Genomic DNA, 141,536 nt, shown 5'->3' with positions numbered 1-141,536 from the left:
TGAACTGGAGAAGGAGTAACCCAGTAATACCTTTTAAGCTACAGCTCACAATTTCCTCACCACCATATTCATGCATACACACACACACACAAACTAAGAAGGTGATGGGAGAGACTCTAGCCCACAAAAACATCTGCCACAATAAATCTGTTAAGCCTTTCAAGGACTTTGAGGGCTTGTGCTTTCCTGCAACAGACTTAACACCATGATTCTGCAGGCAATTAACTCAGGAGGCAGAAGCTTCAAGTGTGATGCTGCAGCAGAAACGACTGGCACGATACCTCAGTGACTGGAGTGGGGAACTTGAATGGATGGGTGTTTGACTCTGTAAAACACACACACACATACTGAGAGAAAGACAGAAGGGAACCTGGTTGGGTCTTTCAGAAAGGGTAATGAAAGGAAAGCAATTGCCAGGAACCTCAGCCATGACTGGAAGGCTGGAGACTGGAAACTGGCTATTCTCCCTGTTCAGCCCCTCAAGATGGCAGGAGAGGAGGAAGATGCTTCCCAAAAGCTTCAGCTGAACCCCCTTCTCTGCAGACACACATCAAGAGGAACAAGTGGGCAGCCGTGTTGGTCTGAAGCAGTAGAACAAAGTAGTAGTCAAGTGGCACCTTTAAGACCAACAAAGTTTTATTGGTTTAAAACGATTTTATTTAGTAACATATGGTAACAATATCTATTTCTTGCATCATTAATAACTTCTTTTTATCTATCCCATATATTACTTTTTAACCACCCCTCCTCCCATTACTTGACCCCCGCCGGTGTTAATACTAATATTTAAAGGTACCCTTAACTAATAAAAACCAAGATTAATATTCTTCTTTCTTCTAAGACTTAATCATTATCAAAAATTGTCCAATGTCCTTTTATTTTCCACTCTTTTTCTACATATCTTCTAAACTTTTTCCACTCCATCTTAAAAACTTCTAAGACAGAGTCTCTTAAAATTCTTGTTAATTTGTCCATTTCACTCCATATCATAACTTTTACAATCCAATCCCATTTTTCTGGTATTTTTTCTTGCTTCCACAACTGCGCATACAATGTCCTAGCAGCTGAAAGCAAGTACCAAATTATAGTTCTATCTTCTTTTGGAAATTTTTCCATTTGTAATCCCAACAGAAAAGTCTCTGCAACTTTCTTAAATTCGTATCCCAAGATCCTAGAAATTTCTTGTTGAATCATCTGCCAATACTTTTTTGCTCTTTCACAAGTCCACCACATATGGTAGAAAGAACCTTCATGTTTTTTACATTTCCAACATCTATCTGGCATCTTATTGTTCATCTATGCCAACTTTTTAGGAGTCATATACCATCTAGACATCATTTTAAAACAGTTCTCTTTAATACTATGGCACGTCGAAAGCTTTATAGAATTCTTCCACAAATATTCCCAAGTTTCCATCTGTATTTCTTTATTTACATTAATTGCCCACTTAATCATTTGAGATTTCACTACTTCATCTTTCGTAGACCATTTTAAGAGTAATTTATATAATTTTGAAATTAATTTTTCATTGTCTCCAAGCAGAACTTTTCCCATTTCTGTTTGCTCTTTTCTTATTCCTTCAGTTTTAATATCATTTTCCACCAAGCTCTTTATTTGTTGCATTTGGAACCAATCATATTTATTATTCAGCTCTTCTGCAGTTTTCAATTCTATTTTGCCACTTTGTATTTTTAATAGTTGATTATATGACAACCACTTTTCTTCACCCGTCTCAGCTGTTATTTTTATTACTTCTGCTGGCATTATCCATAATGGTTTTCTCTCATCCCCATGTTTCTTATATTTCATTCATGTATTTAGCAAATTGTTTCTTATATAATGATGACAGAAAAAACCATCCATCTTTTTTTCCCCATAGTACATTTAAGCGTGCCAGCCAAATTTATTTCCATGACCTTCCAACGCTAAGAGTTTTTTATTTAACAGCATCACCCATTCTTTTATCCGCACTAAACAAACTGCTTCATGATATAGTTTTAAATCTGGTAGTTGGAATCCTCCTCTCTCTTTTGCATCTGTTAAGATTTTCATTTTGATCTTTGGTTTCTTCCCAGCCCACACAAACTCTGAAATTTTCCTTTGCCATTTATTAAGTTGTTTACTGTCTTTCACAATCGGAATAGTTTGAAACAAATACATTATTCTTGGCAAAATGTTCATCTTAATTGCAGCTATTCTGCCAAGCAATGACAAATTAAGTTTATTCCATTTTATCATATTTTCATCCATTTTATGCCATAGCTTCTCATAATTGTTTTTAAACAAGTCAATATTCTTCATTGTTATCTCCACACCCAAATATTTTACCTTAGAGGTAACTTCACAACCCGTTAGCTTCTGCAGTTCCTTTTGTTGGCTTACTTGCATATTTTTCCATAGCAGTTTTGATTTTTCTTTATTAATATAAAATCCCGCCAGTTCTCCATACTCTTGTATTTTAGCTAACAACAAAGGTGTGACTTGTATGGGATTTTCATTTATAAACATTATATCATCTGCAAATGCCCTATATTTATAAGTAAATCCTTTTACTTTTAATCCTTCTATTTCTTTGTCTTCTTGGACCAACAAAGTTTTATTGAGAACTTTTATTACCTTTTATGGCTATCAAGACCAAATGGCCTTCTAATTTGTTACACTGTTTTGCCATGTGATCCTGGCTTTGTATCACTTTGCACTCTTAACCCACCAACTACATGTATTTCAGCCCACAGTACTTTATCCCCTTATGTGAAGAAGTGTGCCTGCATACGAAAGCTTACATTCGGAATAAAACTTTGTTGGTTTTAAAGGTGCAACTTGACTCCTACTTTCTTCTACCAAGAGGAACAGGCGGAATTAGTTATGACATAATGCAAAGGCATTGCTAGCTGGCAATCGTTCCAGAGAGGTAGCTGTCAGCGGAGGGGCATTGAAGTTTCAAGAATGAAGAGACTTGTCTTTGTTCAAAACTAAGTTTCCATTTATTGATTACAACAATGTTACTCTCTACGCAGGTTCATTGATACTAATAGCGAGGTAAGCTTGAGCATAAGCATTTATGGGTATACATCAAAGCAAAGGGGTTTTAAATCACTTCTCATAATAAAGCAAGGGCCCTTCCGCTGAAAGTAACCAGTTCACATATCTGTTATCTTCCCCCATACACAGCCTGTCTCTCCTCCCCTGCTGTGGCCTTGCTCGTCTCTGGCAGACGCCTGGGAACCAGCTAGATGTTTTGCACTTCAAAGACCTTTGGCATCTTAATCACCCCTCCCGTCCATCTTCCACATTCCCCTGTTGCACTGGTGTTAGTGAAGCAAGGAATTATAGGGTTAGTTAGGAGTAAATAAACATTTCAAATACAAAAGCAAACTTCAAGGCATACAAGCTGACAGTAGCAGTTGCAGCAGAATAAAAGAGGAGTCCGAATTCAATGTAAAGACTTTTAAAAGAACTCTATTCATGCACGAGCTTATGTGAGTCAGTTATGACTTCTTCAGATCTGTTTGGAGTGCACGTTCATTTTACATTCACATTTATAATCCAAAGTCACTGCAAGAAATGGAGCTGCAGCTGAGAGAGACGTGCTGTAAATGCTCTTGGTTTGCTTAGATACTTATACCCTGCTTTTCTCCCCAGTAGGGGACCTGAAGTGGCTTACGTCATTTGCCTCTCCTCTGTTTTATCCTCACAACAACCCTGTGGGGTAGGTCAGGCTGAGAGCACGTGACCAGCCCAAGCTCACCCAGCAAGCTTCCATGGCAGAGTGGGGGTTCAAATCTGGGTTTCCCAGAACCCTGTCCGACGCTCTGAAGAACAACACTGTGCTGAAGACCATTCAGGCATGAGTTCCTGTGAAAGGGACTTGTATGGATGTAATTGGTACTCATAAAGAACAGCAAGAAAGGTCATCGTTTCCAGCCTCGTGATGTGCAGATACTGAAAGATGCAGTGCAATCTCAACAGGAATAAATCCATTCAGAGTGGATGTAGAAGATGGGTGGAATAGGCCAAACGGAGGCTATAGAAGGAGGGTGCCATCTAAAACATGAGACAAACTCAGGGCCTTTTTGTAGTAGGGACTCATTTGCATATTAGGCCACACGCCCCTGATGTAGCCAATCCCCCCAAGAGCTTACAGTAGGTCCTGTAATAAGAGCTATGTAAGCTCTTGGAAGATTGACTACATCAGGGGTGTGTGGCCTAATATGCAAAGGAGTTCCTGCTACAAAAAAAGCCCTGGACAAACTAAACATCCACGAAGGTTTATACGATGACACCACAGTGTAACATCTCTAGAAAGTGGGACTTACTGAACTGTTAGTAACTGGGGAGTGGGGAAACCCAGTTTTCTGTTTAGGCCGGTAGACAGAATGGATTCAGTTTCTTGATGGAGTCTAATTTAGCACTTTCATGTTGGACTGCTCCTTTGAAGGGCTTCCTTCCTTCCTTTGGTAGGAGACCGTCAAATTTGAGAACAGCAGTAGGGTGTCCTGGAAAATTAAAATTACCTCCCCTGTTTTTGAATATTGTTTTTGTTTTTTTGTCATCAGATCCATTTATTGTATCATGGAAGGACCAACCTGTTTGTCCAATGCAGAGAGCAGAAGGGTGTTGCTGGCACAGGTGGCATTGGAGGAGGAGCCCAGGATGGCATACCTGATGTTATCTGCTTCCCTAACAGCATTGCTTGAGTGAATGGGAGGCAAAGTTGGCATCTAGTCCCGTTGGCATGTTTGCTTCCTAGGCTAGAGTCTCAGACTGATGGTCCATTGTGGTCAACGAGAAACCACTTCAGGTTGAGGGGCTGACTGTAAGTGAGGAAAGGCCTGCTCCCCATGGCCAGCCAGATGCTAATATACAGTAGATAACTGATCTTCTGAATTCACCGCACTGCACTTCTGTTTCTCATCCCTTTCCCCATCTTATGCCTCTCCCAAAATAAAACCAATGGCCAGGGCCGGATTAACAGTTAGGTCAACTAGGCACTGGCCTATGGGCCCCTACACCTTTAGGGGCCCTGGGCCAGCTCCCCCTCCCCCCCAGTTTCCCCACTGCTTGCAGATTTCCCAGCCTGCACACGCAGCCAGCAACTAAGCCGCTCTTTGCCTGACTTGCCTGGTGTGGCTGCTGCTGGCGTTGTCGCCAAGTTTGCCTCTCTCTCCCTCTCCCCCGCAGCTTTGTCAAAGGGGCTTTTGAGAAGGGGCCTGCAGGCTGCAGTGGGGGCTGCAGGTGGGGAGGGCACTCAGATTCAGAGATAATTTGCAAGGCCCCCCCCCCCCCCAAGTTTTTTACTACCTAGGGACCTCCACAGGGTTTAATCTGGCACTACCACTTGCTATCATTACCCCCCTCTCGGGCCTTCTTCTTCTTCCAGAGATGCTCCTCTCTTATCCCAGAGAGCTCTGTGTCCATGGTGGGGTGAGGTGGGGGGGGGGGTCATTGTGAAATCCCCGCCTTACTGTAAAACCTCTTTGTTGCCCAGTCTCACCTTTCACTCCTGAGGCACCGTCTGAAGTCACGTATTTTAAAAACAACATGAATGCACAGAACAAATCGAGCTGCTCACAAGCAACCAAAGAGCAAATATAGCCGAAATAAAGCCAAGCTGTAGCATAAATAGAATGAATGAAGCACACCCTATCTGTTTCAAATACCTGAAGCAGAGATCAAGGTCACCATGGAAATGTTTGGGGGAAGAGACTGAGTTGGGGAGTGTTTTAAAAACACGTAAACTGAAGGCTGTGAAGACAAATGGTGGTTGTTTTTATCCTAAGTGGAATCTGTGCTCAGAAACCTGACTATTGAGATCAACATTGTTTTGCACTTCTCAGCAATGGCAGCTGATGGCGATCCAGGGAGCTATAAACATAGCCATGGCATCGCAGGAAGGAAGAGAGAGTCATCCCACTGAGAAGACAGCAGTTGTGGGCAATGTTCCATCTAGGCCAGGGGTGGCCAAACTGTGGCTCAGGAGTGACATGTGGCTCTTTCACACATATTGTGTGGCTCTTGAAGCCCCCAATCACCCCGTTGGCTGGCTTGGAGAAGGCATTTCTCTCTTTCAGTCACTTTGCCAAGCCAGCCAGTGGCTTGCCGAATGCATTTAAAGTTGCTTTCTTTCCACTTCCCTCTCCCCATTTACCTTCCTTCCTTCGGCTCTCAAACATCAGATGTCCATGTCTTGTGGCTCTCAAACATCTGATATTTATTCTGTGTGGCTCTTATGTTAAGCAAGTTTGGCCACCCCTGCTCTAAGCTGTGGAGTCTTGTGAGCAAAAATTCTACTTCATGAGCTGCTGGCATTGAAGTTGTGAGCTACTGCATCAGTTAGCTTGCTCTAGGACCATTTTTCCTGAGCTGAGACAAGAATGTGCGAGCCAGAGGCTAAAAAATTGTGAGCTGGCTCACACTCAGCCCGAACACTGGTTGTGGGAAGGAAAAGCACCCATGGAAATGAGTGGGGAAAATAATCTGGCTGGGAAAAGCAGGTCAATTGAGAACTAGAGGAAGGGGATGAATTATTGTTTTTCGAGGTATGTCTGATGGGGCGTTTCAACTTCAGAGTCACCCTGGACTAGAGAATCGCCAAAGTCTCCAGTTGCCAGCTGCTTGGCAGAGACAGTGCCCCCTGCCTCTTTAAGAGAGCTGCCAGGAGACCATTTCTTCACATGGAGCCTCTGTTAAAGGGACAGGATACTTTTCTCCAGGCCTGTTGGCAACCTTACCAAAGTCACAGGCTGAACCAGCCACAAAGCCAGCAACTGTGGGCAGGTTGCCAACTTTCGTTCTAGTTTCATGCTTCTGCGCCTTTGCAAGAGGCACTGGAGACCTTGGTCATCTTTTCTCTGCCTGCGGGGAGGGGGGGAGAAGAAGAAGCCTGCGAGACCCTCTCCTTCCCATAGATGCCCAGGAGGTCGTTAAGTTCGGTCTCCCAACATCTGTTGGCCCAAGAGACGCCCGCCTTGCCTCCACTAGGGCCAGGGCTTTTCAGTTGCATACCTCAAAGGGGGGGGGCATTGTCCAACGAGGCCCTCTGCACAGGCTCAGAGAGCCTCCTCTTTTAGCCTGCTTGCAGGTTGAAGCCGGAGGAAAGGCAGAAGAGAACGAGAGAGCGCGATGCTTTCAGAGATCAGTTCAAACGCGTAGCAAGGGGCACGTCGAGAGGCCCCCCCCCCAGCTCGCCTGGAGGCTCAGCCCCCGCGGCATCTGGACCCCGCCGAGCCCGGAGGAAGGCAGCCGGCACTGAGGCGGCTCGGAGCCCCTTCTCTCCCCCCCCCCACTCAAAGCGCCGCCCCGTCCATTCATGGATCCCTCCCCCTCCCTCCCTCCCCTCCTTCTTGAGCCGCGGCGGCAGTTCCGGTGCGTGAGTCGGGTCCAGGCTGCAACGGTGGCTGGTTCCGGGGGAGCCCGAGCAAAAAACCTGGCCGATCCGGCTTGCGCCCTTGCCAGGGAGCCCGGTGGGTCCGGCGCGCGCTCCCTTCAAAGCCGCAGCCGCCTGCATCTGTTGCCAAGGAGACGGCGGTGATGCTCTTCCAGGCCACGACGTGAGAGCTCCCGACCACGAACGCCGGGCACCCAACGAGACGGGGGGAGGGCGGGAGGAGGGAGCTGCTCTGGCTTAGAATCACACACACACACACACACACACACACACCCCAAAAAGAAAAAAACGCAAGAAGGGGGCGCCGCCAACGGAGTCCTGCTTTCTGTCCCTTGCATGCCAGGGCGAGACAGGCAGGCGATCCCTTCTCCTCCTCCGGCTGGGCAATGCACTCCCCCCCCCAGTCGAAAATTCGCCCACCACCGCGATGCAAGGAAATCTGGGGAGGGGGCTGAGAACACCCGACTGCCCCCCTTCCTGCCTGAGGGCGACCCCCCGGCTGCCCCGTCGGCTGCATTGGTCCTGCTTCTCCTCCCCACCCCTTCCGAGCAGCGGCTTCTCTGCTCCGCTGACCGAGAGAGGGAGGGAGGGGGCTTCCTGCGCAGAAAGACTCTGATCGGGCTGGGATGCCTTCTAACAAACCCCCTCCCCAATTTCCATAACTGCTGTCGCCCGTCGGAACCGCCTGCTCAATTGTGGGGGGGGGGAGAGACCGAGACCGTCAGCGACCATGAGCAAAATCTCTCCCCCCCTCCCTCCCCGTTAATCTGGTAGCTCTGGGTTTGGCAGTCTCCCAAACGGAAGTCCCTCGTTTAGGGGAGGGGAGGGGCGTGACCTCAGGCGCCCCTCCTACCCGCCCCCCCTCCCGTCTCTTGGCCCGGGAGTCCGTTGCAGCCCCTCTCGCCTCCTTGGCAACGGAGCCCAGCGCGTTCCTGGAGCCCGGCCCGCCTTTGTCTCCCTCTCTGCGCGCCCAGGAAGAGGGAAAGCAGCTCTGGGCCTCCCCTGGCCGCGCAGAAGCCCCGGGGGTGGGGGGCGGAGGAAGCAAGCAGACCTGGGAGGGACACAGAAGAAGAAGGCAGGAGACGGGGGGGGGGGGAGAGGGTTAGATCCATAGGGGGACTCTTGGGGGGCGACAGAAAACAAATTTGCAAACTGACCTCCCCCTTCCCTTTCCGGAGCTCTGCGTGGCATCCCTGAAGGCAAGGGGGTGGGGTGTGAGGATGACGCCTGGAGTGGAGACTCTGATCTGTAGCTCGTTTAAGAAGCTCCGGGGAGGAGGGACACGCGGCGGCTGGCTGATCCTGACCCCGAGACCAGCAAGGTCAGTGGCCTCCACTCAGGCGGGCACCGGCTCCCAGGGTCTCCGCCAAAGGTCTTTCACATCTGCCTGGTAGAAGAAGAAGAAGGAGGAGGAGGAGGAGGAGGAGGAGGAGGAGGAGGAGGGAGAGGAAGAAGAAGAAGAGGAGGAGGAAGAGGGAGAAGAAGAGGAAGAAGAAGAGGAGGAGGAAGAGGGAGAAGAGGAAGAAGAAGAGGAGGAGGAAGAGGGAGAAGGAGAAGAAGAGGAAGAAGAAGAGGAGGAGGAAGAGGGAGAAGGAGAAGAAGAGGAAGAAGAGGAGGAGGGAGAGGGAGAAGGAGAAGAAGAAGAGGAGGAAGAGGGAGAAGAAGAAGAGGAGGAGGAGGAAGAGGGAGAAGAAGAGGAAGAAGAAGAGGAGGAGGAAGAAGGAGGAGGAGGAGGGAGAAGAGGAAGAAGAAGAGGAGGAGGAAGAGGGAGAAGGAGAAGAAGAGGAAGAAGAAGAGGAGGAGGAAGAGGGAGAAGGAGGAGAAGAAGAAGAAGAAGAAGAAGAAGAAGAAGAAGAAGAAGAAGAAGAAGAAGAAGAAGAAGAAGAAGAAGAAGAAGAAGAAGAAGAAAAAGAAATTGGATTTATATCCTGCCCTTCACTCTGAGGCTACATTCACACTACACTAAGTAATGTGTTTTGCAGGTGGATTTTTGCTATTCTTACACAGTAAACATCCAGTCGCAAAACACATTATTTAGTGTAGTCTGAATGCACCCTGCGTCTCAGAGCGGTCCGCAATCTCCTTTTACCTTCCTCCTCAACAGACGCCCTGTGAGGTGGGTGGGGCTGAGAGAGCTCTGACAGAAGCTGCCCTTTCAAGGACAGCTCTGCCACAGCGTTAGCTGACCCAAGGCCATTCCAGCAGCGGCAAGTGGAGGAGTGGAGGATCAAACCCGGTTCTCCCAGACAAGAGTCTGCGCATTTCACCACTACACCGGACTTACCTGGAGATGCCAGGGATTGCTTGGACCTGGCGAGGCGCTTCCCTAGGCCAAGTAGATGCTCTCCTACTGAGCCCCCTCCCCTCCCTTTACTTGACCTCACTTCGAGAGCTGGATATGTTGGCATTCCTACAAGGCCAGGCTGGGGCTGGGGCTAGGGCGGCAGCTGAGCTGAGAATGACTGGACTTGTTGGCTCGAAGCCCCTTCCCATCGGGAAGCCCTGCGCTGTTCTAGCCGTAAACCCAGGAGCCGGGTGCCTGGGCTGGGCGCCACTTGTTGAGCGGAGCAGCTGGCGATGAGTCGCCCATGGGAATGAGCATGATGCGTCTCTCTCTCTCCCCCCCCCCTTTCCAGTTAGTCAGTCGTCGCCCCACTACATGGTGTTCTTTCCCTCGGAATCTTTTAATCATTCCAACGTTCCCTGTTTTGTAATGGGCATCTTGAGGGACTGAATAGTTCCTCTCCTGCTTGTAATCCGCCTCGAGGCCCAGTGAGCACAGCAGACTGTAAAATGAAAATAAATGAGGGGGGGGGGTGCTCAGTGGCATCGGACAGGAAGTCAGGGTGAGATCATGGCAGTGAGCCACCCAGGACTAGGCAGCCAGCTGGTCATTCTGCCAGTCAGCCTTCACTGCCACAGGAGGGGGCTGCGAGCACAGACAGTTGAAAAAGGGGATTGGAGAAACATCTGGAGCAGAGATCCATCCGTTGGCTAATGTTATTGTATTGTTTTAAATTTAAATGGTAGGGGTTTTTTATTTGTTATTCCGTTCATGTTGTGATCCGCCCTGAGCCCGTCACGGGAAAAGGCGGAATATAAGCCAACTAAATAAATAAGTAAATAAATAAGTAAGTAAGTAAGTAAACAGGAGGTGGTTGCAGCTACAAGCATAGCCAGCTTCAAGAAGGGGTTAGATAAAAATATGGAGCAGAGGTCTATCAGTGGCTATTAGCCACAGTGTGTGTGTGTGTGTGTGTGTGTATTGGCCACTGTGTGACACAGAGTGTTGGACTGGATGGGTGATGGGAAATACATGTTAAATTCAGAGGCTTGGAGTGGCAATAATTGGAGTCGAGGCTTAAGCTTATCAAAAGAAATAAAGTTTACTAGAAAACATCAGGATAGGGTACTTGGGATAAAACAGAAAATCAATTTAGCATACCAGCTAGTCTAACTATGTCTGTCCTACATGGCTACAACCCCTTTGTCTAACAGTTCTTCTTCCCAAAGATCATTTCGCCAGGAAGAAGAGCAATTTAGCTTGCATACAAGATCAAAGCATTTCACACCTAACATCCTTTCTGACCAATGTTGTGTTCACATCTTTCGCGGGTAAAGGAGATTGAGCTTGCAGTTGGGTTTAGGTTACAATACATCACTTCCTCTATCAGGTAAACAAACAGTTAACTCTATAATGGCTGGAATGTACATAGCTTGTATTCCAACAATGGGCCATTGGCCTGATCCAACATGGCTTCTCTTATGTTCTTAAATAAATAATAGCCACAGCGTATTGTTGGAACTCTCTGTCTGGGGCAAGTGGTGCTCTGTATTCTTGGTGCTTGCGGGGGGGGGGGGGGCGCAACAGTGGGAGGGCTTCTGGTGTTCTGGCCCCACTGGTCGACCTCCTGATAGCACCCGGATTTGTGTGTGTGTGTGTGTGTGTGGTTTTTGGGTTTTTTTTTGCCACTGTGTGACCCAGAGTGTTGGCCTGGATGGGCCATTGGCCTGATCCAACATGGCTTCTCTGATGTTCTCATGCCTTGCTCTGGACGCTCTCTCTCTTTTCTTTCTGGGGGAGCTGTTTGCCTGTCCAGATGGGAGTTCTCAAGCGCTGCGTGGCCCATGGAGCCACAATGACACCTGGATGCTCTTGATCCGTCCCATGGGCAGAAAGCTGACCTGAGGGTTGCACTAATTGCTCAGGAAGCCCCTGGTGTGGTCACGGGGTGAGCCGTTCAGACCCGGGCAGCGGCGAGGCTTGAGAACTTGGTCTATCTGAAAGCGGTCTGGGCGGGGGCAGGCAGTGGGGCAGCTCCCTGTGAGTAGAGGCAAGGCAGGCAGCAGCCCCAAAGGTTTCTGGCTTTAGGGCTAGTCCTGAGGGATAACGGGTAGAGAGGGTGGATAATGGGTGGAGGCAGAGAGCGCCTGGCAATCTTGCATAAAGGCAAGGTGGGGCAGGGAGGGGGCGGTCTGCCCTTCTGAGTGCCAGCAGCTCGCATGAAGCTGCCTTGGACCGAATGAGACCCAGTATTGTCTACTCAGACTGGCAGCAGCTCTCCAGGGTCTCCGGTGGAGGTCTTTCCCATCACCTGCTACCTGGTCCTTTGAACTGGAGATGCCGGGATCGAACCTGGGACCTTTGGGGTGCCAAGCAGAGGCTCTTCCAATGAGCCGCAAGCCCCTCCCCCGAAAAACACACGACACGTGATGCTGCCTTATGCTTAGTCACAGCCTTGAGCCACCAAGGTCGGTCTTGTCTGCTCTGAACGGCAGCGGCTCTCCAGGGTCTTCTGCATCACCCGCCGCCTGATCCGTTGAACGGAGGGGTTGGACCTGGGATTGAGGGCGGGGTGGAAACTGGGCGGGGTCGGCCCTCCCACTAGGCAAACTAGACAATTGCCTAGGGCGCCAGCCTTTTGGGGGTGCCAAATTGGGTGCCCTCCCCATGTGACGCGGTGATGTTACCAGTGCAGGGGGGCACCAGAAATTAACCTTGCCTAGGGTGCCAGATAGTCTGGGGTGGGCCCTGAATCTGGGACCTTTGGCGTGCCAAGTGGATGCCTCCGCAGCTCACACATCGAAGCAAATAGGTCAGGGGGGCATGGCTCCCTTACAACCCCAGTAGCTGGGGGGGGGGGTTGCTTCTGATCAGAGAGTGTTAGAATGGGCAACCTGGTGAACCGCGGCTGTGCTCCCACTCCAAACGGAATGCATGCCAGCCAATGCTCCCCCTAAGCTGTGGAGTCTTGTGAGCAAAAAATCGACTTTGAGAGCAACTGGCATTAAAGTGGTGAGCTCCTGCATGAATTAGATTGCTCTGGGGTCATGTTTTCCCTGCGCTAAGACAATAATGTGTGAGCCAGAGGCTAAACAACTGTGAGCTAGCTCACACTAACTCAGCTTAGAGGGATCCTGGGGAATTCCTGGGGAAGTTGGAGCCCCTTTAGGAGAGTCTCGGCCTTAGAGCTGCGTTGGTCCCAATTTTGGCCTCCCATCGGTCGCTGTTCTTCAGGGTCAGCCATAGCTCTTGCAGATTGGTCCTTGAAAAGGCAGCTTCTGTCAGAGCTCTCTCATCCCCCACCTACCTCACAGGGTGTCTGTTGTGTGTGGGGGGAGGTAAAGGAGATTGTGACCGCTCTGAGACTCTGAGATTCAGAGTATAAGGCGGGATATAAATCCAACATCATCATCATCTGCGAAACGGGAAGGGGGGGGCGGGGGCATCCGTTTCCAAACCCTGCAAGGCCAAGGCCTGCAACAGGCGGCTTCGCTGCCGGGAGAGCGGGCGCAAAACGGTCTGTGCAGACGGAAGGTCTGTGCCGTCTGCGTCCCGCAGGCCCAGAACCGAGCCCTTCCCGCTCCTGTCTGGGCAGAGGTCGGCCCGCTGCACCGAGCCCCCTCCCCCGATCCCAGGCTCCCCGCCAAAGCCTTCTCTCCGGGTCTGTCTCCCTCTCCCCTCCGCCCCGCCTCTGAAGCTTGCATTTCATGGGGAGATAATAGGAGCTGCCGCCCCCATAGTGCGTCTGACAAGCACTTCAGAACCCAACAGGAAGAGAAAGTTTGGGAGCGAAGAGAGAGGCGGGGCGGGGGAGGGCCACGGAGAGAGAAAGCCACCGGCCGCTCGCTGTCATTCCCCGGGCCCAAAAGACCCTCCCCGCCTGCCCGAATGCACCTGGCTGGCCGCGTTCCCAAAAGTCACCCGGCGAGTCCCGCCTTCACAAGGTGCGCTGGAGAGACCATCGCTTGCAAAGGCGCCTTGGAGAGCTTTCGGTGCTGCAGAACCGCACCAGGGCGCCACCTGTCGGAGGCTGGGGCCTACTGTCACAGGCATGGGGATGCTCAAGACGTTCAGGACCTTTGGCGCTTCGGGAGGTGGTGTGGCCTGGCGATTAGGAGTGTGGCACTCGCCCTGCGAAGAGCCAGGTTCGAATCCCCGCTGTGGTGCGTGTTAGTGCGCTGGCGTGACTTTGGGCCAGTCATACACTCTCAACCTAACCTACCTCAGGGGGTTGTTGTTGTGAGGGGTAAAAGGGAGGAAAAGAGAAGGGATGGTGGACGCCGCTCTGGGCCCCAAATTGAGGTGAAAAGCGGGATATAAATAAACGAAGGCAAAAAATGGAGGCGGGTGATGTAAGCCGCTTTGTCTCCCTGTTATGGAGAAAGGCAGGGGTGGAATTCTAGCAGGAGGTGCTTTGCATATTAGGCCACCTCCCCCCCCCCATGTAGCCAATCCTCCAAGAGCTTACAAAAAGAGCCTTGTAAGCTCTTGGAGGATTGGCGACATTTATTTATTTCTTTATATATTTTGACTTACATCAGGCTAATAGGTTTCTGCTAAACTTCCACCCCTGGAGAAAGGTATGTGTGGGGTGAAAACGGGTTTTCCAGATCTGGGTTGGGAAATTCCTGGAGATTTTAGGGAGATGAAACTTGGGAGGGGGGGTGGAGCTTGGAAAGAAGAGGGACATCAGCAGGGTGTATAATGCCATAGAGGCCACTCTCCATAGCAGCCTTTTGCTCTGGGAGAACTCATCTTGGTCGTCTGGAGGTCAACTGTAATAGCAGGAGATCTGCAGACGCTACCTGGAGGTGGACCACCCTGTGAATGAATCAAACTTCTTCATGAATGAATCAAACTTCTATCACAGGAGCTGTCCTCGAAAGGGCAGCTGCTGGGAGAGCCCTCTCGGCCCCACCCACCTCACAGGGTGTCTGCTGCAGGGTGTGTGTGTGGGGGGGAAGAGGATATAGCAGATTGTAAGCCACTCTCTGATTCAGAGAGAAGGGCGGGGTATAAATCTGCAGTCTTCTTCTTCATGCCTCCTGAAGAGGGATGCGGGGGCAGAGTGGGCCCAAGAAGGAGAGCGCCCGGCTTCGCAAAGTGGAGAACTTTCCGGGCCTCTGCTTTGTTCTGAATGGGGCTACGGGTTCCTCAAGGTTAGTATTGTCAACTCGGACTGGCAGCCGCTCTTCAGGGTGTGCTGTCTTTTGCGTCGCCTACTGCCCGGCCCTTAACTGAAGATGCCAAGGATTGAACATGGGACCTTCTGTAAGCCAAGCAGATGCTCAGCCACTGGCCCCCTCCCCTTTTAGCACTGTGCCTCCTTTACCTGAGTGAAACTTACTTGCTTCCCTAGCAACTAGAGTAAGTTAATTTGACAGGGGAAATCAGAAGAGTTAACCCGTCTAAAATTCTTGTTGAAAAATCTCAATTTATATATTTCTGGATCACTTTCCTGCTAAGGTCCCCTGGTGCACAGGCTGAGAGATTTAACTGTACTGGAAAAGAAACCTACAAAGAAAGATATTCAAGTTTAAAATTGCAGACGGCAGTATGGCTCATTGGTTGTGGTGTCAGACTGGGAGACCTCTATAAAAACCACTGGGAGGGCTTTAGTCACTACCTCTGATGTTGTGAGGATTGGGGCAGCGAGGGGAGACTATCCTGTGCCCTTTGGAGAAGTAGGGATACCGGCTGGGTTCCTCCTATTCTTCCTGGACCTTTGAACTTTAAGAATTGAAGGTAGGGAAGCTTTTCCAGGTAGGAAGACAGATCAACTACCGAGAAAAGTCTTGAACGTGTTCCGGAGCACCTTACGTGGCAGTGAAATGCGTGTCAAGTTGCATCTAGACTTACGGTCATCCAGAAGGGTTTTCAGACATCTAGACTTACGGTCATTCAGAAGTGCCCCTGAACACCCGAAGCTTCTTTATACTGAATCAGAACCTTGATCCATCAACGTCAGTACTGTCTACTCAGACCGGCAGCAGCTCTCCAGCATTTCAGGCACATCACCTACTGCTGGATCCTTTGGAGATGCCGGGGATTGAACCTGGGACCTCATACATGCCAAGCGGATGCTCTGCCCCTGAGCTATAGTTTGTCATTGCTTGAAGTGACCCTGGACTTCCTGGCTGAAATGGCTCTTACAGTCGCTGCCCTTTCAAGGACAACTTTGCGAGAGCTGTGGCTGACCCAAGGCCATTCCAGCAGGTGCAAGTGGAGGAGTGGGGAATTAAACTCGGTTCTCCCAGATAAGAGTCCGCACACTTAATCACTACAGTGGGGTAGGGAACGCTGGCTCGCCAGATGTTTTTTTTGCCTACAACTCCCATCAGCCCCAGCCAGCTTGGCCAATGGCTGGGGCTGATGGGAGTTGTAGGCAAAAAACATCTGGCGAGCCAGCGTTCCCTACCGCTATGAGCATATGAAGCTGTCTTATACTGAATCAGACCCTCAGTCCACCAAAGTCAGCATTGTCTACTCAGACTGGCAGCCTCTCTCCAGGGTCTCAAGCTGAGGTTTTCACTCCTCTTTGACTGGATCCTTTTTAGTTGGAGATGCCAGGAATTGAAGCTGGGACCTTCTGCTTACCAAGCAGATGCTCTTTCACTGAGCCACCGTCCGTCCCCAGGAGCAAGTTTCTCTCCGGAGGACGACCATGAAGGGGGAAGAAAAACAAATGAGGGGCGGGGCTGGGCTGGGGGATTTCCTGGCAGGCTTCCCCTTGCGCTGCGCTGGCCGGTGCCTTGGCAGGGGATCGCTGGGTTTGCCAGGGAGCGGATGGATGCCCCCAGCGCTGGGTCTAGGGGTCAAGAGCACAAGGCACGGGGGGGACTCAAGGAGCCCGGGGGCGTTCTGGCCAGGGCAGCTGCTTGCTCATCCCAGCGACCCCAGCCGGCGGATGCCTCTCTCCTGCGTCTCTACGCGAGAGCTCTGCTCTTTCTCCGAAGGTCAAAGGAGCCGGAAGAGGAGCCACAATCGAGTCTCCTGAACCCAGGGACTCCTGAGGCTGTTCCGCCCCAGCTCAACCCGAGCAAGGCCATGCCCCCTCCACAGACGGAGCATTTAAGGCAGACTACAGCGGGACTCGGAGGCTCTCTTTGCGCTAGCTATCTCCCCGGGTTCTGGCCGGTGCCCGGGCGGCTGTTACCCCGGGGGGGGGGAGGAAGAACAGAGCGTGGGGGTGCAAGAACCCGGGGGGGGGGGGGCAGACTCGTCGCGTGGAAGCGCCTCTCCTGTTGGGTATTCTGAAGTCTCCTGCCCAGCACCCCTCCAAGTACCTCCCTCCCCCCCCCATGGCTCCCCTTCTTTTTCTTCAGCTACCGGGGCGCAGGGGAGTCTCACCCCCCCCCTCTCCTGCTTTCCATTCCCCCCCCCCCCGTGATATAAATAGCTGCCTCTGCCCGTTCCCTAAATTTCCCGCTGACGTCACGCCCACGTCATTGTGTAGGCTGATGCTTTTCTATGAATGAGCCGCGAGATCCCCGTTACTACGAGCCGGACTCTATAAAAACCCCGACGGCTGGAGACGGCTTTGCAGCCCAGAGCGCGGCCGGAGCCCAGGCGGGCCTAGCCAAGGAAGGCGGCGGACTTTCCCGAGGTCCAGCCGGCAGGACGCACCGTCGAGGTCCAGGTAAGAGGCCGGGGGAGAAGCGCCCCTCCGCGCCCCCCTCCCCGGATCCAGCCCGGTGGCCAACCGGTCGGAGGGGGGGGGGGGGCTGCGCTGCCTCAAACAGTCCCGTCCCTGCAGTCCCGGGTAGGGGGGGGTGCTTTAAGGTGGAAGAGCGCCTCCAGGCTCCGGCATGACTCACCCAGAGTCTATTGGCTGTCGCGCCACGCACGTGGCTCTTGGCCGGGCAGTTGCTGCCTCCTCCAATTTGGGGGGGGGAGAGAAATGACAGGTCTTGAAGCGCAAGGGATCAGCGCCCCCCCCCCCCCCTCCGCCAGCGCTGGCCTGGCCAGCAAGGGTCCCCTCCCTCCGGAGAAGGAGGTAGAAGTGGAGACCCCCAAGGGGGGAAAGAAGCTGGGGGGACCCGGAGGCGGTGAAGCAGGAGCTGGGGGTGGGGGTGGGGAGAGAACCGAACCCGGACTCAGGGCGTCTCTCCCTTTAGCTAGACACCCCCCCTAAGCCCCAGACCCTGCGGAGGTGTCTGGCCCAGACGGAGAGCTCTGGGGAGGGAAATGACCCGGCTGGGATCACACGAGAGACGCTCCAAAGCCTCAAGCGGGAACGTCTGCAGGGGGTCCCTCTGCTGTTGCTGGATAGCAAGTTGGCCAGACCCCGCTCGGGAGGCTTCAGGGAGGGGGCAGCTCGGGAGGGCCAGGAGAGGGGGGGCTGCCAGAGGCCGGAGCCGCCGCCGCCTTCTTCGCCCTCCCTTGGAAGGCTGCGCGATCCTCGAGCCGAATAGGCGTGGGGGGGGGGAGAGGAAACGAGACCCTTCCCTCCTCTCCCCTCCTGCTGCGGTTCTCTGCTCCCCTCCCCTCCCCCCGGCGACCTGTTGCCGGCGCCTCCTCAGCCTCTTCCCGCCCCCGGGCCGTCGGAGGTGGGCGCAGTGCTGCAGCTCCCGCCCCGCCTCCTCCCCTCTACCTGCGAAGGCGCTTCACCTTGAGCCGGAACAATGGCTGGAGGCGCCGCTGCCGCCGGAAGCAAAAGGGGAGGCCTCCCTCCCTCCCCTAAATGTCAAGGCTGCTTCCCTCCTTCCGCCGAGGCGGCTGCCAGCGAGGGGGGGAGGATGGCTGCGAGAACGGGGGGGAGGGAGGGAGGGGGAGAGCGCGGAGACGCCCGCCTCTCCCCATGAGAAAGAACAGCCGGAACCTGTTTGCTTGCCGCTCAGTTCCACTCCAGCCGCCCTCCCCCCCCCAAAAAAAAACCGCTGCAAGGAAGATCCCGTGTTGGAGAGGGGGAAAGGGATAAAATACCCGTGTACTTTTCCTTCCGAAGGGGCTTGTCTCCCCCTTGTCGCCTCCTGTAGCCCCCCCAAGCCTTAAAAAAAAACACCCCAACACGCGTTATCGTTGCACCCCCACAGCTGGCCCGACTATTTTCTTCTAGCTGTCTTTCCCCGAAGACGGCTAGAAGAAGGGTCCAGATGTTTCACTCGGGTGTTTTGTTTTTGCCCACAGAATCTGGTTCGCCTATGTTATTTCCCCCCCCCCTCCCAGAGAGAGGGAAACAACCCCCCCTCCCCCCCCACACATTTCTATTAGCAAAGTAAGGCGGAGAGGGGAGGGCTTCGCGCTGTGGTTGCAATCCAGCTGCCTGGCTGATGTGGAGCCAAGGGGAAGGGGGCCGATTGGTCCGAAACTCCGCTGACGCCTCTAGCGAAGGCGTGGACGTGATTCGGGGAGGTTGGGTCCATCCGCTGCGGGGAGCCTCTCTGTGCAGAAGCAGTCTACCCTCCCACCGAGGGCGCTAACGCTGCAACAGGGCGCGGCTGAGAGGGGTCCGGCGGCAGTGGGGGCTGCCGAAGTGGTTCGAAGGAAAGGCTCCACCTTACCCGTTGGTCCAGGATGGAAGCATGAATCGGGTCCGCCCTGGTTGTCCTAGAGGGCTGCCTCCCCCCAACACATGTCTAGGGATTTGGGGGAGCCATAAAGCAGTGAACTCCCCCCCACACACAGCTGGATTCGCAAAGCTTCTGCCTCTTCGCCCCCCCCACTTCTCTCCACCCCACCCCGCCGCCCAGTCGCCAGCTCAAAGGACGAAGACTCTGGTCAGCGCGTCGGGACCTTGGCTCTAGACTGCTTACTGCTAAGCACTGCGGGAGAAACAGTAACAGTCTACAGTCATGGCTACTGAAGTCTGGCCGCCACAACCGTCCCTCCGACCGGGAGCAAAGGGTTCCAGGACCGGCTGGAGGGGTGGGGAGGGAGGGGAGGAGAGGCGATCCCGCATCCAGGATGGCTGGTCAAGATGCCTCGGCCAGAGGGGTCTGGACGGGACAGGCAGGAGGGCTGCGGCTGTTGGAAGGAAACACGAGGGCCTTGGAGGGGATGGGAGGGCGCAGCGGCCAGGCGAAGGGAGTGAGCCAGAGACGCGGCACGGGCGACTGCTGTTCTGATGTTGTTGGGGGAAGAAGGGCTGCCCTTGGCTTTAAAAGACTTGGTGGGAAGGGGAGGCCGATAGAACGGCTTGGGGGGCAGCTTGAGGCATCAGGGACTACGAGGGCCTTCGAAGAGGCCGGCCGGTTCCTTCCTCAGGCCTGCGCCTCTCTCCAAAGGCGCACCGGATCGTTCCTCCTTTAGGGAGCCGGACAGAAACGAGGCCCTGAGAGATGAACGCAATTCGGTTTGGCCTGGGACGCCGCAGAGCCAAGAGCGAGGGAGGCGGGGCCGGCCAGCGGGCGCTCTCCATGGTGCTGATTGCCACACTGTGGGGGATTCTCACTTGCTCTTGCCTCTGCTTTCCGCTGCTTCCCTTTGCTGCAGGGAGACGCGGAAGCTGCAGGGCCCTAAGCAGGGGCGGAATTCTAGCAGGAGCTCCTTTGCATATTAGGCCGCACCCCCCCCCCGATGTAGTTAATCCTGCAAGAGTTTACAAGGCTCTTTTTTATAAGCTCTTGGAGGACTGGCTGCAGCAGGGAGTGTGGCCTAATATGCAAAGAAGCTCCTGCTAGAATTCCACTCCTGGCCCTAAGTAAGACTGGCCCCTTAGCCCTCCAGCTGTTTCAACATCTGGTGAGGGGCAGTCGCTCAAACACTCAATTGGCTGGGAATCGCACAAGGGCTGCCAGGCTGGGTCCATTTGGATTGGTGAGCTGGGGCCAGAGTTTTCAAATGGGCACCGGATGCACGGCTCTTGCCAGCCAATCGTGGCTGAGAGTACAGATCAACCAATCACGGTGGCCCAAGCACGGCTTGACTTACAAGGAGGATGCCTAATCTGAGGAGGAGTTGCTGTGCTCAGGGATGGAGTTGAAGCCGGGTTTCCAATCCCTGCAAGGCAGGTAGTGATGTGACCCTGAGGAAGCCAGTGAGATCAAGTTCAGTTTTATGGAACAGTGACAGAGAGGAAAAGGAGCCACTGCTTAGCATGCGGAAGGTCCCAGGTTCAATCTCCAGTTAAATTGATCAGAATGTAGATGATGAGAATGACTTTTCTCTCCCTGAGACCACCAGTCAGTTTGGTGTAGAGAGCCAGTTTGGTGTAGTGGTTAAGTGTGCAGACTCTTACCTGGGAGAACCAGGTTTTATTCCCCACTCCTCCTCTTGCACCTGCTGCAATGGCCTTGGGGCAGCCATAGCTCTGGTAGGAGTTGTACTCTCTCAGCCCCACCCATCTCACAGGCAATGTTCCTTCTCAGCTGAGTTAGCATGAGCTAGCTCACAGATTTTTAGCCTCCAACTCATACATTTTTGTCTTAGCTCAGGAAGGATGACCCTGGAACACACTATATTATGCAACAGCTCACAACTTTAATGCCAGCAGCTCACAACTTTATTTCTAGTAGCTCACAAAGTAGAATGTTTGCTCACAAAACTCTGCAGCTTAGAGGGAACATTGCTCACAGGGTGTTTGTTGTGGGGGAAGAAAATAAAGGAAACTGTAAGCAGCTCTGAGAACCTGATTCAGAGAGAAGGGCAGGATATAAATCTGTGGTCTTCTGCTGCTGCTGCTGCTGCTGTACTGACCTTCAAAGGCTTTGATTTGGTGTAAGGCACCTTCATGTGATCAGGTCCAGCATCTGCAAGGGTCTTGGTTTTCTCTATGGATGTATGATACTTATGTTCTTTGGAACCTCAGGTTCTAACTTTTTCAAATAATATATACAATTCAAGTTTTGGACCAAACGTCAGTTCAAAACCCACCACCAGAAACTTAATAAGCCTTTTGGTATTGTTGCTTAATGAACTAGCCGAGGGTCCCTGAGATGCTGAGGAACCACAGTTCAGAGGCTGGATTCATGTTGCGTAGGGCGCTTTGGGGTTTCAGAAGGAGAAGGAGCAAATTCGGAATGTTGGGTTGGCGCATTTCCATCAGGATGCATCTAGACATCCTCTCTCAGGTCAGAAATACATCTTCTCTTGGGATTTGCTTAGCTCAGAAACCCTTTGAGTATTCCGGTTCCCCCAGCAGCCTGGGGAGCTTGCTTGAGCAAGGTATCCTGAACAGGCTTTTGCTCTGATAGCCCTTTCCGAAATGCCCCTGCAGCCTTCGTTCCTAGTCCAGAGACCTCTTTTGCAGGAACAGGCAAACCCCCAAGGTAGGTTACATTCCCACACCTTTCCATTTAGCCCAAAGATAAGAATGCTCTCTATGTTCTGATGAAGAGAGCGGGAGCGTTCTCAGCATTGCCAGCCCTTTGTACAGAAGCCAGAGATGCCTTTTTTAGATCCAAGGTGGTGCCTGTAACTTCTGGAACTTGCCTGGCACTTGTGTGTGAAAGTGATTGCAAGCTCTGGGCTACGGGTACTGGCCTTGGGTCTTATTTCTCACACTGCAGGAGCATCAAGGGGATGAACTAGATGATAATCTTTCTTTCAAGGCTTGCTATTCCTTTTGAACAGCACACCTGACTCAACACGGCCAAATCCAACCCTTCAGCTGATGCTACATGGAAAGGTGAGAATGAGGTAGTAGAAACATTAACACCTAGTTTGGCGCACTTTGGACCAAGCGCCTGTTGTGCTTTCTATGGGTTGGTAGAATTGGGCCTTTGGTGCTGTATTTGAGAAGGGTACATTCTTTCCAGGTTTGATGGGAGGGAGGGAAGAGCCGGAGTTGTAAATGGTGATCTCCATGCGGTGCTCATGGGTACCACAGTTTGGTGTAGTGGTGAAGTGTGCAGATTCTTATCTATAAGATTGTAAGCTGCTCTTGATACTCCGAGATTCAGAGTAAAGGATAGGATACAAATCCAATATCTTTTTTATCTACCCGCTAACATGTTTCTTGGCATCCACTTCCTCCTTCGCCAAAGTCAAGGGCCAGTCCTGGCTTTCTGCCGCTTTGCTGGAGCTGGCTGTGCTTCAAAAAGGGCCACTGTGTTTGCAGGGAGCATACATTTGTAAAACAGCTGTCCCTGTCACAGGAAGACCCTTGGCTTGGAACTTCTGAATCTTGTGTGGTTACCTCCCGCCGCAGCCATTTTGCAGTGGTACTCACTCAAATATTCCCCTCGTTCAAAAAGCATCCGCAGTCAAAGAAAGGTCAATGTATCCTTATTATCATTAACTTCATATAGCCCATCTTTCTCAATGAGACTCAAGATGGATTACAAAATGCAGACAGAACAATTTAGCACGACGGCAAAGACCTTCAATAAACCATACGTTGGGGACTAGGGGTAGCGAAGTGGAAAACAATGTAACAAAAAAAAAAACACAAAGGCAGCAATAACTGTCGGAGACGTGACATACCATAAAGAAGAAAGGGGGTTACAAAGGTAGAGGACATTGCAGTAAAACAAGGGATGTGACAGGTGCAATAAATCTTGCAGCAGACTACGATACTGTCCCTTGTAGATGGAACCTCTTGAGAGGTTCCTTTATCATTCTAATCCCTTTTAAGATGTCCTCTTGGACATTTCTGTTTTGCACACTCTCTGAAATGACGAATGTGCAGGAGCCTCCCTGACTACCCACAAGATGGCAGCGCAAGAGAGGTCCATCGTAACAGCCGAGTATCATGTCTTTTCATGTATCATATAATTCCATGTTCAGTGGAAGATATTGGAATTATGAGATTTATATCCCATCCTATACTCTGAATCTCTGAGTACGCTTGCGGAGAGGGCGGGGTATAAATTAAAGGTAATAAATAAATAAATAAAATCTCAAAGAGTCTCAGAGTGACTCACAATCTCCTTTACCTTCCTTCCCCACAACAGACACCCTGTGAGGTGGGTGGGGCTGAGAGAGCTCTTCTAGCAGCTGCCCTTTCAAGGACAACTCCTGCAAGAGCTGTGGCCAAGGCCATTCCAGCAGCTGCAAGTGGAGGAGTGGGGAATCAAACCCCGTTCTCCCAGATAAGAGCCTGCACACTTCACCACTACACCAAACTGGCTCTCTGTGCTTGGCATCTCCAGCTTCAAAGGTGCTGGAGGGTGGGAAAGGCCTTGGAGAGCCACTGCCAGGGACCCTCCTGGACCGATTGGTAGGTCGGCACCTGCTTCCTCTGTTTCGGTCAGTGCAATGTTCCAAGCTCAAGCTGCTCTATAAATTTCAGGCGTTCGAAAGCCATCCTGTTTTTCAGCCCCACCGCTTGACTGATGTCTCCAAAGGAACCCCAGCAGAAAGAGAAGCCAGCAGAGACCCTTGTCAGCAACGGCACGAAGCCATTTCTTCATAATGCTTGATTGGGAAGAGCTGGCGGCAGAGGAAGAAGCGGCAGCCTGCTCGGTCTCTCAGCCAGGCAGAGTCTGGGGGCATCCCAGAAAGGCTGGGGGGGGGGGGGTTGTCCTGAAGCCTGGGACAGTGAAGGAGAGGAACGTCTGGGCTGCACCAGAGCAGGGAACAAGCCTGTGTTTATTAAGCGGTGGCTCTGGATGGAGCAGGGACGGTGGCAATTCCTGGTAAAGACTCCGGAACTGCAATAACTATGGACCAGACCCGTTTTCGCTGAGGCTTTAGGAGAAGGAATGTGGTTTGGATTTTTTAAAAAAAAGGAATAAGGGTTCTCAGAGTCCATATGCAAGGGGAACGTGCCTGGGAGGTGGGGGGAGGGGGGGTGCTGCTTTCCCAACAGCTCTGCTCCGGCTTCTCTTCACAGCAATGACCCAGCCTTCAGGATTCCATTCACAATGCTGCCAGCTCATCCTGTGTCTCCAGGGCAACCGTGGCTTTAGATTGTTACTGTGCGGATGGGAGTGGTAACAGTCTACAGCCATGGTTGTCCAGATTGAACGCAGAAGCGTCGTCGGAACTGCCCCGTGCTGGCCTGTGGCTACTGAACAGCCCCTCTCCGGGACTCCACGAGGGACCACCACCACCATTGCAGAGCCCTGCCCTGCCCTCCAGCTCCTTAGGTGCAGTAGAGCCCTACAGCAAGGCTGGCCAGACTGTAGCTTGGGAGCCACATGTGGCTCTTTTCAGACATTTTGTGTGGCTCTCGAAGCTCCCACGGCTGTATCAGCTGGCTTGGAGAAGGCATTTCTCTCTTTAAATCACTTCCCCAAGCCAAGCCAGCCAGTGGCTCGGAGAATGCATTTAAAGTTGCTTACTTTCCACCTCTCCCTCCCTCTATTTGAATCCCTTCCTTCCTGTCTTGTAGCTCTCAAACATCTGGCATTCATGTCTTGTGGCTCTCAAATATCTGACATTTATTCTGTGTGGCTCTTACATTGTGCAAGTCTGGCCATCCCTGCCCTACAGGAAGAGTTCTGGGTTGCTGCAGAATATGGGAAGGGAAATGAGGGGCGGGGGCTGTTGGTCCTTCAAAAGGGCAAGATTTCTTTGGCCAGAGCCTTTCTCATTGTATACAGAATATACCTTGGGGGGGATTTAAACTCCCCCCCTCATGTTCACAACAAAATTGTGTGTTAACAAGCAGAACGGTACGTTTGTTAGCCGTGACCCCATAGCCCAGGCAAACCCGATCTCATTAGATCTCAGAAGCTAAGCAGGGTCAGCTTTGGCAGGTACTCAGATGGAAGATGTCCTTGGAACACCAGAGGTGGGAGGTGGGAGCAGGCTTTATCTAGCCACCTCTCTGAATATCCTCCATGTCCCCGGTAGGGGTCAGTCGCCAGGGGTCACCATGACACACGCAAGCACATAAAAATACAAAAAAAATATCCAACAAACAACTGTATATTTATTAAAAGCAAAGTATTGTGTTGATGCCCAATCTAGATTAGTTGAGGACGAATTCAGGGAGTAGAACACAGTCCTCCAACCCAGGAAGGAACACACAGTTTTGGAGCAACAAAGCAGAGAAATTGCCTCCCAGATAATATATCAGCTCAACTCTTATCCTCTGTATACAATGCTGGGTGCTCAGCAGCCACAGTTCCTTCAGCGGTCTCTTGCCCTCCTTTCCCCCCACAGCCTTCCTCTGCAATCTTTCTGCAAACAGCAAGCTGCCAGAGAGGGTCCCTGGTTGGGCAACGGGGCTGCTTTGCCCGCAACAGCAGCGCATTGTAGCCATCGAGGCTGGAACAGAGCACGCCTGGCAAAGGAGGGGGCAGGCTGCATGAAGGGCACGCTGCCCTCCCCCACAGTCCTGGTCCCGCAGCCTGCTTCATGGCTCTGTCTCATCCAGGCAGCACCAGAGCTCCAAGTCATGTCATAGAATCATAAAATCACAGAGATGGAAGGGACCTCCGGGATCATCTAGTCCAACCCCTTGAATAGTGCAGGAAATTCACAACTACCTCCTCCTCGTCCCCCAACACCCGCAGTGACCCCTGCTCCATGCCCAGAAGATGGCAAAAAACCTCCAGGATCCCTGGGGCCAAACTGGCCAGGAGAAAAATTGCTGCATGACCTCAAAGTGCTAAACAGCATTTCCCTGGGTGTGTAAAAAAGGGCCTTGAGAACGAAGCACTGACGCAACCCTTCCTGCCCTCCCTCTCGTGACCTGCCTGAGTTCACACAATCAGCACTGCTGTCAGATGGCCCATCTAGCCTGTGTTTGAAAGCCTCCAAAGAAGGAGAACCCACCAACTCCCGAGGAAGCCTGTCAGCTAAGGAGTAGGGAGCAGATGCCACCCGGCAGTGAAATGGCTGTGGGTCATCCCTGGGGCTGGGGATTTAAAACACTCACAAGTCAATATGCCCCCCCTCCCAAAACCTGAGAACGGCAGCAGTTTTATTTTTGTACTATTTTGCAGAATAATTTATTTTCTTTTTTTTTATTTTGCATACAATACCCTGCTTCTAGAGAATGGAGTGAAGGGTAAAGTGCCTCTCACCCCAGCCACTGGATATCCTCTTCAGACACCTTTCAGACACCAGAAATAGCACCTTCAGACTCCAGGGGCTCTCCCCCGCAAGATGACACACACTGGCACCTGTTCCAAAGTCTGGTTTCAGTGCTAGCTACTCCAGTGTGGATGCGAGCACAACAAAGATCCATCATAATAACAGAGTAGCATGTCTTTTCAAGTACCAGGGCAAGACAGAGGAAGATAAAAGGAATTACTTTTTCACCCAAAGGGTGATGAACACATGGAATTCACTGCCGCAGGAGGTGGTGGCAGCTACAAGCATAGCCGGCTTCAAGAGGGAGGTTTGATAAACAAATGGAGCAGAGGTCCATCAGTGGTATTAGCCACAGTGTATTGTTGGAACTCTCTGACTGGGGCAGTGATGTTCTATATTCTTGGTGCTTGGGAGGAGCAACAGTAGGAGGGCTTCTAGTGTCCTGGCCCAACTGATGGACCTCCTGATGGCACCTGGGTTCTTTTGGCCACTGTGTGACACAGAGTGTTGGATTGGATGGGCCACTGGCCTGATCCAACATGGCTTCTCTGATGTTCTTAAGATATTGGGGGCAGCTGCATCCTAAAACCAGCTTTCAACCATCCCAAATCAAACACCCCAAGACCCTGAGGACTGCACCTGGCACGGGAAGACAGACTGTACTCAGGTCCAAAGCTTGGGTTTCATGGTCAAGTTTCAAGGAATCAGGCAAGGTTCCATTGGTAAGATGTTCTGGATCGGTAACAGGGGCAGCCACATTAATCTCTGCCCCAATTAAGCTTTGGGCTATCTTGAATCCTACAACCCCAGCCTGTGCCTGGTGCCCAGGCCAAAGCTTGGTTTCTGAGCCAAGAACTTCCATGGCCAGCGCTTATCCCGGCCCTCTTGGCAGTACAAACCAATAACATTCCTTAGGATATTCTGCCTATAGGGACACAGTCTGCATCCCCTTTGGAAAATACCATCCCTGGAGATCAGGGGTACGTGACTCCCCGTGGCCCAAAGCTTATTTTGGTGTGCAGCTGCCCCTATTTCTTAAGGATCGTTTCTCCTGGGGGCACCCCACTTTGGAGCAGTTCATACCAGCAGCAGTTTTTGTATTGGGCACCTTACAGAATACAACCCCTAGGCTCAGGGGAGGTATAACTTGGGATAGTCCAAGCCTTTTGCGGGGTGGAGCTGCCCCAGCTCCTTATTGAGGATATCATCTTAAAGCAACACAATGACATTTCAGAGGGCACCTAATTTTGAATCTCATGGACTGGAGCACCCACGTATGCCACCTTGCAGGTCCCGGTCCTCATTGTCTGGGCGGTGTATGATCGGGGTGATCCACAGCTTATTCTGGGATGCAGAGCTTTTAAAGCATAATCAACATTTGTAGCTGGATCCCCTAGGGACTGCAAGTCAGGAACTGGGAATCAACCACAGCCTTCTGACTGGCCCAAACCCTCCCACAGTGGGCTTCATGGGCAGAGCGGAGAATTGAGACCGGGCCTCTCTGTACTGTCTGCCGATATCTTTCAGCAGCCTCTCTCATTGCAATTTGATCTGATAAAAGCTTTGCAAAATAAGACCAAAAGCCCTTCCAGACCCACTACCCTGATAGCAGCTAGCATGAAATGCCTCTGGGAAGCCAACAATTAGAGTCTGAATGCCAAAATCTCCCCCTGCTCTTGCCCCCAGGATTCAGAGGCACCTTCCGCTTGAGAACTTTGTCTTGGCTAATAACTATACTGGCGCCTTTAAGACCAACGAAGTTTAATTCTGGCTATTGTGTGCACGTGCGTGTCTTTAGAAAGTGTGCATGCACACTTCCTCACACACAAGTTTGCACCCAGAATTAAACACTGCTGGCCTTAAAGATACCAGTATAGTTACTAGCCAAGATGAAGTCCTCAAATTGCTTCAGACCAACATGGCTACCCACCTGAAACTGTTGGCAGAGCTATCCTTTATGGAGCCCAATCATCCATTTTAAAACCATCCAAACTGGTGGCGGATATCATCCTGCGGGCAGCAAGTTTCACAAATTAATGAGGTGTTGTGTGAAGAATTACTCCTTGTTCTGAACCTTCTGCTCATCTGCTTCAGAAACTGCTTTCTGGCTCTATTATCTGGTGGGGAGAGAGGGAATAAATTGGCCTATCCACTTACTCTAATTTTATAAATCCCACCGCAGCTTAAGTCTCTTTTCCTTATCTGAAAAGACCCCAACTTTTCAGCCTTTCTTAGCAGGGAAAGCATTCCAAACTCTTTTGTGATCAAAGTATGTGCGAAAAGGATCTCGGGGTCTTAGTGGATTCTTACGCTGAACACGAGTCAACAGTGTGATGTGGTGGCTAAAAAGGCAAATGCAATTTTGGGCTGTATCAACAGAAGTATAGTGTCCAGATCACATGAAGTGATGGTATCGCTTTACTTTGCTCTGGTAAGACCTCACCTGGAGTACTGTGTTCAGTTTTGGGCACCACATTTTAAGAAGGATATAGACAAGCTGGAACTGGTCCAGACGAGGGCGACAAAGATGGTGAGGGGTCTGAGACCAAGTCCTATGAAGAAAGGTTGAGGGAGCTGGGCATGTTTAGCCTGGAGAGGAGATGGCTGAGAGGTGATATGATCACCATCTTCAAGTACTTGAAGGACTGTCATATGGAGGATGGTGTGGGATTGTTTTCTGCGGTCCCAGAAGGTCGGACCAGAATCAATGGGTTGAAATTAAATCAGAAGTGTTTCCGGCTCAACATGAGGAAGAACTTCCTGACCGCTAGAGTGGTTCCTCAGTGGAAAAGGCTTCCTCGGGAGGTTGTGGGCTCTCCTTCCTTGGAGGTTTTTAAACAGAGGCCATCTGGCCATCTGACAGCAATGAAGATCCTGTGAATTTAGGGGGAGGTATTTGTGAGTTTGCTGCATTGTGCAGGGGGTTGGACTAGATGACCCTGGAAGTGCCTTCCAACTCTATGATTCTATTCTGCCCCACAATATCCTTTTTGAGGTACAGAAACCAGAACTGTACAAAGTATATCAAATACAGGATCTAAATATACAGAAGCATTGCAATACTGTCCACTTTATTTTCAGTTCGTTTCCTAATAACGCCTCGAATGGTGTTTCCTCCCCACCCCCAGTCGACATTTTCATTGAGTTGTCCACTGTAACCCCAAGGTTTCCTTTCTGGTCAGTCATCGCCAGAGGATGCTAATGTATACATGAAGTTAGGATTTCTGTTAAAAATGCATCTGGTTTTACACGGACTTCAAGAGAAATTTGTCTGCCGCTTTGTTGCTCAGTTTGGAATGCTGCTGCTGGAGTTCAAATCTGCCTTGGTTTTCATTGGCCTGGATATGTTTTTGTTGTCTGCCAACCTGGACCCCACAGTGATCACACCTGAGCAGAAGCAAGCAAAGCGGTACCACCTCCAACGCTGTTCTCAAGGCTCCCCACTGCTGGTTGACCAACTTTGCCAACAGCTTTTTGAGAATGTTTACCAGACATTTCCACATGCTTGCATTTGTTAACTTTCCCGACCCAATCAAAACAATTTGGTGAGGCAGAACTACCCTTTGCAGAAGCCCTGCTGATTCTTCCTCTCCAGGGCTTGTCCCTCTACATCAGGGGTGGCCAAACTTGCTTAATGTAAGAGCCACATAGAATAAACATCAAATGTTTGAGAGCTGCAAGACATAAATGTCAGATGTTTGAAAACCACAAGATGGATGGAAGGAAGGAAGGAATACTGGGGAGGGAAGAGAGAGGGAGAGGTGGAAAGAAAGCAATTCTCCAAGCGACTGGCTGGCTCGGCTTGGAGAAGTGATTTAAAGAGACAAATGCCTTCTCCAAGCCAGCTGACAGGGCAGTGGGGGCTTTGAGAGCCTCACAATATGTGTGAAAGAGCCACATGTATATCAGCTCATCTCTTATCGCTCTAGATGCTTAATCATTCTTCTTCTAATAGAAATCGTCACAGTTTAACTGGAACAGGCATTAAGCTAAGTGGCCTGCTTATTTCCTGGCGAGAACAGGAGTGTTTCTTCCCGTTGGATGTGATGGCTTTTGGAAGTCCTTCTTCTCTGAACTGGTCCTCCTGAACAGTCATCACCCTTCCCAGTTGTAAGCACTTCCTGCCCAGTCAGTTCTCTGGAGTCTCTGAAATCTCGGACATCTTTCCAGATGCTGGGGCTCTCCTGCCGTTCAGCCAGCCGCAGGGAGTCCTTCCATTCCCAAGACTGAGATCCTCACAATTAAAAAGCCATCAAGCCGCATGACGTATTTGACACTGCAAGAGGGACAGCGTCCTGCAGTAGCTAGAGCACAGGTGGCCAAACTGCGGCTCAGGAGCCACATGTGGCTATTCCACGCAGATTGTGTGGCTCTTGAAGCTCCCATTGGCCAGCTTGGAAAAGGCATTTGGCTCTTTAAATCATTTCTCCAAGCCAAGCCAACCAGCAGTTTGGAGAATGCGCTGAAAGTTAAAGTTGCTTTCTTTCCACCTTCCATCAATCTTCCTTCCTTCCTTCCTTCCTTCCTTCTGGCTCTCAAACATATGACGTTTATTCTATGTGGCTGTTATGTTAAGTACGTTTGGCTGCCTCTGGGCTAGAGACTCAGATGGTCCAAAGACAGCTAGGCTTCAGCCCGAAAATTCCCCCGATCGCTGAGACCAGTGTCGCTGAGAAGGGCCAGAGATCCTCCCAGAGAGAGGAGGAGTCAGCCACAGAGGAGATAAAAGTTATAAGGCACTCAGTTCCTACTTGGGGGCGGGGAACAAGATTTGACCCAGCCTCACCGGATGGCCCAGGCTACCCCAATCGATCTGGACAGATCTCAGATGCTAAGCAGGGTCGGCCCCAATTAGTGTTTGGGTGGGAGACCACCGAGGACGTCCAGGGTCACTGTGCAGAGGCAGGCAGCGGCAAACCGCCCCTGAACACCTCTTGCCTTGAAAACCACACCAGGAGTGGCTGTCAGTCAGCTATGACTTGGCAGCACATTCTACCCCCACTGGGGCCCTTAAGCCGTGATTCACTTTCCTGTTTCGGGTTCTTTGGGGGGAAAGAGTGGGGGTTTGTGTGTGTGTGTGTTTTAAACATTACTTTTAGCCAGCTGCATAAAACAGCCCCAGATCCGCTGCCAGTGGCAGTAAATAAAACTGTCTGTTTACCCCCCTAAATGGTGCAAGGCACTCCTGTGAACTTGAACAGAGCCGGCCTCATGAACCCCGGCTGGCTGCTGCTCTGGGATTTGCACATGCGGCCCTTTCTCTGGAAAGCAAAGCAGCTCTCCCACCCCACCCCCACCCCCACCTATGCGGTGAGCACTGTCCCCTCCCCACCACGGAAGCCACACCGGCGCTATTCCTATAACCCAGGGATGGCAAAACTGCAGCTTGGGAGCCACATGTGGCTATTTCACACATATTGTGTGGCTCTTGAAGCCCCCGTCGCCCTGTTGGAGAAGGCATCTCTCTCTTTAAATCACTTCTCCAAGCCAGCTGTCAGCTTGGAGAATGCATGTAAAGTTGCTTTCTTTCCACCTCTCCCTCCTCCATCTATTTTCCTTCCTTCCTTCCTTCCTTCCTTCCTTCCTTCCTTCCTTCCTTCCTTCCTTCCTTCCTTCCTTCCTTCCTTCCTTCCTTCCTTCCTTCCTTCCTGTCTTGTGGTTCTCAGACATCTGACGTTTATTCTATGAGGCTCTTTCTTACCTTAAGCAATTTTGGCCACCCCTGCTGTAACCCAAGGATTCGTCTCGTTGCAGGTTGAGGACAGAGTGTGTCTCGTGATGAACCCCGTGTGGGTCTGGCACCCAAGAAAGGAGACAGGTGGTCAAGTGGCTGCCTGGACCACACTGGCTTTCCCCCCGCCATTCCATACAGATCGCAGGATCCCAGCAGCTCTCGAACTAATAAACTTGAGAGAGGGAAGGCAACGGCCACAGAGTTGAGCCACAAAACAAGGCAAATCCTTGCTGCATCCATTACCAGTACCCGTCGGGTCATTCTCCATTTTGACCTTTGGGAGACCTTGGAGAATGGCACAGCCCTGCCCAAGGTGACTTCCAGGCAGAGGTGGAATTCTAGCAGGAGCTCCTCTGCATATTAGGCCACACCCACCTGATGTGGCCAAACCTCCAAGAGCTTACAAAAAAAGGGCCTTGTAAACTCTTGGAGGATTGGCTACATCAGGGGGGGGGGTGGCCTGATATGCAAAGGAGCTCCTGCTAGAATTCCATCTCTGCTTCCAGGCTAAATTTGTTGGATGGCAATGGGGAGCCAGAGGCTTCCCCCCCCTCCTCATCTGGACCCCCTTAGCTGGGTTCCAACCCCAGCCACAGATTCTGGACCCATCGCTTAAAGCTTAGTGTAGTCGGAACCCTGTTTCCTGTCATCACCTGCCTCATGCTTGAAAAAGACCACGTTCTGGTAAGGTGATGCCCTGGAACAGTGACGGGGCTCAGCCTCAGTATCTGGCCTGCACTGCCCCCTTCACATCGCAGCACCGCCTGAACATTCCCTGCCTCGCGCATCACCTCTGCATGCCAGAAGGAGGGCTGCAATGACGGCAACCAAGTGTTTCCTTCTTCAGAAATCCATCACCGGCATTCTCTCTTTCTGCTCCCTCGCCCTGCAAGAGATTATTACAGCGGGCAGACAAGGGGGCATCATTTGGAGTCTGGACATCAAGCGGGAAGCCGCAGTGAACAGCTGAGCGTGGCTCAAGGCATGACTGGCTGGTGAAAAACAACAGAGAGAAGCGGCCCCTCCGGTCAAACCTACCAGGGCTGGCTGCTGAAGGAATAGATGGTCCAGCCCCGGCCAAGCCCAAACGAGCGGCTGCCTCCTCTCCCATTCTAGCTTCCCCCAGGTTGCAGCGCGCATTTTGCCATCTCCCGCCCACCCGCTCCCAGTGGCCTTTGTGAGTCAGGCAGTGAGTGTTTATCCCAGCCGGGGGCCCTGCCCAGCGTGGGCTTCCATGGAAAGCCGCCACTGCAACTAAAAGCCGGAGTGACTCAGAAGCAATGGGAAGATTCGGAGGGCTGGTGTGGACAGAGGAAGCATCGTTGGCCCCCCCCCCCCACTCCAACCCTCCGGCTAAGTTCTGCCAAAGCGAGGGCCTGGGACTGCCCCCTCCCTAGTCCCACACTCCCTCGCCGCACACGTCCAAGAGGGTCAAAAGTTGCACAATGTCCCCTCTCCCAGCACGGCACAGCTGCGTACGTTCTCCCAGGAGAATGTTAAGAGGAAACGAAGGGATGCGTAAGAAACATGGCCCACGAGGCAGAGTTTGGCATGCAGACCCGGGGATGGAAGCCAAGACAACCTCTCCAAGCAGCTCTTGATCGATGCCCCCCCCCTCTCAAGCTGCAGGTGCCTACTTGGAGCCAAAGGGCAGGGAAAGGAGGCCAGGAGGAAGCGGGGAGGGAGGCTGAAGGCAAAAGCTGGGGCAGAAGCTTTTCTCTTCGGCAGCTTCGATTCCAGGGGCAGAGGACCAAGGCCGAACCTGGGATCTGCCCCCACAAAGGGGGCCCTGCATGCTTTCCTCTTGGCCCGAGCAAAAGAGGGAACAAATCGATTCTCAAAAAGTCGACACTGTCCGGCAGCAGCCATCCAAGCTTTCCAGGACGTTTTTATTCTAACCTTCCTCCAAGTCGTTCGGAATGACATACATCAGGGGTGGCCAAACTTGTTTAACGTAAGACCCACACAGAATGAATGTCAGATGTCTGAGAGCCGCAATGCATGAGCATCAGATGTTTTGAGAGAAGGAAGGAAGGGAGGGAGGGAGGGAGGGAGGGAGGAAGGAAGGAAGGAAGGAAGGAAGGAAGGAAGGAAGGAAGGAAGGAAGGAAGGAAGGAAGGAAGGAAGGAAGGAAGGAAGGAAGGAAGGAAGGAAGGAAGGAAGGAAGGAAGGAAGGAAGGAAGGAAATAGATGGGGGAGAGGTGGAAAGAAAGCAACTTCAACTTTAAATGTATTCTCCAAGCTGGCTGATGGAGCAGTGGGGGCTTCAAGAGCTGTATAATATGTGCAAAAGAGCCACATGTGGCTCCCAAGCCACAGTTTGCCCACCCCACATCCACGGTCCTTTATTTTTATCCTCACAATAACCCTGCGAGGTAGGGTAGGCTGAGCTGATTAGCCCCAGGCCACCCAACCCTGCCAACCTGAAACCCTCATAGCAGGCGATGCCAGGGATCTGCATGCAAAGTGGGAGCTAAAGATCCTCTTGCCGTGCACAAAACTACCTTAAGGAGCCCCAAAAACTGTCACCATACAATTCAGGGTCACCCTGGGAAAAGTGGAGTGCCGCGCACCATTGACAGCCTCCAAAATAAGCCTTCCCTGCCCCTCCCCATGCAGCAGAGGTCGTTGTCAGGGTGATGCCTCCTCCCCTTTCAGCCCTGAAAGGTCCCACAGAGGCAGCCTTCTCCTGGCAACTCTGGCCCCCTGATGACAAACCCGTCACCACAGAGTGAAATGGCAGCAACCAACAGGAGCCACAGAGAGGGAAGGAACCCTGGCAGAGCACCGTGGCTGACTCAGGCTCCGCACAGACTCTTAGGCCTTTCAAAGCCAGGAGTTGCTGGAGACAGCAACGCTGGACAGACCCAACTTCCCCTATGCCCCAGGCATGGTCAGGCTCAGTCAGCTCCGGCTCACCCACTGCAGAGAAGCTGGATTTATCCACTCCTCAGGCCTGCTGCTTTTGCTGCCTTTTGCTTGCAGGGAAAACCACTGGAAAGGGACGGGCTGCTTAATAGACTGACAGCCTGCAATAGCCCATATGCCCCGCCCCTTTGCCCTCCCATTTATCAGTCCAACCACTATCAAGATGCTTACAGGGGACGAGATTGCCCTCTAGCGTTTGAGATTAAAAAGTGCATCTCCGGGTCCTTATTTCTTCTTTCTCCATCCCACTCTTGCCTTGAAGGAGCTCAGTTTATCTCCTCTGCAGTTTCCCACAAATTCATCCCACAGAGCTGCTGGCACAAGGTGTAAGTGTGTATATGTCAGGAAAGGAAGATTCTTGCTGCTGTCACAATTTAGTGAGGAACCCACAAGGACTCGTGGAGTCTTTCCTGACTTAGATATAGCTCACGCAAGCCCAATCTTGTCAGATCTCGGAAGCTAAGCAGGGCTGACTTTGGAAAGTGCTTGGGTGGGAGACCTCCATGGAATACCAGGGCTGGGACACTGAGGCAGGAAACAGCAGCCACCTCTCTGAATATCCAAGCCCCCATTAGGGGTTACCTTCCAGGAATACACACAAGGGTGGTCTAGCAGGAGCTTCTTTGTTTATTAGATCACACCCCCCTGATGTAGCCAATCTTCCTAGAGCTTGCAGTAGGCCCTGTAATAAGAGCCCTGTAAGCTCTTGGAGGATTGACTACATCAGGGGTGTGTGGCCTAGTATGTAAAGGAGCTCTGCTAGAATTCCACCCCTGCGTGACACACACACACAACTGAAAAAAGGACTTGTGATCCATCTCCCCCTGTATCATCTTTCCCATGCTATTTCCATTTTTCTCCTCCTGGTTATCCCCTAACCTCCTTGCACCCTTCTCTCTTCCCTGCACAATCAGTCTCTCTTCCCCCTTCTCTCTTGCTAACAGTCTCTCTTCCTCCCATTCCTCCTCACTCCCCCAGCCGCAGAGGAAGTGAGCCAGTCAGCAGAGCATAGCGGATGTGGGGATGGAGGAGGGTGCTGGTCCTCCGCCCCCAACTGCCCACAATGCTGGTTCCAAGGCAACTGTCTGTGCAAGACAACTGCTTTCATTTTGGGGTTTCCCCCCCACCCTTTGTTATGATTTGGGATTTTTTTTGCAAACCCGTGAGATTCCCCCATGTTTGGAGGAAAATCTCATTTTTTCTCACCGTGGCCCCAATCTGCATATTTAACTATCCTCAGGTGGGGCCATGTTGACTATTAGGCAGAGCTTTTTTTGAACAGAAACACAGTTCCAGTGGACCTGGCATCAGGGTGTGTGGTCTAATATGCAAAACAATGGTGATGTCAGGGTGTGTGGCCTAATATGCAAATGAGTTCCTGTTGGGCTTTTTCTACCCCAAAAGCCCTGCTATTAGGGATATTGAAATGTTGCCTTTCAAGTGGTCTGGTTGAGGTGGCTTACAAGTTTTTTAAAATACCATAGTTCTTTTAAAAAAAATACCACAAAACATCATAAATTATCAATATAAAAACAAAACAAGCCATCAGAATCTAGATGTTAAAGTTTAGAAGAAAAACAATTTTGAAGTAATGGAAAATCTGTAAAGAGCCATCGTGTGATAACTGCCACAGAAAGTGGTGGTGGCTACAAACACAGACAGCTTCAAGAGGGGATTGGATAAGCATATGGAGCAGAGGTCCATCAGTGACTATTAGCCACAGCGTATTGTTGGAACTCTCCGTCTGGGGCAGTGATGTTCTGTACTCTTGGTGTTTGGGGGGGCAACAGTGGGAGGGCTTCTAGTGTCCTGGCCCCATTGATGGACCTCTTGATGGCATCTGGGGTTTTTTTGGCTACTGTGTGACACAGAGTGTTGGACTGGATGGGCCATTGGCCTGATCCAACATGGCTTCTCTTATGTTCTTATGATAAGCTATAAAGAAATGTTTTTAAAATTAGAGGACAGACCACTGTTATTACAGTTTTTGCAGCTCAGACATTTGGCAGACACTACTGAGAAATTATAGCAGTTTAAGAGCAAAAACAATCTTTGAGCTTATAATTACCACTGATCAGCTACCTAGTGGTTTAATGGCTAAAATCTATTCTTTGTTACTAAATCTAGAAAGTACTTCTTCAAGTTGCATTAGAAAATGAAATAGGGACTTTACAAATCAATACTGAGTTAAAGGAATGGGGGTGAATTTGAAATTCTGCAGTACCTAAACCAATTTCTACAAGTTTAAAAGAGCTTGCCTTTAAAACTTGGTTTCAACAGTATCTCCCTCCGCATAGCCACTATAAATAGAAATACATGGGATCAGTATTGGTGGAGTTGCTCATTCATTGTGATTTTCCCCCCTTATTTTTGTTCATGTTAAAAAAATCCAACCCCTTTGGAAAGGGACAATTCACTGTTAATGGAATGTTGGGTTTTGACACATCCCTCTTGATTCAAAAGTTATTCTGTTGACCTACGTAAAAGGGCACAGAGCTCTTGCAGATGGAGAACTGGTTGTGAGCCTACTTATCTATCCTAAATTGGCAACAGCAGCAAACTGGATAAAAAACCAGAACCTCCCTCAGAGTGTGAGTGGTCTGCGCTGCATGTGGAACGCCACATTATTAAATAAATTAACATCTCTTCAACAAGACCAGAGAAACAATTTCCAATGTTCAGATACATTTAGTGAGCGTTTGGGCATCGTTTATAATGTTTTGGAGTACAAATATAAGTGTTTCCTGGTATATTTTATGAGTTATTGCAATGCCTCTTTGTTTCTTTCCGTTGCTAGGAAGTATATTATATATGTTGTGTTATATTTTGGAAAATCTAATAATAATTTTTAAAAAACCATTCTGCTTTATTGTATGTACTATACTGTTTGCAGTGCACAGTTTTCTAATAATCCACTTTTATTCAATGTTATCATTGTTCCTGCTGCATTGTTTTAATTCTGTAATCTGTTTTGGGTTTGAACAAGAAAAGTAGACGAAAAATGAAGGTAATAAACAAATCACCTACAAGGGGCCCATTAATGGATATATGACTTTTAAAAGTGGGACTACATTTACTGATTCCATGACATACAGTCATGTCACACAAAGGCCAAAGGCCGACTGGACAGGAAGCAATGGTCTAGAACGAGGCATGCTGAACCTCCTGAGCACTGAGATCAGGGTTGCAACCTTCTCTCTACACCTTATTGTCTCTTTCTGGAATTCGCACAACTAATTGAAGGTATCAAACCAACCAACCAACCTTCCACTCCAGCTAGTTACTTCCCAAATTGATCCAGGAAATCCAGGTAGGTTTTTTTCTGGGCTGCAGACACAGGGACGAAGTGCCCCCCCGGGTGGGTGAGGAATAGAGGTTCAGTAAAGTGGGAGGCAAGTTCCTGGCTCATCTCAGCAGGGATGACGCGGTCCGTCTCTCCTAGGACGTGGAGGCTGGGCACCCGGATGGGTTCCTGATAGTAGTTCTGGTGATCAAGGGCCCTGCTTATGAAGCCAGCAATCAGAATGGCAAAGTCAAACTGGAAGCAGGGATCGCCACGTTGCTTCAGGGCACAAATGATGCCAGCCAGCGCTGCTCCCTGGCTAAAGCCCACCAGCCCATCAATGGGGCTGTGTTCTCGGCATGCCGCAGCCACAGCCTCCAATGATTCCTCCAGTCCTTTGCAAGATAAAGTTTCCTCCAAAGCGCTGAACGTCCCCTCCTGGGGGTTGGAAAACCACCAGCCACGAGCGCTGCCTTCCGACAGCTCCAACAAGTTGGCCTCCCCTGCAATGGAAAATAGGGAAACCCAGTGGTTATTGCAAGGAGGTGGGTGGGGTATGGCAGGTTCCTCAAAGCATTTATGCCTCCCTTCGTCTTCCATTCTGTTCCCTTTTCTCTGAACAGGGGCTCAAGGAAGTACCCCAAGTTTTAAAAGCCATGCCAGATCAAGAGCATAGAAGAAGAAGAAGAAGATATTGGATTTATATCCCGCCCTCCACTCCGAAGAGTCTCAGAGCGGCTCACAATCTCCTTTACCTTCCTCCCCCACAACAGACACCCTGTGAGGTGGGTGGGGCTGGAGAGGGCTCTCACAGCAGCTGCCCTTTCAAGGACAACCTCTGCCAGAGCTATGGCTGACCCAAGGCCATGCTAGCAGGTGCAAGTGGAGGAGTGGGGAATCAAACCCGGTTCTCCCAGATAAGAGTCCGCACACTTAACCACTACACCAAACTGGCTCCTTTGGAGAGCCATAGCTATAGAAACATTCACAAGGAAATGATCTACTAAACTGAGGGAGTCATCTTATACACATACTCCACTGTATTTAACCAAGGTAACTCTGAGCTCACAGAAGTTTATCCTGTATTACCTTATGAGTTCTATAGTGTTGCTGGACTCTTTTTAATAAGTACAATCAAGTCAACCCTCCTTTGCACATCCATAAGAATAAACAGGATGGTGACTAGCGCGATTATTGGCCTGGATCTAGTACTTCACTAACCTATCTGCAATTTCCACATCCTTCCTGCCAGGTAGACCAGTCCTTCCACAGGGCGGCGGGCTCTGAACCAGGTCACGTGCAAGCAGAGGTGGAATTCTAGCAGGAGCTCCTTTGCATATTAGGCCACACACCCCTGATGGAGCCAATCCTCCAAGAGCTTCCAAAAAAGAGCCTTGTAAGCTCTTGGAGGATTGCCTACATCAGGGGTGTGTGGCCTAATATGCAAAGGAGCTCCTGCTAGAATTCCACTCCTGCGTGCAAGAGTACCTCACTGGCCCAGCAGCCTTCGCCTACCATCAGGCCCTCTGCACGTGCCCAAAGGCACACTTGGCCCGCGTAACATTATAACGAGCCCCTGCCCTCCCCACCTGGCTGGGCGGCTACCACGTGAGGTGCATCCACCATTAGCAGCTCGGCGCGCCCGCGCAAGGCTTTCCGCAGGGCCCCGCAGCGCGCCCGGAAGCTTCTGCCGTCCTGGCGGTAACCATGGAGACACAGCAAGCGCAACACGCGCCGTCCGGAGCCCCCCTCCGCCATGCTACTGCATCCGGGTACGTCCTCTCTTTTGGACGGAAAATGGTTCAGCGGAGACCGGAACTTCTCTGGCCCGGGAAGCTCTATGGCGAGGCAGGCGCGCGGGGGTTTACCTCAGGCCTGAGCCGTCTCGAAGGAGCCCCGCCCCGGATGTCTTGTTCCGCCTCTGTGGCCGCCAGCTGTTGCCATGGAGACAGAGTCTCTCCACGGCAGGCTGTGCCTCAGGGCCTGGATGGAAGGAAGTGACTTAGCTGGGTGGCTCAGCTGTTGCACTTTGCACATGGACAGAGGTCCTAGGTCGGCCGCAGTCGCGGACTGCTTTAAGAACATAAGAGAGGCCATATTGGATTAGGCCAATGACTCATCCAGTCCAACACTGTGTGTCACAGTGGCCAAAAAACCAGGTCCCATCAGTGGGGCCAGGACACTAGAAGCCCTCCCAAGCATATAGAGCATCACTGCCCCAGACAGAGAGTTCCATCTAATAGCCACTGGTGGACCTCTGCTCCATATGTTGATCCAATCCCCTCTTGAAGCTGCCTGTGCTAGCAGCCTTCATGACCTCCTGTGGCAGTGCGTTCCATGTGTTAATCACCCTTTGGTGATTCAGGCAGCCTGGCACCTAAGGCTGCTATGTTTGGTGAGGGGAGAGGTTGCGGGGCTGGCTCAAGATGCTTGCCTGGAAGCTAAGCAACTACCGTTAACCTGTGGGGCTCGTCACCAGGGGATACAGTGGGGTCAGTGCCTCGTTTGGATTGTTTTGGGGGGTAGAAAGATGTGTGCAGGAGGAGAGATGTCTAAATGGGACCTCCAGGGACAGCTGAATGCTGTTTGCTGTGTGTGTCTGGGGGTGCATCAGGGCAGCTTTTGACCTCTGTGCCCCTTCCCACATCTGTGGCCCTCCAAGCATCTGCCTGGTTATTGCGGAAAGCAGAATGCTAGACTAAACAGACCTGTCAGAGACTTGTGCGGATCTTCTGGTGCAAGTTCATTGTCCTGGGTGGTAGTTAATTTTCTTGTCCCTAGTCCTCAGCCTACGGGCATCAACCACCCTCCTCCTGTGAGAAAATGGCCTAGGGCATGATCCCCTCCAGCCCACTCCCTGTCTTTCCCTAGTTGCAATGTAAGAAGGGAAAGAATCTGCAATGGAAAAAGCATTGGTTGTCCATCGATGTGCAACTGCTAGCTCATGGGCTTTCTCTGTGGTAGGCCAGTCTCTGGAATGGCCCACCTGAGCTGGTGTGAGCACCTTCACTGGCTGTATTTAAGATAGTGTGACGGCTGAGGGGATTTAGCAGAGGGAAGGCAGACTTGCTGCATTTTCATCTATGTGTTTTTTTGGGGGGGAACGTTTTATTTTAATGGACTTCCTTTTGTTCTTGTACTATTAGTGACTTTGAGCCTAACGAAGTAAGGCGAATATAAGTATTAAATCAACAAGTAGATGGATTTAACAAGGGTTCGTGGCAAGAACAAGGTGGACCTGTCCCCAGATAAGAACATAAGAGAAGCCATGTTAGATCAGGCCAATGGCCCATCCAGTCCAACACTCTGTGTCACACAGTGGCAAAAAATTTATACACACACACACACACACACACTGTGGCTAATAGCCACTGATGGACCTCTGCTCCATATTTTTATCTAAACCCCTCTTGAAGGTGGCTATGCTTGTGGCTGCCACCACCTCCTGTGGCAGTGAATTCCACATGTTAATCACCCTTTGGGTGAAGAAGTACCGGTACTTCCTTTTATCCGTTTTAACCTGTCTGCTCAGCAATTTCATCGAATGCCCACGAGTTCTTGTATTGTGAGAAAGGGAGAAAAGTACTTCTTTCTCTACTTTCTCCATCCCATGCATTATCTTGTAAACCTCTATCATGTCACCCCGCAGTCGACGTTTCTCCAAGCTAAAGAGTCCCAAGCGTTTCAACCTTTCTTCATAGGGAAAGTGTTCCAGCCCTTTAATCATTCTGGTCACTGCTCCCAAGCGGCACAATCACTTTTACATCTCTCACCAAGTCTTGGGCATTACTTAGGACCAAATCCAGGATCGCCCCACCCCTGGTAGGTTCTGAGACCATCTGCTCCATAGCACAGTCATTGAGAGCATCAAGAAACTCAATCTCTTTCTCTCGACCAGAACACATTGACCCAATCAATCTGCGGATGGTTAAAACTATTACGACACAGTTTTTACGTTTAGCCGCTATCTTTAAGCCTTCCATCATATTATAATCATCCTCTCTCTTTTGATTTGGTGGGCGATAACAAACTCCCATAGTTAAATTTCCTTTTGGGTCCTCTATTTCAACCCAAAGCATTTCTAAAAGTGAATCTAATTCTCTGACCTCAGTCTTACTGGACCGTATATCCTCTCTGACATACAGCGCCACCTCCAACCCTTCCTTCCTATCCTTCCGATATAACATATCCAGGAATCACCGTGTCCCACTGATTCTCCTCATTCCACCAAGTTTCTGAAATTCCCACAATGTCTATGTTTTCTCCCAACACTAAACATTCCAATTCACCAATTTTACTTCGAACACTTCTAGCATTTGCATACAAACATCTATAATTTCCCAGGCAAGCTAGGCCCGCCACCTTCCTCCTGCTGCCTCGAGACTCTGGCAGACAGTCCATACTGTTTGTCACCATCACAGTGGACAACTCTGATCCGTTCTCTCGGCTTGGCTTCGCGAACGAAGATTTAAGAAGGGTGCAATAGTCCACGTCTGCTGCAGGCTCGCTGGTGGCTGACAAGACCAATGCGGGACAGGCAGGTCCGGCCACAGTGGCTGCAGGGAAAAGTCTGATTTAGGGTTGGTGCTGTAGCAGTGCGATTCTTCCTCAATCTCCTTTTGTCCTCAAGACCAGCTATGCGTGCGTTCTCAAAAGAAGAGACAGCCTGGTGGATGGTGTGCCTCCATGCTTTGCGATCTGAGGCTAGGTCAGACCACTGGTGATGGTTGATGCGACAGGTGCCAAGGGATTTCTTCAAGGAGTCCTTGTACCTCTTCTTTGGTGCCCCTCTATTTCGATGGCCGGTGGAGAGTTCGCCATACAGGGCAATCTTGGGAAGGCGGTGGTTTTCCATCCTAGAAATATGCCCTGCCCAGCGCAGCTGCGTCTTCAACAGCAGTGCCTCGATGCTGGTAACCTCCGCCCGCTTGAGAACTTCAGTGTTGGTCACAAAGTCACTCCAGTGGATGTTGAGGATGGTGCGAAGGCAGCGCTGATGAAAGCGCTCGAGGAGTCGCAGGTGATGACGGTATAAAACCCACAATTCGGAGCCGTAGATGAGGGTTGTCATCACAACCGCTTTGTAAACATTGATCTTTGTGCCTTTTTTCAGATGCTTGTTGCTCCACACTCTTTTGTACAGTCGGCCAAATGCACGGTTTGCCTTTGCCAGCCTGTTGTCAATCTCCTTGTCGGTCTTAGCATCTGAGGAGATGATGCACCCCAGGTAGCTGAACTGCTGGACTGCCTTCAGTACTGATTCACCCACAGTGATGCAGGGAGGGTGATAATCTTCCTGGGGTGCAGGCTGGTGGAGAACTTCTGTCTTCTTCAGACTAACTTCTAGGCCGAATAGCTTGGCAGCCTCTGCAAAGCAGGACGTCATATGCTGCAGAGCTGATACCGAGTGGGAGACGACTGCAGGTAAATTTACCTGTGAGGTAAATTAGGCTGAAAACACGTGACTGGATCAAGGTCACTAAGTCAGAGTTTTCAAGCATAATGGGTAGAATGCTGTGCCAACAATAGAGCTAAACTGTGCTAATCAGACATTCTTTTTGAGGTTTTGGAATAATTCAGACAAGCAGCATACAAGCAGTTACTTTTATTATAAGTTATACAAATTCTGTTCTTCATAAAAATGTACTGAGGTGGGAAAGAAATATCGTATATGCTATTTTAACACCTTCACCCCCACCCCTTTAAATGTCTTACCATGACCAAAGTTAGGCTGATTCTGCACTAACCTTGCCTCCAAGCCAGGCTTCCGTTTCTCTCTGGAGCAAGCTAGCAATTTTGCACCGGTTGCTCCACGCCACCATTTTGCGCGGGGAAAACCCACAATTTGCCATGTCTCAGCATAAACCTGTTTTTGCAGGTTTACACTGTGGCATGGCAAATCGCAGGTTTTCCCCTGCGCAAAATGGCGACACGGAGCAACTCGTGCAAAATCGCTAGCTTGCTCTGGAGAGAAACGGAAGCCTTGCGTGGAGCACGTTTAGTGCGGAATCAGCCTTAATTATGCTGGCTTCAGAGTCTTTGAAGGGCATTCCCTGGTAGAAACTTGTATTGTCCGCTTACTTCCTGGCCAGTCCTAATCATCAGAAAAAGTTTGGCTTTGCTTCCAGGGGAATGCCTGTCCTGTTCTCCTCAATGACCCACTTCCTGTCCTTTCCTCCACTGAGCCCTTTGACCCAGCTGGCCCCAGTGGTGCCAGAGAAGATTCATTTCACTGTTTAGACCAGGAGGAAAAGGAGACCCATCTAAGTCAGGTGGTTGTAGTAGGGGAGACCAACTGTGAGATGCCAGTGGCCCCTCCACAGGAAGAGTGGCTTTTACGGCTAAGACAAATAAAGGTGTGTATGGGGGTGGGGGGAGACACTGGCCATGAGCCTCTGCCAAATCTAGTCTTGGAGGCTGCAGTGCGTCAAGAGGGCCATCTCTGCCTACCCACTCTTTGGTTTCTGTCCCTTCCGAGGACTCTGAAAAGCAGGCTTGGAGCGTCTGGCTTCTAAGCCACAAGCAGTGGGAAAGTTTGGCTCGCAACCTGCAGTTCAATCGCCCACCCCCACTTTACAAGTGCCCCCACCTTGGCATCTCTCCCCACATCCCGCTCGACAACTCTGCCTGCATGGGATAGGAACAGGAGAACTTCCTTTCCTCCTTCGCTGCCTGACTGAGCTGGGTTCCAGTCCTTCACAGCATGATGGAGGGGGCGAGAGGCACAAAAGCCAGCAGCTGCTGTCCCCCAGTTTGCCAGGGAACCCCAGGAGCTCCCTGGCTCTCGCCTCCCAAAGTTCACAACCTGCTGCTCTTCAGGGTGTGACGCTGTTGTTCATCCTCCCTGCTTGACAGCTGTGGGCTTCGCCGTGCTTCAGGGGCGCTTCAAGGCTGCTGTGGTTGCAATGGTGGTTCCTCCTTTTCTTGGCAGCCTCCACTTGTTTTCACAGGCAGCATGGGTTCCGCCAGCTTCACCTGCAATGAGAAGACACCACGGTGAGAAAAACTGGGCAGACACTGGCTGTCTCTTCCCCACGCCGCAGGATTCAGGAGGCCTACCCTGCTGCTCTCTCCACCCCCCAAAATAGAAGCAACTCTGGCAGCCTCATCTTCTGCAGGGACAAAATTTTGTACTCCTCTGCTAACAGTTTGAGGCTGCGGGCTCGGCCAGGCATGTTCCTATTTAAGATTAGGTAGCAGAGAGATAAACTTTATAAAGGACACAGAAAAACGCAATTAAAGTTTTTTTTTTTTAAAAACCCCTTAAAATAAAACATGCTTAAGAGCCAGTTTCATGTAGTGGTTATGTGCAGACTCTTCTGGGAGAAGCGGGTTTGATTCCCCACCCCTCCACTTGCACCTGCTGGAATGGCCTTGGGTCAGCCAGAGCTCTCACAGAGGTTGTCCTTGAAAGGGCAGCTGCTGTGAGAGTCCTCTCAGCCCCACCCACCTCACAGATTGTGAGCCGCTCTGAGACTCTGAGATTCGGAGTGGAGGGCGGGAAATAAATCCAATATCATCATCATCTTCTTAAAACATTAGCACTCATTGGTCTTAAAGGTGCTTTCTTTATATTTCTCCCATGGGATCCAGGGAACTGGGCAAAGGAAGCTCTGGCTCTTTTCTTCCTTTCTTCCTTCTCCCCCCAGGAGGGGGAGGAGCCTCAGCCAATAGAAGGAAGAGAGGCTTGGCTCAGTAGCTCTATTGTGTGATTGAGTCTGTCTGGCAAAGCAAGCTCTGCCTGCCCCCCTTCCTCCCCAAGGGAGGAGCCTCAGCCAATGGAGAAAATAGAGGTTTTGCTCTGTAGCTCCTGTGCAGTTGAGCAAGCCTGGCAAAACCAACTGTTATGCAGAAGGGAGCAAGAGAGGGGGAGAAGGAAGCAGATGACAGCCAGTTGCTCGGGGGGCTGATAGAAGCCCTCCGGGGGCCTGATTTAGCCCCTGGGCCGCATGTTCGACACTCCTATACTTATACTGTGGAGAACTTGCTTTGAAAACCCCAAGGGATTGCCGTAAGTCTTGTGACTTGACAGCACTTAATTACAATATATTACTGACAATCTGTTATGTTTATATGATTTTACTGTACTCTTTGTACTTCTGTGAGGCACCTCAAGCTGGTCTCTGGAAAGGTAGCGTGTATATTTTCTAAACAGATAAAAAGACAAACATCCCTGTTTTTTTCAAGGGGGAGGCATGCCAGCTCCATTTTCCAGGAAATATTTTTATGCCTTCTTGAGCGTTCAAAGGGAAGCGAGCCTCCAATTTCAATGCAAGGGGGGAAAGACTATGCAAAAGGTATCAGTAGTCTTTACTGAACTAAAGCCTCAGCTGATTAATTGGTGGAAGCAAATTTTAATAGACAGGAATGAGATTAAATGGCAAACTCGTAATTTCCCCCCGAATGCAATATGGAATGAAAAACGAAAGTTTTATTAGATTGCAGGCGCTCTCGTGCTTCCTTCAGCAGTCTCAAATCTGTGCCAACGTGGTGGGTACGGTGATAAGCAAGTTTATTTAATTGACTTTAAACTCGGATGATTAATGAACTAATCAGCAGACAGCCCTCGATGCAAGGAGCTGTGTGGTATATGGGTGTCTTTGCGTTTTAAATGCAACGGGAAGGGTTTCACTGGGCAAAGGCGATGCTCCTATAATTATCGTTAAAGCGTGAAATAAATGTGCCATTAAAACAGTAAGAGTCACCCAGAGTTCGCAAAGGGAGCTCAAAAGGAGAACAGCTAGTCGGGCCAAGGGTCGCCCATACATCAGGACTCCTGGCTGTTCTCTCTATCACTCTTTCTCCTCCACCCCAAACTGACAGCAACAAGCAATGAACAGTGCTGTTCTGAGCACAGTAATACCTTCCTGAGCCTACCGAAGTCAGTCCACTGGAAAGGCATCTCACTTAAATGCAAAGGACCCAATCAGAAACAGGGATGCTGCTAATGTGGTGAAGTTCACTACCCACATGCTTTATTGCTCCTTTCCTCTGTGTGCGTGTGTGTGTGAAGCAATGTTTGAGTCCAGTAGCATCTAAAGATCGACAAGCTTTTCTTAAGGGTATCAGCCTTCCATTGCCTTGCTCCCCCTCTCCCCCGTCTGTGTGTGTGCACTGTATGCTGCAGATTTCCTGGGTGCAACTAAGTCCCCCTCCCCCCTTGCCTATGTCCATCTGTGTGTGTGCAAAGCAAGCCAGTGAGCTGGATGAGTCTGAGAATGTGTGTCCCAGACCAAGTTCACTCAGCACATTTCCTTTTATAGACTGCGATTTTAAACCCAAATAGAAGGCTCATACTGACCCCTATACGTTGCTGTCTCTCTATTATTGCACTGCCTCATAGGAGTTGTAGTTATTTTTCTGGGGAAGACTAAAGTTTTGTAGACAAACACTCCAGTTTAGTTTTGTAGATTCCCCACTCCAGGCAGCATGGGGGCATCAGCAACAAAACACTGCGAGAGCACGAATGTTTTAAACATATTTGTATTTTAAGTAAAAATATATATCTAATTTGTGTTTTTGTGGTCTTTATAATGTTTTTATCTTTGCTACCTGGCGTTAAATTTTAGGACACACACGGCCCAGCCTGACAGGGTCTCATTTTTGTCAGATCTGGCCCTTATAATAAATGAGTTTGACACCCCTGTGCTAGACTAAGGCTGTACTAATATGTGAGGTAAGCAGAGACTTCTGTTACTTAGATTTTCAACTTGCCAGACAAGATGCAAGTGGAGGTGAACCACGAAGGTTTGTTTAACAGAAAATAATAAGGTAAATATGATGCGTGGATAGCTTAAATGTATGAAATAAATAAGCAGCTAAAACAATAGAGCTGACTCAAATAAAGTGAATAACCCCTGAGAGGAGATTTGATTCCCCTTTCTCTGGACTGGGAACCTCAGCAGGTTCAGGGCTGCTCTTTTCTCTCAGTCATTTTGATCCATGCTCCAGTAATGCTGTGTGTCATGGTTATTTCCAATTATCATGCCATTTTGGTTAGACAATTGATAGACTAATTTATTTTACACTAGAAGGTTCACTGGATCTTAATGCACTTAAGTGCAGTTCTTAGAGTACATCCCTTCTTCCTGGAACCTCTCAAAAGGACAAAAGCTCCGGATCTTAAAAGCTGGTAATAGCTGGATATATTGAAATATGGACTGAAGCAAAGCTAGACCTTATAGTAAAGGAAAGAGCTGCCCCTATCAAGAAATGAATGCGAAATAGCACGACGTCTGGTCTGAATTTATGGATTTGTTTTTGCTTGAGCCTATTTGGCTCTTGACCTCTTTGAGGTCCATCCGTTTGCCTGAACTTTCTCTTGCCACATGCCCTAGGGGGGAGGGTGTCAAGTGACCCCTTCATTCAGGGGTTGTTTTGTACAAAAAGCAGGTGGCGGAGCTCATTAGCATAACTCATTAGCATATGCTGCCATCACCACCCCAGCCAAATGCAAGCCAATACAAGAAAGGAGAGCCCTGGGCGAGTGAGGCCTGCTTGGGCTGGCTAAAGATCCAGCCAGCTGAAGCAGGCCTCGCTCGCCTGGGGCTCCCCTGGGCTGCCCCCGGTCAAAAGTGGAGAAAGGGTGGCGCAGGTTTCTCCAGGGGTTAATGAGGGCTGCTGGGGGCATGGCAAAGCCCCTGGTAGCTAGCTGGCTGCCCACTCTCCTCATTGTTATGCAGCTGCACCTACTATTCAATGGGCAAGGTAGGTGGGGAGGAAGAAGGGGTACCATCAGAAAGGTTCAGGAGCTGCACTCCTTGAACTCCAGTCGCATCTGAGGCCTGCCTTCACCTGACCTGCTCACCTCCTTTGAAGCTCTCCATAGCCGACTTTATCTTACTGGGTGACTCTACTGTTTTAGCTGCATATTTACTTGATTACACAAGGGTGGTGTTGCGTAGGGTCAAATGAACTGGAAAATATAAGGTGAATAAAGTTCCTAATGGAATAGCTGTTGGTAGCGATACCGGTCTCAAAGGGGAAGTGTACCAGCATGGGCCTTATCAAAACCCCGAGGGTGACCTTGCAATGGAGAAGGAAACAAGGTGGACGACTAAAGAAGAAAAAAGTAATACTGGGTGATTTCAATTACCCTCCTATAGACTGGACAAATGTGTTCAAATCATACCATAGTCATAGAGATGAGCATTTTAGCTATCATAAATGGCTCTGCATTGAAACAATTGGAAGGGGAGAGAAGAGGACAGAGAACAAGGGGAAAAACAAACGAGCTTCAGAAGGGCTGCATGAGCCATGTTGGGTGGAGATGACCACTGAACCAGAAGCCCAAATCTGAGCCCACTGTTCCCTGGGAGAAGGCACTCTCTCAGAACAGGACCCTGCAACGAGGCCACCTCCATCTGCTGGTTAGCACCTGGCCATATTCACTGCACAGGATGGTACCAGTCTGGAAGATGAAATTTCCTGGCAACGCATTGGATCCGGTGAGTGCAACAAAGCATCAGAGGGGTCTCCGTTGCACCCTGTGTGGCCCTCCTTATGCTTCAGGGCCAGCCCACGGCTCAGTCACCTGCACTGCAGGCAGAAGTTCCCAGGCTCAGCTCCCAGTTTCTCCAATCAAGGGCCTCAAGGAAGCAGGGCAGGGGTGAGCCCTGCTACAGAAGTTGGGGCGGGGGGGGGGGTCCAAGAAGAAGAAGAATTGCAGATTTATACCCCACCCTTCTCTCTGAATCAGAGACTGAGAGCAGCTTACAATCTCCTGTATCTTCTCCCCCCCCCCCACAACAGACACCCTGTGAGGTTGAGAGGGCTCTCACAGCACCTGCCCTTTCAAGGACAACTCCTGCCAAAGCTATGGCTGACCCAAGGCCATTGCAGCAGCTGCAAGTGGAGGAGTGGGGAACCAAACCCGGTTCCCCCAGATAAGAGTCCACACACTTCACCACTACACCAAACTGGCTTTCCCCGCGACCATCAAGACCCTGCGAGCCAAGTGGCTGAATCAGTATCAGAAGCTTCCCCTGTCTGTCTGCAAGCAGGCCAGGTGATAAATCTGTGATTGGTCCTCCCTGACCCATCCCTGCAAAGATTCTCACCTCTTGGACCGTTCTCTTCTGTTGGGAGCGGTGGGAGCTGTGGTTTGCCGTCCAGGGTCCCAAGGACTGGCTGGCGTAGAAATCCATGGGGTAGGTCTCCTGCCAAGCAACCTGCCGCAGAGCCACAGCAGCCTGGGAAGGGAAGGAAGAGGTCGGTCAGCAAACTCTTCAGCAACAGCTGCCTTCCCATGAAATGCTGCCTAGACCCCAGAACCAGTACGCTGAAGCACAGCTCCATGAATCCTCTTACAGTCACCAGCCTGGGCTCAAATTCTTTTTAAAAAAAATTTAATAGGTGTGTACATGTGCAAGCATGCACGCACCTGGAAGTCATGGCAGCCTCTGGTGATTGATCCGTACTGGGGGGCTGGAGGATATTCAGAGAGGTGGCTGAATAAAGCCTGCCCCTGCCCTCCCGACTGCTGGTATTCCAAGGAGGTCTCCCATGCAAGTCTTTGCCAGATTCAACCCTGCTTAAATTCTGAGATCTGGCGAGATCAGGCTCACCTGGACTATCCAGGTCAGGGCCCTAGCCTCAAATTCTTGCTTGGGCATGCCATCGTTTTCCCCCCTCCCCTCAACTGCAGCATCACTGGTCCTTGGCTCACAAACCAGGTGAAAAGCAGCCCACGATGCTCCCGGTATTCCAAGGGTGCTGCTGCAAAGGGCCTTCCCTCTAACGGATTATTGGAAACAGACACAATTAAGCTCACCTCGTAGGGTGTGAGCAGAGGTTTGTCGAAGGCCTCTCCCCAGTCGATGGAGAGTCGGGGGCATGCCACCTGCACCCACCTGCAATAAGAGGAGCGGGTGAATCTCATGCACATCACAGACAGAAGCCCAGGCATTGCTGCCAAGGCATCGCCAGCAAACAAATCAGGGGAAGGGCTGGGAGACCCTGGACTTTGACTCGGGAGTGGGGTGCGGAGCTGCGGCTGTAGCAACAGGGCTTGAAGTAGGTTATTGTGCCATGGAGGGAACAGGATTGCCAACCCTGGCCCAGATTCCTAGAGATTTATGCTTACACCCTACGAGGTTTACAAGATTATGCATGGGATGGAAAAAGCAGGGAAAGAAGTACTTTTCTCCCTTTCTCACAATACGAGAACTCGTGGGCATTCAATGAAATTGCTGAGCAGTCGGGTTAGAACGGATAAAAGGAAGTACTTCTTCACCCAAAGGGTGATTAACACATGGAATTCACTGCCACAGGAGGCGGTGGCAGCTACAAGCATAGCCAGCTTCAAGAGGGGATTGGATAAAAATATGGAGCAGAGGCCCATCGGTGGCTATTAGCCACAGTATATGATTGGAACTGTCCGGGGCAGTGATGCTCTGTATTTTTGGTGCTTGTGTGTGTGTGTGGGGGGGGGCAAAGTGGAAGGGCTTCTAGCCTCACTTGTGAACCTCCCGATGGCACTTGGGAGGGGGGGTTGGCCACTGTGTGACACAGAGTGTTGGACTGGAAGGGCCATTGGCCTGATCCAACATGGCTTCTCTTATGTTCTTATACTTGGGGGCAGAGCCTGCAGAAAGGGTTGATTTGAGAAGCGATTTCACCAGGAGTCTACGGTATAGCAGTCTGTCTTCCAAAGCAGCTACATTTTGCCACAGGAACTGGAAATGAACTGTAACTTCAGGAGAACTCCAGGCCCCACCCAGAGGTTGGCAACCCTAGGAACTACCGTAAGACGTTTTGTCCAGCACTTACGCCTCGACATCGGGAAAGAGCTGCAGTTTGCCTGGGAAGATCTCTGAGAGCAGAAGCCGAACGAAGGGGAGCTTCAAGGCTTGAAGACGGGACTCCAAGTGCTGTGGAGAAGGGGGGAAGGGGGTTAGGTTGGAGGGGTCAGGAATCCTCAGCCGCCCACAGCTCATCAGCCACCGGCAGCAATTAACCCCGGATTCAGTGTGTGGCCTTGGGAAAGCTCCTGTCTCAGGCACAGGATAGAAGAGGCAGGGAAGCCCTAGAGAGGAGGGAGGGAGAGAATGTAGGAAGGATGTGCCCTACTTTGCCACAAGGCTCCTTGGGGGACGGGGAACAGATAATTCAGGCCTTAACACTTTCGCTGCCTTGCCAGGTTTGCAAAAAGTACCCTCTGCCCTCCCATTGCAAACTTCTGGAGTGGGAGAACCACGACCGTTTGGGCAATTTGAATATTGGGGGGGGGGGAGTCTTTCTGTAGTAACATCTAAACATTTGGCTTTTTTTGAGCAGGAAAGCACAGGAATGTAAGTCCGCCTGGCTTGGCACCAGGGGATGTGGCCTAATATGCCAATGAGTTCCTGCTGGGCTTCTTCTACAGTCCCCTATACCAGGGGTGGCCAAACAACAGCTCGGGAGCTACATGCAGCTCTTTCATACATATTGAGCGGCTCTCAAAGCCCCCACTGCCCCATCAGTTGGCTTGGAGAAGGCATTTGTCTCTTTAAATCGCTTCTCCAAGTCAAGCCAGCTGGGGCTTGGAGAATGTATTTAAAGTTGCTTTCTTTCCCCCTCCCCCATCTATGTTCCTTCTTTCCTTGTGTCTCCCAGACACCTGATGTTCCTGTCTTGCAGCTCTCAAGCGCCTGGTGTTTCTATGTTAATTTTGTTATGTTAAAATGGCTAATTTTATTGTATTAAATTTAAATTGCAGGTTTTTATTGTTGTTCGGTTTATGTTGTGATCCGCCCTGAGCCCGTTATGGGAAAGGGTGGAATTTAAGCCTTCTAAATAAAAATAAAATGAAAGTATGTGGCTCTTACATTAAGCAAGTTTGGACACCGCTGCCCTATACTAACCCTATCCTTCCCAGGTTCACTCAGGCTAGCCCGATCTCGTCAAATCTCAGAAGCTAAGCAGAGTTGGCCACAGTTAGGATTTGGGGCAGGAGACCATCAAGAAGTCCAGGGTCACTAAGTAGAGGCAGGCGACAACAAACCGCCTCTGTTCATCTCTTGCCTTGAAAACCCCACCAGGCATCTCCGTAAGCCAGCTGTGACTTGATGGCATTTTCCACCCCACGACTCCAACTGCTAAGGATCATGACTTGGTACATAGCTCCCCTGAGCCTGCTTCAGCAGGGAGGGCGGGATACAAATCTAACAGATGACAGATAGACAGACAGACAAGACAGGACAGATAAGACAGGACGGACGGATGGATAGGCGGGCAGGCACTGGAAGAAATGCGAAAAGCAACTAGTCCAGGCAAGAGAGCGGTCAGTTCAATAGCTCTACCAGCTCCATCCCCCTCAATGAAGGTTCACCAAGTCTCATCATTCCCCCGCCCACCATCACCAGTTCTCCCTTCTGATGTTCCAACCAGCCAGCTGGGCTTCTCAGGAGTGGCGCCAATGGCAGGACAATGAAGCAGATTGGCTATAGCAGGAAGTAGGATGGAAGGCGACCTGGTTGAATCTAGTCCTCCTTCCCTACACATATAGCCCAGCCGCCCCTGACACACACCCACTGCGTAAATCCCCTGCTGTGAGGTTAGAATGGTAGACTAGGATCTGGAAACCTATGTCTGAATCCCCAACTCTGCCATGGAAGTTTGCTGGGTGACCTTGGGTCAGTCACTTTCTCTGCCCTGACCTAGATAGCCCAAGCTAGCCCAATCCCATCAGAACGTGGAAGCTAAGCAGGGACAGCCCTGGCTAGTATTTGGATAGGCGACCTCCCAGGAATACCAGGGTTGTGACGCAGAGGCCAGCAATGAAACGACCACCAGCCACCACCTCTGAAACGTCTCTTGCTTTAAAAACAAGTCTAACTCGCCACCTAGTGGTGGATAATGCTAAAAGAGCTAGAACTTCTGGTTGCCAGACAATATTAGGATCTCCTGGCTATACTACACACACTGCAATATGATAATTAGTCACTCTCTCTCAGCCTAGTTGTGAAGATAAAAGCAGAGGAGGGGGCAGTGCTGGTGTAAGCCATTCGGGTCCCAGCTGGAGAGAAAAGCAAGGTATACATTTTAAGAAGACTGGGAAGCCGTTCACCTGTAGAATGGCCGGGGACCCCTGGCGCCCCAATGTCCCCAGGATAAGCCCCCACTTGGAGGCCCGGGATGCTTTGCGGATAGCTTCCTTGCGCGAATCCTGCATGCGTTCGTGATCGTAGTGCTCTTGCGAGAAGACCTTGCTGTAGGGATCATACCTGCAAGAAGGAAGGCAAAGGCATTTGGCTGCTGGGCGTCTCAGCTCCTTCCCAAAGAAAAACCTCTAGTCTCTCTCTCTCTCTCTCTCTCGCACACACACCCAATGCCCCTTGCTCCAGTTCTGCACCACCTATTACTTTCATCCCTCCAGCGCACAAGCTGACTCCCCACAAGTCTCCCAACGCAGAGCTACAATATGAGTTGGGGTAAAAAAAAAAAATCTGTGCTGCAACACATGGATCAGGCCACATGATTCAGACTAGACCAGGGATGGTGAAACTGTGGCTCTTTCACACAAATTGTGTGGCTCTTAAAGCCCCCATCAACCTGTCAGCCGGCTTGGAGAAAGCATTTGTCTCTTTAAATCAGCGGTTTGGAGAATGCATTTAAAGTTGCTTTCTTTCCACCTCTCCTCCCCCCCCAACTATTTGCCTTCCTTCTTTCCTGTCTTGCGGCTCTCAAGCATCTGACATTCATGTCTTGTGGCGCTCAAACTGACATTTATTCTATGTGGCTCTTATGTTAAGCAAGTTTGCCCATCCCTGGACTAGAGTGAGCTACGACAAAGGTGTAGTGGGACTCTCATGGGTAGGAGAACAGGCCCCCCAGTTCAAATCATGCCAGAAACTCCCAAGGAGATTCATCCGAAGCAGGTCTACTCAGAATCCTACTTAAGTCAATTCGATGAAGGTTACTCCCAGGAAAGTGTTCTTAGGATTCTGCTGTAGGTTGCCTTGGGCAAGCCACTCAGTCTCAGCCTTCCCATTTTTAATATGGGCATAAATAATACAGAGGAGAGGGGCTGCACCAAGGCAAAAGGAAGGTGTGAAGACAAACGGTGCAAAGGAAATAATCTTTCATGATCGTATAATCCAGGGGTGGTCAAATCTGCTCAATGTAAGAGCCACACAGAATAAATGCCAGATGTTTGAGAGCCACAAGACATGAATGTGAAATGTTTGAGAGTTGTAAGACGGACAGACAGAAGGAAGGAAGAAAAGTAGATGAGAGGGAGAGGGGGAAAGAAAGCAACTTTAACTTTAAATGCATTCTCCAAGCCGCTGGCTGGCTTGGCTTGGAGAAGAGAACTGAAGATAGAAATGCCTTCTCCAAGCCAACCAATGGGGCAGTGAGGGCTTTGAGAATCACACAATATGCGTGAAAGAGCCACATGTGGCTCCAAAGCCACAGTTTGGCCACCCCTGGTATAACCGCTATGTGCTTTGCATCAGAGAGGATCTTCCAGATTCTTTTTAGATCCATTCCCATCCATACACTTTAGTAGAGAACACATGGGAACAGATCTAAAAAGAATCTGGAAGATTTCTCTGTATGAAGCTGCATGCAAAACACACAGGGGTTACACAATCATGACAGATTCTTTCCTTTGCACCATTTGTCTACTCACCTTCATGAATAATGCCAGCCTGTTTTATAGGACAGTTGCAATGATTACAAGACAATGGGTGTGAAGCGTTCTGGAATTGTTATATATATTTCTTTAATAATTGAATTGTTTTTTATAATAATTTCATAATCCATGGTGTAGGAAAGATGTTTACAGAGCAGGTATGATCTTGCAATTATTCTCTTGCTGATTCCACTGAACTCCTCTCCAGCTTTCTATACTATTGTGTCGTATATACCAGGGGTGGCCAAACTTGCTTAACATAAGAGCCACATAGAATGAATGTCAGATGAGGGAGGGAGGGAGGGAGGGAGGGAGGGAGGGAGGAAGGAAGGAAGGAAGGAAGGAAGGAAGGAAGGAAGGAAGGAAGGAAGGAAGGAAGGAAGGAAGGAAGGAAGGAAGGAAGGAAGGAAGGAAGGAAGGAAGGAAGGAAGGAAGGAAGGAAGGAAGGAAGGAAGGAAGGAAAGTAGATGGGGCGGAAGAGATGGAAAGAAAGCAACTTTAAATGCATTCTCCAAGCTGCCAGCTGGCTTGGCTTGGAGAATTGATGTAAAGAGACAAATGCCTTCTCCAAGCTGGCCAACAGGGCAGTGGGGACTTTGAGAGCCACACAATGTGTGTGAAAGAGCCACATGTGGCTTCTGAGCCGCAGTTTGGCCACCCCGGGTATATACTATCAGGACTGGCCCACCACAAGGCAAACTAGGTGACTACCTAGGGCGCCAGCCTTTTGGGGGTAACAATTTGGGCACCCCCCCATGTGACTCGGTGAGGTTATCAGTGTGAGAGGGGGCGTCGTCAGAAGTTAGCCTTGCCTGGGGTGCCAGACAGTCTAGGGCCAGCCCTGTATACTATACTTTCTATACAGTGATAGTATTCTGGCTAGCTAGTCAGAGGTGTATCAGGGATCCTGCACCCCCAATGTTTTCAGTCCTGTCTGGCAGTGGCTGGCATCAGAATATGGGATTGAGGACAGCTGCTCAGCTTTACAGCATTTGTGCTGTCTTATCCCTCATGCTGAAACTGCTCGGAGAGGCTCGTCCACAGATCTGGAGTGAAATGCCACCAGTACGTAAGCCAGATCAGCTGAGTCTGTTGCTGTTCCGAAACCAGGTTAGATAATCTGAATCCCGATCAAGAGAGGACTGAGGTGTTGTTGGCTTATTTGGATACCATTGCACCCGCCAAAGTGTAAGGTTGCAGCTTTGGGGTGTTACTAGATCAGTCTTAAGACGATGCTTCGGGTATCTTCTGTAGTGCCTTTAACCAACCGCCAGTTGATGTGCCACCTGTAGCTTTGTCTTGAAACACACAACCTGAACAATCCTCCATGCTCTCCTCAAATCCAGGTTTGTCTACTGGAATCTGCCCTACGTGGGATTAAGGTTCCCTCTAAGCTGCAGAGTCTTGTGAGCAAAAATTCCACTTTGAAAGCTACTGGCATTAAAGTTGTGAGCTGCTGGCATTAAAGTGGTGAGCTACTGCATAAATTAGTGTGCTCTGGGGTCATCCTTCCTGTGCTAAGACAAAAACGTGTGAGCCGGAGGTTAAAAATCTGTGAGCTAGCTCACACTAACTCAGCTTAGAGGGAACACCACATGGGACCGCCCTTGAAGACAGCCCAGAAACTTCAACTGGCTCAGAAGATGGCAGCCAGATTGCTGACCGGAATAACGAAAGAACACACTTTGTCTGGTTTGAAAGAACTATTGTGGCTGCAAGCTCTCTTTGATTGGATTCAAAGTGCTGAGTCCCCCTTCTAAATCACTAAACAGCCAGGACCAAGGAATGCAGAGGAATACCTGCTCTCATACAACCCGGCCTGTCGGCTAGAACCTCTAGCACCTCTGTTGCCCTGCTCACTCCCAGGGCTGGCAAACAGCGATAGCAGTGCCTCCATTGGAATTCCCTCCCCGCCACAGTTCACCTGGCACCAAGCTTGTTAAGTTTCAAAGCACTAGGGAAAAAAATGTGCTTATTTTGCTGAGTCGTTAGATTTTCCCCCATTTGCCCTGCCTGGTACATCACCTTCTGTTCCTAGTTTTGTTACATTTTAGTGCTCTGGCTCACTTTCAGATATTTACTGCTACGTTTTGGGATGTCGACAAGGCAGTAGGTTTTGTCCTGTCGTTGGCTGCCAGTTTACTTTTTTTTTTTTTTTTTGGTTTTCAGAGCAGATCCTTCTTATTTTTTTTTTTTATAAGATGCATTTTAATAACTTGGTGCAAAGCTCGCCTGGGGCGTTTTGAAACAAAGTTGGGGACTTTGATACTTTAAAAATAGACCTACTCAATGCATAAGTAAATATATCAGTAGAGAATCTGGAAACATCTTCTAATTCAGAATATAATCGTCAGGATGATAAGTGGAGCTAGGCCAGTTCTGTAGGGAAAGCCAGCTGGGCGTAGAGGCTAAGTGTGCAGACTCTTATCTGGGAGAACCAGTTTGATTCTTCACTCCTCCACTTGCAGCTGCTGGAGTGGCCTTGGGTCAGCCGTAGCTCTTGTAAGAGTTGTCCTTGAAAGGGCAGCTTCTGGGAGAGCTCTTTCACTTTGGCCTCAGGACCCAGCAAGGCTCTTCGGAAGAGCTTTTACAAAATTCAAGTCCAATGAGACATTACAGACCACCAGATGTTGCAGACTATCAGCTTTTATGAGTCAAAGCTCACTCTGTCAAATAGAAGAGCAGCCAGGGCTTTTTTTGTAGCAGGAACTCATTTGCATAATAGGCCACACACCCCTGATGTAGCCAATCCTCCTGGAGCTTACAGTAGGCCCTGTACTAACAGCCCTGTAAGCTGTTGGAGGATTGGCTAATATGCAAAGGAGTTCCTGCTACCAAAAAAAAAGCTCTGGAAGAGCCGGATTTCAGGAGTTGCCGCTTTCTGATAGGGATCTCAGTTCCTGCCGGACTGCACCTGTTGCAACCTATTTCAATTAAATGAGTTTCAGAAAGCCCAAGGAGCTGTGTTCTTGTAGGGAGTGGAAACGGGGCCAGACCATCACCCCATTTCCTCTGCAAGAGGCTGCAACACACTCACCCATAGCGCTGGTCCGCTCTCTCCACTCCCTCTCTTCCAGGGAAATGGGTGATTTGTTGGCCGGCTCGACAAAGGGAATTTTAATCAAGCTGCACCCAGGCTGGGCTGCCCCCCCCAGCCCATAAAGCTGCCGTCCCCGCCTGTTGGTAACAAATGGCCTACTCAGAAATTCAGATTCTGAGGAGTGGGTCCGGGCCTCGCCCGTGCACCGGATATTTCATCGGCTTTCAGGAGCCTCATCACAGTGTTTTATGGCCTGTGCCTGCAGCAGCTGGAGACTTTAATGGGAGCTCCACGTAACACTTATACAGGTGCTTGTCAAAATGTTTAGATTTCCGAAGAGTCCACAGCGACTACTCCACCTGACACAGGTGGTGGCTCCCCCTCCCCCAGCGCCACTTCCAGAGAGCTACAAATGCTCAGATCAGGGTGTCCCAAACACCAGCCTAGGGAATTAATTTCTGAATTAAACGGCAGAGGCACACTTACACCTGGAGAAACCTGCCACATGCAAAAGGAGCAGCTGTCCAGCTCTCAACCTTCCACATCCAGCTGGAACCACCACAACAGCATGCAGACACACAACAGGCAGCCTCTTCTGAGAGCAGGCCATTGTGCTGCATCTACATTGGGAGCAACCTTCCACATCCAGCTGGAACCACCATGACAGCATGCAGAGACACAACAGGCAGCCTCCTCTGAGAGCAGGCCATTGTGCTACATCTACACTGGAAGCAACCTTCCACATCCAGCTGGAACCACCACCACAGCATGTAGAGACACAACAGGAAGCCTCTTCTGAGAGCAGGCCGTTGTGCTGAATCTACATTGGGAGCAACCTTCCACATCCAGCTGGAACCACCATGGCAGCATGCAGAGACACAACAGGCAGCCTCCTCTGAGAGCAGGCCATTGTACTGTGTCTACATTGGGAGCAACAGGAGGATCTGACCACACTGAAAGCAATGATGCAGAATGACTTGCCCCCAGCCCAGGGTAACGCAAAACGAGCCACACCCAACCATGCAGACACAGCAGGAAGTCTCTTCTGATCAGAAGCTTTCATTTGTTACTTTCATGGGAATGACTACCCCACACGACTCTGCACCAGTATGAAAGGTCTACAGAATTTTTGGCCACTCCACAGGGTTCGCAAAAGGACTGGTTCTTGGGGGCTGCCACTTCAACTGCTTGTGGAACTCCCTCCCGCTGGAGGCTTGCCAACACCCAAACCCAACAGACTCAGAAGCATAGCTAACGCTATTCTACTTAGGGAGGCTTAGAGGACTCAGTGTTCTCTACAGAGGGGTAGATTTGTCTCCATTGGAGGGAGGGAGCCAAAGGCCAAACTGCAGGCAGTGACTGCAGAACTCAACAGCAAAGCAAGATGAAGAAGAAAAAGAGTGGAGTTTTATACCCCACTTTTCTGTACCTTATGGAGTCTCAAAGCAGCTTACAAATCACATTATCTTCCTCTTTTGGTGTAGTGGTTAAGTGCACGGACTCTTATCTGGGAGAACCGGGTTTGATTCCCCACTCCTCCACTTGCACCTGCTGGAATGGCCTTGAGTCAGCCATAGCTCTAGCAGAGGTTGTCCTTGAAAGGGCAGCTGCTATGAGAGCCCTCTCAGCCCCATCCACCTCACAGGGTGTCTGTTGTGGGGGAGGAAGATAAAGGAGACTGTAAGCCACTCCGAGATTCAGGGTTGAAGGTGGAATATAAATCCAGTGCCATCGTCGTCTTCTCTCCACAACACGCACCTTGTCAGACAGGTGGGGCTGAGATAGTTCTGAGAGAACCGTGACTGGCCCAAGATCACCCCAGCAGGCTTTGTATGGAGGAGTGAGGAATCAAACCCAGTTCTCCAAATTAGAGTCCCCTGCTCTTAACCACTACACCAAGCTGGCTCTCGCAGGGGGAAGGGGTCAATGGGGGTATTTATTTCAAAGCAACCACTGGAGACTGCTAATCTGGCCAGGGGAATTCTGCTGGGAAAGGCGGCATTTCAATCCTCTGCTTGAACTAACTTGTCCCTTCTCCCTCCTCACAGCTTTTTTTCTTTGGGGTGGGGGCGGTAGATGGAGGCAGCATCCACATTTCCCCCTACCCCACTGCTAACAGCATCTTTGGACAGGGAAGAAATCGGGTCAATCAGGATAAAGACGTTACCACCACCACCACCACCCCCCATTCACACACACTCTGAAGGTAGGTCAAGATGGGTAGTTGAGTTAGTATGTCTGTAGCAGCAGAAAAGAGCAAGAGGAACTCCAGGGGCACCTTAAAGACTAACCGCATTTGTGGCCATACAAAGCCTACTAATCTGTAAGTCAAAGTGAGCAATGACTCAAAACAGCTCACACCCTCACATGCAAATCTGGTTAGCCTCTATGGTGCTACTGGGCTCTTACCCCAATTCTGAAGAGAACATAAAACTCTGCTAAGTCAAAGACCTGGGCTGTGCCTCTCCCCCCCAATTCAACACCTGTAAATGGCCCATCTCTTCAAAGCAGCTGTCCAAAGTGTTGGCAGCAGCATGCCCCCCCCCAAGCAATCATATAAAGAGAGGCCATGTTGGATCAGACCAATGGCCCATCCAGTCCAACACTGTGTCACACAGTGGACAAAACTCCAGGTGCCATCAGGAAGTCCACCAGTGGGACCAGGACACTAGAAGCCCTCCCACTGTGCAAAAATCAGAGCGGGAAGGAAGGGAGGTGCTATTGCCTGCCCCAGACACTCTGTGCTGGGGGCAGCCTAGAATAAAGTTAAAGGTCCCCTGTGCAAGCACCAAGTCGTTACCAACCCATGGGGTGATGTCACATCATGACGTTTTCTTGGCAGACTTTTTACGGGGTGTTTTGCCATTGCCTTCCCCAGTTATCTGCACTTTTCCCCAGCAAGCTGGGTACTCATTTTACCGACTTCGGAAGGATGGAAGGTTGAGTCAACCTGGAGCCAGCTACCTGAATCCAGCTTCCACCGAGATCAAACTCAGGTCGTGAGCAGAGTTTGGACTGCAGCTTACTACTCTGTACCATGGGGCAGCCTAGAATGGAAAGCAGCAAAAAGAAAGCAGGGCCATGGAGAAGCCCAGTAGCAATCAATACTCCCTCTAACCTGTGGAGTCTTGTGAGCAAAAATTCTATTTTATGAGCTACTGGTATTAAAGTTATGAGTTACTGCATAAATTAGTTTGCTCTGGGGCCATTTTTCCTAAGCTAAGACAGAAATGTGTGAGTCAGAGGCTAAAAAACTGTGAGCTAGCTCACACTAGCTCAGCTTAGAGGGAATCCTGGTAGCAATCCGCAGCTTTGGCTTTCCTGCTCCTCTGGAGGCAAAGACTCCACACAAGGAAAAGACTAAGAGGAAAAAGCTGACTTTTCCCCTCACTTAAAGGCCACCATGGTGTCGCAGATGCTTGTCCATTACAGGCACTTGGTTGAACAGACAGCAGGCCTGACCATTTGTTTTAGGTTTTGTTTTTTTCAGATTTGCAAAATATGTACACGTTTTGCTTTCTCAGCTGTGTACTCGATGTCCCATCCTCGGGAAGGAGAGATACTTTAAACAGATGGACGGATGCCCAGAAAAATCTCTGAACAAGTTGATCTAATAGTTCACATCTTGATACGTTTATTTCTACAGCAAAATTTCTTCTAAGCTCAGAGAAGCGCTCACCTCCTACCATCCGAAGTGACAAACGGAAAGGTTCGGAACGGTCACGTGAGTGTCATGGAACTGGGCCCCTGTCCAAGCTTTGCCCCAAACTCACTCCTGAATCTCTGAGAGGTGGATTGCGCAAGACTCTAATCCTTCTGAAAGAGCTTTGGTGGAGAATCTCACAAATTGCTATTTTATCTTTTAATTAGATCGGATAAGGAATGATATGTACGTACTTCTGTTCCTGATTTCATTTACATGTGCAGGTATATTTTGTGTCAAAGCGAATCTGCCATATTTACTACTTTCAAGAATGATTCGATTGGTTCTAAATAAAAACCTTAAAAGAAACACCAGCGACCTTTGGGCTGGAACACACAGTTTTTGCTAGACACCTGGAAATAAATACACTTCTGACCTCTACAGCCAGAGGGCTATATAAAGACTGGGAATCAAAGAGAGTAGCCCCCCCCTCTCTCTCCCTTGTCCTGTGATTTAGTGGTTAACACATTGCTTTGAAACAGGCAAAGCGATCCTCTGTTTGCCATGTGTCTGTTTAAAACGAAACGCTTCCCTTATAGGGGATAATAATCTGTTACAGGAGGCAGGGAATGACACAACTGATATTTGCAAAACTTATGAGAGGAGGACTTCAGTTCTACAACTTAGGGTCGCCCAGTAAAATGGGTGATCTGTAGATGGAGCTCATTAGCATAACTCATTAGCATATGCCACCTCCCACCAGCCAAAAGCAACCTGGCGCAAGAAAGGAGAACCCCGGCCAAGCAAGGCCAACTTGCACTGGATAGATACAGCCAGCGCAAGCAGGCCTCGCTCACCTGGGGCTCTCCTTGGCTGCCTCCCCCTGCCAAAAAACCAGCAAGCTACCCACCACCCAAAATCACATAAGAAGTGGAGAAAGGGAGGCGTGGGCTTCTCCACGGGTTAATGAGGGCTGCTAGAGGTGTGGCAAAGCTCTTGGTGGCTGGCTGGCTGCTTTCCTAATCCAGGGATTGTTATCCAGCTGCATCTACTATCCGATGGACAAGGTAGGTGGGGAGGAGGAGGGGGGGGCGTCAGAAAGGTTCAGGAGCTGTGCTCCTGTGAGCTCCTGCTGAATTCAAGGCTTGGATGTAGCACACATAAAAGGAAAATACACTGACCACATAATTATAATTAACTTGTGGAATTCACTGCCACAGGACATGAGGATGGCCACTGGCTTGGACCACTTTAGAGGGGGATCAGATGACTCAGGGATCTCCACTGATGGCCGTCAGCCATGACAGCTAAAAGGAACCTTCCTGAATAGAAGGCGAGGAGAAGCAATGGATCAGGGCACATCTTCATGTGCTGCTTTCGGGCTTCCCAGTAGCATCCGGTTAGGTAGCAGTGGAAAAACCTGACACCCTCTCTTTAGCCCACATCAGAAGAATCCTCTGCGGGAGGTTCTCCTATGGAGGCGAACTATCAGCCACTCCCACAGGAAGATGAACGGTCAATCTGCATTTTGGGCTCCTCCTGCACAGTTAACACAGAGGACAGCAAATCGGAAGAGGCTGCTGGCACGGGAGAGAGGAGGAATACAAAAGCACAAGGCTCACAGTGGCCAATTACTGCAAAAATTGTATATGTGTATATATAAAGTGAGAAATATTAATAAAACGCTTACAGAACTGACATAAATTTACATGCACATACAGTTGCAAAACACACAATGCTAACCCAAACTAATACAGTCGATGGAATATACAATACTGCAAAAGTTGTACAGTCAGTAAACAATTTTTGCAGGAATTGGCCGTGAGTCTTGTGCTTTTGTATACCTGGTTTCTCTTTTGGTTTCAATCAGTAGCATCCGGTTAGGTAGCAGCGGAAAAACCTGACATGGCTTCCTCTTTTGGTTTTGATAGGCATGGGAGAGATGCAGCGCAAGTTAGGAAAGGCACCAATCCTGGAAGCACAGAAAAAGAGCAGTCTGGGCAGGAAGCAACAGACTCTCTAGGGGCACCTTAAAAAGCGAAGGGAGGCATCATGGCCGAAGGCTGCTTGATCAGATGCCAGCTGGGGAAAAAAACAAGCCAATCTCTTTGGCGGGACCTTTGCCCCCACCCCCACACATACCTGTACGCAGGAATTCCCGGATTGGCAATCATGATGGACTCCAGGTGGAAGCGGCCATCCCCAAGATACCTGCAACAGAAGGAGGGGGGGGGGGTGGAATCAGCCAAAGGCAAGACCAGCAGAAGTGGGAGGCTAATGCTTAACACCCCCCCACACACACACACCTCTCAAATGCCCACTTACTATGGTTTCTACCTCTCTGTTCAGGGCCAAGGACTTCCAAGAGCAAGAGCCCATTTCGAAGCAGATTCAAGGACAATCCGAGACTGCATTTCAGAGCAGTAAGAGTCCTATTACTTTCCGTCCCCTCGAAGGCTAGCAGCCCTCTGGGACCAGTTTGTGAGCTCTTTTGTAGCTAAACAGATTGTTTCTGTTCCAGGCCAGACTCTCCATTAACTGCAGAACCCTATCTTGAGTCTTCCTACAGTCTGTCTCTGTTCCGTTTATATGGCTACTTAGTCATTTGTGTCGCCTGAGGCGGTGGATGGAGGCCCTGAGGAAGACGGCCCTTGACGCTCCCCTCCTCTCCCCCAGTTTAAAGCAGCTGAAAAGGGATTGGCTATCTGGATGAGGAGAACAAACACCCCACTGAGAGGTGGAAGCATACCAGAGCCGATCATTTCAAGAGTTGGCTAGAGTCAAAAAACCCACCTTGGGGAAGGAATGCCAGGGTGTGGAGCAGCACAGCTTTACTGAACATAAGAGAAGCCATGTTGGATCAGGCCAGTGGCCCATCCAGTCCAACACTCTGTCACACAGGGGCCAAAACCTAAGAAACCCAGGTGCCCAAGAAGGTCCACCAGTGGAGAAAGAAGTCCAGAAGCCTTCCCACTGTTGCCCCCAAGCACCAAGAATACAAAGCATCACTGCCCCAGACATAAGAACATAAGAGAAGCCATGCTGGATCAGGCCAACAGCTTGTCCAGTCCAACATTCTGTGTCACACAAGGGTCAAAACCCAGGTGCCATCAGGAGGTCCACCAGCGGGGCCAGAACTCCAGAAGCCCTCCCGCTGTTGCCCTCCAAGAACCAAAAATACAGAGCATCACAGCCCCAGACATAAGAGAAGCCATATTGGATCAGGCCAATGGCCCATCCAGTCCAGCACTCTGGTCACACGGTGGCCAAAGCCCAGGTGCCATCAGGAGGTCCACGAGCAGGACTAGAACTCCAGAAGCCCTCCCACTGTTGCTCCCCAAACACCAAGTAGCTGGATCCTTCCAATCTGGTTTCTTGCCTACTTTGGAGACTTGGCTGCCCTTTTTCCAGCAGTTGGGCAGTGGGAAGCATACATGCTGTCTCCTGCTGGACCTCTTAGAGGCATTCAGTGCCACCAGTAATGCCAGCATAGAACTCCTGGAGGAAAAAATAGGGAATTCCCTATTGGAGCTTAGAGCATGCTGGCAGCTAGGTTCCACCTAAAGGCTGCAGGATCAATTCCTCCAAGACTTCAGCCTTCCTAATAAGGGATGTCAGGTGCAAGAACTACAACCTGAGTCAGCGTGCCTGCCAGGTGACACACATACTAGGAGACCTGAGGAAGAGGAGATGATGATGATATTGGATTTATGAATGTCAGAGTCTCAGAGCAGTCACAATCTCCTTTACCTTCCCCCCACATACAGCAGACACCCTGTGAGGTGGGTGGGGCTGAGAGAGTTCTGACAGAAGCTGCCCTTTCAAGGACAACTCTGTGAGAGCTATGGCTGATCCAAGGCCATTCCAGCAGCTACAAGCGGAGGAGTGGGGAATCAAGCCCAGGTCTCCCAGATAAGAGTCTGCACACTTAACCACTACACCAAAGAGGACACAGTAGCAAATGGGCTTCACTGGACGCAGGCAGCTGCCGGGAAGCCCTGTTCCTGTAAGAAGCCCCAATGACTAAAGGGATATGAGAAACCTTCTTACGTATATTGTGGTCTGTGTTCTTTTCTGCTGTTAGAGTATATTTGCATGACCACAGTGCCTTGCCTTGCTTCGCTTCCTTTGACCACACAACTCCATTAGAAAAGAATCCTGGCCTCAAACAAGAAAATGGCCTCTGGCACACCACCCCTGAGACCTGGAATAGGGGCAGGAAGCCCTGTTGTGTGATGCTCTTTGGCTCAGGGGGTGCCGCAGGGTTTCTCCTTGCCTGCCATACTATCTAACAGCCACAGGAATTCACTGAGAGAGGCCAGCTGCTGGCTTGGGGTGCCAAGTCATCCAAATGCCAAGGAACTCTCTCTTTGGGAAGAAGAAGAAGAAGAAGATATTGGATTTATATCCCGCCCTCCACTCCGAAGAGTCTCAGAGCGGCTTACAATCTCCTTTACCTTCCTCCCCCACAACAGACACCCTGTGAGGTGGGTGGGGCTGGAGAGGGCTCTCACAGCAGCTGCCCTTTCAAGGACAACCTCTGCCAGAGCTATGGCTGACCCAAGGCCATTCCAGCAGGTGCAAGTGGAGGAGAGGGGAATCAAACCCGGTTCTCCCAGATAAGAGTCCGCACACTTAACCACTACACCAAACTGGCTCTCCAGTTGGCTCTCCAGTTGGGATTGGTCCCAGGGGAGGTCCTGACAGTGTCAGTCACCAACGATGGACTAGACTGGGCTCCCCAAGGTGGGGCCCGTGGGCACCCTCCAGCTCCAGTTTTAGTGCCCGCCAAATGTTTTTAGAAAGTCAGCAGGGCCAGATGGGGGTTTTGCCCAACAAGGCTTCTGATTGGCTATGTGGATTTTTAAAAAACATTGCTTTAAAAACTAGCCACAGCACAAGGAGCTTTGTTGTGTGTCTGGAGGCGAGCTATGGCTTACCAGTAGGTTTTTATACCCTGCTTTTCTATACTGTAAGGAATCTCAGAGTGACTTACAATCACCTTCCCTTCCTCTCCTCACAATAGGCACTGTGTAAGGGAGGTGGGGCTGAGAGAGCTCTGGGAGAACTAGAGCTGGCCCAGGGTCACCCAGCAGGCCTCATGTGTCTCAGATTGGCTTACAATTGCCTTCCCTTCCTCTCCTCACAACGGGCATTGTGTGAGGGACATGGGGCTGAGAGAGTTCTGAGAGAACTAGAACTGACCGAGGGTCACCGAGCAGGCCTCATGTTTCTCAGAGTGGCTCACAATTGTCTTCCCTTCTTCTCCTCACAACTGGCACCATGTAAGGCCGGTGGGACTGAGAGAGTTCTGAGAGAACTAGAACGGGCCCAGGGTCACCCAGCAGGCCTCATGTGTCTCAGAGTGGCTCACAATTGTCTTCCCTTCATCTCCTCACAACAGGCACCATGTAAGGCAGGTGGGGTTGAGAGAGTTCTGAGAGAACTAGAACTGGCCCAGGGTCACCCAGCAGGCCTCATGTGTCTCAGAGTGGCTCACAATTGTCTTCCCTTCATCTCCTCACAACAGGCACCATGTAAGGCAGGTGCGGCTGAGAGAGTTCTGAGGGAACTGGGACTGGCCCAGGGTTACCCAGCAGGCCTCATGTGTCTCAAAGAGACTTACAATCGCCTTCCCTTCCTCTCCTCACACAGGTCTTATGTGAGGTTGGTGGCACTGAGAGAGTTCTGAGAGAACTGGGACTGGCAGGCTTTGTGTGTAAGACTGGGGAATCAAACCCGGTTCTCTGGAGCCCAGTCCACCGCTCTAACCTCTCCACCACACTTCCTCTCCAAGATAGGCGCTAAAGAGACCTTATTCTGGGTTCTTTAAATAAGTGCGGCGGCTTTCATTGACTGCTCTGTTTTTCAGTCTCCCCTTTTTTTTGTTTCAAACTACCTGATTGTTTTGCAGCATATTAATATTACAATTGTCAGTTGCTATGAGGATCCACTGGGGGTATTTTAATAAATAAAACACACACGCAAGATCCAGCCTTCTACACTGCAGTGTTCTGCTCTGCACCTTCCCTGTTTTATATTCTGTGGTCGCAATTAACATTTCTATCAAAAAGCAGGGGCTTCGAACTGGCCTCGTTCTATTGAGTGGGTCCACAAAGGGCTGCTGCTTGAACCTTGAATCCTTCCCATCAGTCTTTAGATTGTGAGACACGATCATTTGTATGGTCCATTTGAGAGCGTATTGCTACAAAGTGCTGTTTTATGGGCACCATCCTTCAACACTCTGTCCTCTGTACCAATGTTTCCAGAGGCACTTCTTTGTTTTTTTAAAAAAAGTTAAAACTAGTACAACATTTCTTTCTTACATACCCTGAAACTACAGAGCAACAAATAACCGGTCCTCAAGGAAGTACACCCCCCCCCCCCACTTGTTCCGAATGTGCTTCCTGGCTGAAGATAACTCATGCAGAGTCACAACGGGTAACCTTCCTTCCCTGAGGGCACAAAAAATTGTGGTACCTCCGTGAAGACAGACACACACACTTCAGCTTGGTGTAGTGTAGTTTGGCGTAGGGGTTAAGAGGGGAAAAAGGAAAGGTCCCCTGTGCAAGCACTAGTCGTTTCCGACTCTGGGGTGACATTGCTTTCACAACGTTTTCACGGCAGACTTTTTACGGGGTGGTTTGCCATTGCCTTCCTCAGTCATCTACACCTTCCTCCCAGCAAGCTGGGGACTCATTTTACTGACCTTGGAAGGATGGAAGGTTGAGTCAACCTCAAGTCAGCTACCTGAAAACCCAGCTTCCACCAGGGATTGAACTCAGGTCATGAGCAGAGCTTAGGACTGCAGTACTACAGCTTTACCACTCTGTGCCACGGGGCTCTTTTAAGGGATTAAGAGGGGTCGACTCTAATCTGGAGAACCAGGTTCGATTCCCCACTCCTCCACATTCAACCAGCTGGTGTGACCTTGGGCCAGTCACAGTTCTCTCAAAGTTGTTCTCTCAAGAGCAGTTCTCTCCAGAGCTCTCTCAGCCCCACCCACCTCACAGGGTGTCTGTTGTGGGGAGAGGAAGGGAAAGGAGACTGTAAACTGCTCTGAGACTCCAAGTGAAGGGCAAGGTATAAATCCAACTCTTCTTCTTTAATTCCAAGTTGCATAAAAGGTGACTAGAATGAGCCCAGTGAAGAGAACCAGCGGGCAGTCTACCTTGCTTCCATGGTCTTCTCTTCCTTGTCTCCCAGTGCTCAGCAATGTGGCAGCCAGGCCTGGAATTTTGGCAGCCTCTGGATGAGGGAGGCATTCCATAAAGGCAAGCGCTTTGGGGACAGCAAATCAACAGCAAATGAAGAAGAAGAACTGCAGATTTATACCCCGCCCTTCTCCATGAATCAGAGACTCAGAGCGGCTCACAATCTTTTTTATCTTCTCTCCTCACAACAGACACCCTGTGAGGTGGGTGAGGCCGAGAGGGCTCTCACAGCAGCTGCCCTTTCAAGGACAACCTCTGCCAGAGCTATGGCTGACCCAAGGCCATTCCAGCAGATGCAAGTGGAGGAGTGGGGAATCAAACCTGGTTCTCCCAGATAAGAGTCCGCGCACTTAACCACTACACCAAACTAGCTCTCAAATGGGCTCAGGCAGGCTTTTTTTTTGTAGCAGGAATTCTTTTGCATATTAGGCCACACCCTCTGATGCAGCCAATCTTCTTGGAGCTTACAGTAGACCCTGCACTAAGAGCCCTGTAAGCTCTTGGAGGATTGGCTACATCAGGGGTGTTTGGCCTAATAGGCAAAGGCGTTCCTGCTACAAAAAAAGCCCTGGGTTTAGGCCATATAGAATTTGGGGGGGGGGGGGGCAGGAGAAACAGAGATGTCCCACATTTTAATTTGCACACTCCCCACTCAAGACAAAAAGGGAAGCCGCCAGGTCCTGCAGAGTACACGACACTGTGGGGAAGAAAAGACCACCACCCCTCCTGAAATATGCCTCGTTCCTCGCTCCCCTCTTTGTCGGGGGCCAGCTGGAAGGGGGCCCTCTTCCCCTCCTGCAGCTTGCCCTCCCCCTTCCTTTGCTCTCTCCCCCCCCAGGATCTGCTATTTATTTTGCCATGGCTTCCTCGGCATGATGTTCACAGTGCATTAAGCATTTCCATTACCTCCAATAATTAGGTGCGCGGAAGCTGGAGGCTCGTCTAATTCACTGTCCTTAAAGAAAATTAATGGGGTTGCTGCATCAGGCCCCAGTCATTCCCAGTCATTCGTCTTCCCGGCTGCTGCCTCCCTGCCCTCCCCGCAGCCCCCGCCCGATGAAAGGGCAGAGGGCTCCAGAGGGCCTCTGCTCTGCTGCCTGCAAGCTGTCTTTAGTCCGGGAGCCCTTTCCCGACAGGAGAGGAGGATCTGGGGCATTTGAAAGGAAGGCACGCTTCCTCCCGGAAGACCTCATTGCTGCTGCCCCACATGCGGTGGGCCTACGACGCAGCCAATGTTCTCCTGCGATGGCACATGAGGGAGGGAGGACGCAAAGAAATATGCTGTCTTTCAGAGATGTTTGCCTGCTGTTCCCAGTGTTATTTGGGAACTCTCAGAGAGCACTAGTGCTTGCACAGGGGACCTTTCCTTTGTCCCCTCTTAACCCCTATGCCAAACTACAATACACCAAGCTGAAGTGTGTGTGTGTGTGTGTCTCTCTCTCTGGTGTAGTGGTTAAGGGCGTGGACTCTTATCTGGGAGAACCAGGTTTGATTCCCCACTCCTCCACTTGCAGCTGCTGGAATAGCCTTGGGTTAGCCCTAGCTATCGCAGGAGTTGTTCTTGAAAGGGCAGCTTCTGAGAGAGCCTCTCAGCCCCACCCACCTCACAGAGTGTCTGTTGTAGGGGAAGAAGTTAAAGGAGATTGTAAGCCGCTCTGAGACTCTGATTCAGAGAGAAAGGTGGGGTATAAATCTACGGTCTTCTTCTTCTTCCTCCTCCTTCCTCTAAGCTGAGTTAGTGTGAGCCTCTGGCTCACACCTTTTTGTCTTGGCTCAAGAAAAATGGCCCCAGAACAAGCTAATATGTGCAGCAGCTCACAACTTTCATGCCAGTAGCTCACAAAGTAGAATTTTTGCTCACAGGACTCCACAGCTTAGAGGGAACAATGCCCTGCACCTTGCCAGTTTCGATGTTTCAAACCCGCAATCCCTGCTTCGGACCTGCCTGCCCCTGAAACTATTCCTCATTCCAACTCTGTAATCTCACTATATATATTTTTTCCAATGAAACGCAAGTTTCTCAAGGCATTTGGTTCTTCCAAATGATTACGGGAGGTCACAGAGCACTGCCCCAGTTGCCATTTCTCAATAATGAGCAAGGGGTATTCTGCACATGTGCAGAGGTTTAGGGTGGGAGGAATGAGAAACACTTTGCTGGCAGCAAGCTAGCAGCAGCTGAATTTGACCTGGGCCGAGTTGATCTGACTTTTCTAAAGGCAAAAGTCCTTTGCCTGCTTGCCTTCTGGCTCATAAGAACATTAGAGAAGCCATGCTGGACCAGACCAATCCAGTCCAACACTCTGTGTCCCACAGTGGCCAAAAAACCATCAGGCGCAATCAGGAGGTCCATCAGTGGGGCCAGGATACAAGAAGCCCTCCCACTGTTGCCCCCCCCCCGCCCCAAGCACCAAAGAATGCAGAGCATCACTGCCCTAGACAGAGAGTTCCATCAATACCATGGCTAATAGCCTCTGATGGACCTCTGCTCCATATGTTTATCCAATCCCCTCTTGAAGCTGTCTGTGCTGGCAGCCGTCACCACCCAAGGGCTCATGCCTTTGAATGAATCCGCTGCAGAACCTATTGTTTCCTTTGGTTGATTTATATTGTATTAGATTACATTTTTTCCCCATTGCTGCCAGCCACTTTGGGCCCCTCTGGGGGAGAGAAAAGTGGGATATAAACACTTAGATAAATAAAAAATTGTTAGCACCTCCCTTTGGCTCAAATCAAATTGGAAAAACCAAGACAAAACAAGAGGCCCTGCCCCAACCACTCTTGTTATCCTTACTCACACAATGGCATCTGTATCCTTTGCCAGCTGGGGGGACGTACACCCCAAGATCTCCCCAGGTGAGAGAGGCTTGCATTGTGGGGCGCTGACAGTATAATCCTTTGAAAGTTCCCGAGTGGCTGCCTGTGAAAAGAAGGGGGAAAGGGGAGAAAAAAGCAAAATGTAAGAACATAAGAGAAGCCATGCTGGATCAGGCCAATGGCCCATCCAGTCCAACACTCTGTGTCACACAGTGGCCAACCAACCCCAGGTGCCATCAGGAGGTCCATCAATGGGGCCAGGACTCTAGAAGCCCTCCCACTGAGCAAACCCCACCCCCAAGCACCAAGAACACAGAAACATGAAGGAGAATGCAAATTGCTCACAACTGAGACTTTGGGGTACCACCATGGGGAGACACAAACAAAGCCCTGCTGGGATAGATCCCAAAAGGGGAACCTAAATCCACTTCCATTTTTCCAAATTCCAGCCAGTCACTCCTTTTTCTGGTTCCCAATATCTGGGACTTGGAAATACACTACCTTGGAACAGAGAGGTAAGCAAAACGTTGGGGAGGGACGGTGGCTCAGTGGTAGAGCATCTGCTTGGTAAGCAGAAGGTCCCAGGTTCAATCCCCAGCATCTCCAAAAAGGGGTTCAGGCAAATAGGTGTGAAAAACCTCCGCTTGAGACCCTGGAGAGCCGCTGCCAATTTGAGTAGACAATACTGACTGCGATGGACCCAGGGTCTGAATCAGTATAAGGCAGCTTCATATGTTCAAGGAGGTAAAGATCCATTCTGCACAATGGGGAGTGGTCTGGGAGCCCACCAGGGAGGCCAATAGGAGCAGGGGATGATTCCCGGGAAGCTCATTCCCCCACCCCAATCCAGGACCTGAGTTGGTTCAGTGAGCCAGTTTGGTGTAGTGGTTAAGTGCACGGACTTTTGTCTGGGAGAACTGGGTTTGATTCCCCACTCCTCCACTTGCAGCTGCTGGAGTGACCTTGAGGGCGGTCACAACTCTCTCAGAGCTGTTCCTCTCAAGAGCAGTTTCCGTCAGAGCTCTCTCAGCCCCACCTACCTCACAGGGTGTCCGTTGTGGGGAGAGGAAGGGAAAGGGCATTGTAAGCAGCTCTGAGACACCTTTGGGTAGTGAAAGGCGGGGTACAAATTCTATCTCTTCTTCTTGGAAACACTCTGATTTCCAGAGATAATTTTTCAGTTCTTTTTACCAGATCTGACTAAAGGGAGCTTTGACTCCTGAAACCTTATACCTTAGAAATCTCATAGGCTTTTAAGATGCTCTGGAATCTCTGGACTTTGACTTCTGGGCAGAGAGGCACAGCAGGGATTCTCTCGCTACCCTGGACTGAAGATGATGATATTGGATTTATATCCCGCCCTATACGCTGAATCTCAGAGCGGTCACAATTTCCTCTATCTTCCCCCCACCCCCGACAGCAGACACCCTGTGAGGTGGGTGGGACTGAGAGAGCTTTTTACAGCAGCTGCCCTTCCAAGGACAACTCTGCAAGAGCCATAGCTGACCCAAGGCCATTCCAGCAGCTGCAAGTGGAGGAGTGGGGAATCAAACCTGGTTCTCCCAGATAAGACTCCGCGCACTTAACCACTACACCAAACTGGAGGGCAACTGTAGCCTGCAAAGTGTGTGGCCCATCGTGCTGGCTCGCCAGGATCTTGGCGCCGCTACACGAGGAACGTGCCTGCCTTGCGCCCTGCCATCAGCCCTGACAAGGCATCCATTAAAAGCGGCTGCTGCTTAACGCTTCAACGCTGCCATGTTTAGACAGCCGCCAGCGGAGGCTCCCATCCATCTCTGCCCACTTGCAAAGAACGTGCCCAGCTCTCAGGACCTGGCAGGGCCTCCCCACCTGCCACCTGGTTAGCGCTCGACAACAGCAAGCGCTTGGCTATCTGCTGGGACAGTAAAGGAGCGATTTCCAGCAATGGAGGAGATGCCAAAATGTGCATCCCGTTATCTGGAGTGTGCGGATGCAGAGGTCAAATGCAGCTAGAAAGGTTCAGGGTACACATGAAGCTGCCTTATACTTGATCAGGCCAGGGTTTTTGTAGCAGGAACTCCTTTGCCTATCAGGCCAAACACCCCTGATGTAGCCAATCCTCCAAGAGCTTACAGGGCTCTTAGTACAGGGTCTACTGTAAGCTCCAGGAGGATTGGCCATATCTGGGGGTGTGGCCTAATATGCAAAGCAGTTCCTGCTACAAAAAAAGCCCTGGATCAGACCATTGGCCCATCCAAATCAGAACTGTCCGCTAGGACTGGCAGTGGCTCTCCAACGTCTCACGTTGAGGTCTTTCACATCGCCTGCTATGTTGGCTTTCAGCTGGAGATGACAGAGATTGAACCTGGGACCTTCTGCATGCCAAGCAGAGGCTCTGTGGCTCAGGAGTAGAGCAGCTGCTTGGCATGTAGAGGGTCCCAGGCAGTGTTTCCTCTAAGCTGAGTTTAGTGTGAGCTAGCTCACATTTTTTTTTGTCTCTGTTCAGGAAAAAGGGCCCCAGATCAAACTTATTTTTGCAGCAGCTCAGAATTTTAACGCCAGCAGCTCACGAAGGAGAATTTTTCCTCACAAAACTCCACAGCTTAGAGGGAATATTGGTCCCAGGCAGTGTTCCCTCTAAGCTGAGTTAGCCTGAGCTAGCTCACAGATTTTTTAGCCTCCTGCTCACACCTTTTTGTCTTAGCTCAGGAAGGATGACCCCAGAGCGCAATAATTGATGCAGCAGCTCCCCACTTGAATGCCAGCAGCTCACCAAGTAGAATTTTTGCTCACAAGACTCTGCAGCTTAGACGGAGCATTGCTCCCAGGTTCAATCCCAGGCATTTTGAAAGGGAAAATATGTGCTGGTGGAGGGTGAGGGACTGTACAGCTGGCCTGGATCCCACCCACCACCTACCCCTCACCCCAATAAGCCAGCTTACCAGGCTTACAGGAGAACAGAACGACAGGCCCAGAGTAGGTAACACTGCCCCATTCTTCTCCATTGGTGGGAAGCACCTCCCCAAACATCACTTGCCCGCCCCTCTCCTCACCTGAAGGGCAGACACAAACTGAACCGTGCTGACCAGCACCAGTTTGGACCCCGCGGGGAAGTTGAACTTCAGTGTCTCCACGAAATGAGCGGTGTCGATCTTGATGTCGACAAAGACGTACAGCATCTTCACGCCCGACGTGGGATCGATGGGGACTGTTGGGGAAGAGCAGGACAAAGGCTGTTGCTGCTATGGGGACCCCGCTGGGGAAGAGGAAGAGCCCCCCAAGTCAAGGAGAAAAACTGCCCCCTGCTCTTCTACCAGCCCGCCTTCTTCCCAAGAGCACATGTCCAGCCCACCAGTATGCAGTGCAGGGTACAGCATTCGGGATCCTGACACGCTCAGCTTTCCTTACATCCCTCTCCACCCCTTGACCGATACAAAGGTCAGGTCCCTGTGGGTGGGTGGTCAACATAGTTCAAGACTGGCCAAACTTGCTTAATGTAAGAGCCATATAGAATAAATGTCAGAAATCTCAGAGCCAAAACACATGAATGTCAGATGTTTGAGGGAAGGAGGGAAGGAAGGAAGGAAGATGAGGGAGAGGTAGAAAGAAAGCAACTTTAAATGCATTCTCCAAGCTGCCAGCTGGCTTGGCTTGGAAAAGTGATTTAAAGAGACAAATGCCTTCTCCAAACCAGCTGACAGGGTGGTGGGGGTTTTGAGAGCCACACAATACGTGCAAAAGAGCCACATCTGAAAGCCAGTTTGGTGTAGTGGTTAAGTGCGCAGACTCTTATCTGGGAGAACCGGGTTTGATTCCCCACTCCTCCACTTACAGCTGCTGAAATGGCCTCGGGTCAGCCGTAGCTCTCGCGGGAGTTCTCCTTGAAAGGGCAGCTGCTGTAAAAAGCCCTCTCCAGCCCCACCCACCTCACAGGGTACTTGTTGTGGGGGGAGAAGATATAGATTGTAAGCCTCTCTGATTCAGAGGGAAGGGCGGGGTATAAATCTGCAGTCATCTTCTTCTTCTTCTTGAGCCATAGTTTGGCCACCCCTGACACAGCCTCTCCACAACTGGCAGATAAGAAAGTCAACACTGGCAGAAAGTCACTCTGGTTCTATCCTGTTTGCGTGGATAGTTTCTGTTTACGGAAGGGGAAGAGAAACTATTCATGTGAGCAAGATGGGACCACAGCAGTCAAGGTGGATGGCTATAAAAGAAACTAAGTGTTAGGGTTGCCAATTCCTGGAGATTTGGGGGTGGAGTGTGGGGAGAGGAGGGACCACAGCACAGCATGAGGTCATCGTCTGTCCTCCAAACTTTCCCCATAGGAAGTGATCTCTGTAGTCCAGCTTGAATTCTGGGAGATCCCCAGCCTCTGCCTGGAAGTTGGCAACCATCCTGAACTTCTACATCCCATTCTGGGGAACGACACAGAAACCACCATGCAGCGTGCCACCAGAACAGACAGCATAAAAGGCTCCGTCGAGTCCAAAGCACCCCCTCCCACCGAGGCCATGCCTGGCCTCGCCTCCTGTCAATCAGCCTCGCTCAGAGAAAAATCCTGTCTCCTTAATTGGAGCATCCAGAGGAGGCTGCCCGCTGAGTCTCTGCGTGAGATATTGCTCCAGCCTCACCTTCTGCCAATCCGAAGGAATCGTGCTCAGCACCCTTACTCGGACGGCACATCAACAGCACAGTTTGAATTTCAGTTCACACACCGTTGTGCCTTAGCTACGGAGAGCACAGAATTCCGCAATAGCCGCGTATGCCTTTACATTAGTGGGGGGACATGCATTCCTGTTTATCAGGACTGAGGCAAGACAATCCTCTTTAGCTGAGCCCAAGGGGATGGAAACTGGGTGTCCTCAAAGAGCTTCGAGAAACGTTTGAGCTGCGGAAGGATAGCAGCCGTGAACGAAGGTGCCGACGCCCCCGCAACAATTCCCTGCCCTTTGGGTCACCCGCAGCCCAGGCGTCTGTGCCCTGATCTGACAACTGAAACCCTCTGAATAACATTTGTTTTCCCCTTTTAAAAGCATCCTACAATTATAACGCATGCGGGTCAAACCGCGCGCTGTTTGCAGATGCCAATTCCGGGCAAAATAAATAATAAAGCCACTCTGGCGTGCTTAATTGGGATGACTCTGATCCCCGGCCAGAGAGAGAGCTGCATTATGTATCGGTGAAACCGCCCGGCGCTGAACTGGATGCTGACCCAAGAGCAGCACCCCTGCAGTGCGGGCGCTTGGGGCAGCTACCCTGGGGGGAAGGAAGGTCACCTCACTGGCCCTCCTGCTCCTCCCCACTCTGCCCCTTTCTGGCAACGCAGCAGGTTGACGGCTGACACTTTGCGCTGCAGCCACAAGAGGATGCTCTCCTTCAGCCAGATCTTTCGAGCCAGGGGCTCCGCAAACTGTGCCACTCCTCCCAGCAGGGCACCCTGGAATTTTTTTTTTGGGGGGGGGGGTGACACAGACTGCCCTCTCTCCTCTGCCAGCCCAGACCAATGATTGCACAGCCAGCTCCTTCTCTGGTAAAAAAATCAAGCAAGAAGGGAGGCTCCTCTTTGCATCCTTGCTCTGAGACCCCAGCGGCATCCTGCAGCTTCCCTCACCTGTCCCACTCTCTCCCCTCCTTCCCCCATCCTCCCGCGCTCTCTCCTGCAGCCCCCCACCCTGCCCCGCGATGCTCCAAGAAGGCAGGCTGACAGGGCCCCCCCCCTTTCCGCGGATCCACCTTAAAAGCCGACACACGGCCTTTCCTTCCTCCTCTCCCCACCCCTTCCTTGTTATTTTGAGCCCATTCCATCCTGGGTGGACTTCAAAGTTAGCAGCATCTGGGACAGCAGTGCAGTTTCCATGGCAACGGAATCCAGAGTACCCGTTCCGCCTAGGGAGCCGGCAACCGTTGCCTGCCTCCCTCCCCTCCCTGCTCGACGAGGCCTCCTCCTCGCGCTCAGCAACTCAGCCAGCCGCACCAACTGCGCAAGCCCCTGCCCCACCCCTCTGAGCCCTTCGTGGGCTCTGCAAGCCTCCCCACCCTGGGGTGTGTGTGTGTGCGCACAGAGGTAGGCAATGCAGGTGAAGCAGCAAGGAGAACCCAGCTCTGCAGCCGCCCCAGAAAAACCAACTGTGAAGCAAATGCCGGTGGGATCCAAACAGGGAAGGCAGAAGCAACCAGGAGATTGCATTCCCATCTATATTGCCAAGCGTCTCTACCTGCTGTTTCCTACTGGAGAGGCTGCGTAGGCCACAGTCTGAGAGCCAACAATCCTTTACCAGGAGGTCAGGGACTTTGGAGTTGAGCTTACGGGTCTTATTTATTAAAACATTTATATTCCACCTTTCCTCCTGGCTCAGGGCAGCTTCCGATCTTTCCCTGGGCTTGCAAGTCATGCCGTACGGGTGAGCCAAGCGGGCAAAAGATGTCTCTCTTGGTTTCGCTTTGCATCAACCTGCTGTGGAAAATGTACATGCATGGCGGTGGGGGGGGGGGGAGAACACCTGGTTTGGATGCAGCCCAAGCAATAAGCCTTGAACAAAAAGACGATTTGGATTGGTTAGCAAAGAGCTGATAGGTGGGGGGGGGGGGGAGAAGAGAGGAGAAGATGACTGCTGCGGGAATCCAAGGATGAATGAGGGGAAAGTGATGGACGGGCTCAGAATCCTGAGCCTCATGCCCAATTCTCGTGGGACAGTTTTGTGGGTACACAAAGTACACCCAAGCGCTGCCAAAACCCATTTGCAAAACCCTGGTGCTTTTAAAGCGTCTCCGAGCAGGATTCTTGGCCCCCGACGGCTTGCTCCTGTGTAAGCAAATGCAGGACTGCGTTTCATGCAGACATTAAATACGAAACAACATCCATTGGTTTTAAAATTAACATGTGTTAAGGTTGGTGAGGAAGCCCTTGATCACTTTGAGCTGTCACTTTAGACTCCCCACAGATTTGGGGGGTGGGGGGGTGGGGGGTGGTTGTGTGATTCACGTATTGATTTTTTTTTTCCTGAGCAGAGCATCGGGATCTGTTTGCAGAAGCTCTGGGTGACAAGGGGTCCCTTGCGAAGGACTTCAAAAAGAGCTTCTGCTCCGACTCCTCAGTTCTTGCAGGCTTCGCAGACACAGAACTGCAAAGGGATTGTTCCAGCTCAGACACAAAAATCAAGCCGGCGTTAGCACACCTCGTTTCACGGTTCCTTTAAAGCAACATGAATTACCAACTTGCACCACGTGGGCACCTCCAGCACCTAGGCCCTGTAGCCCACTAGGGCATGAGCTGCCAGGTCAACCAGGCTGGTGATGCAGGGGTGTCAGGCTGACTTCAGATCTGGGGGCCCTTTATACAAGGCACTTGGGAAAAGTGAGACAGGAAGTGCCACAGGGTGCTGCTGGAACTCTCTGTCTGGGGCAGCGATGCTCTGTATTCTTGGTGATTGGGGGGTGTGGCACAGTGGGAAGGCTTCTAGTCCCATGAATGGACCTCCTGATGACACCTGGGTTTTTTTGGCCACTGTGTGAAACTGTTGGGCTGGAAGGGCCAATGGCCTGATCCAACATGGCTTCTCTTATGGTCTGATGTCTGCGGCAGTGATGCTCTGTATTCTTGGTGGGGCAACAGTAGGAGAGCTTCTAGTGTCCTTGCCCCACTGATGGAGCTCCTGATGGCACCTGGGTTTTTTTGGCCACTGTGTGACTCCGAGTGTTGGACTGGATGGGCCATTGGCCTGATCCAACATGGCTTCTCTTATGTTCTTCTGTGACTCAGAGTGTTGGACTGGATGGGCCATTGGCCTGATCCAACATGGCTTCTCTTATGTTCTTCTGTGACACAGAGTGTTGGACTGGATGGGCCATTGGCCTGATCCAACATGGCTTCTCTTATGTTCTTCTGTGACTCAGAGTGTTGGACTGGATGGGCCATTGGCCTGATCCAACATGGCTTCTCTTATGTTCTTCTGTGACTCAGAGTGTTGGACTGGATGGGCCATTGGCCTGATCTAACATGGCTTCTCTTATGTTCTTCTGTGACACAGAGTGTTGGACTGGATGGGCCATTGGCCTGATCTAACATGGCTTCTCTTATGTTCTTCTGTGACGCAGAGTGTTGGACTGGATGGGCCATTGGCCTGATCTAACATGGCTTCTCTTATGTTCTTCTGTGACTCAGAGTGTTGGACTGGATGGGCCATTGGCCTGATCTAACATGGCTTCTCTTATGTTCTTCTGTGACTCAGAGTGTTGGACTGGATGGGCCATTGGCCTGATCTAACATGGCTTCTCTTATGTTCTTCTGTGACTCAGAGTGTTGGACTGGATGGGCCATTGGCCTGATCTAACATGGCTTCTCTTATGTTCTTCTGTGACTCAGAGTGTTGGACTGGATGGGCCATTGGCCTGATCTAACATGGCTTCTCTTATGTTCTTCTGTGACACAGAGTGTTGGACTGGATGGGCCATTGGCCTGATCCAACATGGCTTCTCTTATGTTCTTATGTTATGCACCTTCAGTGGGCCTTGCTAACACAGAAGGGGGGTATTGCCCCCCCACAGCCCTCCAGAATGCACTGCCAGAAAAGTAGCATTGCTGGGGCTCAGTGGCAGAAGGCCCCAGGTTCATGGGAAGCGGCCTTCTACTGAATCAGACCTTTGTCCATCAAGCTCAGACTGGCAGCGGCTCTCCAGGGCCTCAAGTAGAGCTTCTTTCCTAACACCTCCTAACCTGGTCTTTTTAACTGGAGGCAGCAGGGATTGAACCTGGGACCTTCTGCATGCCAAGCAGATGCTCTACCGCTGAGCCACCGTCCATCCCCGGCAGCTCCTGTTAAAAAAAAGTCAGGTAGTAGGGGATGTGAAAGACCTCTGCCAAGAGATTCTGGAGAGCCGCAGCCAGTTTGAGCAGGCCGTACTGACCTTGATGGACAAAAGGTCTGATTGACTATAAGGCAACTTCCCGTGTGTTCACCTAGAGTCTCAGAACCAACACAGTGCTGCTGCTCCCCCACTCCCCCATTCAGTGTTGCCATAAGTGGAGAAGGAAGAGGAAGAGGCAAAGGTGGAAGAGGAAGAAGAGGAGGAAGAGGAAGAGGAGGATTTATACCCACCCTTCACTACCCAAAGGCATCTCAAAGTGGCTTACAATCTCCTTTCCGACAACAGACACCCTGTGAGGTCGGTGGGGCTGAGAGAACTCTGACAGAATTTGCTCTTGAGGGGAACAAGTTCTTTTGAGAACTTGTGATTAACTCAAAGTCACTCCAGCAGCTGCATGTGGAGGAGTGGGGAATCAAACCTGGTTCTCCCAGATAAGAGCCCGTGCACTTAACCACTACACCAAACTGGCTCTCTTTGTGGCCACACCGCAGCATGGAGCTACCCATGTACCGCAGCAGTCAGAAGGAACAACACTCCCAAACTCCTCCAAGTACAAAGCTATGGGGGAGGGGGGAGGGGAGAAAGAGGCAGAATCTGAATCTGAGGCAGAGGCCAGCTTGGGTTACATACTCAGGCAGCTGTGGCCGTAGTGCACCAGGAAGTCAGCTCCCAGGGCCCGGGCCGTGAAGTCATCCACGCAACAGGCGCCGTAGGTCACATCGCCCATCACGACAGCTTCTGCTCCGGTGAACCTGCCAGGGAAGAGGAGTGGTGGTCAGCAGGTCCCAGAGCCAACTGCCCCTTTACCAAGCACTCCACTCGGACGGCAAAGACAATGCCGGGGCTATGCAGACAGCCATGTGGCTGTATTCGAGAAGCCAGTCTCAAGCTCCTTCCCTGCCTCAAGCCCCTACAAGGCCTGGGGCGCCGGCCTGGTTTCCTTAGCCGAAAAAAAGGAACAAAGCAAGAAAAATAACTGCGTAACAAAAAACAAATTTCTCCAAAAAAATAAACATACAACAACCACCACCACCTTTATTGGCATAACAGCACAGATGTGCACAATCGGCAAGGGAGAAAACATATATTACCCCAACCTCTGAAACATTCCTCTCCTCTTAGAAGCACAGCGCAGATATTTAGCCACACTCTCAGTAATCGCAGGGTTATGAGAGGACAACAGGAACATACAATACACAGATACCCAAATTCCACAGTCAATCTTACAAGTGGGCGTGGCTCCACATCATTCACCGTGTTCAGGAGAAATGATTCATAGAAGTAGTTCATAAATTAGATCACAATAATCCCAATCGTCCAGAAGAAAGTTCATAAGTGGAGTCCACTTCCCCCCAAAAGGAGTCAGGCTTAAACAATAACGAAGTCCTTTTTTACATGTTTGCTAGCTGGACACATGTTTCACATATGCAAGCTTTCCCCACAATTTTTTTTTAATTCTATAAAATACAACAACCATATCACTGTCCACAAAACATAATATGCCACTTGTTCTTCTTTGAAAAAAAGGAACAAGCAAGAGTGTCTGCCTTCCAAGGTGCTGTCCAATGAAGAACCCAGAAGTCTTTGGCAAGGGGAAATGGAAAGAAAGCATATCGACTCCCCAGAGACGGTGAGTAGATGCTCTTCCCAGGGAAGAGGCAAAGCAGTCCAAGGCCTGGCCAGATCATGAAATGAGGTGCTAATCCACCACTTCAGCTGAGGAAAAGCACTTTGCCATTCAGGGAATTAGGCCCTCCTGAGAATACCCAGCCAGCATCCTAGCCCACAGAATGGAGAGTACCTTGCTTTTTCTGGAGCGAGGGTGGCCAAACCTGCTTAATGTAAGAGCCACACAGAGTAAACATAAGATGTTTGAGAGCCACAAGAGGTGAACGCCAGATGAGGGAGGGAGGGAGGGAGGGAGGAAGGAAGGGAGGGAGGAAGGGAGGAAGGGAGGAAGGAAGGAAGGAAGGAAGGAAGGAAGGAAGGAAGGAAGGAAGGAAGGAAGGAAGGAAGGAAGGAAGGAAGGAAGGAAGGAAGGAAGGAAGGAAGGAAGGAAGGAAGGAAGGAAGGAAGATGGATGGGGATGGAGGGAAAAGTGGAAAGAAAGCAACTTTAAATGCATTCTCAAAAAGGATATTATAGCATTGGAAAAAGTGCAGAAAAGGGCAACTAGAATGATTAAAGGTTTGGAACTTTCCCTATGAAGAAAGGTTAAAACGCTTGGGGCTCTTTAGCTTGGAGAAACGTCGACTGCGGGGTGACATGATAGAGGTTTACAAGATTATGCATGGGATGGAGAAGGTAGAGAAAGAAGTGCTTTTCTTCCTTTCTCACAATACAAGAACTCGTGGGCGTTCAATGAAATTGCTGAGCAGTCGGGGCAAAATGGATAAAAGGAAGTACTTCTTCACCCAAAGGGTGATTAACACGTGGAATTCACTGCCACAGGAGGTGGTGGCAGCTACAAGCATAGCCAGCTTCAAGAGGGGGTTAGATAAAAATATGGAGCAGAGGTCCATCAGTGGCTATTAGCCACATTGTGTATATGTGTGTGTGCGTGTGTATATATATAAATAGATTTTTTGGCCACTGTGTGACACAGAATGTTGGACTGGATGGGCCACTGGCCTGATCCAACATGGCTTCTCTTATGTTCTTAAATGTCTTCTCCAAGCCAGCCAACACAGCTGTGGGGACTTTGAGAGACACAATAATATGTGTGGAAGAGCCATGTGTGGCTCTTGAGCCACAATGTGGCCACCCCTGTTCTGAAGCAAGGAGCCCCCACCACTGGCAAGAAACCCCACTGGAAACCCACTCCCTGTTCTTCCAAGGTGGCGAAAAGAGATATGTCTGCTGAAGACCCATCTCTTCTTGGATATGGGCCAGCAGGTCCCTTCTAAAGTTCAGAGCTCTTGCTGGCAGCGAACGGAGCTGGGAGAAGCGCAAGAAAGATCTAAGGAGGAACACTTTCCAGGGCTTTATTGTTCCACGGAAAATGTTCCACTTCTAAAGATGCATTGTTTCATGAAATGAATAGCAACGAATGAATGCCAATAAGAGGCGAGCTGGGGAGTTTCAAAGTTGTGGTAATTCATGTTTTTCAGGCAATTATCCGTAGAAACAGACAGAGTGCTTGGATGTCTTATCGATTTGTAAATTGGGGGAAGGGTTAGAGGAACAAGACACAGATACGTATCATAAGCCAAATAAAAAAATTGAGTTCTGAGTTCAGATGGATTGGCCGCGCAGGTCCAACCTAAACCAAAGCGAACATTCTTATTTGTATGTTTCCTCTCCCAAGGTAAAAGAGATGCTGTAATCCCCAGATTGATATGGAACTAACAAATCATGCAAGGGATGAGGTGTCCCAGTAAAATCTGTGGAACGGAGGTCAATTCTGCTGAAGCAGATGAAAGACACCCACATCTATGGCATATCATGCATGGTTCTCTGGGTGCCCTGCAATGAGCACATCAACTGTTTCGGTGCCATCGGGCTTTTTGCTTTATTTTGCAATGGCAAACGAACACGGCTCCCTCTTTGCAAACAATTTCCAGGGTGCGTTTTTCACACTGCAATGCAAGTGCATTTTATATCGCCCTTAATTTTTTATAAGCATTATTCCAATAGAATAATTTGCCACACAGTGCTTTGGATTTCTTTGAATACAACATGCGAGCAACACTGATGTTTTTTGTTCCTATTCAGTTCCAGCATTTGTCCCTATTGGGATATTAACACAGAGCACAATGTTGCTTACTAAATACATTCAAATAAACCTGCCAAAGCAGATCAGGTTCTATTTAGGGCATTGGACAATTTTCCAGCTCAACTCAGATTATTCCAAGGAAAAAACCATCACTGGGTACAAGTAGGGATGCCAACCTCGAGGGGGGGCCTTTCCCAATACTCCCTCTAAACTATGGAGTCTTGTGAGCAAAAATTCTACCTTGTGAGCTACTGGCATTAAAGTTGTGAGCTACGGCATAAATTAGTTTGCTCTGGGGCCATTTTTCCTGAGCCAAGACAAAAATGTGTGAGCCGGAGGCTAAAAAACTGTGAGCTAGCTCACATTAACTCAGCTTAGAGGGAACACTGGTCTTTTCCTAGAATTGCAACTGCAGAGATCCGTTCCCCTGGAGGAAATGGCAGCTTTGGAGCATGGACTTTATGGCATCACGTTCCCACTGTGCTCCCTCCCCAGGCACTCCCCCCAAGTCTTCAGGAATTCCCCTAAACTTGAGTTGAGAAGGGCCATGGCTCAGTGGTAGAGCATCTGTTTGGCATGCAGAAGATCCTGGGTTCAATCCCCAACGTCTCCCATTTAAACAAATCTGGCAATGGGTGATGTGAAAAACCTCTGGCAGCTTTCTATGTATGCATGACCCTAAACAAGGGGTGGCCAAATTGTGGCTCGTGAGCCACATGTGGCTCTTTCATACATATTGTGTGGCTCTCAAAGCCCCCACCACCCCATCAGCTGGCTTGGAGAAGACATTTCTCTCTTTAAATCACTTCTCCAAGCCAACCACCTGGCAGCATGGAGAATGCATTTAAAGTTAAAGTTGCTTTCTTTCCATCTCACTCCCTCCCCATCAATTTCCCCTTCCTCCCTCCCAGCATCTGACGTTCATATCTTGTGCTGCAGCTCTCAGACATCTGATGTTTATTCTATGCGGCTAGTACATTAAGCAAGTTTGGCCCCCCTTGACCTAGACACAAAGGTAAAAGAGGGGAAAAGGGCCTTCCTGAGCAGTCGAGGGCAAGCAGCCTGTGCCCCCAAACACGGAGCAGATCTAGTCAATCCAGAAGCTTTATGCAAGGACGGGTGCTGCCCCCTGCTCGGTTCAGTGCCCAAAGAGGGCTCTGGCAGAGGTCACCCTCAGCAGTTCTTAGAAGGGCTGGTTCCAGATTTTGGGAAGCCCTGGGCAGAGAGCTCCCAGCATCTCACCCATGAGCCTCCCTGTGCATCCCGTTTTCTGTTGCTCCAGAAGGTCAGACCGGAACCAGCGGGTTGAAAACCAGCTAAACACTGAAAAGAACTTCCTGACAGTTTCTCAGTGGAACAGGCTTCCTCAGGAGGTGGTGGGCTCTGGAGGGTTTCACACAGAGGCTAGATGGCCTTTTGACAGCAATGCTGATTCTGTGAACTTAGGCAGGTCATGAGAGGGAGGGCAGGAAGGGTCACATCAGTGCTTAGTTCTTGTGGTCTCTTCTTAAACACCTAGAGAAATGCCAATCACCACTTTGGGGTCAGGAAGCTATTTTCTCCAGGCCAGTTTGGCCAGGGATCCTGGAGGTTTTTTGCCAACTTCTGGGCATGGAGCAGGGGTCACTGGGGGTGTGTATGGGGGAGAGAGCCAGTTTGGTGTAGTGGCGAAGTGCGCAGACTCTTATCTTGGAGAACCGGGTTTGATTCCCCACTTCACTTTGCAGCTGCTGGAATGGCTTGGGTCAGCCATGGCTCTCGTAGGAGCTGTCCTTGAAAGGGCAGCTGCTGTGAGAGCCCTCTCAGCCCCACCCACCTCACAGGGTGTCTGTTGTGGGGGGAGAAGATAAAGGAGATTGTAAGCCACTCTGAGTCTCTGATTCAGAGAGAAGGGCGGGGTATAAATCTGCAATTCTTCTTCTATGAGGGGGGAGGGGTTTGTGAATTTCCTACACTGTGTGTTTGGGGGGGGAGGATTGACTAGATCACCCTGGAGGTCCCGTCCGACACTATGAATCTGTTCCCTGCCCTGCTCACAAGCCCTCTTTCTGCCCAAGCTCAAAGCCATCTGCATTGCTTGCTGGCACCGGGCACAGTAGGCACGGGTGGCGCAGCACTCGCAAGTGAGCAGTCAGGGGAATGGCATGTCGGGGAGTTGGCAGCGTCGGGCCCTGGCAGACACCCTGGCAGCAGCCCCACCTGAACGTATGCTGACGCTGGCCCCGGCTCCTCGCCACAAATGACAAGTCCCCGGCGGAAGTTCTGCCGTGCCTGAGAATTACCGTTCAGCCCTTCCAGGATTCCGAGCTGCCCTTTTTAAACTTGCAAAAGTGTTCTGTGACCTTTGCATTCTCCCGCACGGCAGCTAGTCCCCCTGTCTGTAGACGGGGAGAACAAAGCGCGAGTGAAAAAGCCTGCCCAAGGTCACAAAGAGAAGCGACAGCAAGCAAGCGTTCCCGAACGGAGAGCTGGATTCGAGTCCAGGAGCACCCTGGAGACCAACAAGATTTCGGCAGGTTAGGAGCTTCGACTTTCGGACACTTATACCTCTCTCCCCAAATCTTGTTGGCCTCTAAGCTGCTGCTGCTGCTGTTGTTGTTCAGTCGCACAGTCAAGTCCTACTCTTTGCGACCCCATGGACAAAGTCATGCCAGGCCCTCCTGTCTTCCGAAGTCTGCTCAAATTCGTGTTTGTTACATCAGTAACACTGTCCAGCCATCTCCCCTTTTGCCGTCCCCTTCTTCTTTGGCCTTGTCTTTCCCAGCATCAGGATCTTCTCCAGTGAGTGCTCCCTTCTCATTTGGTGGCAGTATTTGAGCTTCAGTTTCAGCATCTGACCTTCCGGGGAACAGTCTGGGTTGATTTCCTTTAGGACTGACTGATTTGATCTTCTTGCAGTTCAAGGGACTCTCAAGAGTCTTCTCCAGCACCACAGCTCAAAAGCATCTATTCTTCTGTGCTCGGCCTTCCTTATGGTCCAGCTCTCATAGCCATACATTACTAATGAGAATACCATCGCTTTGACTATATGGACTTTAGTTGGCAGGGTGATGTCTCTACTTTTTATTATACTGCCCAGGTTCACCATAGCTGTCCTCCCAAGGAGCAAACGTCTTCTAATTTCATGGCTACAGTCACCATCTGCAGTGATCTTGGATCCCAGAAATGTGAAGGCTGTCACTACTTCCATATCTTCCCCTTCTATTTGCCAGGGTGTGATGGGGCCCGATGCCATGATCTTAGTTTTTTTGATGTTGAGTTTCAAGCCTACTTTTGTGCTCTAAGCTGCTTCTGGACTCAAATCCAGCTGTTGTACTGCAAACCAACACAGCTGCCCTTCTGAAACTATTCCCTAAAGAAGAATTCAAGAAAATGATACTACAAGCTGTACAGTGAGGCACAGCAGTGATCTACGCCAGGAGTGGCCAAACTGTGGCTTGGGAGCCACATGTGGCTCTTTCAACATACTGTGTGGCTTTCCCCACCACCCTATCGGCCGGCTTGGAAAAGCAGTTTCTCTCTTTAAATCACTTTCCAAGCCAAGCCAGCTGGCAGCTCGGAGAATGCATTTAAAGTTGCTTCCTTTCCACCCCTCCCTCCCCATCTTCCTTCCTTCCGTCTTGTGGCTCTCAAATATATTAATCTATCTGGCTCTTAAGTTAAGCAAGTTTGGCCACCCCTGATCTATGCAGTCCACTGCTGGCAAATCCAGAAATCTCACAACCATTTCCACCCTCACAACCATTTCCACCCTCACAACCATTTCCTCTGGATTCATCCACATGCCACCGTTCACTGAGATGCCCCCAATCTCAGCCCTGTGGTCCAAGGGGAAGCCAAGTCCGCCCTTGCCTCAAAAAACATTCCGGAGCTGCTCCCAAGAACGGCCTGTGCTCTTCTGCAGCTTCATTCATTCCGACACCATTTGTGCAGGAGCGCTTGCCGGGGCCTTCTGCCTACGGCCTACCATTGACTGAGGAGGCAAGGACATCCCACGGGTTCTTCCTCGTTTGCGTTCCAAGCGCTCGCTTTTCACCCGGAGGGGAGAAGCTGGAGCACAAAAGAACAAACCCTCAATGCGTCTGGTGTCATTATTTTTTTCAAGTGTCGGTTGGCTCGACACTCTCTCCATGTAGGTGCCCGTTAAAGAAACATCTGGAGAGGCCTTGGATATTGTCTGCAGCGACGTGGCAGCAGAAAAGGCCCAGAGGCCAGGCAGGGATCAAGCCCGGAGTCCAACCCAGGCAATGCCAGTGCCTTGCAAATGCCCACCAGCTCCTTCCTTCAACACAAAGGCCGGGTGCCACCCCAGAGCAAAGACACAGAGCCTACCAGATAGTAAGGAGCCCTGTCTGCTGGTATGACTTTTCCTGCCCCAAACAGCCAAGCCTCTCCTTTGCTTCCTCCCATTTGTTATAGGGCCTGAATTTGCTGTGATTGAGAAGGAGAGAGATCTTGGGGTTCTAGTGGACAGCAGAGGGAAAGGGTCAGCGCAGTGTGCTGCAGCAGTGAAAAAGGCAAACTCTACATTAAGGATTATTAGGAAAAGGAGATTGGATTTATGCCCCACCCTTCACTCAGAGTCTTAGAACAGTTTACAATCTCCTTTTCCTTCCTTTCCCCACAACAGACACCCTATAAGGTAGGGGGGGCTGAGAAAGCTCTTTTGAGAACAGCTCTTGAGAGAACTGTGACTGACTCAAGGTGCATATGGAGGAGTGGGGAATCAAACCTGGCTCTCCCAGGTTAGAGTCCACAGACTTAACCACTACACCAAACTGGCTCTCATATATATCTTTGCCTCTGTATAACTCTATGGTGCGGACTCGTTTGCAATACTGTGTACAGTTCTGGTCACCATATCTCAAAAAAGAGATGGCAGAGCTGGAGAAAGTACAGAGGGCAACCAAGATGCTTAGAGGGTGGGAGCATCTTCCCTACAAAGAAAGGCTGAAGAGTCTGGGACTTTCAGTTTAGAAGAGAGACAACAAAGAGAGCATGTGAGTGAGATTTATAGAATTATGCATGGAGCGGAGAGAGTTGACAAAGAGAACTTTTTCTTCCTCTCCAAATACTAGAACTCGAGGGCATCCAATGAAGCTGACGGGCAGCAGGTTCAGGACGGACAAAAGGAAATACTACATTACACAGAGAGTGATGGCAATGTGGAATTTGCTGCCAGAGGATGTAGCGATGGCCACAGGAGTAAACAGCTTGAAAAGGGGACCAGATAGATTCATGGAGGAGAGGTCTCTCCGGGGCTAGAAGAAGAAGAATTGCAGATTTATACCCCGCCCTTCTCTCTAAATCAGAGACTCAGAGCAGCTTACAATCTCCTATATCTTCTCCCCCCACAACAGACACCCTGTGAGGTGGGTGGGGCTGAAGAGGGCTCTCACAGCAGCTGCCCTTTTAAGGACAACTCCTACAAGAGCTATGGCTGACTCAAGGCCATTCCAGCAGGTGCAAGTGGAGGAGTGGGGAATCAAACCCGGTTCTCCCAGATAAGAGTCCACGCACTTAACCACTACACCAAACTGGCTCTCACTGGCTACTAGTCATGGTGACAGAAGGGACCCTCCACATTCAAAGGCACGAAGCTTCTGAATCCCAGAGCCAGGAGGCCACATCAGGGAAAGGCCTTGATGTCATACTGTTGGCCCTCCAGTGGATCTGGCTGGCCAGTATGCGAAACAGGATGCTGGAGTAGATGGACGACTGGTTTGATCCAGCAGGGCTCTTCTTATGTCAAATTGTCCCCATTAGTATTGGGAACAGAGGCATCAATGTCATGGTATTATAGCATTGGAAAAAGTGCAGAAAAGGGCAACTAGAATGACTAAAGGGTTGGAACACTTTCCCTATGAAGAAAGATTAAAGCACTTGGGGCTTTTTGGTTTGGAGAAACGACAACAGAAGGGTGACGATAAGAGGTTTAGAAGATTATGCATGGGATAGAGAAGGTACAGAAAGAAGTACTTTTCTCCCTTTCTCACAATACAAGAACTCATGGGAATGAAATTGCTGAGCAGTAGGGTTAGAACGGATCAAAGGAAGTACTTCTTCACCTTAAGGGTGACGAACACATGGAATTCACTGCCACAGGAAGTGGTGGCAGCTACAACAGACAGCTTCAAGAGGGCATTGAATAAACATCTGGAGCAGAGGTCCATCAGTAGCTATGAGCCACAAGGTATAGATGGAACTCTCTGTCTGGGGCACATGATACTCTTTACTCTTGATGCTGGGTTGGGGGGTGGAGACAGCAGTGAGAGGGCTTCTAGTATCCTGGCCCGACTAGTGGACCTCCTCATGGCAGCTGGGTGGTTTTGGCCAATGTGTGACAGATCATTGGACTGGATGGGCCACTGGCCTGATCCAACATGGCTTCGCTTATGTTCTTATGGTGCCGGTTATAACATGCAAAGCCCTTCATGGCCTTGGCCGCTCCTGTCTGCACGACTGCCTTTCCCTCTATGCTCCACCACGACAGCTTCACTCATTGGAGCTGTCCCTCCCTGTCTGCACGTCCCTCCCTACAAAGGAGCCAAAATCACCAACTGCCCAGTCACGTGAGTTCCCTGTTACGGCCTCCACTTTACGGAACGGCTTGCGTGACGAACAGGAGAGCTCCCACACTCTTGGCATTCTGCAAGCTACCCGGGACAGAATCGTTCAGGAGGGCGTTTTTTTAAAAAAAATAAAGGTAAAGGGGCTATTATTATAGCGGAGTGGCTCAGGAAGGTGCTTTAATAAAGGGGCCGTGCCTGCTATCTGTTGCCATACGCATCATCCCTTTCCCACTGCATTGTCTTCGGCTTATGTAATACCATTTTCTGCATTGTTTAACATATCATGTCTAATACTTTTGGCTTAGTTTCAAATTGCTGTATACCTACTCCGACAGCCTTGCCGATTAGGTGTCTCATCCCACTGGTTGCACTGACTAAGAGGGGGTTAAGCCACCTTGCCTCTCGGTGAGAAAGGCAGATGATAAATTAATTTTTTAAAAAAGAAGAGAAACAAAAATCACGGCACGGGGAAGGGGCTCATCGGCCTTCTCCCTTTAAAGGGAAAGCCATAAGCGGGTCGTTCGCTTGGGTTAGAAAAGCCGGAGGGCATGATTCTGCTAACAGGCCCTTCCCTGCAAGCCTAGCGAGGTGTGGGTTGGGGGGGGGAGCACCCAAAAGAGACAGAGAATCAGGGCTGGCCCTGCCACTAGGCAACTGTCTAGGGTGCCCGCCTTCTGGGGGTACGGAATTGGGTGCCCCCATGTGACTCGGTGATGTTATCAGTGCAGGAGGGGGGCACCAGAAGTTAGCCTTGCCTAGGGAGAGCCAGTTTGGTGTAGTGATTCAAGTGTGTGGTCTCTTATCTGGGAGAACCGGGTTTGATTCCCCACTCCTCCACTTGCACCTGCTGGAATGGCCTTGGGTCAGCCATAGCTCTGGCAGAGGTTGTCCTTGAAAGGGCAGTTGCTGTGAGAGCCCTCTCAGCCCCATCCACCTCACAGGGTGTCTGTTGTGGGGGAGGAAGGTAAAGGAGATTGTGAGCCGCTCTGAGACTCTTCGGAGTGGAGGGCGGGATATAAACCCATTATCTTCTTCTAGGGTGCCAGGCAGTCTAGGGCTGGCCCTGCTAGCCGCTCCTGGTAGGTGTGTCGGGGACTGTGAAACTCAGCAAGGAAGCATGCCACGCGCAGGCAGAGCTGACAGGCATTCTCCTGTGCCAGAATACAGAACGCACAGCCACCACTGCAACTGACCCTGGAGGGCGGGGGAGAAACAGCTGCAGCCTGCCCCCCCCCCAAAGTACCGCCAGACACCCAAAAGCTGAAGTTGGTTTACAGTTCCTAATTCCATATTCGTGAATCCAACCACAAATAATGCTCCTACTTTTAAACAGATTACACACCCCAAAGCAAACATCTCCAGAGCCTGGGGACTCTGCCCTGCAAAAGGTGTCATGCATGCATGAACACAGATGAAGCTGCTTTCTACTGAATCAGACCCTCAGTCCATCAAGGTCAGTATTGCCTACTGAGACTGGCAGCAGCTCTCCAGGGTCTCCGGCTGTCTTTCACATCACCTGCTATCCAGTCCTTTTAGCTGAAGATGCCGGGGATCGAACCTGAGATCTTTTGCATGCAAAGCGGATGCTCAACTACAAAGCCACAGATCCTGTCTGTGACTCTCCATGGTCTCAAGCTAGGGTTTTTCACATCACCTACTGTCTGGTTGTTTTAACTTGAGATGCTGGGAACTGAACCTGGGACCTTCTGTGTGCCAAGCAGAAGCTCTACCACAGAGCTACAGCTGCCCCCCTGCCCCACAGAACCAGGTCCAAAGTCTGTTTCAGAGCCCACTGCTCCGAAGTGGGGATGCACTCAGGAGAAGCAAAGATTAAGAAACTGGGGGCTGCCGTACCTCAAAATAAGATTTGAACCATGTCAGAATATACAATGTCATTAACCGCCCCCCCCCCCCCCAAAAAAGGCTTCTTTTAAAAAGTGAGAAGTCTGAAGTGAACACAAAGGAACACAGGCTCTAGCAAAAGAAGCATAAGCTAATATTTAGGTGTGCAAAAAGAGAATTTCAAGAGTAGATTGGACAACATTCAGCATTTTTTTTACGTACTTCCAGAGCCACAAACTAGCCAGAGAATCAACTGGGCCTTTGGATGGCCGATGAATAAAAGGATTGCTAAACAAAGGTGGGGAGATGGCAGAGAGAAGCAAAATGAATTCTTTCCATCTGTATATAGATCCAAGCGGGCAGCCGTATTGGTTTGAAGCAGTTGAACAAAGCAGGAGTCAAGTTTCACCTTTAAGACCAACCAATTTTTATTTAGAACGTAAGCTTTCGTGTGCTCTTAAGCACACTTCATCAGATGAGGAATCCAGCACAGTGAGCAAAGCCATACATAGCTGAGCAGAGCCATACATAGCTGGTAGGCAGTGGCCCAGAATGCAACAGGGTACCAGCTAGGTATGGCAGGGGTGCTCAGCTATGTATAGCAGGGGTGGCCAACGGTAGCTCTCCAGGTTTTTTTGCCTACAACTCCCATTAGCCCCAGCCATAGGCCATGCTGGCTGGGGCTGATGGGAGTTGTAAGCAAAAACCATCTGGAAAGCTACCATTGGCCACCCCTGATGTATGGCTTTGCTCACTGTGCTAGATTCCTCGAAGTGTGCTTAAAAGCACACAAAAGCGTACGTTCTAAATAAAAACTGGTTGGTGTTAAAGGTACCACTTGACTCCTGCTTTGTTCAATCTTTCCATCTGTGTTCACCAATTATGTCATTAAATAATTGGCAATATATTAATATTCCTCATATCCGGAAAGACTTGATTTTAATATCATTGACTGCTGCCAAAACATGTATAGCACGAAAATGGAAATCTACAGATTGCCCTAATATTACTCGGCGGTACTCAATTATTTGGGACCACTACATTATGGATAAGATCACTGTGGGTATCTCCCAAGCAAGCCCATATCAGGAATACCTTAAATTTATAACAAAATGGTCACTCACAATAGAGAAATTAGACCAAACTCCACAGGGTACAAGCTCTTTTAGAAATCACAAATATTTTGAATTTCTGCAATTTTATTCAAAGCGATGAGTTACCTATACAATGTTATAGATTTTGCTCAAACTTTTTAAAGTTTCCATTTTTAATTATTAATATTATCTTTATTATCCTGTAGTTGCTGTCTATATATTGCCTAATTGTGATTTAAAAAGAAAAAGGAAAGAAAGCCTGGCGTGTGTACTCTCGCCAGCATAGTACAGTGGTGGAAAGTGTTAGACTAATATCCAGGAGATCGGGGTTCAAATACCATGGAAGTTCGCCGGGTGACCTTGGGCCAGTCACGCTCTCTCAGCCTAATCTACTTTACAGGTTGTGATCAAGGCTTTTTTTACAGCAAGAACTCCTTTGCATATTAGGCTGCACCCCCTTGATGTAGCCAATCCTTCAAGAGCTTGCAGTAGGCCCTGTAAGAAGAGCCCTATAAGCTCTTGGGAGGATTGGCTACACCCAGGGGGTGTAGCCTAACATGCAAAGGAGTTCCTGCTAAAAAAAAATAAAAAGGATTGTGAGGATACACTGGAGGAGATGAGGTAAGCCACTCTGGATCCCCATTTGGGAGAAAAGCAGGATACCAATGAATAAAATAAACAAAAAAATTCACAAAGGAAGTCTGGAGAACTGTATCAAATTGAGATGATGAGAGATGAATTGTAGACCAAGAGTGGTCAAACTTGCTTAACGTAAGAGCAACAGGTGTTTGAAAGCCACAAGACATGAATGTCAGATGGAGGGAGGGAGGGAGGGAGGGAGGGAGGGAGGGAGGGAGGAAGGAAGGAAGGAAGGAAGGAAGGAAGGAAGGAAGGAAGGAAGGAAGGAAGGAAGGAAGGAAGGAAGGAAGGAAGGAAGGAAGGAAGGAAGGAAGGAAGGAAGGAAGGAAGGAAGGAAGATGAGGAGGGAGAGAGAGGTAGAAAGAAAGCAACTTTAAACGCATTCTCCAAGCTACCGGCTCGCTTGGCTTGGAGAAGTGATTTAAAGAAACAGATGCCTTCTCCAGACCAGCTGACAGGGCAGTGGAGGCTTTGAGAGCCACACAATATATGTGAAAGAGCCATATGTGGCTCCAGAGCTGCAATGTGGCCACCCCTGTTGTAGACCTACTGGGGAAACTGAAAACCAATAAATCTCCAAGTCTCAATGGTGCATACCTAAGAAACAAATCTAGACCAACATGCCCTCTGGCAGAACGGAAGCTTCCCGCCTCCTCTGCCTGCTGGACAGGACAGGGGAGCCTGAGGAATGTCATGAAGGCCATCTGAAGCAGGAAGGGGGAATCAGCAGACGGCACCCACGTAGTCCAGCTCCAACCCATCAGTTTTCTTTTTTTTTTTTTTTTTTAAAGGTGCTAGTCCTGAAGGTGTGTTGGCGACTGCTGGTAGAATCTCAGCTGCCAGAAAAGGGCTGACCTGAATTCCCACAGGGAGGGGGAGGGGGAGGAGGAGTGGAGCGTCCTGCATTTCCTCATCAGCCACAGAATGAATTATGCAGAATAAGCAAATGTATGCAATTGTGCTTGCTTTGCGTAATTTACGGCCTCTTCCGCCTCCAAGTCGGCTTCTGCCTCCAAGTCAGCTTCTCAAGGCAGAGAATTTGGGCAACCAAAGTTTCAGCTGTGCTAAAAACGCCATTTTGAGCACATTGGGCTCAGGCTCTTTCCCATTCACAACTTTCTTCTTCGCAGGGGTGGAATTCTAGCAGGAGCTTTGCATATTAGGCCACATACCCCTGATGCAGCCAATCCTCTAGTAGCTTACAGAAGGCCCTGTACTAAGAGCCCAGTAAGCTCTTGGAGGATTGGCTACATCGGGGAGGGGGGGGGTAGCCTAATAGGCAAAGGAGCTCTTGCTAGAATTCCACCCCTGCTTCTTTGGAGTTAGAGGGGCAGAGTTGGAGGGGCAGAGAGCAAGGCCACAAGGAAAGGCTACCTACCCCCCAGCTTGTTAGATGACTAAAACTCTCCCCACAGTGCCTGAGGGGGTCAGTACAAAGAGAAAGGTGACCAAGGCACAAAACCCCCACCATCTGATCCCACTACAGGTCCTGAAAGGACTTCACCTGCCAACAGAAGGGCCAGCATCATGAATATGGCAGCCACGCAAAACCTCCAGGTTCAGAAGCAGTCTACCTTTGCAGACACATCTTGAGCAAGAGCTGCTGCCTCGCTTCTTGGGGTCTTCTAAGAGGCACCTCGCTGGAATTCTGGACTGACCAGACCTCGGGGATCCAATCCAGCAAATCAGCTGAAGCACTTCCCAAAAGCCTTTCCCTCCGGGTCTCCCCCCCCCCCCCATTCCACCTCCCACAGCCAGTGCAGAAGGCTGTCTATGCAGGCTCTAGGCCTCATTAGCATGGGGGGGGGGGGGGGACAGGACAGGGTAATTAGAATAAGGAGCTTGCAATTTCTCTGCAAATGGCTCTTTCACATATATTGTGTGGCTCTCAAAGCCTCCACTGCCCTGTCAGCTGGTCTGGAGAAGGCATCTGTTTCTTTAAATCACTTCTCCAAGCCAAGCGAGCCGGTAGCTTGGAGAATGCGTTTAAAGTTGCTTTCTTTCTACCTCTCTCTCCCTCCTCATCTTCCTTCCTTCCTTCCTTCCTTCCCTCCCTCCCTCCCTCCCTCCATCTGACATTCATGTCTTGTGGCTTTCAAACACCTGTTGCTCTTACGTTAAGCAAGTTTGACCACTCTTGGTCTACAATTCATCTCTCATCATCTCAATTTGATACAGTTCTCCAGACTTCCTTTGTGAATTTTTTTGTTTATTTTATTCATTGGTATCCTGCTTTTCTCCCAAATGGGGATCCGTGCATTTGGCCGACTGCACAAAAGAGTGTGGAGCAACAAGCATCTGAAAAAAGGCACAAAGATCAATGTTTACAAAGCGGTTGTGATGACAACCCTCATCTATGGCTCCGAATCGTGGATTTTATACCGTCATCACCTGCGACTCCTTGAGCGCTTTCATCAGCGCTGCCTTCGCACCATCCTCAACATCCACTGGAGTGACTTTGTGACCAACACTGAAGTCCTCAAGCAGGCAGAGGTTACCAGCATCGAGGCACTGCTGTTGAAGACGCAGCTGCGCTGGGCGGGGCATATTTCTAGGATGGAAAACCACCGCCTTCCCAAGATTGCCCTGTATGGCAAACTCTCCACCGGCCATCGAAATAGAGGGGCACCAAAGAAGAGGTACAAGGACTCCTTGAAGAAATCCCTTAGCACCTGTCACATCAACCATCACCAGTGGTCTGACCTAGCCTCAGATCGCAAAGCATGGAGGCACACCATCCACCAGGCTGTCTCTTCCTTTGAGAACGCACGCATAGCTGGTCTTGAGGACAAAAGGAGATTGAGGAAGAATCGCACTGCTACAGGACCAACCCTAAATCAGACTTTTCCCTGCAGCCGCTGTGGCCGGACCTGCCTGTCCCACATTGGTCTTGTCAGCCACCAGCGAGCCTGCAGCAAACGTGGACTATTGCACCCTTCTTAAATCTTCGTTCGCGAAGCCAAGCCGAGAGAGGGATCATGGAGGGAGATGAACCTCTGCAGTTGGACTATTTGCGGTTATACACCTGACTAGATAGGATGCCAGACACGCCCCCCCTCCCAAGCTTACCCTGACCTAGCAAAGAGAAAGCTAAGCACCAACCTCTTCATACCCCTCCAACCAGAGCTGCACAGCACCCTTTCAGCTAGCAGCCTTCCACAACCTTCCTTCGGTTCCCCCTCCTCCCAAATCGCACTGCATCCAATCAGAGCACTTCTCGTTTCACAACATTAACAGCTATGATGAAAAGCACAGCAAACATCCCCTAACAAAGTCCCCACTTTACACCCCACCCTTCTCTCTGAATCAGCCCCAGAGGGCTTACAATCTCCTTTATCTCCTTCCCCCTCAACAAGCATCCTGTGAGGTGGATGGGGCTGAGAGAGCTCTCCCAGAAGCTGCCCTTTCAAGGACAACTTCTGTAAGAGCTATAACTAACCCAAGGCCATTCCAGCAGCTGTAAGTGGAGGAGTGGGGAATCAACCCCAGTTCTCCCAGATAAGAGTCCACACAATTAACCACTACACCAAACTAGCTCACACACAAAAATGTGTGAGCCGGAGGCTAAAAAGCTGTGAACTAGCTCACACTAACTCAGCTTAGAGGGAACGCTGCTTGTGAGGTAGGTGGGGCTGAGAGAGCTCTTTTCGAGAATGGCTCTTGAGAACGCAGCTCTTTCAAGCATTGCGACTGACCCAAGGTCACTCAGCAGGTGCCTGTGGAGGAGGAGTGGGGAATCAAACCCACTCCCGGAGGAGAGTCCACGCACTTAGCTGCTACACCAAACTGGCTCTCAGGAGGCGGCAGCAGCCGCCAAGCAAGCCAGAAGCCTAGCAAGTGACACTGAATGCCAACCTGAAATTTGTGACATTCCCTGGCATTTATGAAGCAGGTGCCTGCTGCCCTCCCACCTCTCCCCGGCCATGACCTCCACCCCCCACCTCACTTAAGGTCTAAATATCTCACACGGAGACGTCTAAAGAAGAGAACTCGAATACGGAACGCAGGAGCAGCATGGGGGGGGAGGCTGGAAGGTGGGAGGTGGTTTGAAAAGACAGCCAAGGACTCTTGGTATTAAACCATGCCAGCTGGAGGAAGTGAGAGAGCCAACGCTGCCCGGCCGTTGCTTTGACAGCCGAGCACAGTCCCTTACGCTGGGGCCCAACCAACTCGCACTCCGCCCCCTTCCTCGTCCCACAGGCAGAGAGGTTTCTAAAAGGATGCAGGATGAGGCAGAGAAAGCAAGTCTCCGCCTCACACAGCACTGGAACGTCACACCATGTCGTCGAAACGGGGGAGAATCGGGGCAGAACCAAAGGGAAGCTCTTTACCCAACACATCATTAATCCTGCGGAACTCGCTGACACAGGAGATAGCGAGGCTGACTGCACATTGCATTATCTGGAAATGTATTAACAGGCTGCAACCGTGGATGTGTAGGAGTTGATTCAGGCATGCACATTATATTCGACTCCTTCTTTGCAGCGTTCCTATTACAGCGGCTTTCCGTGCAACCTTATTTATAACAGCCATGTGTTTGCCTACCTGGTGTTTTCGGCTTTTCGGTAAAACAGAACACGTGCTCCAATAAAATTCGAGTTGAATAACAATGGCTATTTTCCATGAGAGCTAAAATAAACCTTCACAGTTGGCGGAAGACCACCTGCTTTGTATGCAGAAGGTCCCAGGTTCAATCCCTGGCATCTCCAGTTAACGGGACCAGGTGATGTGAAAGACCTCTACCTGAGACCCTGGAGAGCCCGCTGCAAGTCTGAGTAGACAAGACTGACCAGTGTTCCCTCTAAGCTATGGAGTCTTGTGGACAAAAATTCTGCTTTGTGAGCTACTGGAATAAAATTGGGAGCTACTGTATAAATTACTTTGCTCTGGGACCATTTTTCCTGAGCCAAGACAGCAATGTGTGAACTGGAGGCTAACCAGATAGTCCGCTATCCAGTTTGCAGAAGCAGCTGGCAAGGAGGGGGGTCAAATGGCAGAAGGGACTTCCTTGGATTGGATCCCCAGCATCCGATACTAAAAGGTGGACTGCCTCTGAATGTGGAGGTACCACTTATCTGTACACCTTTGGAACATTTCGGAGAGCAAAGTCGCAGAATCAGGGCTGGACTGAGTCTCAGTCATCTGCCTCTGCTAACCAGGGCTATTTCAATCTCTAGATTAATTAGACTCTATAGCTGAAACTTTGGTTTTGTTTCCCGGCGGCTTTAGGACGCTTCGCATCGCATCGAGTGATGTGACCTTCTTTGGTATTGAATTCTTACACGTTTTAATGAATTGACAGAATTTAATGAATTGACATTTGGGATGGAAGTTAAAATAAATTAGGGGTGGGGTACGGAACAACGGTCTCTCTCTCTTGATGCAATTGGGAAACCTTCTCTCCTCCCCCAAATGAACACAATGAAAACGGGAGAGCGTGAATGGGTTCCTGCACCCTTCATTTCCCCAACAGGCAGCCATAGGAAACAGCAGTAAAAGTTAAGAGTCCAGTGGCACCTTACAGACCAAAAGGAGTTTCAGGGTGCACATTTTCAAGAGTCAATACCAATGCTTCCTCTAAGCTGTAGAGCAGGGGTGGCCAACAGTAGCTCTCCGGATGGTTTTTTTTGCCTACAACTCCCATCAGCCCCAGCCGGCATGGCCAATGGCTGGGGCTGATGGGAGTTGTAGGCAAAAAACATCTGGAGAGCTACCGTTGGCCATCCCTGCTGTAGAGTCTTGAGCGCAAAAATTCTACTTTGTGAGCTACCAGCATCAAAGTTGTGAGCTACTGCGTAAATTAGTTTGCTCTGGGGCCATCCTTCTGGAGCTAAAGCAAAAATGGGTGAGCAGAAGGCTAAAAAACCTGTGAGCTCGCTCACACTAATTCAGCTTAGAGGGAACACTGGCCAATACTCCCTTGGTCAGACATGAGTAGAAGCGGAGATCTCGGAGTTCTTTCACGTCTGACAAAGGGTGCTTACACTCCTTTTGGTCGCAAAGATGCTACTGGACTCAAATTTAGTTATCTATAGTTATATATATAAAACTATAACTATATACATTGCGCCTCTTCTTTCTCTGTCTTTTGCCCAGAGGGGCCTCAGCTCAGCTGCAGAGTTCAGGCTTTGCATGCACAAGGCCTAGCCTAAAGCCCCTACATCTCCCATTTTAAAAGCTTCTCTAAGAATTCAATCTGGGAAGGGTCTGTCTCTGCCTGAGTTTCTGGAGAGCTGCCGGTAGTCAGCCAGCCAGTGGGAGGAAGGTGGCCTTGGAGGAAGCCGAACTTCCCTGCCAGTGAGTGGGCAGCATTTGCTTTGCCCACGGGCAGTCTCCTTGCCCCCACAACTGCTCGGACTTCACAGTGCGTGAAGCTACACCTCGGGCCAGAATACAGTTATATATAGTTATAGTTATCTAGTTATATATATATAGAAAGGGATTTCAGGGCTCGTCCGCTGTTGATAATACCTCTCCTCTTCGAGAACACAAGCGATATGGGGCTTGTTCTGCAAATCGCTCTCATCTGCAAGTCACAAGTCTCCAGGGTTCTGCCGAGAAGTCAAGGGCACGCCAGCTATGTGGCACGAAGTGGCCACGCCAGCCCCCTCCTTCCTTTGCCTTGGCAACAACGGAGGATGGAGCAGGGAGGATCAGAACCAGCCGCTTCCGCAGAAGGAAGTCATGCTTCAGGTTTCATTCAGATAAAAGGATCGCCATAATCAGCTGCCTTTGAAGTCGCAGACTTAAAAGAGACCCCATGCTGGGCGAGAGGCTTCTGCTCTTAAAGGAACAGGGACAGCCAGGAATGCTGCAGCAGAGGGCTTGCCAAACCATCTGCTCTGCTGGGCACAAAGCGGGCAGCGCCGGTAGGCTCCTTTCCCCAGCCCTGGCGTAATACCACCCTCCCCGCCCATCTCACAGACCAGAAGCTAAGCGTGGTCAACAGCTTCTGCTTCCCCAAGCAGCGACCACACTTCGACAGTCGAAAAAAACACCATGAGATGGTCAGACCCAATCCAGAGAGCCAGTTTGGTGTAGCAGTGAAGTGCAAAGACTCTCATCTGGGAGAACTGGGTTTGATTCCCCACTCCTCCTCCACCTGCAGCTGTTGGGTGACCTTGGGTCAGCCACAGTTCTCACAGAGCTGTTCTCTCAAAAGCAGTTCTCGGAAAGCTCTCTCAGCTCCACCTACCTCACAGTCAATGTTCCCTCTGAGTTGGGGTGAGCTAGCACACGGATTTTTTAGCCTTCAGCTCACACATTTTTGTCTTAGCTCAGGAAGGATGACTCCTGAGAACAGTAATTTATGCAGCAGCTCACAACTTTAATGCCAGTAGCTCACAACGTAGAATTTTTACTCACAAGACTCTGCAGCTTAGAGGGAGCACTGCTCACAGGGTGTCTGCTGTGGGGAGGGGAAGGGAAAGGAGATTGTAAGCCACTCTGGGACTCCTCCAGGTAGTAAAGGGCGGGGTATAAATCCAATCTCCTCCTCTTTTTCTCTGGACCAGCCCACCCTTGCCATTTCCCCTGTTGCGCTGGTACATCCCACATTTGGACTTTCTTTGGACTTTTGGAACTCTACAGAGCCCTTGGAATTGATACAGGTGTTCATTAATGAAAGCAACTTAGAATGGAGTTGATGCTCCTTATGCATTGCTTATTGGTTGTTTGGGTGTTTCAGTGGGTCAGCATGTGGAAATAAATGTGTAAATTCGTTTTCTACAATTTTTGCAGCAAGTTTTTGAGCTGCGTGCCTCTGGGTGCACATTCCCCACCCTCCAGCAGCCCCCCGTCCCATACCTCCAGTGTTCAAATGCTTGGCTTCTGCTCCCAAGCACTTCCCCTCTGTTCTAATCAAGCTGAATACGATACACACCATATTGACCATCTCACTGTACCTGCGCATCCTTTTGAAGCGTTCTTTACAATGCCCCTCCCACCTTCTGACTTGGATCAAAGAACTTCTGCTCTACTGTGTTTGATGGAGGGAGCTTTGACTCTCGGAAGCTGATACTCTTGTTGGACTTTAAGGTGCTCCACGACTCAAATCTAACGGTTCTACTGCAGATGGACAGGGCTCCCCTCTGAAACCGATCCTCTAAATTTGTTCCATTTTGACCTAATGTGGAAATGCTGTCTGCTTCAGTCATTCCATCCGCTGGCTTCAGTGGGCCAGGTAGAGAAAGCCCACACTCCCCATTCTCTGCCTGCTAATGCCCCCTCCCCCGATCAAAACAAAGATTGAGTCCAGGACCACCTTTAAGATCAACGGTTTTATTCTGGCTGTAAGCAAGCCAATATCAAGAGCACAATTTTGTTGATCTTAAACAGGGGCGGCCAAACTTGCTTAAAGTAAGAGCCACATTGAAGCAACACCAGATGTAGGGAGGGAGGGAAGGAGGTAGGGAAGGAAGGAGGGAAGGAGGTAGAGAAGGAAGGAGGGAAGGAAGGAGGGAAGGAAGGAGGGAAGGAAGGAGGGAAGGAAGGAGGTAAGGAAGGAGGTAAGGAAGGAGGTAAGGAAGGAGGTAAGGAAGGAGGGAAGGAGGGAGGGAGGGAGGGAGGGAGGGAAGGAAGGAAGGAAGGAAGGAAGGAAGGAAGGAAGGAAGGAAGGAAGGAAGGAAGGAAGGAAGGAAGGAAGGAAGGAAGGAAGGAAGGAAGGAAGGAAGGAAGGAAGATATATGGTGGAGTGGGGGAGGGAGAAGTGGAAAGAAAGCAACTTTAACTTTAGATGCATTATCCAAGCCACTGGCTGGCTTGGAAAAGTGATTTAAAGAGAGAAATGCCTTCTCCAAGCCAACCAACAAGGCGGTAGGGGTATTGAGGGTCACACAATATGTGCGAAAGAGCCACATGTGGCTCCCGAGCCACAGTTTGGCCATCCCTGGACTCAAACTTCATTCCGCTGGACTCAAATTTTGTTCTGCTGCTTCAAACCAACACAGCTACCTCACCTGAATCTCCCCTCCCCCCCAAAAAAAAAAAATCAGTCATCCCTCCCCTTCCTTGAACTAGAAAAAAGACAGCTTCCCACAAAGAGAAAGCTGACGCCCACAGTCACTTGACTGGGGAACGGCTGCCCTTCTCAGCTGTGGAAAAGTCCGACGCCCTGGGCTCTGCGGAAAGATGAGCAGCACCAAGCGTGTGACTCCCAGCCTCTCCCTCTCTCCCACGCATCCACTCCGCTCTGACCTAAGCCGGCAAGCAGCACTTGGAGAAAAACCATCTGCCCTCCCCTTACCTCTCAATGATGTCGGCCAGGGTGCAAGCGAACAAGAGGAGGCCTTCAGGCATCTGCAGCGCCACTGAGAGAGAGAAAAGGACCACATCAGGAGGGCATAGCTTGGTTCATGCACAAGCCTTTGGGCAGGTTCAGGTTCAAAAGCCTCGGCCAGTGTATTCACCCAGGGAACTAGGCTTTGCAAGCTGGGATCCTGGGGATATCCTTCTTTACAGACTTCCAAAAACTATTCTCCATGGTACATCTCACCCTGGCATTTGTGACTTCAAGAATGCTTCTGGGCACATCAATCAATCAATCACCTTTATTGGCATAATATCTAACATTGGAAGGAACCAATCCATCCATCCAATGGCATTTTGCAAATACATTAAGCGTCTCCCAGATGCTAAATACAAAAATTTTGCAACAGTTTCAATTACCAATTGGTTCCGAGTCGACAGCAAGAAGACCATTTTACATTCCTAGGGCTTCGATGTTTGCTCACTCAGACAGGGTCAATGAGTATGGAGCGGAAGTCAGAAGAAAAAGTAATAGTTTAGGAACACGTTCTAAAGTTTCTATCTCTGGATGTGCACAAGTGCACAGTCTGTTAACAGAGGGAGTTGTATGGAATCTTCCGAGAAGTATTGCAGATGGTACCACATTGAACCTAGCTAGCGAATAGGCTCTGCGTTTACTTTTGGGCCCATGCAGAGGGCATCCACATATCTTTCAGTACACAGCCCATCTCAATGTAACTGGGACTGGGCAAACCTGATTTCGAGGCCTGCATGAACACCTAGCCCTTTTGTGCAGCTTTCACCTACACATCTAGGCCTGAGTCCGGACAGCAGGGGGCCTTTGTAACACAGGCAGGCAGGGCTGCTTCCTCCCAAGGCAAAAAAATGCTGCAAGAACAAGGACAGTGGAGGGTTAACCCTTCGGATCCTGCACTCGTTCTCATTTCAACACAGGGCCATCTGTCCAAAACGTTCCGAGCTGCTGACAAAAATTAAAACCGCACGCACACCAGACTCAGCAGCAAGTCATCATCCAAAAACATGACGTTCGGCAACTTTCTGAGTTTCTCTCTCAAACCTCCTAACTTTGGGGGATAAGCTTTTCGGCAGCTGAGCGGTTAATCTGGCAGAAGACCGCCTTTGGCCTGACTGACCTAACGGGGCTTTTATCTTACTCTTTATTGTTCCGGAGCCCTCCTGGATGAGGCCCCCACCTTTAGCAAAGATCACAGCCCTGCTTTATGGATCCAAGTGGGCAGCCGTGTTGGACTGAAGCAGTAGAACAAAGCAGGAGTCAAGTTCACCTTTAAGACCAGCAGAGTTTTATTCAGAACATAAGCTTTCATGTGCTCCAAGCGCACTTCATCAGACAAGGAATCAGGTACAGTGTGCAGGGCCATATATAACTGGTAGGCAGTGGTTTAGAATGCAAAATGGTACAAATTTAAGACCCAATGACAGAATAGTAAAATTAACAAAATGAGCAAACCTTTGATCGGGGTAGCATGAGCATGCGAAAGCAATAAAACAGTGTTAAGCCCTGCTTTATATTCAGACCCAGCCCGGGAGGGGGCTCTGATCAGCTGGAACTGGCCCCTCCCCCACAGCCAGATAGATCAGCCCCTCTCCCTCCAATAGGAGCCCTGGAACAGAGGAATAGCCAACTGATCTTCCAGCATGCCTACAGGTGGGACAAGGGGTTGGAAAAGAACGAAGTTGGAGTCCAGTAGCACCTTTAGGACCAACAAAGTTTTATCCAGAATGTCAGCTTTCGTGTGCATTCGTCAGACGATGAAATGGAGTACAGGGAGAAGAGTCACATATAGCTGGTGGGCAGTGATTAATTGCTGTATGGCCAATCACAGACTCTGCATTTGTTGCCTGTGACACGCTCACCCATTGCTCTTCAATTCTGACTTTGCCGTTGTCCAACACAACAAATGGTTATCTAAACCAAAATGGTTGTTCTTTCGCTTTGTTAGTTATACTATTTTGGCATAGATTCTGACTTGGAACTATTTTGCATGCTTAATCACTGCCCACTAGCAATATGTACCCCATTTCATTGTCTGTTGAAGCGTGCATGCATACATTCCGAATAAAACTTTGTTGGTCTTAAAAGATGCTACTGGACTCCAAGATATAGGAGAAGATATAGGAGATTGTAAGCCGCTCTGAGTCTCTGATTCAGAGAGAAGGGCGGGGTATAAATCTGCAGTCGTCGTCGTCGTCTTCTTCTTCCTATTGCTTCAGACCAACACGGCTGCCCACCTGGATCTATCTAAATGGGTTGGAAAATTCCTGGAAATTGGGGGGAGGGTGGGGCCCTGGGGAGGGTGGGTTTGGGAAGGGAAGGGAAGGGACCCCAGTGGGGTATAATGCCAAAGAGGTATAACACCATGGAGGTCACCCTCCAATGCAGCCATTTTCTCCAGAGTGATCTCATCTCTGTTGTCTGGAGATCAGCTGTAATTTCGGGAGATCTTCATGCCCCACCTGGAGGTTGGCAACAGTGTTTCCTCTAAGCTGTGCCCATGAGCAGCTGCTAATTAACTCGGGAAGCCCTGCTCAGCAGCAATCTGGAGCAACACAGGGCATTGCCCTTTGCCCTGTTTATAAATTTATTTTATTTATTTCTAAATTGGATTTATAAATCCCTCAATCCCTGAGTACTCAGAGCTCTGAGCATTGAACAACAACAGCAAAACGCATCATTTTAAAAGGTTCCAAAAGTTAAATAAACTAATTAAATAAGTTCACAATTAGCATTATTCAGATGGGCAGGAATGTAGCTGAAGCAGTTATTTTCTGCTCAGGATATCTCTGACCTGGATAGCCCTGGCAAGCCCAATCTCAGAAGCTAAGCAGAGTCGACTCTGTGAAGTACTTGGATGGGAGACCTCCTTGGAATACCAGCAGTCAGGAGGACAAGGGCAGGCTCTATTCAGCCACCTCCCTGAATATCCTCCAGGCCTCCAGTAGGGGTCAGTAACCAGAGGTCGCCATGACTTCCAAGTGTGAAGAAGAAGAAGAAGAAAAGATATTGGATTTATATCCCACCCTCCACTCCGAAGAGTCTCAGAGTGGCTCACAATCTCCTTTCCCTTCCCCCACCCCACAACAGACACCCTGTGAGGTAGATGAAGATATTGGATTTATATCCCGCCCTCCACTCCGAAGAGTCTCAGAGCGGCTCACAATCTCCTTTACCTTCCTCCCCCACAACAGACACCCTGTGAGGTGGGTGGGGCTGGAGAGGGCTCTCACAGCAGCTGTCCTTTCAAGGACAACCTCTGCCATGGCTATGGCTGACCCAAGGCCATTCCAGCAGGTGCAAGTGGAGGAGTGGGGAATCAAACCCGGTTCTCCCAGATAAGAGTCCACACACTTAACCACTACACCAAACTGGCTCTCCCAACACACTCGTGCACGCACACAGACATGCACATATAAATACAAAAAAAAGTAGGGGGGGGGGAATTAGAGGGAACATTGGTCAGCAACCGTAGAGGCAACCTCCCCCCCCCCCCCCCGCAACCCTTCCAGGTTCACCCTTGCCAAACAGGCACAGGAGTTCTGGGACCATGGCCCTGCGCCTCTCCTGCCACCTTGTCCAGGGCTATCGCTATCCTGATGGAGAGACCAATCGTTGGGCAGACCTTCAGCCGGCAGCAACAATGGTTTTACAGCTGGCCCATCTGGGCACCAGTCTATCAGGGCTGCACGAGCCACTCCCAACAACACACAGCTACAACACCCACCCCCCTACACACACTCAATCACGACTATAACTCCCCTAACTCTGGAGCTGGGATCCCCTCCCCGCCCCCCCAAAAAAGACCCCCACAGAGCCAAAGTGACTTGCCAGGAGACACAGGAGGTGGCTCCGAGTCAGCCAGAAAAGGGCTGGAAGAAGGAACCTCCTGATGCACCAACAGCCTCATCCACCCTGCAGCCGAGGTGCTCACCCCGTTTAGCCCCGGCCTGCCGGATGCGCCACACCGTCTTGTAGATCTCAAAGTTGTAGTTCGAAGGCAGGGCTCCCACAGCTGCCTGGAGTTCTGGGTTTGATAGGATCTCTTGGGGGATCTGGTGAGCGACTTGACGCCGGGCCTTGCGGGCTGCAAGAGAAGGGAAGAGAGCCGCACTGCAGATCAAGCCCAAATGGACCATACCTCTCCCCCCACCCACACACACACCCAACTGCTGAGATTATACAGCGGCAAGGGGCATGTGGGCTGGGCACGGTCAAAGGTGTCTTCCCATTTATGCCCAAGGAAGGAAAGACAAAGCTCCAGGGAGGCGAAGAGGGACACTCTGCAAGTGCAGAAAGAAATCCAGGTGGATGGTTTGGCCACTGGTCTTTTGAGCTCCAAACTCCCAGGGAAGGAGTCTCAAAGGCCCTGGAACAGGAGTGGCCAAACTTGCTTAATGTAAGAGTCACGCAGAATAAATATCTGAGAGCCGCAAGACCTGAACAAATATTATGCACGTCTTTATTAAAACTCTTGATACTTTTTTTGCACAGAAAGATAAAATACATATGTATGCACTTTACACAATCATGCTAGAAAGAGACTTTAAAAAAACCCATAAGGCCAAAATAGGGAATTATTTCTTGGCACCAGTGGGAGAAGGAAGCACACACATTCCATATAAATCAGTGACCACTGCTTGCACTTCTCTTTGCCTTGACACCAAGGTTAATAAATACAGTTTCTACAAGAGCTATGAAACGAAGCGGGAAATTTCTGCAGCCCTCTTTAATTCCATCCTTCCTTCTAGTGGGAGGTCTTGCTCAACAGGCAGCCAAGCAGCAAATAAACACAGGACTTCCCACCTTTGGCCTGGAGTCACTACCTCCATCCATTTACATTTCAAATCCATTTTTGTTTCCTCCCTTCCTCTGCTCTCACTACAGGAGAATTACCACCAAGCCCATGCTGCAAACAGAGATCCTGCTGCAGGCGTGATTCTGAGGCAAGTCTCAGAGAGTTCCAAGGGACACCCCCTCAGACCTGTCAAAACACAGATACAAGATCCTGCACAAGCTGGAAGCCCTTCCCCAGTTCACCCACCCACAGCCCAGCAGGCAGAGGCTAAGAGCCCTGATCGAGTTTCCTCAGTTGGTTATCTTTTAAGTGGTTGTAAGAAGAGGTAGGGTGGGGGCGGATTTCATTTGACCCTCCATATAATCTCTTTTCATCTCTGGGATTAAGAAAAACAAGAGGGAGTCATGAGAACTATGGACGAGAGCGTTCAGCATAAGAGACCCCAGCTAAGGAACAGCCCCCAATCCTCACTCTTCTACTAACACTTGGGGGCTCATGAAGGTCCCCCGACAGCCCCCACCTCAACTGAGGCTGGGCACTAGCAGGTTGATGTCCCCCTTGCCGGCAGGAGAGCCCCTGCACCCCCCCCCCCCGTCAGAATTTCAGCCAGATAAGATCTCACACCAGCAGAAGGGTACAAACTGAGGAGGGCTGAGTCAACTTTGGGACTGGGTGTTCAGTAGCCTCCCACCAGGGGGGGATCAAAAAAGGTCAGGAGGGCACCAACGCCTTAGTCAACCGAAAGGGCAACCTGCTATTCTGGTCTTCCCCCCCCCCTACCCCTCTTTTAGCACAAACAGGGTTCTGTGAATCAGCAAAGCGGTAGCGTTGCCAGAGGACACAACTTGGCAAAGAGTTATATTTAGGAGGGGGGGGAGAGCTGAGAATTTGGGGTGGTGGGGGCCTATTTATGCTTTGCTATGACTATGCCCCAATGGTGAACAGGTGCTGCTGCCGTAGGAAGAGGCCAAGAAGCAAGCAAGACTGACTCACGCACCGCCTGGCCCACTCACGGAGGAGAGCAGGCGAGCTCCGGGCCCGCCCAGCAAGCTGTCAGGACCGACGCAACCAGAACAGGCATCACATGCAGAAGAGGCTAAAAGAGATGCTCCAGGCAAAGCTGCAGTGGCTGGATGGTATTTGGCAAGAGCGGAGGTGAAGCACCACCTTCCAGTGGCCTTGGGCAAATTGCCCAGTAGTTCACCTTTCTCCCCTTCCTGCTTCGGTTCCTCAACTCGGAATTGGGAATCAGAGAATATACGAGCCCCACTGGATCAGCCCAGTGGTCCATCTAGTCCAACATCCTGTCCACGCAAGGGCCTAACAGTTACTCTGGAGGGCCAAACAACTTGGCAAAGGCCGTCCCCTGATGTTGCCTCCTGGCACTGGTATTCAGAGCTTTACCTTGTGAGCTACTGGCATTAAAGTTGTGAGCTACTGCATACATTAGTTTGCGCCCTGGGACCATTTTTCCTGAGCCAAGGCAAAAAAATTTCCTGAGCCAAGACAAGGCTAAAAAATTGTGAGCTGGCTCACACTAACTCAGCTTAGAGGGAACACTGCTTATTACTATTGAATTTTTATCTCGCTCTTCTGCCCAGGAGGACACACATGTTTACTGCCTCGGAATGTGGAAGTTCCCTCTAGCCACTGTGGCTAGAAGCAGCGGATAGACCTCTCCTCCCTGAATCTGTCTAATTCCCTTTCATTGAGAAGAGAGATCAACTCACCAGGTGTTTTGAGTACAGGATACAATAAAGAAAAACCCAGTGTGGATGCATGAGAAGTAACAAAAAACTTTGGAGCCACATAAAGTCTCAAACATAACTCACAATGCCAAACTATCTGAAGATCCCCAATAGTACAACACAAGTTTTTTTAGTAAAATATACTTATTACCAATGTTCCCTCTAAGCTGTGGAGTCTTATGAGCAAAAAGTCTCCCTTGTGAGCTACTGGCATTAAAGTTGTGAGCTACTGCATACATTAGTTTGCGCCCTGGGACCATTTTTCCTGAGCCAAGACAAAAATGTGTGAGTTGGAGGCTAAAAAATTGTGTGCTGGCTCACACTAACTCAGCTTAGAGGGAATGCTGCTTATTACTATTGAATTTTTATCTCGCTCTTCTGCCCAGGAGGACACGCATGTTTCTCCCATCTTCCATCCCATCCCAACAAGCCTGACAGTTTGTTTCGGCCAAGATAAAGGGAACGAGACTGGAACAGGTCTATTCAGAAGCAAACCCCATTTTATTTGATAGGACTTACTCCCAGGAAAACATTCTCACTACTGGAATCACTGTTACCTAAACCCAGGCCTCAGATTCAGTCGGAGCTCACAGGAGCACAGCTCCTGAACCTTTCTGAGAGTTCCACCTCTTCTTTCTGAGAGTTCCACCTCTTCTTTCTGAGAGTTCCACCTCCTTGTCCATTGAATAGTAGGTGCAGCTGCATAACAATCCCTGGATGAGCTCCACCACCTATTTTTCTACAAAACGACCCCTGCCTAAACCACCTACTAAGTTTCAGAGCTGAGTGAGGATTTGAACCCAGGCCTTCTCACACTGCCTGTCAGCTGACATCAGTCGAAAAACATTACAAGCACTAGCAAGTTGTGATCACCTAAATCACATCCCCTCAAAAAGAAAGCAAATTTTATTGATTCACAGCTATATGGTCAAGGCAGCAGGGCCTAGAAACTAGAACACTTGTTCACTGCCACAGATTTGATTGTCTGGGAAAGGTGAGAATCGAACCAGGTGGCCAAGCAAGGAAGTGCTACCCATGTCATCGCTCCCTCATGCTTCCGAATCCACAGGGGTTAGACTGGAGTCTCTATGCCTCTTTCTAGAAACTGCACAGAGAGCAGCCCTTGTCTGTAAAGACCTGTAGCAGGAAAATGAGTCAGTAAACTGCTCATTGGACAAGTAACTTCTGCAACGTCCTTTCCAAGGCTGTACTCTGCTATGGAGATCATGGTTCAAACCTAGTTCAAATACATAGATGAGAGAATGGACTACACCACGTTGGACTTAGAGAAGGCAGTGTCCAGCTTAGAACGATCCTTCACCCCCGTAAATAATAAGCTAACAGCAGGATGACACCCCCCCCCCCCCTTCCATGTTGTAAAGGGAATTCTTAACAGAGGGGAGAGCATCCCAAAACACGACCCTGCAAATGCAGTCTGAAGGGGTGCAATCCCTTCTTGCCACGCCATGTGATATGCGCGTGGTCTTGGATACATCGCTAATCTCCGGCCCTCAGGTCCCTAGGGAGGGACGGTGGCTCAGTGGTAGAGCATCTGTTTGGTAAACAAGGTCCCAGGCTCAATCTCTGGCATCTCCAACTAAAAAGGGTCCAGGCAAATAGGAGTGAAAAACCTCGGCTTGAGACCCTGGAGAGCCGCTGCCAGTCTGATTGTCCGAGAGTCTGATTCGGTATAAGGCAGCTTCATATGTTCATATATGTTCTTCTTGGGAAGCAACGATCAGGAAATGGCCTACTTCACGGGGCTGCGGCTGAAAAGCGGTTTAACTGCCAGGCCTTTGGAGAAGCCGTTCTCAGGCATCTCCTTTCTCTCCGCAACACACGTCCCCAACCCGAGAGCGGCTCCCCACTTACCTGGGGCCGGCACAGCGGAGAGGCCTCCCGCTTCCGCCATAGCAGAACCCTCCATGGCTGCCAAACCCACGTGGAGCCGGGAAAGGCAGCGCCAATCGAGCGCCGAGCCCGAGAGCCAAGCAGAAGCAGGAGTCCGCCGAGAGCATCGAGAAGGTGCCTTCTGCTGCTTCTTCCCGGCCTGCGGGACTGAACCTCCCGGGCATCTGTTTCAAGACCTAGCTTAATAAGCATCCGTGGTCTCCAGCAGACGCACCGGGCCTTTCCTGCCCTCGCTTCCAAGACACAGAGAGCAGTGGATGAGTCTTAGCCCCGGCACCTCTTCGGAGAGATTCAGCCCCCCAGCGCAGCCTTGCTTGGCGAACAGGGCGCTGTGGCCTTGCGCGGGAAGAGAGGTGCTGGCGGCGGCGGCTGCTGCTGGCTCTGGCAACCGTTTCTTCTCGCCAGTGCCAGAACTGAGACTCCGCGCCTGCCTGCCAGCTCTGGCTCGCCTCCTTTCAACAGCACACCGGGGGCCCTCTGAAGCCTTTGGCTTGCCCTTATCTGTTTGCACGGCACAGATTGAGGCGAAATGGAGGCGAGCAAAGAGCCAGGCGGCAGCGGTCTCCTCCAAGGAGGGGCTCCAGCCGGAGATCGGCTTTTCACCGTGCCAGTTTGGCCCTGGCATCTCCTGCAACTTTGGCCAGCCGGCCTCTCCCCCCCCCCCAATTTTAGGGATGCCAGCCTCCAGGTGGGACCTGGAGATCCCCCGGAATCACAGCTCATCTCTAGGCTACAGAGATCAGTTCCCCTGGAGAAAAGGGATGCTTTGGAGGGTGGACTCCGTGGCATTGGACGCCTGCTGAAATCCCTGGCTTCATCCCCAAATCTCCGGCAGTTTCCCACCCTGGTTCTGGCCACCCGAGTTTCATACCAATCGCCTTTTTCACACCACAGGAGACAGGATTCTGTCTTCTCAGGGAGGCGCAGAGATTCACCTGTGCGCCTGGATTTGCTGCCTCCACCTCCGCAGCAGGAGCGTCACCTCCAGGGCCAGGCATAGCGGCCCGACGACTCAGAAATGGGCGCTCAAGACGGCCCCCGTAGTCAGCCCTTGCCAATGGCCCGCGGACAACCCCCGCCAAGCTTCCCGAAGGCATCAGCGGCCCATTCTCCCCCTGCGGCACAATGAGCTAGAGAACCAGTGTGGTCGAATAGCGTTAAACTAGGATCTGGGAGCCGCAGGTTCGAATCCCCGCTCTGCCACGGAAGCTGGCTGGGTGCTCTTGGGCCCGTCCGCTCTCGGCCTAGCCTACCTCGCCGGCTTGTCGTGAGGATAAAACGGAGGAGGGCAGAAAGCCACTTTGGGGCTGCCAGGGGGCAGAACCGTGGGATGTAAAGGAAGGAAATGCAAACAAAGCGGAGCCCTCCCCGGCTCCCCCATGCCGTGCCCCGCCTGCTTCTCCAAGGGGGCTAGTCCGCTTGCCACTTGCTTCTTTTGGGATGCACTCAATCCCTTTTCGTTCAGCCGCCTTGCAAACGGGCATTTCCCACCCTCCTTTGCACCTGGGAGGAATGCACCTGAGAAGAACACAGCTGGGCCCCGAGGGTCCACGGCTAAAGCCCACCTCCAGGGTCGCTCTTGCCCCGCCGCTGCTTCTCTCCCAGCCCCCAAACACCCCCCCCTTCTCCCAAGCACAGGGGCGGGGGCTTGGATGCTCTCCTTCCTCCCTCCCTCCTCAGGTGGCCTCGTGTCTCCCCTGACATTTTGGGAGGCGCTCCTTCTCCCCCGACCCCCTCCCCAGCCCCTCCCGAGGCACAGCTTGAGCGACAGCTGCTCCGCCCCCTCGGCCGGGCTTCTTACACAGCGCCTGAGTAATGCCCGCCGCCCCCCCCCCCCGAGGCTGGTCAGAGCCTGGCCACGCGTGGGCTCCTCCTGTTGGCGCCCCCCCCACCCTGGACGGCTTTGCCTGCCTCAACCCCCCCCCGCGCCCCCGCCCTCCCTGAGCAGGGCCGGGGGAGCGCCAAGAAGCCCCCTCCCAACCCGCCCCCCCCCATCTCCCCAGCCGGTCTGTTCCCAGCAGCGGAGGGCAGGGATCCGTGCCAGGCGCGCCAGCCTCACGCTCGCCCACCCCGGGTCGCAGCGCAGCGCCCACCCGGGCAGGAGGCCTGCCGTTTTCGGGTCCCCAGAGGCTTCCAAGGGGGAGGAGGGTAGAAGCTATTAGCCACCGCGTGTTGTTGGAACTCTCTGTCTGGGGCAAGTGATGTTCTGGGTGCGGGGGGGGGGGGGCTGCACATCGGGAGGGCTTCTAATGTCCTGCCCCCCCCCCCCGATGGAGCTCCTGATGGCACCTGGGGGTTTTGGCCACTGTGTGACCCAGAGTGTTGGACTGGCTGGGCCGTTGGACTGGCTGGGCCATTGGCCTGATCCAACATGGCCTCTCTGACGTTCTTAAACCTCGGTCTTTCTTTCTCTGCCGCAGGTGTCGACCCAGGCCCGGCCAACCGGTGAGATCCAGCCCCCAAGCTGCCTTCTCAAGTAACCGGGAGGGCACCCGCGACCCGGGCGCAGTGTCAGGTCGTCTGTTCTTTCTCCAGGCGCGAGTTCTCGTGTGACATGCAATACAGGTGCAACCGAAGGTGTGATTCGAAGCTCCCCATTTCATAAGAACATCAGAGAAGCCATGTTGGATCAGGCCAATGGCCCATCCAACACTCTGTGTCACACAGTGGCCAAAAACCCAGGTGCCATCAGGAAGTCCATAAGAACATAAGAGAAGCCATGTTGGATCAGGCCAGTGGCCCACACACACACACACACACACACATATATACATACATACATACATACATACATACATATATATGCATACATTGTGGCTAATAGCCACTGATGGACCTCTGCTCCATATTTTTATCCAATGCCCTCTTAAAGCTGGCTATGCTTGCAGCCGCCACCACCTCCTGTGGCAGAGAATTCCACATGTTAATCACCCTTTGGGTGAAGAAGTACTTCTTTTTATCCGTTTTAACCTCACTGCTCAGCGATTTTATTGAATGCCCATGAGTTCTTGTATTGTGAGAAAGGGAGAAAAGTACTTATTTCTCTACTTTCTCCATCCCATGCATAATCTTGTAAACCTCTATCATGTCACCCCACATTTCTCCAGGGGTTGGTTCCTGGGTTGGTTTGGAAAAGGCAGGGGCCCTCTTGGCGCTTTCTTCCCCCCCACCCCGCCCAGAAACAGGGGCAGGCGCCTTCCCTGTAGCGTGTGAATCGGACCCTGGGTCCATCCTGGTCAGTGTCCTCTACTCAGACTGGCCACAAGCTCTCCGGGGTCTCAGGCACAGAGCTCTTGCACGTCAGAGCTAGTCGGGTGTGGTGGTTAAGTGTGTGGACTCTTCTCTGGGAGACCCTGGTTTGATTCCCCACTCCTCCACTTGCACCTGCTGGAATAGCCTTGGGTCAACTCTAGCAGTTGTCCTTGAAAGGGCAGCTGCTGTGAGAGCTCTCTCAGCCCCACCCACCTCACAGGGTGTCTGTTGTGGGGGGCGGGGAAGGTAAAGGAGATTTTGACCCCTCTGAGGCTCTGAGATTAGGGCGGGATATAAATCCAATATCTTCTTTGCCTACTGCCTGGTCCCTTGGACTGAATGGAGATGGCCACCTTCCACACAGGCCAAGCAAATGCTTTGTTGAGCCCGCAGATCCGCCCCTCTCAACGAACCAGTAGGGGCACAGCCTGCTCTGGAGAGGAAAGCCAGGGGCCCCGATCCACTAGAGCAACTCTTGGGGATCCCTAGCACAAGATCCCTAGTGCACCTGCCCTGTCAGGTAGAGGATGAGACCCCCACGTCCCTGACTTTGCGCGTTCCGCCACGGCACTTTGCCGGGTGCCAGCGTCGAAGCTCCCAAGCTGCCGCCGGGGCCCGCACACCCTCGAAGAGACACGCTCTCCCGAGAGGCCCTGAAGGCCAAGCCCACCCCCACCCCCTCTCCGGGCCAAAGAAACGCACCACTTCCGGAGCAAATTTGGAGCCAAGACGAGAGGCGGCGGCATCTGGGAGAGAAAGAGGACAGCGCCTGCGAAGGGTCACTTGCTTGGGCCCCGATCCCGCAAGCTAACGGAAGGGCTGCTCGGGCAGGGAGCTCTCGGGGGAAGGAAGGAAGGAAGGAAGGAAGGAAGGAAGGAAGGAAGGAAGGAAGGAAGGAAGGAAGGAAGGAAGGAAGGAAGGAAGGAGGGGGCCAGGGAGGGGCTCCCGGGACGGGCGGCTTAGGGCCGCTGTGGTCGGGAGGAGGAAATGGGTCCCTGCCCCGAGGCGCTGGCAGAAGAGCTAGAGAAGGGGGGAGGGGGGCAGTGAAGCCAGCGGCTCGGTCACTGCATTTAGGGGTGGGAGGGTCGGTGGATACCGGCAAAGGCTCACCTCCCCCGCTGTCGTCCCCCCCCCCCACACACACACACCGCGAAGGAACAGAGATGCCGGTTGCAGCCTCCCCAGCCAAGCCTGTCTCTGGAGCCTCGTAGCCAGGTGCTTCCCTCTGTCGATCTGCTCAAGCGACGCCGGCGATCGCGCAGCCGAGACTGGCCGCAGAGTTCCGCGAGCACCCCCTCCCGCAGGCGGCCAGCTGGCTGCCAAAAGCCGGGCCATGGCGACTGGGGCGGGGGAGGGCAGGCGCTCTGCACATGGTCCGCAGCGCGCTCCCCCACTCTTTTTCCCGCCCTCCTTAGGACCAAAGGTCTTGCGTTGCTCGGGAGGACTGCCCCGAAGGCGCGAGCCACTGCTGGCTGCGCTCCTAACCGATGCCTGCGCTGTGCTGCTTTCAGGCGGTGAGGGGGGTCAACACCGAGCAGGCCCTGCCTGTCCGGAGGTGCCCCCTGGAACTCCGCTAGGGAAAGTGAGCTACCCACTCTGTGTAGGGGAGATGGGAGGGTGTCAGGAAAAGGGATGCAGCTGCGCGCACAGACTCGGGCTTGGGCCGAACGCGACCCCTTCCGTTTCCAGCGGTTCTAGGGTGCAGGGGGCGTTTTCAGGGCTTGGAAGGAGGCGGGCAGGGGAGAGCAGGTGGCAAAACACCTCAAGACAGGCAGGGCTGGAAGACGGGGCATCCCTGAACGATGCCTTTTCCCGGCCAGTTGAAGGGGGCAGCGGCAAATCCCAAGCTCCAGAAGCCACCAGGTCGGAGAAGTTGGTTCGAATACCGCCTGCGCTGGATCCTGGATAGCTGGAGATGGAACCTCTCTGGCTGGAGGCAGTCTCTCTTGTTTGGAGAGAGGCCAGAGAGGCATAGCCGGAGCAGCCCTTCCCTTTCCCGGAGTTTCTCAACGGGGACTGGGGCTCTAGGCCATTCAAGAGAGGGTCGCCTGTACTCCGGACCGGGCTTCTCTCCACAGCCCTTCAGCAAGGCCTGCTTGAAGGCCAGGGCGTGGGGAGCGACGCCGGGGGCATCGGGTTCTGCTCCGGGCAGTTCGGTGGATGTGGGTCCCAGTCCCTGATCTGTAAGGCCGGCCTGCTTCACCGGGTTGTCGTAGAGGTGACAAGAGGCGCTGTCGCCAGACAAAGTGCAGAACCTGGCCCGGCTCCACCAGCGGATGCCCCAGCGCCTTAGGGTCCCGCTTCTCCGTCGCCAGCCTCCCCGGGAAGCCAGCACCCCCTCCCTGGAGGTGTACAAGGCGGCCCAGCCATCTCCTTCCCTTCCCTCCCGCGATCTTGGGAGAATCACGCCCAGCCTCCGCAGAGAGGCGCGGGACGGGACACCTCCCCCGCCGCCGGTGGGGTCTCTCCCTCACTCCCCTTCAACCCCAAAGAAAGGAGGTCGGCGGGGGTCCCCTCGCCTGCCCCACGGCCGCCCCCTGGGCTAGCGGGAGCGGAGGGCGGAGAAGACCCCCGGGGGGCGGCGGGAGGGCGTGGTGGGTCTCCCCCGGCCCCGATGGAGCGGGCGGGAGGCCCATCCACTCCGGTTGGTTTCCATGGCAACAAGAGGGAGAGGGGCTCGTTGTTGCGTTGCCATGACGACCGCAGATGTCTGTCAAGGCCCGCCGTGTGTGCCGTGCCCGCCCCTCCGCGGGACTGACCGGGCTTGGGCCGGGCCGGGCCCCGGGTGGAAGGTGGGGACGGAGGTACCCCCCTCCGGCCTAGCTTCCCCTCCAGGTCCCCCTGCCCTGCGCCCCAAAGACCGCCCCCCCCATCTAGGCCGGCATCTCCGTCGAAGTTGTCTCCCCGCCACGCCCTAGAGCTCCCCCCTCCCCGCCCGCTCTTTGTCCTGCCCAAGAAGCAAGTTGCCACCGGGGGGCTAAGGCTGCCGCCCGGACTGGGAGCCCTTTCCCTGGATCGTCGGGGCGCGCCGGGGGTCCCCTCTGAAGGCTGACCGGTCCCCGCAGCGCGCCCCGGAGAGGGAGAGGGGCGCACCTGGCCGGCGCCTCCTCCCCGCCTTCCTCTCTGCCCCCCCCCCCGCCCGCCCAGCAGCCCGCTCCGTCCGTGGGGAGCTGTCGGGAGTGGCCGCGCTCGCCGCTCCAAGTCGCTCTAGAAACACTTTCATAAATTTTCTATGGGAAGCGGGCGGAGGGCGGGAGGGAAGGCGGAGGGAAGCGCGCCAAGGGGAGGGAAGGAGGGGGGACCTGGCCCAGCCCAGCCCCGCCCAGCCCTGCCCAGGCTTCGCTGCTGCTGCCGCTGCCGCTGCTGCAGGGAGAGAAGAGCCGCGGCGAGGAGGAGAAGGAGGTGCGCGCCGGGGCTCTTGCGAGAGACGCCCTTCGGAGGCGCAGCCGGAGGGCGGCGGAGAGGAGGCGGCGGCGGAGGAGGAGGCAGGGGCCCGCCAAGCCCGGAGGGGGCGGCTCCCCCAGCTAAAAGCGAGCCGCCAGGCGCGGACGGCGGAGGACGAGCCCAGGAAGGCAGCCAAGGGAGCCGCAGCCGCTCCCCCCGGCCGCGCGATGCGGCTGCCCGGCGCTCCGGCGAGCCACTCTCGGATTAGCAGGCGCCGCGGCCGTCGCTGTCTGCTGTGAGCGCCGCTCCCGGGGAGGGGGGAGCCGGCCGGCCGGCCGCCCTCCTCCGCCTCTCCAAGATGCTCGGCAAAGGTGAGTCCGCAGCGCGCGCCGCTGGCCTGGGACCGCTCGGTCGCCAAACTTTGCGCTTCGCCTCGGCCGGCGCTGGCTAGATGGCTGGCCGGCAAGACCCGCCGGCTGGGGGCTGCCAGGTTCGAGGCGGGCAGCAGGACGGAGGGAAGGGGAGAACACGGCCCCGCAAACTTTCCCGCGGCTGTCCGGAGCAATGTGGGGCTGGGGAGGGAGGGGGTCAGCGGCGCCCAAGGATGGAACGCGCCCGGCTCCGGCTCCTCTTGCGCCAGGACGCGCGAGGTTCCCAAGGGACCGTCGAGGGACTCGGCGCCGGAGATACCGGCGCTGGAGGAGGGCCGCGGGCCGCCGAGTTGGGGCTGGACCGCCCCGTCCAGCTTAGCCCCGGACCCTCGAAGTGGCAGGAGCCAAGAGCCCCAGGTGGTGATGTAATTCCCGGGGCGGCCGAGGCGGCGCAACAACCCCTCCAAGGGCCCGGAGCGAAACTGCCGCTTCTCCTGGGAACGGAACCCCCAGAGAGCGGGGGCCGGCCGGGAGGGTTGGGGCTGAAGTCGAGGCGGAGGAGCGCAGCCTGCACCGCGGAGGCCCCGGCTGGAGCAGCCTTGCGCGTCCCCACTTGGCTTGGGGTGGCGCTGTAGGGAAAGAACCTCGGGTGTGTGTGCCGAGAGGGGGAGATCTGGAGCGCAAGGAGCAGGGAGCGAAACAGGGCCCTCCTTTCCCTTCCCTCCCTCCGCCGCTCTCGGCTCTTTTCGGTCAGTTCGCTGGGCCCTTTCTTAGTCTTTCTTTCCAGCTAGTAGTGGAACAATAAATACCGGGGGCTGCATAAAGACACGCACCAGCGCCTTGGGAGGGGGGCGCGCTGGGGCTGGTCCAGGTTCCATCCTCTGCGTGACTAATTGACAACTCCCCCCCCCAGGGGAAAGTGGGAGGAGGGAACCTCACCCCTCCAAACCCAATTTGGCATCCCAGCCCTGGGGGGCTTTGGGCATCCACGGAGCTGGCAAGTCTCGGGTGTCTTCCTTTGGATTTGCTATCTGTCAGACTCTTGGCTGGTTTTTCTTGCTGGAGGGCACTAGAAGATGTTGGGCGCAGGGGCATCTATTGGGGTTCTGGGGACTGGTGGTCTTGAGACCTGGAACAGTGTTTTTTTTCTTTTTTGGGGGGGAGGGGTCTGAATTTTTGTGTTGCGCATTTTAGGTCAGTGCCGTGATGCTCAACAAAGTGATCCGAGACGGTTTCCAGAGAGGGTGTCAGGCGAAGGGAAGGCCCACCGAGAAAGGCCAAAGGGGGGCTGAAGCAGATCTAATGGGGCAGCTTGCCTCACTATTGCAACATCTGGAAGATGCTGCCAAGCCCCCTCTAGATAAAAGGGACCCCCCCAACTCTAACTCCTCAGGTGCTAGAGTTGCCCGACCCCGATGATGGTGTCAACCAGACTGGGGCTGAGTTCAAGGGCCAATTCGGCACCCGAGGCCTTTTTCCCATAGAGAGGCATTGACACAGCAGGAGAACCTCTGAGCATCTGCAAAGGGCCTTTCCCTTTCCGCTGACTGATTGCAGGGAAATGAAGTATGTGAATCAGGGGGCGACCTCTAAACAGGCATGGTCTCCGGCACCTCTCCATGCTTGGGAACCATGGATCTGTCTGGGGTGAACCCGTTTGCCAGACCTGCAGCCAGCCAGCCATTCAGGACGGGTGATGAACACAGGGAATTCACTGCCACAGGAGGTGGTGGCAGCTACAAGCATAGACAGCTTCAAGAGGGGACTGGATAAATATATGGAGCAGAGGTCCATCAGTGGCTATGAGCCACAGTGTATTGTTGGAACTCTCTGTCTGGGGCAGTGATGCTCTGGATTCTGGGTGCTTGGGGGGGGCACAGTGGGAGGGCTTCTACCTCCAATGGTGGACCTCCTGATGGCACTTGGGGTTTTTTTGGCCACTGTGTGACACAGAGTGTTGGACTGAACGGGCCCATTGGCTTTTCTTATGTTCTTATGATGCTTCTGGGCAAACGCGCAATTCAGAAATAAAACAAACCAAACGAAATGAGATGCAAATCGGGAGGCCTGCAAAGTTTTTAGGTCTCGTTAAGGCAGGCAACGGCGAGTGCCAAGGAAGCTTTGTTAAGTGGCACCTTGATTAATTATTGAGGATCTTGTAGCTGTCTTCCCTTCGAATTTATCTGTACATCAACCACAAAAAAAAAAAAAAACCCAGCCCAAACACACTCCCTCCAAAGTTAATGCCAGGCCTGAATAATTCAGCAGGCTGTGCGAGCCTCGGGCTGGCCTCCCGTCTCTCTCCATCTTCCTCTCTGGTCCTCAGGATGGCAGCAGGCAGGGCCTGGCCTCTTCTGTCGGCATGGAGATCAGTCCTGGGGGGATGGATGTTGCCACCTCCTGCTCAGAAAGGAGATCCTCCCTATCTCCATCAGGACCTGACAGAGGCTCTGAAGATGCCGAAGGTTGCCCGGCCTTGGAAACAGAGCATTCCTGGCCCTGGAAGAGGAGGCTAGCTGAGGGTGGGAAGCTTTGGGATGCTGCCTGAACCTGGTAGGATCTGAAGCAGCAAATCCAATGCTGTTGCTGCTTCCTAGGGGTGAGGCTATCCGAAAGAAGCCCCAACCTGGATGGCCCAGGTGAGCCCAGTCTTGTCCGATCTCAGAAGCTAAGCAGGGTCAACCCTGGTTAGGATGTGGATGGGTGGCCGGCCTTGAAGACCGGGGGGTGGGGGTTCTTCTGCAGAGGCAGGCAATGGCAAACCACCTCTAAACATCTCTTGCCTTAAAAACCCCGGGGAGGGGGCAGTCTCCATCAGTTGGTTGAGACTTGAGGGCACTTTCTACCACCACCACCAGGAGGCAGGAGCCTAAGCCAGAGGCGGGAGGTTATGCGGAAGAAGACTGTAGATTTATACCCCGCCCTGTACCCTGAATCTCAGAGTCTCAGAGCGCCTTACAATCTCCTTTATCTTCCTCCCCCCAACAGACACCCTGTGAGGTAGGTGGAGTTGAGAAAGTTCTTACAGCAGCTGCCCTTTCAAGGACAACTCCTGCCAGAGCTATGGCTGACCCAAGGCCATTCCAGCAGCTGCGTGGAGGAGTGGGGAATCAAACTCATTTCTCCCAGATAAGAGTCTGCACACTTAACCACTACACCAAACTGGAAGGGGGGTTTTCAGCCCAGCTCAAGCTTCAAAAGCATCCCTCATAAAGCGGTTCACATTCCTAGGCTGCTGTAATCCAGGGCTTGCTTTGTCTTTTTTGGATAGCAGGAACTCCTTTGCATATTAGGCAAAACAGCCCTGATGGAACCAATCCTCCAGGAGCTTACCGTAGGCCCTGTACTAAGAACTCTAGAAGCTCTTGGAGGATTGGCTACATCAGGGGGGTGGGGCCTAATATGCAAAGGCGTTCCTGCTACGAAAAAGCCCTGCTGCAATCCATGTTGCTGGGCCATGGAAGCCAACTCTGGAAGTGAATCTCCAGGTCCCAATTGGCTGCCCGTCTGCCTTCCCACTCACTCTCCCCCTCCAGGGCACCAGCAGAACCTGCAGCTGGCACTTCTGTGCCCACTTCAGTGCTCCGTTAATAGCTTTCTGGAGACTCTGGCCACTTGTTCTGATAGTTATTTCACTCCTCCTGATGTGGTTTCCTTTAATGCCCTTGCTTTCCCCTCCCCCCCCCCCAAATAGTGCTGACTTCAGACTGTGTAGATTCACAGAGCCTGGAGTTCATGATCTCATCAGCCATAGCATAACAGTCCTCCCAAACAGTGGCCTCCTTCCACCATCCAGATTCCATGGAGCCAGGGGTGGAATTCTAGCAGGAGCTCCTTTGCATATTAGGCCACACGCCGTGGATGTAACCAATCCTCCAAGAGCTTCCAAAAAAGAGCCTTGTAAGCTCTTGGAGGATTGGCTACATCAGGGGTGTGTGGCCTAATATGCAAAGGAGCTCCTGCTAGAACTCCACCCCTGCATGGAGCTATAAAGGAAAATGCAGATGCAAACAAAGGAACGAGGGTCACAGATTCCAGGCATTGGTTGCACAAATATTTCCCCATGACACAAGCAAGTGAACCAAACTGTACATTGCTGTCAGCGAGAGAGGCAGAGGGATGGGGTGAAAAGTCTTCCAAGCCTCCTTCGCTTCCTTGGCCAAATCCAACTCCTGAAGTCATTTGATCGGGGGACCCGCATGTCAAAGGTGTGATTGAAAACATCCGGACCCTTTTCCTTAGAAATTAGTTGTCAGAAGTGGTAAGAAGCGCAGGTATTGCACAAGATCACAGGAAGAGTCCTGCTGAGTGAAGCCAAGGCCTTCCCAGGCTCTGTCTTAAACCACAGAGAAACTTGGAACAGCTGTTGTTTTTAGGCTTTAGGCACCCACTACATGGGTTATGAAGAGCCCCGTGGCACAGAGTGGTAAAGCTGCAGTACTGCAGTCCTAAGCTTTGCTCACGACCTGAGTTCGATCCCAGCGGAAGCTGGGTTCGGGTTCAGGTAGCCGGCTTGAGGTTGACTCAGCCTTCCATCCTTCCGAGGTCGGTCAAATGAGTCCCCAGCTTGCTAGGGGGAAAGTGTAGATGACTGGGGAAGGCAGTGGCAAACCACCCGGTAAAAAGTCTGCTGTGAAAACGTTGTGAAAGCAACGTCACCCCAGAGTCGGAAATGACTGGTGCTTGCACAGGGGACTACCTTTACCTTTTTAAATGGGTTACAGTCAGGGCTTTTTATGCAGAAAACCCCCAGCCAGCAAGAACTCATTTGTATATTAGGCCATATCCCCAGATGTCACCATTGTTTCATACGGGACTTTTTTTGGTAGAAAAAGCCCATCAGGAGCTCATTTGCATATTAGGCCACACCCCCTGATACCAAGCCAGCTGGAACTGCATTCCTGTGTGTTCCTGCTCAAAAAAAAGCCCTGGTTAAAGTCCTCATCCACAAAATGTGCACAAGTAGAATGGATCTAGGAGTGTATGTGTGTCAAGGAGGAGTGACCGCATAGGACCGGGGCTTTTTTTTTTGTAACAGGAACTGCTATGCCTATTAGGCCACACACCTCTGATGTAGCCAATTCTCCAAGAGCTTGCAGGGCTCTTCTTACACGGACTACTGTAAGCTCCAGGAGGATTGGCTACATCAGGGTGTGTGTGGCCTAATAGGCAAAGGAGCTCCTGCTACAAAAAAAAGTCCTGCAGTAGGGCATTGTTTCCAGAGAAAACAACAGAATTAGGGGGGTGCCATGCCCCTGGTACAGAAATGACATGAGGATAATGTAGCAGTTAGGGGGAAAGCGCCCTGCTCAGAGATGGGCCCCTCAGGACCTATGATGGGAAGTCATCTGTTGAGTCAGAAGCAAACAAATATGGAGAACTTGTTTAAGACACTGGTGTCTAGATCAGGGGTGGCCAAACTTGCTTAACATAAGAGCCACATAGAATAAATGTCACATGTCGAAGGGAGGGAAGGAGGCAGGGAGGGAGGGAGGACCAAAGGAAGGAATTTAATCTGCAAAATGAAAGTCACCACGATACAGTTCTGGATTATCACTGTGGCAGTCAACAAACAAAGATGCACTGAACGTTTTGGAAATCAGAAATCTGCAAATTGTACTGGGGGAAATAGAGGCCTGCATTGATAGAAGCCTTAAATACAAAAGAAGAAAACCCACAATAAGAGGCCAGGTGGGTGGGAAAGAGTTACAAAACAGTACAGGCTGGTTCCACATAGGCTTGTCGGCCTTGTGAGGAGTACACAAGTTAGGATTGCCAACTTCCTGTTCGGGCCTGGAGATGTCTCAGAATTACAACAGACCTCCAGACTACGGAGATCAGTTTCCCTGGAAAAAATGACAACTTTGGAGAGTGGACTCTTTAGCGTCATATCCCAGTGGAGGTCCCTCTCTTCTCCAAGCCCCACCCTTTCCAGACTCCACCCCCAAATCTCCAGGGATGTCCCAACCCACTGCTGGCAAGCCTAAATCCAGTATGAATTACTCCCACCGGAAAACATTGCAACCCGTGGGTTGATAATAGACATTCTCTGGTGGTTAGATCGGTGACAGCTGCTTTGTATGGGCGGGCCCCTCTCTGATAGCTTCCGAAGAGCACAGGCTCTGATTTGAAGGGTTTGATTCCCCACTCTTCCACAAGCAGCCAGCTGGGTGACCTTGGGCCAGTCACAGTTCTCTCAGAACTGTTCTCTTGAGCACACCTGGAAAGAGCTCTCTCAGCCCCACCCACCTCACAGGGTGTTTGTTGTGGGGAGAAGGGAAGGCGACTGGAAGCCACTGAGACACCAAACGAAGGGTGGGGTATAAATCCAATCTCCTCCTCCTCCTCCTCCTCCTCCTCCTCTTCTTCTTCTTCTTCTTCTTCTTCTTCTTCTTCTTCTTCTTCTTCTTTTTCTTCTTCTTTTTCTTCTTCTTTTTCTTCTTCTTTTTCTTCTTCTTCTTCTTCTTCTTCTTCTTCTTCTTCTTCTTCTTCTTCTTCTTCTTCTTCTTCTTTTTCTTTTTCTTTTTCTTTTTCTTTTTCTTTTTCTTTTTCTTTTTCTTTTTCTTTTTCTTTTTCTTTTTCTTTTTCTTTTTCTTTTTCTTCTTCTTCTTCTTCTTCTTCTTCTTCTTTTTCTTTTTCTTTTTCTTTTTCTTTTTCTTTTTCTTTTTCTTTTTCTTTTTCTTTTTCTTTTTCTTTTTCTTTTTCTTTTTCTTCTTCTTCTTCTTCTTCTTCTTCTTCTTCTTCTTCTTCTTCTTCTTCTTCTTCTTCTTCTTCTTCTTCTTCTTCTTCTTCTTCTTCTTCTTCCTGCCAAAGAGAAGTCCCACCCACTCTTTCTGACCAAATGTTGGGCTTTTTGGAGAGGGGGATTATTTTCTTTTTAGTTTCTTTCCTTTCTTTGGAGACCGCCTTTCTTGCTGCCACTCAGGGCAGAGTACAGAATCCAGACAATGTCCTCATCCAGCATCAGATGCCCGATGAATAAAGTACTAGCGTTAGGATTCTTTCTGTGGCACCCGGCCAAATGTCTGCCTCGTAATTAATTGTGCTGCTGGAAATGGGATGGGGGGGGGGAGCACGTATTTGTTTGCTTTACTGACTCCCATGATACCTCACCTTTCTCCCCAAATGGACACCCAAAGCCACTTACTTCATTTTTCTCCCCCCCAGTTTCTCCTCACAATAACCCTGCAAGGTAGGTTAGGCTGAAAGAGTGGGCAAGTGGCCCAAGGTCACCCAGCAAGTTTCTGTGATAGAGCAGGAATTTGAACCTGGGTCTCCCAGACCCTAAGCCAATGCTCTAACCACCCACCACCCTGTGTGAGAAACCAGACAGCGGCCACTAGGTCTTTTGCATGCACACCTGTACAACAGAACTGCAGATACCTTCCCCTCTAAGGCAGGTAGACATTTCCTTGAATCTGGCCCTGCTGCAGCTAGACGGCGGACAGCTGGAACCTTCACATCTGCGCAAACCGACCAACAGCTAGTTAATCCAGATTACGAGGTTCACAAACGGAATGCAAACTTCTGAGTTGAAGAGAGAGCTGCAAGATGTGTAATCCTGCTGTTCACATGACGAATTAATCCCGATGAACTTCCCCGGGGCAGAGGGGCCACTTGGAGCAGCTGGGCCTGAAGGGGTGGGAGGGGAAGGCCCCACCGGCACCAGTGGGCACTGCCCGCAGATGGCATTCAGGAAGGAAAGGCCAGCAGTGAGTGGGCCCGGCCGGAAGCTCGCTGGAGAGGAGGTTGGCTCAAGGTCATGGAGGATGCCAGGGTCCCGGCGGAGAAGCTGGGTAGGTGGGTGGGTGCAGGGAGCCCAGCGGGCCCAAGCGGAGGCACCGGCGGGTCTTTCAGACTCCTCTTCTGCTCCGCTGACAACCTCTCTTGCCAGCTGGGCAGCAAAATGGAATTAAGTTATTTTCACTTAGTTACTCGGCTAATGCATGGAAAGAAGCCAAGGAGCGGAGCCAGCAGGAAGGCAGTGCAGGGGTGGGGGGGTGGGGAAGAGCCGGCGCTGGCTGGCATGGGCTTCTAATGGCTCCCCCGCCCCAGGCAAGCACTCTGAAGTTGCCGTGGGTGGGGGCAGGTGGGAGACAGCCTCTGCCTGCTGGGCTGACATGCAGGGACTTTCCTGGGGGGAATTGGTGGGACTGGCTTAAAGCAGGAAAAGGATCCTCAAAGGAATGATGCTGGAATTTCACGCTTGCTGCAATCAGTTCCTAGGAGGATGTGGGAGGATCATGCGCTTGGCACACCAACCTGATTCCCCATATTCCACAAATTCTGATGACACAAAAGAGCACAGGCTTCTCACACTCATGTTTAGCCACATCCCTTTTCCCCGGACAATTATATCCCTGGCGAATGCTAGCTTGTATTAATTCTTGTAGACTATGCAAACGTGGCTTCCTTGTACTAAGCGGATGTTTCCTGTTGTGCTTTAAGTTTGGGCAACTTCAGTATAATTTCAGCAGGTATAAAATAAAGGAACCTGGCTCAGAAGGCAGGCTTTTTCTCTCGGTACACATGCCGAGGGATCATTTTCCTGCAGAGGATTGCCAACTTCCAGGTGGGGCTTGGAGATCTCCCAAATACAGAGAAAATGGCTGCTTTGGGTGGCAGGCTCTATGGCATTGTACCACACTGAGGTTCCACCTGTCCCCAAACCCCGCCCTCCCCAGGCTTCAAAATGGGAGATTGTAAGCCGCTCTGAGTCTCTGATTCAGAGAGAAAGGTGGGGTATAAATCTGCAATTCTTCTTCTTCTCCGCCCTCCCCAGGAATTTTCTAACTCGGAGTTGGCAACCCTGGTTCATAGGCTGGGAAAACTCCCCTACACACATTCTCTGGTGGTGGTGCTGTGACCACATGACAATGAACAAGGATATCTGTGCATGCTCAGAGGCACTCATGTTTTCTACCACCTAGTCAGGGCTTCTTCTTTTTAAGCAGGAACGCAGTTCTGGCTGCATCAGGGGGTGTGGACTAACATGTAAATAAGTTTCTGCTGGACTTTTTTTCCTACAAAAAAGTCCTGTGTGAGACAATGGTGATGTCAGGGGGTGTGGCCTAACATGTAAATGAGTTCCTGTTGGGCTTTTTTGTAGAAAAATGTAGCGTCTAGTACTTCCTTGCCAGAAGAGAGTTCTCCTTTCCTTGTTTTTGTCACAATAACCCTGCAAGGTAGATTCGACTAAGAGAGAGGGATGGCCTCAAGGTGACCCAGCAAGCTTCCGTGGCAGAGGGGGGATTCGAACTGGGGTTTCCCAAAGCCTAAACTACCCTAACACACTGGCTGCTCCTTCTTCAGGGTCTGCAGATAGGTCTTTTGGATCACCTGCTACTTGATCCTTGGAGATGCCAGGGAATGGAGCTGGGTCTTCCCGTATGCCAAGTGGATGCCCGACCGCTGAGCCGCAGACCTCTCTCTCTCTCTGGCTTTGTAGACTCAGCTGAGATGCCACAATGGGACAGAACAACTCTGGGAGACATCAGGTAGCCGAGAAACATCTCCCTTCTAGAGAGGGTGAGAAAAAAATAAACTTTCACGGGGCTGCTGTGAGAATCACATGGAGGAGACAGCACCCGTTTGGTGTAGCGGTGAAGAGCGTGGATTCTAGTCTGGGAGAATGGGGTTTCCTACCCCACTCTTCCACATGCACCTGCTGGTGGGACCTTAGGTCAGTCACATTCTCATAGAGCTGATCTCTCAAGAGCAGTTCTCTCAAGATGTCTTTCAGCCCCACCTACCTTGCAGGGTGTTTGTTGTGGGGTGGGGAGGGGAAGGGAAGGGAAAGGAGATTGTGAGCAGCTCTAAGACTCCAAGTAAAGGGTGGGGTATAAATCCGATCTCCTCCTCCTCTTCCTTCTCCTTCTCTTCCTCTGCTTCTGTTTCCTGAGCTCTTTGAAGGAAGGGCAGTGATGCTCTGTATTCTTGGGGTTTGGGGGCCACAGTGGGAGTTTTAGCCCCACTGTTGGACCTCCTGATGGCACCTGGGTTTTGGCTACTGTGTGACACAGAGTGTTGGACTGGATGGGCCATTGGCCTGATCCAACATGGCTTCTCTTATGGTCTTAAGGGTGCCATGTACGCTTTCACAAAGAAGAAGACACAGTGCTCAGTTCCAGACTAGACTTATCCGCTTTCTCCAGCACTGACACCAGAGGACTCTGGTCTCCAGTTTGGGAGCTAGAGATTGGTGGGCCATCTACTTTGCAAGCACCAGGTTCCAGGACCTATCCCTGGTCTCTACAGCTTGCCATTTAAAGCCTGCCTCTCCACTCCTATTCTCTTTGTCCCTGCCTTGAGAGGAGAGACCGGCGGTGACTACAGACAATGTCTTTTCTGTGGTGGCCCCTTAAGGTTCGTCTGGCCTGGACTTCACTTTAGGCATCAGGCTAAAACATACATTTTGATCAAGGTTGTTGTTGTTTTAAATCATTAGCTTTATTAATAACATCCTTCCGTTTTATGGATAGTTGTTTTACAGCTTGTGTTTTAATACTGTGTTTTTTTAAAATCCTAAGCCGCCTCCAAGAGGGCTCTGGTGGCATAGACATATTCGTAATAAATTAATACAAGGACTTCCAGTGCTAGGAAAGACCTTTCTGCAGCCCTAGATTAACCATTCCGCAAAATAAGCACATGTTTAGGGCACCAAGAGAAGGGGGGGCAACATAGTCCCCCCCCCAGCTCTCATGTCCTTAACTCTTTCATGGCCACACTCGGCTTTAGTCAGAGCTTTTTTTGTAGGACGAACTCCTCTGCATATTAGGCCACACACCCTGATGTAGCCAATCCTCCTAGAGCTTACAGGACTCTTAGTACAGGGCCTACTGAAAGCTCTTGGAGGATTGGCTACATCAAGGGGGTGTGGCGTAATATGCAAAGGAGCTCCTGCTACAAAACTTCCCCCCTGGCTTTAGTCAAATGTTTTGTAACTGTCCTCATCTGCTGTGTTTGACTTTAATCTGAATTGTTTAAAAACATTTTCTTTGGCATGGTGAGTGACTTGATTCCACCTACAGCACTTATTGAGTCTTAATATCTTCTCAGGGAGGCAACGGAAGGGTGGAGGAGCACCATCGCTGGGCTGGACTGTGGGCCTCGGGGTGGCTTAATCCGGCCCAGCCTCTCTCTGCCTGCCACAGCCCCAGCCAGGCAAAGGAGACCTTGATGGGCAAAGTCCCATGACGAGGCTTCTTCATGCTGGAGTTGGTAACTGATGGCCTCAGGGCCCAGGGGTGAGATTCTAAGCAGGAGCTCCTTTGCATATTAGGCCACGCACCCCTGATGTAGCCAATCCTCCAAGAGCTTACAGAAAAAGAGCCTTGTAAACTCTTGGAGGATTGGCTCCATCAGGGGTGTGTGGTCTAATATGCAAAGGAGTTCCTGCTAGAATTCCACCCCTGTGACGGGGCCGAAAACGTATCCCAGTTAGCCTGTTTGCTTGCAGCAAATGAAGGAAGTGAACCGGTGAAGGTCTGGGCCAGGGTGTTGAGTTACTACTCGCCAAGCCCAATACCAGGGGGTGGAGGCCGTGTGCCAGAATGGCTTCTGGGATCGGGGAAGGGATGTCGGGTGCAGCAGCAGGAGCCCTGAGTCTGAAGCGCTGGAGCTGCCAAATCAAAACTTGAACAAAAGGGGATGTTTTGGAGATCAATCGCAGAGCCTCCGCGATGCTGTGGTGCATGTCTTTGAAATGCATCTCAGGAGTCCGTCTTGGCCTGATCTCGTAGGCTGCAGCAGGCAGCAACGCGATGGGTCTCAGTGGGCAAAGGGGGGTGGGGGGGAGCTGCTGAGCAGGTCCTGCCTTACGTGGCCAATGAGCCAGAGGCAGGAGGGAGAGGAGATTAGCGCGCCTCTCCTGCAAAGATGCACAGCGGCCACGCTGGCTCAGCTGCAGGGAGGAGGCATGGGGGGGGTGCGGCCTGGCAGGGGTCTCCGATCTGGGCCTTGTGATCCACCCTAACTGACTCAAGTCCAGAAGCCAGGCTCAGGAATGTGGAAGGGGAAGGATACATCCCAGTCCAGCCCAGCTCAAGTAGCAAATGGCAGCCAAGTGCTCTGGAGTACCAAAGGCAAGTGGAGGAGTGGGGAATCAAACCCATTTCTCCCAGAAGAGTCTGCACACTTAACCACTGCACCAAACTGGAAGGGGGGTTTTCAGCCCAGCTCAAGCTGCAAAAAGCATCTCTCATAAAGCAGTTCACATTCCTAGGCTGCTGTAATCCAGGGCTTGCTTTGTCTTTTTTTGGGCAGCAGGAACTCCTTTGCCTATTAGGCAACACAGCCCTGATGGAAACAATCCTCCAGGAGCTTACCATAGGCCCTGTACTAAGAACTCTAGAAGCTCTTGGAGGATTGGCTACATCAGGGGGGTGGGGCCTAATATGCAAAGGCGTTCCTGCTACAAAAAAAAAAAAGCCCTGACCGAAGGCAAAGGCCCCAGTGGCTTCATCCACAACAGAGGCTGTCCTTGGGGGAAGGATGCCCGGCGATGCTGCCCTCCTTCTCCTGGCTCCCTCCACTTACGGTTGCTAAACTCCAAGTGGGGTCTTCAGTATTACAGCTGATCTCCAGGTGATGGGAATCAGTTCCCCTGGAGCAAGGGTGGCCAAACTTGCTTAACGTAAGAGCCACATATATGGCCTGGGACCTGCCTACCTGAAGGACCGTCTCTCCCCACATGTTCCCCAGAGAGCACAGAGGTCGGGAACACAAAACCTCCTCACTATCCCTGGGCCAAAAGAAGCCCGCTTGAAATCCACCAGAGAAAGGGCCTTCTCCGTTATGGCCCCTACATGGTGGAACCAGCTGCCGGAGGAGGTGATGGCCCTGCGGGACCTTGTTCAGTTCCGCAGGGCCTGTAAGACGACCCTCTTCCGGTTAGCCTACACCTAGCTAAGATGAGAACTCAATGTAGCTTACCAGACGTCTGTTTTATATGTAACTGGAATGTTTATTGGTTTTAAGGTTTTAACTGTTTTAAATATATAATTGCCTATATATTTAAAAGTGTTTAATTTTATGTTGACCAATTTTTGGAAGCCGCCCTGAGCCACTTTTGGGAAGGGCGGGATATAAATCCTAAATAAATAAACATAGAATAATCGTCAGATGTTTGAGAGCTGCAAGACATGAATGTCAGAGGTTTGAGAGCTACAAGGAAGGAAGGGAGGAAAATAAATGGGGAGGGAGGGGGAGGAAGAGGTGGAAAGAAAACAATGTAAACTTTAAATCCATTCTCCAAGTCGCCAGCTGGTTTGGCTCGGAGAAGCGATTTAAAGAGAGAAATGTCTTCTCCAAGCTGGCCGTCAGGGCTGTGGGGGCTTCAGGAGCCGCATAATATGTCCACAGGGGGCTCCCAAGCTGCAATTTGGCCACCCCCGCCCTGAAGGAAACAGCTGCTTGGGGGTGGGGTGGACTCTGGCACGGTCCCTTGCTGAAATCTCAGGCTCCGCCTCCAAAATCTCCAGGTATTTCTTCACTATGAGTTGGCAACCTTCCTAGAATTACAGCTGTTCTCCAGCCTCAGAGGAAATGGCAGTTTCAGAGGGGGGGCTCCATGGAGTCACATCCCTTCCAAGTAGGGTTCCCAGGTCTCTCCCCCCACCCCCCCAGCCACCAGTGGGGTATAAGGGGATTGGGTTGCCAGATCCAGGTTGGGAAACTCCTGAAGATTTAGGGGTGGAGCCTGCGGAGGCCGGGGACTTCAGTGGGCACAATGCCACAGAGCCCACCCTTCAGAGCAGCTATTTCCTCCAAAGGAACTGATCTCTGCAGTCTAGAGATGAGCTGCAATTCCAGGGGGTCCCCAGGTCCCACCTAGAGGCTGGCATCCCTATGCACCAAGTTCCCTTTCATCCCCAGACTCCACCTGCCGCAGGCTCCTCCCCCAGACCACCAGGACTTACCCAACGCAGAGTTGGCAAGCCAGCCTCTGCTATTCAGGAGCCATCTAGGGCCAAGAAAAGGGCCAAAGCATCCTTCTGGCAACCCACCGTGCATAGCAGGTCAGCTTCCTCAAGCGATGGAGGGCCCCACAAGCAGGGTTAAAGTAGGCATTCACCAAGGTCTCAGGCAGGAGAGCCAAGCCATGCCAACACTGCTACCGCCAGGGCAATGTAGGCCAGTGAGACCTGTGAGAACATAAGAGAAGCCATGTTGGATCAGGCCAATGGCCCATCCAGTCCAACACTCTGTGTCACACAGTGGCCAAAAAAAACCCCAAGTGCCGTCAGGAGGTCCATCAGTGGGGCCAGGACACTAGAAGCCCTCCCACTGTGCCCCCCCCATGGGCACCAAGAATACAGAGCATCACTGCCCCAGACAGAGAGTTCCATCAACACCACGTGGCTAATAGCCACTGATGGACCTCTGCTCCATATGCTTATCCAATCCCCTCTTGAAGCCATCTATGCCTGTGGCAGTGAATTCCATGTGTCAATCACCTTTTGGGTGAAGAAGTACTTCTTTTTTCAGTTCTCACCCGACTGCTCAGCAATTTCATTGAGTGTCCACAAGTATTGTGAGAAAGGGAGAAAAGTACCGTATTTTTCGCTCCATAAGACGCACCTGAGCATAAGACGCACCTAGTTTTTAGAGCTGTTTGTGTGAATTTAGAGGCATTTGTGTGAATTTTTTGCAGTATTCGCTCCTTAAGACGCACACACTTTTCCCTCCACTTTTTTGGGGGGGAAAAGTGAGTCTTATGGTGCAAAAAATACGGTACTTCTTTCTTTACTTTCTCAATCCCACGCATAATCTTGTAAACTTCTATCATGTCCCCCCTCAGTCAGCCTTTCTCCAAGCTAAAGAGTCCCAAGCCTTTTAATCTTTCTTCTAGACTAATCATCTTTGGGGTCAGGAAGGAGCCCTTCTCTAGACCCCAAAGATGGGAATCCAGTGGCAAGCTGAAAATCTCTCAAAGGCCAGGAAGCAGACCTTGCCGCTTGCCACTGGGCCCTTCGGCAGAGCAGCCAGGCTGGGCATGAGTGGATGTGGGCAATGCCAGGACGCCGTGGGATATGTTGAGGGGCCTGGGACAACAGCTGCCTTTCTTGGATTCGAATAGCAACCTTATTCAAGAGGAAATCCTCCCTTCCATGTAGGAAACTCTTTGCCTTCTTCTTCAGTCCCTGGTGGCATCTTTGGTAAGAGGAAACTCCTCCCCACTTCATGTCCCAATCTTGAGAGCTATACAAGTCAAGGAAGACCAAGAGCCTGAAAATGTGCGGCAGTGAAAGAGAAGGGTGCCTCTGGGCACGCACAGAGAGCACGCCAATCACTGACGGGTTGGGGGCAAGACTTGAAGGCCAGCTTGAGAGCCCCTGTTATGTTTCTCTTCCAAAATAACATCTCAGGCACCAAACCTGTGTCAGGGCTGGTATGTTCCAATTGCAGGCTTCCCCTAGGGTTGCCATCCTTCAGGTGGGGCCTGGAGATCTCCCATTTTACAACTGATCTCCAGCAGGCAGAGATCAGCTCCCCTGGAGAAAATGGCTGCTTGGAAAGGTGGACTCACCCACTCCCAAAGTCTCCAGGTATTTTCCGAAACAAACCTGGCAACTCTAGCTTCCTCTGACCCAGGGGTGGCCAAACTGAGGCTCGGGAGCCACATGTGGCTCTTTCACATATATTGTGTGGCTCTTGAAGCCCCCACTGCCCCACTGGCTAGCTTGAAGGCGGCATTACGCTCTTTAAATCACTTCTCCAAGCCAAGCCAGCCAGCGGCTTGGAGAATGCATTTAAAGTTGCTTTCTTTCCACCTCTCCCTCCCTCCCCATCTATATTCCTTCCTTCCTTCCTTCCCTCCCTCCTTCCCTCTCTCCTGGTTCTTGAACATCTGATGTTCATGTTTTGTGGCTCTCAAACGTCTGACATTCATGTCTTGCGGCTCTCAAATGTTTGACGTTGATGTCTCGGGACTCTCAGACATCTGATGCTTATTCTAGCTGGCTCTTGCATTAAGCAAGTTTGGCCACCCCTGCCCTGACCTGTCATGCTGTGAGGAAGCCCCTTGCCCCCAGGGAATTGGGGTTGCCTCGAGAGAGGATTCTTCCCCTGGCCCCCAGGAATGGATTACTCTCCTCGGGGTTTGGTGTGCGTGAGAGACAGACTCCCCCACCCCACCCCCAGCTGGGCCTTTGCTAATGGAAGGCAGGGCACACGCACGCACGCACATGCTAGAGACAACGGGAGCCTTTCATTGGTGTCTGCCTTTGTGGCACAGTGGTGGTGCTCCCCCCCCCCCCCCAATCTGCCAGGGCTCCCCTGTGCTCGCCTGCCTGCTCGGGTGGCTGAGCAGACTTTGATGGGTGTTAATGAGACTCTCTTGCTTAACTCGGCTTTGCTCTGGGGTGGGTTTGATGCTGATCCGGTGTGCTGCCAGCAGCAAAACCAAGGGGGCAGAAGAGGGAAGGCCCCCCCCTGCAAGAATGCCAAGAACAGAAATGGGGCATGTTGGGGGGAGGGGCGGACAGCTATCAGCCTTTAGACCTCCGATGCAGCTCAGGAGAGGCATCCCTGAGCCCTGCAGGCTGTGAGTCACTCATACTCTAAAGAGAGGGGCTGTCTGTTGCTATAGGAAGTGTGTGTGTGTGTGCGTGCAATGTATGCACATGCATGAATGTGGGTACAAATCTGCACAATAGAAGTGAGCCTGCTAGGCAGCCTCTTGGTGTGCGGTGGGGGGAGAATTTCCACTCTTCTTTGCTGTTTTCTCCTGAGCCAGCAGTGACAATTTTCTTACCTAGCAGCAGCTCCGGAAAAGGCTGGTGGGTTGGACTGGACCTCTGCCCCCCATTTTTGGGGCTGTCATCTGCCGGACGTCTGCGGAATCCGCATTCCATCTCCTGCCACAAGATGGGGGTGGGAATGACTGCTCTCGCAAAGGGCCGCTCGGGCTGCCAGCCTCCAGGTGACAGCTGGAGAACTGCTGGAATGATAGCGGATCTCCAGGCACCAGAGATCAGTTCCCCTGGAGAAACTGGCCACTTTGGAAAGTGGACTCTATGGCATTAGACCCCCCCCCTCCCCTCCTCCTCAGCCTCCACTTCCAAAATCTCCAGGTACTTTGTAATTCAAGGCTGGAAACCCTCGTTGACACACCAGATACCTCTCCCCACTTCTTTAGACAAGGAGCTCAGCAATCCTTTTGATTGTGGGTTTGATGCCCCTCCTGTATTCCTTCCTTCCATAGCTTTTCCCTCTGCGGATTGGACAGGCAGTGCCGGGCAGGGCTGAATGGGATGCTAAGGCAGGCTCATCAGGTGGGTGCAGGGGGAAGCTGGCTTCTGCTCCTGCGCTGGGCATGAGCTGGACTATCAGAGCAGGGCCAGCCCCAGACTGCCTGGTACCCTAGGCAAGACGAACTTCTGGCACCCCCCCTCTGCATTGATAATGTCACCAAGTCACATGGGTGGGGTGCCCAATTCAACACCCCCAGAAGACCGGCACCCTAGGCAATCACCTAGTTGCCTAGTGGCAGGGCCAGCCCTGAAAGGGGGTGACATGTTGGCCTCCGCCTTGACTTTCCGTGGTATGTTGCAGCTCACCCCACCACCACTGGAGCACGTGGCAGGAAGGGCAGCAGGCAGGGCTTTTATTTGTAGAAAAAGCCCAGCAGGAACTTATTTGCATATCAGGCCACACCTCCTGACATCACCACTGTTTCGCAGAGAGCTTTCTTGTAGAAAAGGCCCAGCAGGAACTTATTTGCACATTAGGCCACACCTCCTGACATCACCATCGCTTTGCAGAGGGCTTTTGTAGAAAAAGTCCAGCAGGAACTCATTTGCATATTAGGCCACACCTCCTGATATCACCATTGTTCTGCGGAGGACTTTTTTAGAAGAAGCCCAGCAGGAACTCATTTGCATCTTAGGCCACACCTCCTGGCATCACCATTGTTTCGCGGAGGGCTTTTGTAGAAAAAGCCCAGCAGGAACTCATTTGCATCTTAGGCCACACCTCCTGAAATCACCATTGTTTCGCAGAGGGCTTTTGTGGGAAAAAAAGCCCAGCAGGAACTCATTTGCATCTTAGGCCACACCTCCTGACATCACCATTGCTTCGCAGAGGGCTTTTTAAATAGAAAAGGCCCAGCAGGATCGTCTTTGCATATTAGGCCACACCCCCTTTTGGCAGGCCGGAACTGCGTCCCTGTGCATTCCTGCTCAAAAAAAAGCCCGGGCAGCAGGGAAGTTCCAAGGCCTGCCTGCTTCATTGGCCCCGCAGCCAAGAGGCAGTGGCCGCTTTCAGCACCCCACAGGCCTCCGCCCGGGCTGGAGTGGCCTCGCCTTTGTTTTGCGAGGGCTGCGAGTAATAAATATGTATTCTTTTTCTCCCTTTCCCAACCTCTGCGGCCTGTCAGCTCCCCACGTCTCTCCTCTGATCACGCTGCCTCTTCCTTGAGCGAAAAGGGAAAAAAAAAATCCTTTAAGCAAAAAAGGATTAAAGCTGGAAAGTAGGTCTCTGCCTGAGACTTTCGCCTGCTCCCTCCTGCAAAGAGCCACCGTCTGAAGTGGGGAAAGGGGAGGGGGCATGTCAAGACCAGGCAGGGGATGCGGACGGGGGGGGGGGGGCGGGGGAAGGGCGCGGGAGATTATAGGGGGAAGGAGCAATCCCGCTTTTTGCTCTGGGCTTGCTGGGGGAGGGGAGGCAGGTGGAAGAACAAAGAGTTGCCGGGGAAAATCCCTCCTCCCTGTCTGAACCAGCTTGGAGGGAGGGAGGGAGGGGAGAGACACAGGGCTGCCCTCCCCGCCGCTGCATGCATGCAGCCCAGAGGTGGTGCCTTTGAAATGTCCTTTGAGCATCTCCAGAGTGCCCAGGTTGGAAAACACCGGGAGATTTGGAAAGTTTAACCTGGGAAGGGGGGGATTTGGGGAGGAGAGGGGAGGCAACTCAGAGAGAATGTGATGCCACAGAACCGCTGTGTTCTTCAGTGGAACTGACTTGTGTAGTCTGGGAGATCTCCAGGCCCCACCAGGAGGCTGGCAACCCCTGATATCACCATTGTTCCGCAGAGGACTTTTTTGTAGAAAATGGCAACAATCTGCCAGGTCAGAGAACTGTCGATTGTACTCTTGGGATTTTTTAAAAAAGGCACATTTCCTGGGTAAAGTAAAGCCAGTTTGGTGTAGTGGCTAAGTGCGCAGATTCATATCTGGGAGAACTGGGTTTGATTCCCCCACTTGCAGCTGCTGGAATGGCTTTGTGTCAGTCATAACTCTCTCAGAGCTGTTCCTCTCAAGAGCAGCAGTTTCTGTCAGAGCTCTCTCAGCCCCACCCTCCTTACAGGGTGTCAGTTGTGGGGAGAAGGGAAAGGAGATTGTAAGCTGCCCTGAGACTCTTTCGGATAGTGAAGGGAGGAGTATAAATCCAATAAAAAAATTTTAAAAATTTTTATGCAAGATATTCATGACTTAGCTCTTGTATTCCCAGGGCTTTTTTTTTTAGCAGGAATGCACAGGAATGCAGTTCTGGCTGGCTTGGCACCAGGGGGTGTGGCCTAATATGCAAATGAGTTCCTGCTGGGCTTTGTCTACCAAAAAGCCTTCTGTATTCCCATCACTGGGCAGGCAACTTCATGGGAGTGGCAAACATGGGAAGGGCAAGGGAATTCTATCTCTAGACTTTGATTCTGTAACCAAGGGTTTCTTCTCACTCACACACACTTTGCCGAAGCTGCTCCTTCATGGGGGTCCCTCAGGCCCCCTCCTCGCAGTTCTCCGGTCACAAGGAGGCTGCTTTTCAAGATGGCACCCCAACACCTGACAGCTATGCTGTAACTAAGGCCGCCAATCCCCAAGTGGGGCCATTTTCTAACATTACAAAGGCTCGCCAAGCTATAGAGATAATTTCCCCAGGAGAAAATGGCTGCTTTGCAGGGCGGACTCTCTGGCATTATAGCCCACAGAGGCCTCTCCTCCCCCACACTTTGCCCTCCACAGGCTCCACCCCCAAAATCTTCAGGGATTTTCCAGCCCAGAGTTGGCAACCCTAGTTATGGCAGAATTTTAGCCTGTTGGTGTTTTCCCTCTCCTCAGCTGGCTTTCTGAGTTTTCAGAATATGCTTAAGTTTTAAAGTTTTGTGCTTCGTGCGTTGGATAAACATCTGGAGCAGAGGTCCATTAGTGGCTATTAGCCACAGTGCATTGATGGAACTCTGTCTGGGGCAGTGATGCCCTGGATTCTTGGTGCTTGGAAGGGGCAATAGTGTGAGGACTTCTAGTGTCCTGGCCACTGATGGACCTCCTGATGGCACCTGGTTTTTTTGGCCACTGTGTGACATGGAGTGTTGGACTGGATGGGCCATTGGCCTGATCCAACATAGCTTCTCTTATGTTCATACTTCAGCTTTCCCTCCACCATTGTAAAATATTTTCCGTGCCATTTGGTGAAGAATGTGGTCATGGGCCTGTGAGTGCCTGCCACACTGTCAGGGTTGGGGGCGGGGGCTGAAAAACCCTCCAACTAGGGTTTTCAGGTCCCCCCTGGCCACCAGCAGGGGATGGGGGGGGGATAGGGTTGCCAGATCCAGGTTGGGAAATGCCTAGAGATTTGGGGATAGAGCCAGGGGAGACAGAAACCTCAGTGGGGCACAACACCATACAGCCCACTCTCCGAAGCCTCCATTTTCTCCAGGGGAACTGATCTATGTAGCCTGGAGATGAACTGTAGTTCCAGGGGATCCCCAGATCCCACTTGGTGGCTGGCATCCTCACGAGCAATATCTGTCTTGGGGGCCTCAACAGACCAGAGAGAGAAAATTGTTACCAGCACTCTAGGCCAGGGGTGTCAAACGTGTGGTACGAGAGCCGAATCAGGCCCTCGAACAACTAGCTGTCATCTGCTTCCTTCTCCCTTTCTCTGGCTTTCTTCTGCATAACAGCTTGCTTTGCTAGGCTCACTCAATCGCACAAGAGTAACAGAGCAAAGCCTCTGTTTTCACCATTGGCTGAGCCTCCTCCCTTGGGGGGGAGGTGGGGAGGAATAGCTTGCTTTGCCGGGCTCTCTCAATTGCCCAGCAGAACTACTGAGCCAAGCCTCTCTTCCTTCTATTGGCTGAAGCTTCTCCCCCTCCTGGTCCCCTGGGGAAGGAAGGAAAGAGCCAGAGCTTGCTTTGCCCAGTTCCCTGCATTGCACAGGAAAGAAAGCACTTTTAAGATCAACAAGTGCTAATGTTTTAAGCAAGTTTTATTTTAAGTTTTTTACGTCTTTAATTGTATTGGTCTGTGCCCTTTATAAAGTTTATATCTC

The 141,536-nt window shown here is 51.2% G+C and overlaps 2 protein-coding genes across 2 annotated transcripts; both read right to left on the bottom strand.

The window, feature by feature from the left end:
* Positions 1-38,047: 38,047 nt before the first annotated feature.
* On the bottom strand, positions 38,048-40,324 carry OVCA2 (OVCA2 serine hydrolase domain containing). Its single transcript, XM_060258727.1, has 2 exons — positions 40,075-40,324; positions 38,048-38,988 (listed from the first exon to the last, which is right to left on the bottom strand). The coding sequence occupies exons 1-2, from the start codon at positions 40,241-40,243 to the stop codon at positions 38,483-38,485; spliced, it is 675 nt and encodes a 224-aa protein (XP_060114710.1). The 5' UTR covers positions 40,244-40,324; the 3' UTR covers positions 38,048-38,482.
* Positions 40,325-44,075: 3,751 nt separating this feature from the next.
* On the bottom strand, positions 44,076-113,337 carry DPH1 (diphthamide biosynthesis 1). The gene is made up of 12 exons (XM_060258726.1): positions 113,224-113,337; positions 108,740-108,892; positions 104,770-104,833; positions 82,294-82,415; positions 75,849-76,003; positions 72,795-72,916; positions 64,928-64,996; positions 54,534-54,690; positions 52,256-52,356; positions 51,258-51,336; positions 50,545-50,676; positions 44,076-45,460 (listed from the first exon to the last, which is right to left on the bottom strand). The coding sequence occupies exons 1-12, from the start codon at positions 113,276-113,278 to the stop codon at positions 45,371-45,373; spliced, it is 1,299 nt and encodes a 432-aa protein (XP_060114709.1). The 5' UTR covers positions 113,279-113,337; the 3' UTR covers positions 44,076-45,370.
* Between the last annotated feature and the right edge of the window lie 28,199 nt (positions 113,338-141,536).

Source organism: Heteronotia binoei, chromosome 18, assembly GCF_032191835.1.
Source record: "Heteronotia binoei isolate CCM8104 ecotype False Entrance Well chromosome 18, APGP_CSIRO_Hbin_v1, whole genome shotgun sequence".
Taxonomy (NCBI): Eukaryota; Metazoa; Chordata; class Lepidosauria; order Squamata; family Gekkonidae; genus Heteronotia; species Heteronotia binoei.
The sequence above is the reverse complement of the archived record's forward strand: the minus strand, read 5'-3'. Positions and strand labels throughout refer to the sequence as shown.

What these genes read in the sequence shown, in the direction of transcription:
- OVCA2 (XM_060258727.1), bottom strand. Translation starts at nt 40,243, where the DNA reads ATGGCGGAGGGGGGCTCCGGACGGCGCGTGTTGCGCTTGCTGTGTCTC. An exon ending in CGTGGTAGCCGCCCAGCCAG is followed by an intron (nt 38,989 to 40,074) that starts GTGGGGAGGGCA and finishes TTTCCATTGCAG; the next exon opens with GGGAGGCCAACTTGTTGGAG.
- DPH1 (XM_060258726.1), bottom strand. Translation starts at nt 113,278, where the DNA reads ATGGAGGGTTCTGCTATGGCGGAAGCGGGAGGCCTCTCCGCTGTGCCG. An exon ending in CTCCGCTGTGCCGGCCCCAG is followed by an intron (nt 108,893 to 113,223) that starts GTAAGTGGGGAG and finishes CTTCTCTTGCAG; the next exon opens with CCCGCAAGGCCCGGCGTCAA. An exon ending in AAGGATACAGATGCCATTGT is followed by an intron (nt 64,997 to 72,794) that starts GTGAGTAAGGAT and finishes CTTCTGTTGCAG; the next exon opens with GTATCTTGGGGATGGCCGCT.